Consider the following 144179-nt stretch of genomic DNA (forward strand, 5'->3'; position numbering starts at 1 on the left):
CCAGTATACTGTACCATCACACCAGTATACTGCACCATCATATCAATATACTGTACCATCACACCACTATACTGTACCATCATACCACTATACTGTACCTTCACACCAGTATACTGTACCATCACACCAGTACACTGTAACATCACACCAATATACTGTACCATCACACCAGTATACTGTACCATCACACCAGTACACTGTAACATCACACCAATATACTGTACCATCACACCAGTATACTGTACCATCACACCAGTATACTGTACCATCACACCAATATACTGTACCATCATACCAATATACTGTACTATCATACTAGTATACTGTACCTTCACACCAGTATACTGTACCTTCACACCAGTATACTGTACCTTCACACCAGTATACTGTACCTTCACACCAGTATACTGTACTATCATACCAGTATACTGTACCATCACACCAATATACTGTACTATCATACTAGTATACTGTACCTTCACACAAGTATACTGTACCATCACACCAGTACACTGTAACATCACACCAATACACTGTACCATCACACCAGTATACTGTACCATCACACCAGTACACTGTAACATCACACCAATATACTGTACCATCATACCAATATACTGTACTATCATACTAGTATACTGTACCTTCACACAAGTATACTGCACTATCATACCAGTATACTGTACCATCATACCAATATACTGTACTATCATACTAGTATACTGTACCTTCACACAAGTATACTGTACCTTCACACCAGTATACTGTACCTTCACACCAGTATACTGTACCTTCACACCAGTATACTGTACCTTCACACCAGTATACTGTACTATCATACCAGTATACTGTACCATCACACCAATATACTGTACTATCATACTAGTATACTGTACCTTCACACAAGTATACTGTACTATCATACCAGTATACTGTACCATCATACCAATATACTGTACTATCATACTAGTATACTGTACCTTCACACCAGTATATTGTACCTTCACACCAGTATACTGTACCTTCACACCAGTATACTGTACCTTCACACCAGTATACTGTACCTTCACACAAGTATACTGTACTATCATACCAGTATACTGTACCATCACACCAGTATACTGTACCATCACACCAATATACTGTACTATCATACTTGTATACTGTACCTTCACACAAGTATACTGTACTATCATACCAGTATACTGTACCATCATACCAATATACTGTACTATCATACTAGGATACTGTACCTTCACACCAGTATATTGTACCTTCACACCAGTATACTGTACCTTCACACCAGTATACTGTACCTTCACACCAGTATACTGTACCTTCACACAAGTATACTGTACTATCATACCAGTATACTGTACCATCACACCAGTATACTGTACCATCACACCAATATACTGTACTATCATACTTGTATACTGTACCTTCACACCAATATACTGTACTATCATACTTGTATACTGTACCTTCACACCAGTATACTGTACCTTCACACCAGTATACTGTACCTTCACACAAGTATACTGTACTATCATACCAGTATACTGTACTATCATACTAGTATACTGTACCTTCACACCAGTATATTGTACCTTCACACCAGTATACTGTACCTTCACACAAGTATACTGTACTATCATACCAGTATACTGTACCATCATACCAATATACTGTACTATCATACTAGTATACTGTACCTTCACACCAGTATATTGTACCTTCACACCAGTATACTGTACCATCACACCAATATACTGTAGCATCACACCAGTATACTGTACCATCACACCAATATACTGTACCATCACACCTTTACCATATACAATACGATATATATGATACTGTATCACCATACCAATTTATTGTACTATCATACCATGATACTTAACTATTAATATGGACACATATGAGAAAATTACGATGCAGTTTCTCCCACTCAGATCATCGGTATGTTTGTCGGTATGTCCGTTATTTACAGGCCACAGCGGAGAACGTCGGCTGGAATTTGTTCCCACGTCACACAACCTCACAATCTTTTTTATCTTTTTACTTTTGTTTTATTTTAAAGCATCAGGACTGAAAACATCAGCAGCAAGAGCAGGACAGGAAGCGTTCTGGGATACATCAATATCAGTCCTGATTATTCTGCCTAGTCGGGAGATAAAATGACACATGAGGAGGACCAGAGCGTGAACACACACACACACACACACACACACACTCACAATCACACACACATTTAAATACACAGGTTATGCTGGTTTACGTCTCTTAATGCTTCTGTTCGACCACTTTTTATCTTCATGGTTTTCAAACACTGTCCGCATTAGATGGTAAATGTTCCTCCTCACGCCGCACCGCCCAGCATGACGTGCTACAGCAGTCCGTTACTCACACGGTTGAAATGAATAGTTTAAACAGAAATCATCCTAAACAATGCTGCTTTTACTTCAGATGTAGTTTATGATGTAGATTGTGTACGCCAGTGTGATCAGGTTCCAGGGTTTGGAATGCGCTGGAGCTATAAGGTAAATGTAGCTACCAAATAATCAGAGGTGGGTCGGGTAGCATAGCATTCAAACATCGAAATGTAAATAAATGTGAAGGCTTCACCGTCAGCATTAAACGAGATCCCAGCAAAACAAACCAGTCCAAAGATATAAAAGAGCAGGTCTTTCCTCTTCCTGTTCTGCTGGTACTGCTGTGTTTGTCTAAAGCTCTGAATTTTCAGCCCTTTTACTAAAAAACTTGGAAGGATGGAAGGATCTCTTCACCTGACAATAATGGCAGCATTTTCTTTAGGTCTGTATGCACAGATACAGACGTTGTTTACATAAAAAAAAGCTTTTGGTACTCAGACAGACCAAACTCTAGACAAGCTTCATGGGGGGGCATTTATGTTTTGACGGCATCCATACCATCATCCCGTCCATGTGGGCCTGAACCCTTGGAGGTCGAGAAGAAAGGCCCTAATCATAGTCTATATTCATATATGCTTAAAAATGGGGCCCCACCCCTGTAGATTTGGCCCCCCAGTGTTCAATTCATGACTACGGCTGTGCTGTGAACGACATAAACGTAAGTTCCCAGAGGCAGCAAAGATTCTCATGCCATTTATTCAGTGGTTTGACTAAATGCTAATCTATGCAGGTGACGCTGGCGGCTACTGTTCAAATTTTAGTTATTTAATATATAGAAATTATCCTTGTTTCTAGACTCATTCCAGTCCATGTTATCAGCTACACTTACCATATAGAAGCACTTTGTAGTTCTACAATTACTGACTGTACTCCATCTGTTTCTCTGCATGCTTTGTTACCCCCTTTTCATGCTGTTCTTCAATGGTCAGGACCCCCACAGAGCAGCTATTATTTAGGTGGTGGATGATTCTCAGCACTGCAGTGACACTGACATGGTGGTGGTGTGTTAGTGTGTGTTGTGCTGGTATGAGTGGATCAGACACAGCAGCGCTGCTGGAGTTTTTAAACACTGTGTCCACTCACTGTCCACTCTATTAGACACTCCTACCTAGTCGATCCACCTTGTAGATGTAAAGTCAGAGACGATCGCTCATCTGTTGCCGCTGTTTGAGTCGGTCATCTTCTAGACCTTCATCAGTGGTCACAGGACGCTGCCCACAGGCGCTGTTGGCTGGATATTTTTGGTTGGTGGACGATTCTCAGTCCAGCAGTGATAGTAAGGTGTTTAAAAACTCCAGCAGCGCTGCTGTGTCTGATCCACTCATACCAGAACAACACACACTAACACACCACCACCATGTCAGTGTCACTGCAGTGCTGAGAATCATCCACCACCTAAATAATACCTGCTCTGTGGTGGTCCTGTGGGGGTCCTGACCATTGAAGAACAGCATGAAAGGGGGCTAACGAAGCATGTAGAGAAACAGATGGACTACAGTCAGTAATTGTAGAACTACAGAGTGCTTCTATATGGTAAGTGGAGCTGATAAAATGGACAACAAGTGTGGAAGGTGGTTTTAATGTTATGGCTGATCGGTGTATATGAATAATATAACACCAGCATGAGCAGAGTGAGTATAAGCATCAGCAAAAGCAGCAAAAATATTGAGCTCAGGTGTATTTTTAAACACATCTACTATAAAATGACTCATTCTGACTTCTGAGAACTAGTGGATCCAAAAACCGCTGAAGATGACTGCTGAAGAGGAAGACGACGACCAAATATGATGATCATGATTCGGTCAGTTTTTTTCAGCCTCTAGCCTCTTTAATAATATCAGACCATGTAAAAACATACAGAGTATTATTTATTTTCCCAGTCTGACGAGTTTACTCCCCGAGCACTGCTTTTGTTCCTCAGGCGCTTCTTAAAGTGGAGTCTAATGGATTTTTTTGAAATCGGAGGAAGGAAGTTCAGCTCAATGAGGGGAAAGGTGTGTGTACGTGTTTCTGAGTGTGTGTGTGTATTTGATCGATTTGGACAGGAAAGGGTCGGGATAATACGTCGAGACTCTATAGCCCGTAATAGCGGTGAAAAGGTCGTTCCCATGAACAAAAATAGACACGAGCGTGGTCAGCCGCTGTAGATGGAAATGATGTGATGGTGTGGTGCAGTAACGGCATTGTTTGTGGATCTGAAGCTGCATGAATTATTTACAGGGTTTAATACGACAAAGTTCACTGGATTTGTCTTCAAAGCTTCATTTACTGTCACTGAACAGTTTGTCCTGGTCAGGGCTGCAGTGAGTCTGGCACATCTGGGAAACACTGACTCCTGGGCCAGTCTCCTGTTTATACTACTGGAAGGGACAGTTGTAGCCTAGTGGTAAAGGTACTGGACTAGTAATCAAAAAGGTTGCTGGTTCAAGCCCAACCACTGTTAGGTTGTCACTGTTGGGCCCTCGAGCAAGGCCCTCAATTGCTTAGACTGTTGTGTATACTGTCACAGTACTGTGAGTCACTCTGGATAAAAGCGTCTATTAAATACTGAAATTGTACATGTAAATATAAATGTTGGAAACCCAGAAGAAAAGCCACTGCAGACACGGGGAGAACGTACCAAACTCTCTACAGACAGTAACCAGACGTGAAGCTTGAACCCAGGATCCATGTTGCCCTGCACCACGCACTCTACCAGCCTCACCAGCATCTTCGGTTCTGGCATTTTGATGTTTATAAGATGTTAAAATGGTCATAAAGATCTTCAGATATGCTTCACAGTCGTGTGCAAACGTTTTTGCACCCCTTGCCAAGAAACCACTACTAAATGTGCAAGACATTTAAGCTCTTTAACGTTATTTTATAATAAACTGTCATGCTATGGTAATAAATAAAGCAACATGGGCTCGGGAGTACTTCAGAAAACCGTTGTCACTAAACACAGTCCACCACTGCATCAAGAAATGCAACCTAAAACTCTGTTACACACAAAAAAAACCCATCTTTTCTGGAAATGGGGGTTTGTCCTAAAAAAAAAGCAAGTTGTGCTTATGGTAATATTATCTGTGATTGTGGGGCAGGACGGTGATTCAGGGTCCTCATGATCTGGGTTTGAACTCCCTTGTGGTTTCCTCCGGGGTGCATCTGTACCGAAATATATACGTTTCTTTTACATGGGAGATAATTTAAGGTGCACTGCTGCATTTTATATTAAGTTTAAGGTAGAAATAAGCAAATAATAAAAATAAGCAACAATCCATTTCAGTACTTCTGTTTCTGAGAGTCTGTTCCTCATATTATACACCTTATATTGTGCAAATAAGATACAAATGACGGGCAGAAACACTCCCGGGACAGGGCGACTTACTACTTTCAGACACTAATCCACCTACTGGCAGGTACTGGTACCTACTGAGGGGTTTATGCATGCCAGTCCACTTGAGATATGCTGTATGTCTGTCCACTATGTAAATGTATTGTTAAAACCAGTCGGTGGTTTTCGAACACTGTAATCTAGCGCCATCTAGTGAACCAGAGAGAATTCGAGCTTCAAACAAACCTAATGTCTAAAAGTATGTGGACACCTGATTATGAGCTTTTTAAATATTCTTAATCAAATGCGTGGTCATTAATATAGAGACCCCCCACCACACACACCTTCACCTATTATGTCAGGCTAGAATAGCTTCCACTTTTTTGCAGACCCACTGGTAGCTTAGTGTTTGGGGTACTGGAATAGTGATAAGAAGGTTGCTGGTTCATGCCCCCCACAACTGACTAGTTGTCACTGTTAGGCACCTAAACAAGGTCCCTTAAAGCTCAGTTGTATTCAATTTAATGCGTCAATGCAAATTTGTAAAGAAAGGAAAAAAAAAAAAGAAAAATTAATGTGCCTGCCATTCCAGTTCATCTCAAAGTGTTCAGTGGGACTGAGGTGAATGCTTTGTCCAGGTTACTGGATTCCCACATAACAAACCTGTCAAACCACGTCTTTATGGACCTCGTTTTGTGCACCGCAGCACAGTCATGATGGAAAAGGACAGGGCCTTCCTTAAAGTTAACTTAATATGTGTTATTATTATTATTTTTAATTATTTAATAATTGATGGGTAGCACTGTCACCTCACAGTAAGAAGGTCCTAGGTTTGATTCCCAGGTGGGGCGCTCCGGGCCCTTTCTGTGTAGAGTTTGCATGTGTGACGGGTCGAGATTTGTGGTATTTTCAGACTAGTTAATGCTGTGAACAGAGGTGGAAAGTAACGAATTACATTTACTCGCGTTACTGTAATTGAGTAGCTTTTTTGTGTACTTGTACTTTTTAAAGTAGATTTTACAACCTTTAATTTTACTTTTACTTAAGTAAGTTTTTTATTAAGAATTGCAATTCTGCTTACAAAAACTGCTGCAGTGAATACTGTAATGGAAAATAAACTGGTGCTAAAATAAAGGAGCTGTAATCTAGGTATGGAGGAGGGAGAAAAGGGTGATTTAAAAGTTGAACATGTTTGGAGTTTGATGTTTCGTTATTTGACAACATAGTCTGATATCAAACAATGGCAAAGTTTTGTCTCACATCTTGAAGGTTTTCTTTGGGTCATTTAGTGAAAGTCACAACACCTGTAACCTTGACTTGTTTTGAGTTATGAGATTATGAGATTGTTATGAGATTTGTTTTGCAGTATGACTGTTGAAAAGAAGGCTGGTCTATAGCCTTTACTTAAGCTGAAACTTAAGCTGACTTGTACTTACTTACTAACACTCTTTTCCATTTCTTTAAAAAAATAAAAATAAAAAAATAAATAAAAAAAACTTCTTACTTCTGGTTCTAACAGGGTTTTAGCAGATTTGTGTTCTTGGACTGTTGTCCACTTAATCTAGAGTAATGAAATGTTTACTATGGAAGCACTTCTGTAAGTCGCTCTGGATAAGAGCATCTGCCAAATGCCTAAAATGTAAATCTATAGAATCCAAAATTAATGCCAACTTCAGTGGTTATACAGTTTAAAAAAGTTTAATGGGATGGTCTGTACTAAAATGACACATTGCACATCCCTAAATATTTTAAATGTTGTATCAAAAATTTTTTCTATTAGATTTTAATTAAAAACAACTATTGTGAGATTTATATCCACTTGTCCTGTTTGCATTACACAGGAGAGACGCCCCCCCACCCCCGCTGTTAAAAAAGTAAGTAATGTTTACTCTGAGTACATTTTAAATGAGTTACTTTTTACTTTTTACTCGTACTTCAGTAAAAACTCATTAAAGTAATAGTACTTTTACTTGAGTACAATGTTTTAGTACTCTTTCCACCTCTGGCTGTGAATGTATTTTAGAGTAATCTGTAATTCTATGTTGTATTGGGACCAATAATACTGTTATTGTGCAACAGTATCTGTAGGAGGAGCAGATACAGGAAAGGGAATCGACTCCAACTCAACTTCATCTTCATCTTCATTCATAAATGAACTGTTGAGAAGAGAAGCTGTGCTAAACTTTCTGTTTCCATATCTACCTTGTTTAGGTGAGATTACTTGTCTAAAGTTGGTTGAAATGATTTAGTCGTTTAATATAACTTTATATTTCATGTTAAAGTTTTTTTTAAATATTTGCTGAAGGAAGTATTACTATTTGTTAAAGTAATTTGATGGAATTGCAATGAATGTAAATAGTTAATTGTGCTTTATTGTTATAGCAGCTATTTTAGCAACAGAAGCAGAACTAATTACTGTTCGTTCAAAAAAAAAACTATAAATATTGTAGTTAATGTTTTAGTATGTATTGAATGTGTAACATCAGATAAAAATACTTTTGTAAACGTAATTCACATTTTAAGAGGTACTGAAACTGCTTTATGTAGAATTCAGATGGGTTTATAATGTAAATGTATTGAAACCAGTCAAATGAAGAAAAGGAACTGTTATAAAAAAGCGGTTGTGTGCTTTACTTTCGGTTTAAACATTTACCTTGTTTGGGCATTCACATGTTCTCCCCGTGTCCGCTTTGACTTATAAAAGTCACTAGAAGCCGCTAAATGACGTCATCGCCTAATTTGCATAGGGGTTTGCACATGTTGACAGAGTTATATATTATTATTATTAGATATTATTATAAACTATAGGAAGCACTTTTAGATAGATTCATTTATCTGTATCTCAGACATGTATCTCAAATTCTTTTATTAGGATTTTAATTAAATTAAAATGTAATTTTATATTAGCCAGTGTACAAAACATTGTGTAGTAAATGATATTCTATCCCTCTATGAGGAAAATCTTTTAAAGTTTTGCCTCCGTGATTTATTGTACCATGTTGGATAAGATAAGATCCCAGTGAGAAAACTATAGATCACACAGATCTTATTTATAGCTACAAAAACATGGAATAAGAAACAAATCATTAGAACTGAACTGACAAGGGAAAAGCAACAGAAATTGTATACAAGCATCTATAAGTACAAGATAACATAATAAATGAATTAGACACAACCTTGACTGTACCAGTTAAACTAAAAAATAACCGAATAGATTTTGTGTTGTCGTAATGTTCAGGTATTTAAGAATGATTGGCTTTCCTAGAAGTATAAAAAAACGCTCTAAAATCACTGAACTCGTGTATAAACGTGGTTAAATAAAACGTTAACACACAGCAGTAGATAAACAGCTGTTATTCAACTGTATGCAATCATGTATAGCTGGGTCATTCTATAATTTGGGGTACATTTCACATCACCAAAAAGTACAAAAACAATGTTCTTTCTTAACAGAACAATCAGTGGTTCAAGTTAATATATTCCTTTAGTGTAACATATCCACTAGTTGCAAAACTTAAACATTATTATTTTTTATTTTTTATTTTAAAGGGACAGTAGATGTAGACTACTAGGTAACTTAGTTGACAGGTAACATACTTGACAATTTCCCTATTTTGACCCATAACTTCAGTGGTAGACCTTGCCTGGCTGACCACATGTCATTTCTTGAACAGAATAATGTCTAATTTGAACATACATTTGAATTAAAATTATAAAAAAAATTGTAACCATAACAATGTATGTAACATAGTTGACGGTCAATTAATATGCTCAATGACAATGTTCTATTATAGATAAAATATTTGAAAAAATAAGAGAACATTCACCACAGTTTGTTCAATATGCCCTCTACAGAGAAAAATGATATCATGTAATGCTGGTCACATAGTTTTAGAACAAACCATTTTTGAGTTGCTGAGTGGAGTTCTGTTAGTAACATAGTTGACAGAACTTTTGCGGACATTAATAAATAAATATATTTAAATTGTTTAAAAGAGAAACTCAATTTAAAAAATATTATTTTTCTTTAGTATTTAAACTATTGAAATAAATAAAAAAAATAGATGTTGTTGCCCTTAATAATTTTATTCATTATTTTGAAACCAAGGCACCCTCAACTTAAAACACGGACACAGCAAAAACTGTTCATTTAGGAACATCATGACAAATTTCAAGCTAAAGGAAGCATAGGATGCACATAATGTTTTTGTGATATTACAACATGTTTTCCATTAATAGGTAAAATATGACATTTTTAAAGAAAATAGTTAGAATAAATATAATTATTATCATTGGACATGGAATGTACCCCAAATTATAGAATGACTCAGCTAATGTGAGCACCTTGCATAGTTCTGAAATAGAATTAAAAAGAAGTCACATAATAACGGTATTACCTGCACTTCAACTTCAAGCTTTTCAAGGAAACCACACCTTAACCGCTAGCAGAAATGAGGCAAAGGTAGCACGAGTGAAAAACAGATGTGCGCATGTGCGGTAGGACCAACTCGAGGGTACTTTAGTAAAATGAATAAACAGAACAGCAGCAATTGGAGATACAAAATTGTCCCTGACCGTGGTTGACATTTACGGAAGCGTATTGCTGCCACACAGATAAAATAAAAAGCCGTCAGTACGTCGTTATAACGAGAAAAGGATGTCGTTTTAACGAGAAAGGATGTCGTTTTAACGAGAAAAGATGTCGTTATAACGAGAAAAGGATGTCGTTAAAACGAGAAAAGTTCATTACCTCAGATGCTGCATAGCTGATGGAAGCGTATCTGCTGATGGAGACACAGTTTGCACACATGCATGATGCTGTAGTTTGTGTAACCCTGCAGCTTGTTGTACCGATCAAGATTCTCCTTTAGGAGCAACAATGTCTAAACTTAGTTTATTATTCAACATTTGTCTGACATTCGGCATTCCGATCTAAATAAGTGCTTTAAAAAACACATAAGACTTATTTTATAATTTCTTACACGAATAAAAATAGTCAACATACTACAAAAACAATTTTATGTTAATTTTAAGATTACGTCTATTTATCTAAAGAAAGGTTATAATGAAACCGTTTATCAAGCTCCCACTTCATCTAATGAGTTAGGGACCGTCATCAAACTAACTGAGAAACGTAGGAGACATTTACTCTGCACTTATCCAGACTAATAAATCCATTTAAATCTTGTATGATTTGATGAATTAATGTCAAACAATTTTTACACAAACACATCAATGTTTCTCACCTACTACACACACCTTATTGTTTTTAAATAACATAGTATTTCTTTTACATTACATTTAAATAAAGATCAATAAATCTGTAATAAATTTATATTTCAAATATACAAATTATATACAAGATTTAAATGGATTTATTAGTCTGGATAAGTGCAGAGTAAATGTCTCCTACGTTTCTCAGTTAGTTTGATGACGGTCCCTAACTCATTAGATGAAGTGGGAGCTTGATAAACGGTTTCATTATAACCTTTCTTTAGATAAATAGACGTAATCTTAAAATTAACATAAAATTGTTTTTGTAGTATGTTGACTATTTTTATTCGTGTAAGAAATTATAAAATAAGTCTTATGTGTTTTTTAAAGCACTTATTTAGATCGGAATGCCGAATGTCAGACAAATGTTGAATAATAAACTAAGTTTAGACATTGTTGCTCCTAAAGGAGAATCTTGATCGGTACAACAAGCTGCAGGGTTACACAAACTACAGCATCATGCATGTGTGCAAACTGTGTCTCCATCAGCAGATACGCTTCCATCAGCTATGCAGCATCTGAGGTAATGAACTTTTCTCGTTTTAACGACATCCTTTTCTCGTTTTAACGACATACTGACGGTATTTTTTTTTTTATCTGTGTGGCAGTAGTACGCTTCCGTATTACAGACATTAAACTAATGGACTGATGAATATTGTGCAGCTCCCGGTTCTGTCATGAATGTAACCAATAGTGTAAAACATGACGTTAAAAAAACTAATAATAATAATTGATTTCACGTTAGAAGTTCTGAAGTACCTGAACTCGATAAATAGAAGATAAGATAAGAGATAAGATAAGACTTTATTGATCCCCTTAGGGAAATTAAATTGTTACAGCAGTATGAAGAAAAAAACAGAAAGAAATACAAGTGAAAATGTTGCACACATAGTGTGTAGTTATTTACTCTAAAAAAATATCTAAGAAGTAATATATACATTCGGATATGCAAAATATATTACTAAAAATATATACTAAAGATGTGTCCACATACTTTTGGACATGTGGGTTGTTTCAGGTTACAAACCTTTGTTTCCGCGGCTGATGACTTAAACAGAAACTTGAGCGAACTTTTTGTTTCGGTTTCATCCCTGAGAGGTGAGAATCACTTCACTGAATCGGTTCTTTTTTAAACATACCCTTTTGAATTGAGTTATATCGTAATGAATCGTTTGTTCGGCTCAGAGGGAATCGATTAGCGGTTGAATCATTATGAAAGTGAAACTATGAATAAAAACCGCAGTCACGCCATCTGCACTATAACGGGGCTCGGTCACGTGTTTTACGGTAATACAGCTGTGAAGATTTGAAGAGGGTAAATCGTCTCTTTACAGCTTAATATACATTATTATTACCGAGTTCTGATGCACATAAAGTGTAGCAGAAACAAAAGTGTGTTACAATCTATAGAGAGAGCAATGTAAAAAGTTAGAAATTCAGACCTCAGAAAAAAACAAAACAATAAAATTAGCAAATCAAATTGTTATCAAATGAAACCACTATGACCATGAAGAACACTTACTGTGGTGCTCATGTGTTGATTTTGAGATAATTTTACTGTAGGAATTTGGAGTAATCAAATTGTTATCAGAAGAGACCCCTAAATTCATAAAAAAACACTTAATCCAGTACTTATGTTGTAATTTTGGGACAACTGTACTGTAGGAATTTGGAGTAATTGGATGGCAAACGTGTGTAAAGAGTGTATTTGGTTGTAATAGGAGCAATGTTTAAATATCAATAAAATAAGCAAATCAAATTGTTATTAAATACCAATACTATGGTCTTAAAGAACACTTACTCTAATACTCAGGTTATAATTGTAAGACAATTTTACTGTAAGAATTTGGAGTAATGGGATGGCAAACTTATGTAAAATGTTTAGACCAAATCAAATTGTTATCAAGTGCCACCCATACATTCACAAAGTACACTTAGTTTAGTACTCATAGTGTCATTTTGGGACAATTTTATTGTAGGAATTTGAAATAATGGGATGGCAAACTTATGTAAAGTGTCTTCAGTTGTGTTTAGTCCATATTTGAAGTCCAATAAAATTAGCAGATCAAAAGTGCCACCCATACATGCATGAAGAACACTTCACTTAAGGTGTTATGAAGACATAATGTGATAACAAACTTAAGTAAAGTGTCTATTCGGTTGTGTACAAACCACATTTGAAGATCAACCCAGTTTGCCATCCCATTATTTCAAATTCCTACAGTCAATTTGTCCTAAAATCACATGATGAGCACTAGAATAAGTGTTATTTATGAAAGTATTGGTGGTACTTGATAACAATTTGATTTGGACTTTAAATTGGATTTAAAAGTGGTGTAAACACAACCGAATTGACATTGTACATACGTTTGCCATTCCATTTTTTAAAATTCCTGCAGTAAAATCACACTATGTGTACTAGAGTAATAGACACTTTACACAAGTTTGATATCACGTTACTCCAAATTCCTACAGTAAAATTGTCCCAAAAACACAAGATGTGTACTAGAGTAAGTGTTTATTATGAAACTAAGTGTGGCACCAGATAACAATTTGATTTTCTTTTTTAATTGATCTTCAAATATGGTCTCAACACAACTGAATAGACATGTTACACAAGTTTATCACATTAATCCAAATTTCTGGAGTAAAATTGTCCCAGAATCATGTGATGAGTACTAGAATAAGTGTTCTTCATAGCTGTATGGGTGGCATTTCATAAGAATCTTGTTTGCAAATTTTATTGGACTTTAAATATGGTCTAAACACAACCTAATTGACACTTTAGATAAGTTTGCCATTCCATTATATCAAATTCCTACAGTACAATTGTCTCAAAATAACATGGTGAGTATTAGACTAAGTGGTCCTCATGACTGCACTTGATAATTAATTTTATTGATCTTCAAAATGTGGTCTGTACACAACCGAATAGACACTTTACACAAGTTTGATATCACGTTACTCCAAATTCCTACAGTAAAATTGTCCCAAAATCACATGATGTGTACTAGAGTAAGTGTTCTTCATGCATGTATGGGGGTGGCACTTGATAACAATTTGATTTGCTATTTTTATTGGACTTTAAATTTCTAAACACAACCGAATTGACATTTTACATAAGTTTGCCATTCCATTATTTTAAATTCCTACAGTAAAATTGTCCCAAAATCACAAGATAAGTACTAAAGTTTGTGTATTTTATGAATCCAGGGTTGGCATTTGATAACAATTTGATTTTCTTTTTTTATTGATCTTCAAATGTTGTCTAAATACAACCGAATAGACACTTTACACAATTTGATTTGCTAATTTTATTGGACTTTTAAATGTGGTCTAAACACAACCAAATTGACATTTTTAAGTTTAAGATCTGGTCACAACAAATTCCCACAATAAAAACATCTTTAATGTATTTAATTAATAATCAAACCAATGCTCTTCTTTAATGTAGTGGATTTCGTGCAACAGAATACGATAGATTATGTTTATTAAACTAATTAAGCTAATTTAACAACATGCAGCATTTATTTGTATTTTATTTATTATTTCATTTTCCTAAGTAATAGAGGAGCTTGTTCAACATGAGTGTGAGTCTGAGTGAGCAGTATGAGGAGAAGGTGCGGCCCTGTATTGACCTGATAGACTCTCTGCGGGCTCTGGGTGTGGAGAAGGACCTGGCACTGCCCGCTATAGCCGTGATCGGTGATCAAAGCTCGGGCAAAAGTTCAGTACTGGAGGCGCTGTCTGGGGTGACACTGCCCCGCGGGAGTGGTGAGTAAAACATACAGTCTGCAGATAGGCAGAAAAGTGGGAAGAAGGGGGGGAAATTAGTGTTTTACACCAAAAACCAAAAGTTTATGTACATTTTTAACAGAAAACAATGATTTATTCTTTTCTTTCTGTGATGAGATGATTTGAATAAACTGATTTAAATATCACCAGAGCACAGATTTACATATAGCAACCTAAATTATTCATTATTTCAGTTTGTGGCCTCCTGATTCCTCATTAGTCTTAAGGCTCGTTTGGGGCACTCAAGGTGGCTCAGCAGATTCGACCGGCACCCAGTTGTCCACGTCATAAGGATGGTAGGCTGAATAGGGATTCGCCTCCTTGCTGCTGAAACAGCGACTCCTACTGTCCGATCAAGGCGTCGCCAGATTACAAATGCTGAGTGGCATCATGGTGCCTCCTCAGGCAGTGAAGTTGCCAGATTGCACAGAAACGTTGAGTATTTTTTACCCTTACAAACACAGGTATCGTGACTCGATGTCCACTGGAGCTGAAGATGAAGAGGAGCGAGGATGAGGATGTGTGGCACGCAAAGATCAGGTACCAAAATCACGAGGCAGAGATTAAAGATCCAGCAGACGTGGAGCAAATGATCAGAGAGGGTAATGCCACACCTGAGAACCTCACACTATATAAATGTGCTTTTCCTTATCAGTACTGGTTGTTTATGGTGACACGGTGCGCGATATGGTTTTTGTTTGTAGCTCAAAATGAAATAGCCGGCGTCGGCGTCGGCATCAGTGACGAACTCATCAGTCTAGAGGTGACGTCGTCAGACGTTCCTGACCTAACGCTTATCGATCTGCCTGGCATTGCCCGCGTAGCGGTAAAAGGGCAACCTGAGAACATCGGGGAACAGGTGAGTGACCAAACGTATAACCGGTTCTTCAAGAAATCAACAGTAGAGCACATTAATTATAACCTGAGTGAAGAGAACAGAGAACACTGGCACACGAAACTGGTGGCACAGAGGAATCCAAATAATTCCAGGCTAACAATAGTGAAAGATCCAGTGTTCCGCCAGCAGAATTGTACGATATGCATGAATGCGATGGTCAGACCAGCCTGAATGGAAATCCAACTTTCCTGGCAAATGTTACGAGCTGGTGCCTTACAACTCCTGGCACTTGGTGGGCATCACCACTTACTCTACGAGAAGGGGTGTCCTATGTCAGTTTAAGGTTCCCTTCTGTCCTCCTGTTTCCTGGTGCCCAACTTCCTTTATGCTTGGTGCTGCCACACTGCAACCCTGACCAGGATAAACTCACCCTATGGTTTTGGGTGTCATACAGGATCATGCTTCCCGAGGTTCTAGGTTCGATCCTCACCAGCAGTCTTTACCTGTCATTACATCCACTTGGTGTTCCTGAGGGTACGCTGGCTTGTCCCCACTCTCCAAAACATGCAGAGGGTGGATTGGCTGTTCTACATTGCCCCTGTAAGTGAATGTGTAGGAGTGTTACAGCATGACCCCGGACCCCCTGCCACAGTGACCATTAGCGCTTCCATCATCGGTTCATAAAGACTCGTGTGGACGTGGAACGTGACATCTAGACCCGTCTCATTCTCTCATAGATCAAGAGGCTGATCTCAAAGGTCATCGCAAGGCAGGAAACCATCAACCTGGTGGTGGTGCCGTGTAACGTGGACATAGCCACCACCGAAGCACTGAAGATGGCACAGGAAGTTGATCCAAAAGGCGAGAGAACCCTTGGTCAGTGTCGGCTTTTCAAAACCAATTCAAATGTGTCTTTTCATTTTGGATTTTCCCAGCCTTCTCATTCCCTAACACACCTACCCGTTGACAGGCATCCTAACGAAGCCCGACCTGGTGGATAAAGGCACGGAGGAGACGGTGGTGTCCATCGTTCATAACGAGATCGTCAACCTGACCAAAGGCTACATGATCGTCAGGTGTCGAGGACAGAAGGAGATCAAGGACCGGGTCCCTCTGAGCGAAGCCACTGACAAGGAGAAGGACTTCTTCAGAGATCACCCGCACTTCAGGTGAGCCGCTGTCCAGTTGTAGCCTCAGATTCCTGCTCCTGGCTATTTCTCCTGCAGAACTGCCGCTCACTAGATGTTTTTCTTGTACAATTCCTATTTCCAGAAAAAGCAAACACAGGTTTTCTCTGGTCAACTTTATTGTATTTTGTTAATTTGAAATGAATTAGAATTTGATGCCTGCACCACACCCCAAAAAAATTGAGACAGAGGCCTGTTTACCCCTGTGTCCATCAGCTTTTCTATAATTAGGACTTTTTTGCATCTTTCTCTTTGTGTAACAGAGTTTCAGGTTGCATTTCCCGATGCAGTGGCGGACTGTGTTATGTGACCACAGTTTTCTGAATTAGGCTTAGTTTTTAAACTTTTTTGTGGAAAAAACTGAAACAATTAGGTCTGGCATTACTTACTTGGGTATAGTTTCTCCACTTCCACCGCCGTGCCCAGGTGTGTTTGAAAAGTTTGAGGCTGTTTCAATCTCCGAATTAACAGATTTGGTGCTGAAAACAAAGCCAACAACCTCCCCACTTGATGTGATGCCCCCACAGATAGTTAGGGAGACATTTGATATATTAGGACCTTTTGTCCTGGATATCATTAATACTTCCCTAGCCACTGGTACTGTTCCAGCATGCTTTAAACATGCTGTAGTTACACCTCTGCTCAAAAAGCATAATCTTGATGCTACAGTGGTTAGTAACTATAGGCCGATTTCTAAATTACCATTCTTGGCTAAATTGCTGGAAAAGGTTGTATATTCTCAGCTTTTACCATTTTTGAGTAGAGATGGTATTTTTGAGATTTTTCAGTCTGGCTTTAAGTCTATGCACAGCACTGAATCTGCTCTTCTGAAGGTGACAAATGACTTGCTACTTACTGTTGATGAGGGAAATTGTGCCATCCTCATTTTATTGGACCTTAGTTCTGCTTTTGATACTGTTGACCATGACATACTTGTTGATCGCCTGGAAAAGTGGGTGGGGTTACAGGGAGAGGCCCTGAATTGGTTCATATCTTATTTTAAGAATAGAACCTTTTCAGTGAATATTAGCAGCTATTTCTCTTCTTCTGCTGATGTCTCTTGTGGTGTTCCACAAGGGTCCATACTAGGGCCCCTCCTTTTTTCTCTCTATATGCTGCCATTGGGTCAAATAATTAGGAAGCACAATGTCAGCTTTCACCTGTATGCTGATGACATACAGCTTTATCTTCCCATTAGACCAAATGACAATGGCTCGTTAACATCTCTTAGCAGTTGTCTTGAGGACATAAAGAGGTGGATGGCTGACAATTTTCTTCAGCTGAATGAAAGCAAGTCAGAGGTTATCGTTTTTGGGGGTCCTCATCACATCAATAGTGTCTCCAATAACCTTGGTCACTTGTCTACATGTGTCAAAACATCTGTGAGAAATCTTGGTGTTATCTTTGACTCTGACCTCCGATTTGATAAACAAATCAACTCTGTGGTAAGGAATAGCTTCTTCCAGCTCAGAAATATTGCGAAGATTAAGCCTTTTCTCTGCTATTCTGACCTGGAAAAAGTTATTCATGCATTCATTTCTGCAAGAATTGACTACTGTAATTCTCTGTATATTGGGATTAATCAGTCTCTGTTGCGGCGCTTACAGGTAGTCCAGAATGCAGCAGCAAGGTTACTGACTAATACCAAGAAAAGAAATCATATTACACCAGTCCTTGCCTCACTACATTGGCTGCCTGTTCAGCACAGGATTCAGTTTAAAGTGCTTTTATTTGTTATTAAAGCGCTTAATGGTCAAGCCCCGGCTTATCTCAGTGGTACGCTTTCTCCCGCAACCGCACAGCGATCTTTAAGATCAGCCACTCAGAATTTGTTGACTGTTCCTAGGGCTCGTTTGAAGCTAAAAGGTGATCGTGCATTTGCAGTTTATGCTCCGAGGCTATGGAACACTCCACCTCCTACTATTCGACAAGCACCTTCGGCCGCTGTTTTTAAATCACTCCTAAAAACATACCTTTATAAGCTGGCATTTGAACAGTGAGGAGCTGTGTTAATTTTAATTGTTTAGTCTATTTTTATCTGTTTTATTTTGTCTCTTACTCTGTATTTTTATTTGGTTCTTACTTTTTTAACATAATGTTGTGTTATGTATGCTTATTCGATGTACAGCACTTTGGTCAACGTAAGTTGTTTTAAGAGTGCTTTATAAATAAAATTTACTTACTTACTTACTTACTTACTTAAATTTATCACAGTAGCGTGGCGGCTGTCTGAGCTCAAAAGTCACAAACATTCAACAGAGGTTTCCGGCTTTGCATTACACGATCTGAGATCTCTCCAGAATTCCTGAATCTTTTCACAGCATTATGAACAGTAGATGGAGAAAGACTGAATGGACATCACTGCTTGTACAGCAACAGCTCCTTTAATACCCAATCATGATTCGCCCACCTGATACTGACTCACCTGTTTGTTATTGAACTTTAAGATTCTATAAACTTCTCACTCTTAGTTTGCTCCTGTCCCAACTTTTCTGGAGTAAAATAAAAATTCAAGAGCATGATAAGCATGCCACAGATCCATCTTCTCACCGGATCCAGACCAGCAAAAGCCGGGCCTTTTGTTTTAATGTATTTTGGTATTTGAGGGGATGCTGAATCACAGTCTCTCACACACACATGTGCAGGTGAAGTTCTAGCAGGCTGAATCTTATAGCCAGCGGCACCGTCTTGTTCTTGGTCTCATTGCTTCTTGTATTCTGTACACTAGGTGAGTTTTAAATGCGCCGATTTTTTTTTTTTTTTTTTGCAGCATGCTGTATGAGGAAGGTAAAGCCACCATCCCCAAACTGGCTGAGAAACTCACGCAGGAACTCGTCCATCACATCGAGGTAAAAATAACCTGGTTTGTGCATCATTCAGGTGTGTGTGTTCAGAAATCCTAAACCTAAATGTGCGCGTGTGTGTGTTTGCGTTTAGCGGTCTCTGCCGCGGCTGGAGGAGCAGATCGAGAAGAAGTTGGCTGAAACTCAGGCCGAACTGGAGCGCTATGGCTCCGGACCCCCCACAGATCCAGAAGGGCAGATCGCCTTTCTGATAGACGTGAGCAGTATTACAAAATTACACACCCTTTATATCGTGCTTTTTTTTATCAATTCTTTTTGCTTTCCCCCTGTTCACCCAATCCAGTCATGTCCAATTGGAGCATGGGCATGGTCTCACAGAGCCATGCACTGCTATCCGCGATCGGCCGCTCCCAGTCAGACACCTACCGGCCAGCAGAGGTCGTATTTTACAACCATGGTCCCTCCTCATGCAGACACACAGCCAATTGCGTGTCTGTGTAGGCGCCTGACTGGCTGATAGCAGAACTGAGATTCGAACATAAGAGTTTGAGATCTCAGTGGGTTGGGTGGGTTAGTGAGTCCTAATAGCGTTTACAAAGTGCCGTGCCATCATCAGGCAGTTGCTTCTCTTGCAGTAGGGTGATTTTATTTCCGTTTGTTTTGATAATCATGACAACTGGCCGAGTAACAGCATAATATTCAGAATATTTTTTGGGACGTTTGATGTCGAGGACATGTAGAAAAATGTGACGTGTTATGTTGTGTGTTAGAAAATCACAGCATTCACTCATGACATTGTGAACCTGATGACCGGAGAGGAGCTGAGGAACGTGCAACACTTTAACATGTTCTCAGAACTCCGTTGTTACTTTGCACAATGGAAGGATCAAATAGATTCATTTGGACAGAAGTGTGAGTATATGAATGTTTACTGTGATTTATTATGGGAAGTTATTATACTAATTGACTAACCGACAGTCAATCAAGTTTCCTTTTAATTGTGTCCACTATGATGACCGTGATTCAATTTCATTTCTTAAACCAGAGATAATTGTCAGTAATAGATGATGAATCTTTGGGAATTTTCTAGTCAACCAAAGATTTGAGGATGAAGCGGGGGACTACGAGATGAAATATCGAGGCCGAGAGCTCCTAGGCTTCATCAACTACAAAACCTTTGAGATGATGGTGAAGGGGCAGATCAAGCAGCTTGAGGAACCTGCCATCAAAATGCTAAAAAAGACCTCAGGTATACATCATGAATGAGTTTATAGAAAATGTTGAATGCCTTTCTGCACCGCCCTAGTTTGGCTGGTGAAGGGAGTGCAGAGTCACACTGTGAGCTGTCGTTGTCTTAGCTGATACAGCTTTACTTTTGAAGTTGTGATGTTTTGTTTGTATTAGTGCTAATGGAGATTCTTTTGACTGTCTTTAGAGCTCATTAGGAAACGCTTACTCCAGCTGGCTCAGAACAGCTTCGGGGGCTTCCCCGACCTCATCAAAACAGCAAAGGTAGGTTTCAGATCATCAAGCCTGAAATAATATTCTGTGGAACAAGAAGTCAAAACATGGATCGTGTTGGATCTGGCAATAAAAATATAGTGGCAGGAGGGCTGAGGGACACGTGAATTCTGCTCTCTACCAACAAATCCTAAAAGAGTATGATGCATCGTCAGTCCAAGATCTAAAGCAGTGGTCCCCAACCACCAGGCCGCAGATCGGTCACCGGTCTAGAGATCACTACAAAAGCAATAAAAAAAACACCGCTTCCATTTCCAACACACTTCAGGTGTTATTGCCTCTTATCGTCACTAGGTGGGAGCAGCGTCTCATTGTAGGGAGGAAAGCTCAGGGTTCCCACTGATTTTCCATCTTTTGTGAGTAGCATTGTTATTCTATTTGAAATTCTCCCGCCCCCACCGATCTGTAAAATTCTATCTTATATGAAACCAGTCAGTGGTGCAAAAAAAGGCTGGGGAGCCCTTATTTAAAGCTTAAGTTCTGTTGCATTTTTCAATAAGGCAATGATCAGAAGCACAGGATTAACCTGTTGGATAAGCCTAGTTAAAATTCAAGGCTTGAGCTTAAGAAAAAAAAAAAACCAAAGCACAGAGTTTTAATGTAGTTTATTTATCTGGATGATGGTTAAACCGTCCTTATGGCTGAGAACAACATGGGAGGAGACTTGAGACTTTGCTTGAGCTCATTAGTAACTGAGTCTTTTTTTTCCACTCCAGAACAAGATGGAGAACATAAAGCAGCTGAAGGAGACGGAGGCCGAGGCGACGTTGAGGACTCAGTTTAAGGTGGAGATGATCATCTACACCCAGGACAGCATATACAGTAACTATCTGAGTAATATAAAAAATAAAGATGATCAAGAGAGCCTTAGGGCTTCTGCAGTTCTGCAATCCAAACAGCTCAGTTCCAGTTCTTGGCTTAAATACTATGATAACGAAGCTTCTCTTTGGGAACTGATGCGCCACCTCAAGTCCTACTACGACGTAAGTGTTTATATCAGCCAAGTTGGTTCTATTTTGGGAAGGTTGGGTTACAATGGTTTAAGACTTCCCTTAACATCCAGAAACAGTTGTGTAGTGTGCAGCTGAAGTTAACTAACGTGTTCTTCTCTTTTGATCGAACCTCGGCGTGTTTAGATCGTGAATAAGCGTCTGGCTGATCAGCTGCCGCAGCTGGTGATGTATCTGCTGCTGCAGGAGTTGGCCACGCAGCTGCAGAGAGAAATGCTTCACCTCGTCCAGGATAAAAACAACATCGAGCAGCTGCTGAAAGAAGACCGCGACATCGAAAACAAGCGCACCAACCTGGAGCGCCGCGAGAAGCGTCTGAAGGAGGCCCGCAGCTACCTGTTCAAGTTTTAGGATCCATCGTGTGGTCACGTTTAGGGCCCGTGTTGGTTACTGGATTGTGTTTGTTACAGGCTCAATGAATGTTGCGATCGACACAAAAAATTAGTTACGGTTTTGAGAATAAAGTCGAAATGAGGGATGTTGAGGATTTGGTAAAGTTCTGCATATGTATTGGTTTAAAAATTAAAACCTCCTGCACATCAGCACCAGTGTGTTAAAAGCTTGGCAAGAAACTGCATTTATTTAGAAGAAGCAGACAACGTTTGTTGAATCCGAATTTGCCGGTCGTGGCGTCTGAGCTATGATGCTCCCTTTCGGCCCTGCTTCTCTAAAATGGCAGCCTTATGATTCTATGGTCATCCTCCACATTTCTGTCCATAACATTTCAACTTTATTTTCAAAATCATTTCCACTTTACTCTCTAAATCAAAAATGAACAGTGGCCCTAATATGCTGTGGTAGTATTAATCTGTAGCTGCTTTATTATTGCTGTAAAGCTACAACTGTTTTACACAACAACGATATCAATGTTACATATCTATCAGTATTCATCTGACTGTATCTGATATTAAAGGTCAGATGTAGCTGTTATTAAAGATATAGTATAGTGCAGGGGTGCACAATTACATTACACAAAACATACAAGGGAAACTGGGACTGTTGTGGAGGGCTGGACCAACAGGCTAAACCTGATTGTGCTCAATATTAATTGAATCTGTTTATATAATACAATCCTGTTTTTTTAATGTTAGGGATAATTTTTGTTTCTTATTTTTTCTCGGCTTGTCATCATGTCAGCCGTTCTGTTGAGTATTATTTGTGTAATGTTTGGTGACACCACTGACTGACGTTACATGACTTAAGATTTGGCAGTATTTACTTTCGCTTGCGGGTTGTTGGTTTCGTAAAAACATTTCCTAAAAATGTTGAGGGTTTATCGGGAAACATTTGTTTATTGGTGAATTAACTGAAGTAAAACATCATATCAATCTGTCGTTCTTGTTAGCATATGACTACTAAACTGTATTTTTTTCGAAAATTAGTGACCATGAAGTTCGTGAACCTGGTTTCAGTGCCAGAAGTGACACGTTTCCACCAAAAAAGGCAAAACTTACAAGCAAAGCATTTAACAACGAGTGGTTATCAGACCCATAATTAAAAGACTGGATAAGATTGGACAGGACATATGGAATAAAAGACACAATGTTTAATCATGTCAACAAATGATTGTTTGACTGTTTTACAAAAGTATTTTTGTCATAAAGAAACATGCAGTTGTTAGTTCTGAGGTTTGAACTTAGTTTTCTTAATCTGGGTTTTTCTGGGGTTTTTTTTACTTAAGAAATTTGTGCTGTTTTTTTTTTTTTTAAAGTCCAGTAGCAACACTGGTTAAAATGTGAACAGAAGAATAATAAAGAAAGCAATGTTAAACGGCAGCAACAACGAGTCTGTGTGCTAAATCTTCTGTGAATAAGTGTTCCTTAAATACTGAGAAACACATACACATCTACACCGATAATACAGATAAACTTTGTGGGTAAACAATTACTGACAGTAGCATCTGTTGCTTTGTAAACTGTGGCAACCTCCTCTACCCATATTTATCAATTGAAAGAGACCCCAATAAAACCTCCACTGACCAGATGATGTTTGTCATTCCCAAACATGGTAATGCCACAATAATGTGTGTTGTTCTGTGTGTGTATGAGTGCAGGAGGTGCAGCAGTGTCAATGGGACAAACACTGTTAGTTCTAACTATAGGTGTGCAGGTTTTTGTGGGTTTTTTTTGCACTTGATACACTCATATAAGTAAAACACATCATGTCGTTGTTAGTTGACAACAAGCACACTGCATATCACTCAGCGAATACCATTCCTGCAGTGACTAAGCATCATGACTTAGCATCATGCTAAATACAGCATACAACTTTCAGAACTGGAAATAAGGAACATCCGGAGCTGGCTGGTTGGCGGAAGGTATAGTGTGGGGGATTGGTTGGCGCGTGTTTACCTGAGCGGAAGTAAGCGGTTAGGGTTGCACCTATTAAAAAATACAACGGGTCTTACACCGTCATAGGGACATTATCAAAATGTTTAATTTAGCCTTTAACATTTACAGTTTAGCATTTATTATTTTCATTCTTTATAATAATAAATCAGAACCATATTTTAGGCATAACAACATGCATGAAGAACATCATGTACCATTTTTTTTCAATAGTGCAAACAACATTTTTACATAATACAGAATTCTTTAAACATGCAAAACAGCAATTTTACTTTTTACTTTACTTTGGCTGGCTTTTTTGTATTATATTTTGTTAGAATTTTATATCACATGTACACTGTGAATTTGATATTTTCTTCCACAAAGTAGTTTGAACTAGTTTAAGTAATTTTAGTTAACCAAACTAGATTTCTTCCTAGGGTAGTTTTTGTTGTAGTTCAGCTTCTTCCAGTGTGGAAGTCTCAGTCTAATCTGCAGCGTTTCTCTCCCATTGATAAAAATACGGAACAAAGCGCGTCCAGTATCAGTTTAATACGGAAAACCACGTTTAGTTTCCAAATAAGGAACGATTCCGTATTTTACGGGACGGTTGGCAACCCTACAACTAAATACAGTAACATACAGTAACTTTCAACACAACAGTGACCCGAAACATACAGTCAAAACAACACTGGAGCGGCTCCGGGTCAAATCTCTAAATTTGTCAGAGAAATCGGGATAAACTGCCCAAATTAAGGTGTGAACACTTTTCAGTGATGCTGCATCCAAGAGCTGAGCAACACTGCTCGACAAAGTATGGAATAAATCCTTTTATAAGCTTTAGATTTTAAGACATTTTTGTGCATCTTGACTTTAAATGAATGTAAAACGCATACATTCATAATCTTTACATTGTAAAAGCAAATGTAAACACAAGCGTGTAATGAGGCTTCTGGCCACTAGGTCTCAGCAGTCACAAAAACATCACCACAGCTCACAACACAGAGCAGAGTTAACACACAGGTAGCGTTCTAAATGGCTTCCTTTAGACCTCGTAGTGCACTATGTAGTGTATATAAGTCCGCTCTTACACTCACTAACTAGTGCACTAATATAAACTGTGTAGAGATATTTGAGACAGACCCAGCGTCGTATGGTATGTTTTCATAGCGCTGCAGTGTAAATAAAATTGGTTAAATTATTCAATTCTAACCTTATTTATACATATTGAATGCAGTTTAAATAAATATTCTAATGTTTGCATGAATATATTGTAATGGTAGTGTTTAATTTATCACCCGTTTAGACATTTTCGTTACAATTTGGCTGCGTATTTGTGATAGCTGATGTACAGTATGGTCAAAAGTATTTGGACACCTGACTATAAGCTTGTTGTTTGATATTTTATTACTAAACATGAGCAATCATTTGAGGTCAGGTTTCTTTGTAGGCCACGGGCGTTCCTTCGCACTAAACTTCACATCAAACCATATATAGGTTTTTATAGGTGGTAGTTAGTTAGGTAGGTAGGTAGATACGGTAGATAGTAGGTAGGTAGGTAATTGGTCTCCAGTAGTTTAACAAAGAGAAACTAATACAAATGTATATAAATATGTGTATAAAATAGAATATGAATATAGACTGTGTATAAGATGTAAAATATATCAGACATAGTTATGGATGAGTATAATAGTGGTAATATACAGATAATAATAGCAATATATGTAGATAAAATAATATAGATTACAACCGATATATACATACAGGTATGAATACAAGAATGTTTGTTTGTTTATTATGATTATAACGTCATGTTTTACACTTAAGGTTACATTCATGACAGGAACGGTTGTTACTCATTACACAAGGGTTATTACTTCACACACGTTTATATCAAACACAGTCTTGGACAATTGAGTATTTTATAAGAGTCCTTTCTTCAGCCACCTGCATAAAAGTGTCGCGCTCTGTGCCAACCACAGAGCCAGCTTTCCTTACCAGCCTGTCCAGTCGTGTGGCATAGCTCTTCTTCAAGCTGCCTCCCCAACACACCACAGCATAGAAAAGGACACTGAGACGACAGACTGATAGAACATCAGCAGGAGTTTTTTACGTGTGTGTACGTGTTTCTGAGTGTGTGTGTGTGTGTGTGTGTATTTGATCAGGATTTGGACAGGAAAGGGTCGGGATAATAGGCCGAGACTCTATAGGCCGTAATAGCGGTGAAAAGGTCGTTCCCATGAACAAAAATAGACGCTGTAGATGGAAATGATGTGATGGGGAGCAGTAACTGCATTGTTTGTGGATCTGAAGCTTTTTTTACTGGGTTAATTTACGGGGTTTAATACTACAAAGTTCACTGGATTTGTCTTCAAAGCTTTGTTCACTGTCACTGAACAGTTTGTCCTGGTCAGGGCTGCAGTGAGTCTGGCATCTCTGGGAAACACTGACTGCTGGGCAGGTCTCCTGTTTTATATTTTTTTATATTTATGGAAGGGACAGTTGTAGCCAAGTGGTTAGGGTACTGGACTAGTAATCAAAAAGGTTGCTCGTTCAAGCCCCACCACTGCCAGGTTGTCACTGTTGGACCCTTGAGCAAGGCCCTTAACCCTCAATTGCTTAGACTGTAGTGTATACTGTCACAGTACTGTAAGTCGCTTTGGATAAAAGCGTCTGCTAAATACTGAAATTGTAAATGTAGCTGGTTGGAAACCCAGAAGAAAAGCCACTGCAGATGTTTGGAGAACATACCAAACTCTCTACAGACAGTAACCAGAGGTGAAGCGTGAACTCAGGATCCATGTTGCCCTGCACCACCCACTCTACCATCATCACCAGCATCTTTGGTTCTGGCATTTAGATGTTTATAAAATTTGTAAATGGTCATAAAGATCTTCAGATATGCTATATATAAGTTTTTGCACCCCTTGCCAGGAAACCAAGAAACCAGTACTGAATGTGCCTCACATTTAAGCTCTTTAATGTTATTTTATAATAAACTGTCATGCTATGGTAATAAATAAAGCCACATGGGCTCGGGAGTACTTCAGAAAACCGTTGTCACTAAACACAGTCCACCACTGCATCAAGAAATGCAACCTGAAACTCTGTTACACACACAGGACCCAGCTTTTCTGGAAATGGGGTTTGTCCTAAAAAAAAAAGTAGTTTGTGCATATGGTAATATTATCTGTGATTGTGGGGCAGGACGGTGATTCAGGGTCCTCATGATCTGGGCTTGAACTCACTTGTTGCTGTTGTGGTTTCCTCAGGGGTGCATCTCTACCGAAATATATTCAGTAATATGTTTCTTTTACATGGGAGATAATTTAAGGTGCACTGCTGCATTTTATATTGAGTTTAAGGTAGAAATTATAAAAATAAGCAACAATCCATTTCAGTACTTCTGTTTCTGAGAGTGTGTTCCTCATATTATACACCTTATACTGTGCAAATGACATGCAAATAACTCCAGGCAGAAACACTCCCAGGACAGGGCGACCACATTCTTTCAGACTCCATTCCACCTACTGGCAGGTACTGGTACCTACTGGGAGGTTTATGCATGCCAGTCCACTTGAGATGTCAAAAATTTGTCTCATCCTTTGTACGAATGTGTAATTAAACACTGACGGTGGTTTTCAAACACTGTCAAACGCTTATATAACAGCGCCATCTAGTGAGTCATAGAGAATTCGAGCTTCCAACAAACTAAATGTCTAAAAGTATGTGGACACCTAATGAGAAAGTTTTTAAATATTCTTAATCAAATGCATGATCATTAATATACACTATATAGCCAAAAGTATTCACTCTCCCATCCAAATAATTGAATTCAGGTGTTCCAGTCACTTTCATGGCCACAGGTGTATAAAACCGAGCACCTCGGCATGCAGACTGCTTCTACACACATTAGTGAAAGAACGGGTCGCTCTCAGAAGCTCAGTGAATTCCAGCATGGTACCGTGATGCCACCTGTGCAACAAGTCCAGTTGTAAAATTTCCTCACTACTAAATATTCCACAGTCGACTGTCGGTGCTGTTATAACAAAGTGGAAGCGATTGGGAACGACAGCAACTCAGCCACCAAGTGTTACCACGTAAAATGACAGAGCGGGTCAGCGGATGCTGAGAAACATAGTCTGCAGAGGTCACCAACTTTCTCCAGAGTCGATCGCTACAGACCTCCAAACTTCATGTGGCCTTCAGATTAGCTCCAGAACAGTGTGTAGAGCTTCATGGAATGGGTTTCCATGGCCGAGCAGCTGCATCCAAGCCTTACATCACCAAGCGCATTGTGTAAAGCATGCCGCCACTGGACTCTAGAGCAGTGGAGACGTGTTCTCTGGAGTGACGAATCATGCTTCTCCATCTGGAGATCCGATGGACGAGTCTGGGTTTGGTGGTTGCCAGGAGAACGGTACCTGTCTGACTGTATTGTGCCGAGTGTAAAGTGTGGTGGAGGGGGGATTATGGTGTGGGGGTGTTTTTCAGGAGTCGGGCTCGGCCCCTTAGTTCCAGTGAAAGGAACTCTTAATGCTTCAGCATACCAAGAGATTTTGGACAATTTCATGCTCCCGACTTTGTGGGAACAGTTTGGGGATGGCCCCTTCCTGTTCCAACATGACTGCGCACCAGTGCACAAAGCACAAGGTCCATAAAGACGTGGATGAGTGAGTTTGGTGTAGAAGAACTTGACTGACCTGACCTGAACTGAGTGCTGACCTCAACCTGATAGATAGAACACCTTTGGGATGAATTAGAGCGGAGACTGTGAGCCAGGCCTTCTCGTCCAACATCAGTGTCTGACCTCACAAATGCGCTTCTGGAAGAATGGTCAAAAATTCCCATAAACACACTCCTAAACCTTGTGGAAAGCCTTCTCAGAAGAGTTGAAGCTGTTATAGCTGCAAAGGGTGGCGACATCATATTAAACCCTATGGATTAAGAATGGGAGTCACTCAGGTTCATATGTGTGTGAAGACAGGCGAGCGAATATTTTTGGTAATATAGTGTATAATATAGTGTATATAGCCCCCCCCCCCCCCCCCCCCCCCAGTTGTATTCAGTTCAATGCGTCAATGCAAATTTGTGTGCACATTTTAGTAAAATGAGCGTTTGTGAGATCAGGTACTGATATTGGAGGACTGGATTAAATTTTGTTTTTTATTATTATTATTATTTTAATTATTATTATTAATTGATTTCGTGCAGGTTAGAAGCTCTGAAGTAACTGAACTCAATAAATAAGAGATGTGTCCATATACTTTTGGACACGTAGGTTGTGTTTCAGGATAAATTAAACGCACCCGGTTCCTCGGTAAATGTCCTGAACAGAAACTTACGCGAACGATGTTCGGTTTCGATTTCATCCCTGAGAGGTGAGAATCACTTTACTGAATCGGCTCCTTTAAACAAAGCTTTTTCGATTGAGTTATAATGGAACTAGTCGTTCGTAGTTCGTTCAGTGGTAATCGATTCGCGTTTGAATCGTTATAAAAGCGCACCAGGTGAGCATCAGTTGCGCTTTAGCTGAAACACCAGAGGACCAGAACAGAAGGACCAAAATACCATTTGTTAAACAGCATACATTATTTATTTGTATTTCATTTATTATTTCATTTTATTAAGTAATAGAGGAGCTTGTTCAACATGAGTGCGAGTCTGAGTGAGCAGTATGAGGAGAAGGTGCGGCCCTGTATTGACCTGATAGACTCTCTGCGGGCTCTGGGTGTGGAGAAGGACCTGGCACTGCCCGCTATAGCCGTGATCGGTGACCAAAGCTCGGGGAAAAGTTCAGTACTGGAGGCGCTGTCTGGGGTGACACTGCCCCGCGGGAGTGGTGAGTAAATTAGTTAATTGCCCCTATAGGGGATCAATAAAGTCTTATCTTATCTTATCTTATCTTAAAGCATACAGTCTGCAGATAGGCAGAAAGGTGGAAGAAGGGGGGCAATTCATGTTTTACACCTGCACATGTGTATCTAATTATAAGACAGGAATGCACAGGTAAAGCCAAAAGTTTATGTACATTTTTAACAGAAACACTGATTTATTCTTTTCTTTCTGTGATGAGATGATTTGAATAAACTGATTTAAATATCACCAGAGCACAGATTTACATAAAGCAACTTGAATTATAAATTATTTCAGTTTGTGGCCTCATTAGTGTTAAGGCTCGTTTGGGGCACTCAAGGTGGCTCAGCAGGTTCGACCGGCACCCAGTTGTCCACGTCATAAGGATGGTAGGCTGAATAGGGATTCACCTCCTTGCTGCTGAAACAGCGACTCCTACAGTCCGGTCAAGGAGTCGCCAGATTACAAATGCTGAGTGGCATCATGGTGCCTCCTCGGTCAGTGAAGTTGCCAGATTGCACAGAAACGTTGAGTATTTTTTACCCTTACAAACACAGGAATCGTGACTCGATGTCCACTGGAGCTGAAGATGAAGAGGAGCAAGGATGAGGATGTGTGGCACGCAAAGATCAGCTACCAAAATCACGAGGAGGAGATTGAAGATCCAGCAGACGTGGAGAAAATGATCAGAAAAGGTAATGCCACACCTGAGAACCTTACAAAATGCTTTTCGTTATCAGTACTGGTTGTTTTTGGTGACACTGTGTCTGTTTTTTATTAGCTCAGGATCAAATAGCCGGTGTCGGCGTCGGCATCAGTGACGAACTCATCAGTCTAGAGGTGACGTCGTCAGACGTTCCTGACCTCACGCTTATCGATCTGCCTGGCATTGCTCGCGTAGCAGTAAAAGGGCAACCTGAGAACATCGGGGAACAGGTGAGTGACCAAACGTATAACCGGTTCTTCAAGAAATCCAAAAATAGAGCACATTACTTATAACCTGAGTAAAGAAAACAGAGAGGACTGGCACACGAAACGGCACAGAGGAATCCAAATAATTCCAGGCTAACAATAGTGAAAGATCCAGTGTTCCGCCAGCTTAGTGTGGAGTTATACGATATGCATGAATGCGACAGTCAGACCAGCCTGAATGGAAATCCAATTTTCCTGGCAAGCATTGAATTGCCACTGGCGTTGAATTTAAGAGTTGATGCCTCACAACTCTTGGCATTTGGCTGGCACTTTTATTTAAAGCAACTTACAGTACAGACAGAATTAACTCGAGCACCCGAGAGGGCCTCAGCACCACCACTTACCCTTGTTCAAGGGCCTCAGCACCACCACTTACTCTACGAGAAGGGGTGTCCTATGTCAGTCTTAGGTTCCCTTCTGTCCTCCTGTTTCCTGGTGCCCAACTCCCTTTATGCTTGGTGCTGCCACACTGCGACCCTGACCAGGATAAACACACCCTATGGTTTTGGGTGCCATACAGGATCATGTGACCTAAGTTTCTAAGTTCAATCCTCACCGGCAGTCTTTACCTGTCATTACGTCCACTTGGTGTTCCAGAAGGTACACTGGCTTGTCCCCACCTTCCAAAACATGCAGAGGGTGTATTGGCTGTTCTACATTGCCCCTGTTAGGGAATGTGTAGGAGTGTTACCCCCCGGACCCCCTGCCACACTGACCAGGATAAAGCTAAATTAAACATTTCATGGCAGCATTAAGTCATTATTAGCATTAGCGTTTTCATCATCGGTTCATAAAGACTCGTGTGGACGTGGAACGTGACATCTAGACCCGTCTCATTCTCTCGTAGATCAAGAGGCTGATCTCAAAGGTCATCGCAAAGCAGGAAACCATCAACCTGGTGGTGGTGCCGTGTAACGTGGACATAGCCACCACCGAAGCACTGAAGATGGCACAGGAAGTAGATCGAGAAGGCGAGAGAACCCTCGGTCAGTGTCGGCTTTTCAAAACCAATTCAAATGTGTCTTTTCATTTTGGATTTTCCCAGCCTTCTTATTCCGTAACACACCTACCCGTTGACAGGCATCCTAACGAAGCCCGACCTGGTGGATAAAGGCACGGAGGAGACGGTGTTGTCCATCGTTCATAACGAGATCGTCAACCTGACTAAAGGCTACATGATCGTCAGGTGTCGAGGGCAGAAGGAGATCATGGACCGGGTCTCTCTGAACGAAGCCACTGACAAGGAGAAGGACTTCTTCAGAGATCACCCGCACTTCAGGTGAGCCGCTGTCCAGTTGTAGCCTCAGATTCCTGCTCCTGGCTCTCTGAGAACTCAAAAGTCACAAACATTTAACAGAGGTTTTCGGCTTTGCATTACACGGTCTGAGATAAGATAATCCTTTATTAGTCCCACAGTGGGGAAATTCACATTGTTGCAGCAGCGAAAGGGATAATACAGCATTCAGTACAAAAATATAGACAATAAGAAGTACAATGTGTAACAATAATAATAAAAAAGTCAGAAAAATACTCTAAACTCTAAATACTCAAAAACTCTAAAAAATATTTACAAATAATTACAAATAATTGCACTTGGGAAAAATATTGCACTGTAATAATTTCACATGGGGAAAGTTGCACATTGTTATGAATGATTTAAAGTGTGTGTGATCTTTCTGGAACAGTGCTGGTTGTACAGTCTAACAGCAGCAGGAAGGAAGGACCTGCGATACCGCTCCTTCACACATTTGGGGTGAAGCAGCCTGTCACTGAAGGAGCTGCCCAGTGCTGCCAGACTCTCATGCATGGGGTGGGAGTCATTCTCCAGCATGGATGCCAGCTTGGCTAACATCCTTCTGTCTCCCACCACCTGCACTGGGTCTAAGGGGCTCTCCAGGACAGAGCCGGCCCTCTTGATAAGTTTGTTCAGTCTTTTCCTGTCCGCTGTAGAGATGCTGCTGCCCCAACATACCACTCCATAAAAGATGGCTGATGCCACCACTGTATCAAAAAAAGTAATCAGGAGTGCCCCCCGCACTCCAAATGACCGTAGTCTCCTGAGTAGGTAGAGTCTGCTCTGACCGTTTTTATAAAGTGCGTTAGTGTTAACTGACCAGTCCAGTTTGTTATTGAGGTGGACACCCAGGTACTTATAGGAGTCCACTCTCTCAATGTCCGTTCCCTGGTGGCAAGGTGGGTCTGCACCTACGGAAATCCACCACCAGTTCTTTGGTCTTCACCACGTTTAACTGGAGGTGGTTCTGCAGACACCAGTCTACGAAGTCCTGGATCAGTTCTCTGTACTCGTCATTAGTTATAAGTCCGACAATCGCAGTCATCAGAGAACTTCTGGAGGTGACAGTCCGGTGAGCTGTACATGAAGTCAGCCGTGTACAGATCTCTCCAGAATTCCTGAGTCTTTTCACAATATCATGAACAGTAAGTAGATGGCGACTGTGCAGACTGATCCTGTGGTGGATCCACCTTTTATACCCGATCATGATTCGCCCACCTGATACCGACTCACCTGCTCATTGTAGAACGTTGAAACTTTAATGTTCTATAAACTTCTCACTCTTATTTTGCCCCTGTCCCAACTTTTTTGGAGTAAAATAAAAATTCAAGAGAATGATAAGCATGCCACAGATCCATCTTCTCACCAGATCCAGGTCCTCGTCACACACCTGTGTAGGTAAAGAAAAAGACAAAACAGAGACCTAGCACTTAGCACTCCAGGTTCAGTCTTATAGCCAGCGGCACCGTCTTGTTCTTGGTCTCATTGCTTCTTGTATTCTGTACAGTAGCCGTGTGTAGATTTTGGTGAGTTTTAAATGTGCAGACGTTTTTTTTTTTTGCAGCACGCTGTATGAGGAAGGTAAAGCCACCATCCCCAAACTGGCTGAGAAACTCACGCTGGAACTCGTCCATCACATCGAGGTAAAAATAACCTGGTTTGTGCATCATTCAGGTGTGTGTGTTCAGAAATCCTAAACCTAAACGCGTGCGTGTGTGTGTTTGCGTTTAGCGGTCTCTGCCGCGGCTGGAGGAGCAGATCGAGAAGAAGTTGGCTGAAACTCAGGCCGAGCTGGAGCGCTATGGCTCCGGACCCCCCACAGATCCAGCAGGGCAGATCGCCTTTCTGATAGACGTGAGCAGTATTACAAAATTACACACCCATTATATTGTGCTTTTTTTTAATCAATTCTTTTCGCATCCCCCCTGTTCACCCAATCCAGTCATGTCCAATTGGAGCATGGGCATGGTCTCACAGAGCCGTGATCAGCCGCTCCCAAGCAGACACCTACCGGCCAGCAGAGGTCGTAATTGCCCCAGTGATGACGAATGCTTTTACAACCATGGTCCCTCCTCATACAGAAACACAGCCAATTGCGTGTCTGTGTAGGCGCCCGGCTGGCTGATAGCAGAACTGAGATTCGAACTCAAGAGCTTGAGATCTCACTGAGTTGGGTGGGTTAGTGAGTGATAATAGCGTTTACTAAGTGCCCTGCCATCATGAGGCAGTTGCTTCCCATGCAGTAGCCACTTGGGCGATTTTATTTCCGTTTGTTTTGATAATCATGACAACTGGCCGAGTAACAGCGTAATGTTCAGAATATTTTTTTGGATGTTCGATGTCGAGGATAGTTAGAAAAATGTGACGTGTTATGTTGTGTGTTAGAAAATCACAGCGTTCACTCATGACGTTGTGAACCTGACGACCGGAGAGGAGCTGAGGAACGTGCAACACTTCAACATTTTCTCAGAACTCCGTCGTTACTTTGCACGTTGGAAGGTTCAACTAGATTCATCCGGAGTGAAGTGTGAGTATGAACGTATACTGTGATTTATTCTGGTTTAGCAAGAACAGCCGACGGTGCGGCTAGTCAATCAAGTTTCCTTTTATTTGTTTCCGCTATGACGACCGTGAATGAATTTTCTTTCTTAAACCAGAGATAATTGTCACTAATAGATGATGAATCTTTGGGAATTTTGTAGTCAACCAAAGAATTGAGAAGGAAGTGGAGGACTATGAGATGAAATATCGAGGCAGAGAGCTTCCAGGCTTCATCAACTACAAAACCTTTGAGATGATGGTGAAGGAGCAGATCAAGCAGCTTGAGGAACCTGCCATCAAAATGCTAAAAGATACCTCAGGTATACGTCATGAATGAGTTTATAGAAAATGTTGAATGCATGTTGAGGTATGTAACAGGTTGGATGCTAAATGCATATTCAGCAGAGCGCCCCTGTTTGGAGACGTTGTCTAAATGCATATTCAGCAGAGCGCCCCTGTTTGGAGACGTTGTAACCTCTCCCTAATTATTTCAAAGATTCCCGACAAGAAATCACATTCACATTCCCATTGCCCAAATGAATGAGTAACTAAGAGAGCTTACAAAACACCTTTTTGTAGGTCGGGGCGGCAGAAATTTTCTCTCAGGGTCTCACCACACTTACACACATCTTTGATAATGAATCTTTGTTTAATGCATTTGAAACTTATCACAATAATATATAAACATATCCCCACCCTCAGTGGTAAGCTTACCAACCAAACCTTACCTAATTACCCAACAACCCCAAGTCCATAATACTTATGTCAATATTTGCAGTCCAGGATGGGTAGTGATTTAATGAAGAGATTTTAAAAGAGCTCAAAATAAGGTGTGTTGGAGGGACTCGGCGGTCCCTACTTCCAAACTCCCAAAAGCTCACCCAACCGTCCTCCATGCGGCGAAAGTTCATGAAAAAGAAAGTCCTCAACAGCAAATCCGGTATCTAGTTTGTATTTGAAAGTTCCTTAATCCCAGCGCAACGTATTAAAACAAAGAAGCCGCGTTGTTGGAATAAAATAGAACCTTTTTTATGTGACTTTTCCACTAGCGCCGCTATCCACACACTTCTACCTCTCCCCTCTTCCTCTTTTTCCCATACTCTTATTCTATTCGTCAGTGTGGTCCCGACGTCACACCACGTGATCATGATGGGGAACCATGTCCATAACATCAGTAAAGTACACTAGACTTTATCTTTACCGAACATTACTTATTTTATAAGAGAAATTAAAGGATATATGACTACATAAGGTATACATAATCAAATCTAATGTGACACCGTCACAACGTGCCTTTCTGCACCACCCTAGTTTGGCTGGCGGAGGGAGCGCAGAGTCACATTGCGAGCCGTCGTTATCTTAGCTGACACAACTTTCATATTGATGTGTGACGCCCTTCACAGTGGCACAAGGGAAGCTCAAGTGGTCTTTGGGGGGTGGGGTTGGGTGGTTAGAGAGGTTCTCCTGTACTGCTTTTGGAGAGCTTAGACTGTAAGCTTGTCACAAAATTGCAGCATCCAGTTCTCATCTTTATACTATTGCTTTCCTGTCCCCTGTTTCTCTGTAGTGGGTTATGGACTGTGTATTTTGTATTGTTTGTTCCATTATTAATTTGTATTTTTTAATTCAGGTTAAGGGTTGAAAAATGGGTCGCAGTGAACAATAATAAAAACTAAATGAACTTGTACGAGAACTAGGGCTGCCACTAACAACTATTTTTCTATCGATTAATCTATAGACTATTTTGTCAATTAATCTAATGATTAATTTTTCTTTTAAAAAAGTGTTGTCATTAATGTCATTTAAGCGTCTTTTATTTTAACAACAACAAACTGTGTGGCATAATAATATGGCACAGAACTAAATGTAAACAGGGTTTATGTCCATATTATCACATTCTCAAGTGCTCCATATTAAACAGAGTGCAGCACGTGTTTATGGTGTTCTGTACACAAAGCAAAGTGCTTCAACTTATAGCAAAAATAAAATAGTGAGAGGTGGGCACGTCTCATTAAGTCCAACATTCACTCCAAACTAAACAAAGTTGTAAGTGTTTCACATGAGAAGCTTTTTGCGCTTTGAGCACCGCGGCAACAGCAAAAATCGCGAGCCCAACACAGCAACTGAACTGAACTCGCTAAGAAATACGGTATTCCATGATCTCCGTGATTAAGAAGTTGAAACAATATAGACGTGCAACATGGCACTGGTGCTGCTGTGGTACCATCAAAGCTTTACACAGTGAACAAACCAGCTTTTAGTTTTGTGCCAGTTTTAAGTATCACCAAACTTTGGATAATTTGGGTCGTGGAAAACTTTGATCTTTTCTTTGAAAGCTCTACAATCGTCCTCTGACGGCTGCAGACGGCGTTTTTTAAGACAGCGCTTAATGCCGACTGAGGTCCTGCACACAGCGAGTAGTGCTGAGGGAATCATATGAACGCTTATATGAACGGAGATGTTGTAGAAATGAAAAAGGATCATTTATAAACATAGTTTTAAAAACGATGCATCGACTTAAAATGCGTCAACGCCATCGACTAGGTCGACCAATTGCGGCAGCCCTAACGAGAACGCTCCTTTGTGGAGGCTTTATGTTACATCTTGTAAACCACAGTGGGACCAAATTGTACTAAATTGAGAGAGTAAGATGAATTGCTTGTGTTGCCTTGGTTGCACAAAATAAATCGGGGTCATTTTACTTTCCAAATCCCCCTCTTTTTAGTTTGTGGTTATTAAGCCACAGTGTTGTTTTACCTTGCCTTGAGATTCTGCATTATGGGTTCAATTTCTTCCCTACTAGGTGTGTGGGTGTCCTTTCCATCACAGTGCTTGAATATTACATCTCCACTGGCATCAAATCATCAACACAAATGTGAAGGTCTCTGTGTTTGTATTAGTGCTGATGGAGATTCTCTCAACTGTCTTTAGATCTCATTAGGAAACGCTTACTCCAGCTGGCTCAGAACAGCTTCGTGGGCTTCCCCAACCTCATCAAAACAGCGAAGGTAGGTTTTAGATCATCAAACCTGAAATAATATTCTGTTGAACGAGAAGTCAAAACATGGATCGTGTTGGATCTGGCAATAAAAATAGTGGCGGAAGGGCTGAGGGACACGTGAATTCTGCTCTCTACCAACAAATCCTAAAAGAGTATGATGCACCGTCAGTGGTCCCCAACCACCAGGCTGCGGACTGGTACCGGTCTGTACGTCATGTATTACCAGGCCACACAGAAAGAATAAACAATTAGAGTTCTGTACAAAAGCAATAAAAACACCGCTTCCATTTCCAGCACACTTCGGGTGTTATTGCCTCTTATCGCCACTAGGTGGGAGCAGCATCTCGTTGCAGGGAAAAAAGCTCAGGGTTCCCACTGATTTTCCATTTGTGAGCAGTATAGTTATTCTATTTTAAATCCTCCGCTGGTCCATGAAATGATATCTTATATGAAACCAGTCCGTGGTGCAAAAAAAGGTTGAGATTGCTCATCTAATAAGGCAATGATCAGAAGCACAGGAGCAGGTCCGGCTCAGGGGTTTTGGATAAATCTAGTTAAAGATCAAGGCTTTTGCTTATGGAGAAAAAAACAAAGCACAGAGTTTTAATGTAGTTTATTTTTCTGGCTGATGGTTAAACCGTCCTCATGGCTGAGAACATCATGGGATGAGACATGAGACTTTGCTTGAGCTCGTGAGGAACTTTTTTTAGAAGGACTGTTGTGACTTTTTTTCCTCTCCAGGGCAAGATCGAGAACATAAAGCAGCAGAAGGAGACGGAGGCCGAGACGACGTTGAGGACTCAGTTTAAGATGGAGATGATCATCTACACCCAGGACAGCATGTACAGTGACTATCTGAGCAAGATAAGAAATGAAGAAGATGAGGAAGACAGCGGAAGGTCTTTTGAACCCAAACATCGCAGCATCATTTCCAGTTCTTGGTTTAATTACCAAGATAACAAAGCCACTCTTCAGGAACTGATGCGCCACCTCAAGTCCTACTATGACGTAAGTGTTTATATCAGCCGTATTTGTTCTATTTTGGGAAGGTCAGGTTAAAATAACTTAAGACTCCCTTAACATCCAGAAACAGTTGTGTAGTGTGCTAATGTGTTTATTTCTTTTAATCGAACTTTGGTGTGTTTAGATCGCGAGTAAGCGTCTGGCTGATCAGCTGCCGCTGCTGTTGATGTATCTGCTGCTGCAGCAGTCGGCTGCGCAGCTGCAGAGAGAAATGCTTCAGCTCATCCAGGAAAAAGACGCCACCGAGCATCTGCTGAAGGAAGACCACGACATCGGAAACAAGCGCGCTGGCCTGGAGAGCCGCCAGAACCGCTTGAGGCAGGCCCGCAGCTACCTGGTCAAGTTTTAGGCTCCATCATGTTTTCACATTTATGGTCCGTTGGGTTACTGGATTGTGTTTGTTACAGGCTTGATGAATGGTGTGATTTCGAGAATAAATTCGAAATAAGGGATGTTGAGGATTTGGTAAAGTTCTACTTTTATATTGGTTTTTAAATATGAATCTCAATCCCCTGCACATCAGCACCAGTGTGTAATAAGTATAAGGAAACTGAACCTGCTTTGCTAGAAGCTGCATTTATTTAGAAGAAGCAGACAAACATTTCTCTTTTGTTGAAGCAGAATTTGCAGGTCGTGGCCTTCTAAGCTATGGTGCTCCCTTTCGTCCATGCTTCTATAAATTGGCAAGCCTATGATGGCCATCCTAGCACACCCCTGTCCCTAATATTTATTCTTAAAATCCTTTCCACTTAAAAAAAAAAAAAACACCAATTCGCTGTGGTAGTAATCATCTGTAGCTGCTTTATTACTGCTGTAAAGCTACAACTGTTTTAGACAAGAACGTTATAAATGTTACATATTTATCAATATTTATCTGACTAGCTGTTATTAAAGATATAGTATAGTGCAGGGGTGGACCATTACAGTTTTCCAAGGGAAACTGGGACTGTTGTGGAGAACTGGACCAAGAGGCTGAACTTGATGAGGGGTAGATTGTACAGTTTTGATAAGCTGTTACTGTTAAGAGTAAATGCTACAATCAGGCAATTAAAATGACAAGCAGGCGAGGAAAACATCAACATTCCTTAATCAACTTTTATAAAAACAGTTGTGAACAAAACGTGCTGTTTTTTTAATTAACTTTACACAAAGTACTGTTGCTGTTTAGTTTGGAGTCTAAATACCTCATTTGATGTCATTTGTAATAGTTAAATATTGTTTTTGGAAATCACAAAGCTGGTCTTGACTGCTTCGATCCTGGATGTGTAAAACTTTGTAAAAAGCTTCAGATGCAACTTCATTGTTCAAGTTCTTGCATTTCTCTATGTGTTTAGTACTTTTAACTGTACTCCTTAAACGGCTTTACATGTAACCTCAGTAGGTGAAGCTGGATACACTCACAAACATGCGCACACGTAAATTGAAACATGTATTTAGATTACCCTCATATACATTTACCAAGCACTTAATTAAGAACAGCTATCTGTTACCTACATTCATTATCATCTGCACCTACCATACAGATTAACTTTGTGGGTATACAATCACTGACTATAGCATTTGTTTCACTGTACACTGTGGCAACCCCCACTACACCCATTTATCAATCGTAAGAGACCCCAATCTTCTCTTCCGCGCTACGGTGGCTGCCGCGATCCACATACTATTAACGGTAACGCCCAACCCTACCGGTTACATTCTACCCCCAGTTTTTGTGTCGACGTCCCGTCGTCAAAACACTAACACATTGAAGCCTGATAATCCCCTTAAAACCAAGGCCTAAAGTATGCTTCAGCCATGTTACTTAAACCTGATACGGAAGAAGGTGCCATCTCGGGAACTACACCTACCACTGCCATTGGTAAGTGGTGAGGATTTCTATGCTGTCCTGCCGTTACTCGGGTCGTCCGCCTCCTGCCCTCTAAACTAGAACCAACAACCTCAACGTCAGAGCCAGCTAGTGGCTCTAGGCCACTAACCTCAACACTTACAGACGAACCCACCTCCCCCAACTCGGCCACTGGCAGGACCGAACCTGGAGGTAGAGTTGGCCTAGACTGAGCCTGCGGAGCACCAACCACAATCCACTGACCCAGTTCTTCCTCCTCTGGTTCTGGGTCTCTACCAAGTGTTAGGTCCTCATCCTGGGGGGAAATCAAAGAAAAGTTTAATGGAACGGGTTTTAACATTTCTCGGTGCACCTGTCGCACTTTCCCCAACTCTCGTAATGGGGCTACAGAATAGACCACTCCCCCAGGTTCAGGCGTTCTGAACACCTTATAGACGACAGGACTCCAAGCATCCTGGATCTTCTTACGTCCACTCCCTGAATAGTCCCTAAGGTAAACAAGCTGACCTACCTGCAATGGGTGGAGTTGCAGTCGCTGGTCATGGCGTTCCTTTCGCTGCTGTGCTGCCACCTGCATCCTCTCCCTTGCCCCTTTAAAAGCAACTTGAAGACGCCTCTGGTGTTCCTGAACCCAATCACAAACTGCCCTACCTTCTCCTTCCTGAACTCTACCCAACAAGAAGTCCACTGGAAGTTGGGGTTCTTGTCCAAACATCAGAAAATGGGGCGATTCCCCTGTAGACTGATGGAAGGACGAGTTATAATTAAAGACCAACTGGGGTACATAGTCTGGCCAGCGGCTCTTCTGTTCCTTGGACAAAGTACGCAGAAGACTATGCATAGTGCGATTAAATCGCTCACACTGCCAATGCCACCATCCCTAGCAGGCTCCAAAAAGGAAAAACTCCGAACACGTGGCTGGGGAGGTTTAGCAAGGGTACACCTCTCACACTGCTGGCACCACTTCTGTATATCATTACCCATTCCTGGCCAATAACATCTCTCCCGTACTAATGCTGTGGTCCGCTCTATACCTTGATGGCCATGATGATCATGCAGTTGTCGCAGCACCTCCTCCTGCAAACATTCTGGAAGAAGAAGCTGTAACACCTCCTCTCCACCATCTGGCTTCAAAATTTTCCGATACAAAAGCCCATTATATTCTACAATCCTATCCCCTTGACGCAGGAAGCCTTGGGTACGGGCGGACAATCCCTCTCTCACACCTTGACTGGGCAAACTATGCTCCAGCCAAAAGGGAATGAAGGCACCAATACCAGGATCAGCTTCCTGTAAACACCTCAACTCCCCAGGAGTATGGGCTGGGAACGCAGAAATGGAGAATTGGGCCACGGGTGACATAAAATCTCCTTCCCCAGCCTGCTGCTGGAGAGACAAGGGCAAAGGCACACCTCCCATAGCCAGCCCCTGCAACTCCCCTGTGGTAGACATGCCCTGCCGGGATAAGGAGTCAGCATTTTGATTCACCCGGCCTGGCCGATAACGGATAGTATAGTGGAACGCCGACAACTGGGCCACCCATCGCTGCTCGGTCGCACCCAACTTGGCTGTATCCAGATGGCTCAAAGGGTTGTTATCCGTCCACACAACACACTTCTGGCCCCAAAGATACTCACGAAATTTGTCTGTCATAGCCCACTTCAGGCCCAAAAACTCCAGCTTCATTGAGCTATACAACTTCTCATTAGGATGAAGGCTTCGACTTGCATATGCAATAGGACGTACCTGACCATCCTGCTCCTGAGAAAGCACAGCACCCAAACCCTGATGACTGGCATCAACCTCCAAAATAAAAGGAAGAGAAAAGTTAGCAAAAGCCAGTGTGGGCGCACTTACAAACTTCAGTTTCAGCTCCTGAAAACTCGACTCACATTGCTCCAACCAGACTTCTGACAGATGAAGCCCGTGGCCTTTCTGACTCTTTGTCCCACCTACCTTTGCTACTAGGCGATGCAATGGGCCAGCTATCTGTGAAAACCTTTGAACAAAACGTCGATAATAGCTAGCAAAGCCAAGAAATGAACGCAACTCAGAGACCAAGGTTGGACGAGGCCAATTAGCTACAGCCGATACCTTATCAGGATCCGTAGACACCCCATGACTGGACACCACGTGACCCAGGTACCGAACTTGTCGTTGAAAGAAACAACATTTCTCCAACTTTGCTTTCAAGCCTTCTTGTTGCAACCGACTCAACACAAGGTCCAAACGGCTCAATTGCTGATCTATATCAGACGAAAACACAATGATATCATCCAGATACAACAATAGGGATTGGCAATTCTGGTCACCAAACACCCTCTCCATGAGCCGCTGAAAGGTACCTGGAGCATTACAGAGCCCAAAGGGCATCAGATTAAATTCAAATAGCCCAAAGGGGGTGCAAAAAGCTGTCTTTGAGCGATCCCCCTCAGTCACAGGGATTTGATTATACCCACTAGCCAAGTCCAAGGTTGTAAACCACTGAGCCCCTGATAAAGCATCTAAGGTCTCCTCGATTCTGGGCAATGGAAATGCATCCTTTCTGGTTTTGTTGTTAAGCTGACGGTAGTCGACACACAAACGGAGGCTACCATCTTTTTTCTTAACCAATACAATTGGAGAGGCATAAGGGCTACAGCTTTCCCGAATCACCTTACTATCAAGCAGCTGTTGAATGTGCGCCTTGACAGCGTCATAGTCAGATGGGGGAATACGTCTGTACCTCTGTCTCACTGGCACATCATCTAACAAGGGGATATCATGGGAAATCAACCCAGTACATCCAATATCACCTTCAAATGAGGAAAACACTGAAGAATATTTACCCAAAAGGCCCTTCACCTTCCTCTGGTCAGCTTGGGACAGGACAGACAGATCTAAAGCCTCAATCTGCTCCAAAATGGGACTTGTTTGCACAGTGTGAGCCTGGACTTGAGCAACTGCCATCAAGCGTTCACACACCTCTTCTGTGACTCCAGACGGTAAACTCACAACTTGGGCACTGGTTAACAGTCCCAAAGGAAATTTTGGAGGCAGAGCAACACCTGTACAACTTACATTTAACACTGGCACGTAAACTGTGCCTCTAACCACCCGGAGCAGAGATGTGGCAACCAACAGGCCCTCAGGTAAAACACTCGACTTAACAGATGGTTCAATTAATACACCCGTAGTGCACTTACTGAGCTGACTAGAACACGTTGCTGGAATCATCTGAAAAGTGCCAGCTGGTATATAAACTGACTTACGGCCCCTGACTTTAGCTACTCCTGTTCCTAATGTAGGAGACCTACAAGAGGCCTGATGACAAAATTGCAGGGCTTGTTGCCACGGTGGGGATGCATATACTACTGGCGGAAGATCAAACAATTTTGAACACCCATACAACTCTTTAAGAATAGATAAAATCTTCTGTGGGTCTTCCCTTTCCACTATAGGCCTATATCTTATTTCATCTTTTGCTTCTCCTTCAAGATGATCCAACATAAAATAAGCTTGGTCAAGGGGCCCCAAATGCCGTGCACGAATGCTAGCCTGTACTTCCTCCCTCCATTCCTCTATACCAATACCAACCCGGCCTCTAAACACTGGGCATTTACGCTCACGAGGAATATACAATAGCCTTTCTGCAGGAACAGGGTTACTTACAGTCTCTTGGGGTTCATTACCACCACTAGGACCCTCCTGAGGCAGGGCGGCAGCACGCACTTGCAAGAGACGCTCATTATCAGCTTGGAGCTGGTGCACCAAATCCCTTAACTCCTGCAGCTCATTTGCCATGATCAACGCAGAAACAGAGGAGAAACTGCAGAAGAATCACTGGAGCACTTTCTTATGAGCACCGGATCCTAATACCAACTGCTGTCTTGCCTATAACCAACAAAAAAAAAAAAAAAACACACACACACACACACACAACTGAACCTGAAAAACCGTCTCGTTTTCAATATCCTGCCGACAACGCCACAAATGTGGCATGGGGAGGGCGCGCGAAGGGCACGCAACAATGGAACGATCTCAGGAGTGTGGGGAGGGACACCGTCAACCACACTGAGAGATGGTTCACCTGAGCTACAAAGCTTTATTTTATTTTAGTTTTTTATCCGACAACGCCACCTAGGGAATTTCACCCCAGGAATATACTACCCGTAAAACTACCAGCACACAGGTATGTTTGAAATTTTAAAAGAGACGGAAAATCTGGTTCAATTGAGCTTTACTAAATGTTTTCTTTCACAACAACAATACACATCAATCATAAAATACAATACAATTTAAAATCTTCAAATATTATTATAACAAAGGGCCTAAACATACAGATCTACAAATAAAAACAAAAAAAACAATTAAACCAATCAGGTATATTGGTTAGGCAAACTTCTTGTTCATGTTCTATTTCTTTAACCCGCTAATAAAAATCACACTCACTACAAACCCCCAAAAATAGTGACAATTTCACCAGCCAAGTATTTCAAGGATACAAGAAGAGCACTACCAATATACCGGATAAATATCAAAATAGCAAATAAACAAAAAAACAATTATTAAGTTATAATATACAAAACATTAACATTAAATGACGATCTGTTACAAAGAGACCCAAGCAAACTTCCAGCATAGGCAAAACAGCAGTGGATTCGACCCGAAGACGTCCTTGGTACCCAGAGCGCCACCTAGGCCCACCAGAAGTGGCTCCAGTATAGGACCTTTAGACTGTAAATACCGGTAAATGCAAATACCATTAAGCAGCAGGAACGTTCATGCCCCATCAGCACCATGCAGTCACGATCAGCGCCGACTTCTATACACACCCGTTATCAAGCACGCCAACCAACATGCCTTATGACCAGCACTGCCCACGACGACCCCAATTAGCCGCCAGAGACCAATGTACTGAGCATAGACTGTTGCTAATAAATAGCGGTGTGGCAACCAGGCACCAGAACAAAACGACACCCGTATTCAGCGAACACGACTTCTACGAAATGTCCAAGAGCACAAAACCCACGCCGTACGACCCAGCACAGGGAAGAAAACCAGCACAAACACCAAACACCTACCTTACGTTTATACTCACCTGGGATGGGGGGTGCTCTTCCGCGCTACGGTGGCTGCCGCGATCCACATACTATTAACGGTAACGCCCAACCCTACCGGTTACACATACGAATTATTGTATATAACTGGATTAAAGCATGTCAGGAATTGGTGTGACTGAAACACCATGTAATTATATAATAATTTAAAGTGTCCACATACTTTTGGCCATGTAAGATGTGAGACAGATAATTCCAACACCCTTTGATTTTATTTAATTTTATTAAAATATCAACATCACATTAACACACACGATGTCTTTTCACTTGTAAATATGAACACAATTATGAATTATTTGGACCCAACTCATGAATCATGTTAGTACTTTTAGGCACTCTGACCTTCTGTTCTTTTAGAAACATTGAATTACTGTGGCTTTATGTGTGGACTTGGACGATGAGAATACATTCTACCTCAATAGAGGTACTTTTCGCACCCATGATCTGTAATGATCCTGTACTGTTTACAGAGAAGCAGTTCCATATTATGATGCTCCCGCCACCATGCTTTACAGTGGGTTTGGTTTTATTGGGATCATATGCACACACAACCTTTCTGATTCGGCTGAAGGATTGTCTGCCAAATTTTGGCATTTATGTCTTGTTAGCCCTCACTGTAAGTACCTCACCTGTATTGTACAGGTGTGCATTTGTGGGTATACAGTTATTGTCTGTAGCTCATACTTAAGCACATTTATCAAAGGAAAGGAACCACACCTGAGCAGGTATATCTGTTTGATGGAGCAATCACAGTGACAATATTCTGTCATAAAAACATTGTTTACCTGTTTTATCCGAACACAAACTGTTGTGTGTATGAACAGAGATAAAAGATGCCAGACCAACGAGCACTAAAGAACCCCTACCTGGACTATAATGGCCCTGAGAGCACACAGGACCTGTTCGACGCACAGGGCAAAGTAAGTCCAGACAAACCTCAAATTTTTCTGTTTACTGCACCATCCTGTACTGAAGGACGCATCACACCACTACTGTGAATTCTTTTTTTTTCTCCCAGCTCTCGGCCGGTTTTGTGGATCGAATCAGCTATAAAATCAGAGAGCTGTTGGCCGTGATGGAGAACGGGCTGAAGACGGCCGACCCGACCGACTGCACCGGCTACACAGGCTGGGCAGGTTAGAGAAACTTGTGGAATAATACAGCTGGTCAGTGTTGGTCATTGTAGCTAGAACGTGATCACGAGACGTGGTTATGTTTTGATATTACACCAACGTTAGTATTTCATCCAGTTCCATCAGTATTTTTAAGTGATTTTATTTTGAGGTATCAGTTTGGTGCTAATTTGGTCCTTCCCATTAAAATATACACTATAAGAAGTATTCGGACGCCTGACCACGAGCTTTTATTAATATAGACTGACCTCTATGTAATCTTTTTAGCTATAACAACAGCCGCTGTTCTGAGAAGCTTCTTACAAGACTTAGAAGTCTGTGTATGGGAATTTTGTGCCCATTTAGTTAATAGACGACAGCATTTGTATAGCTGGGCACTTATGTTGACATTCCAGTTTATTCCAGAGCTGGTGGGTGGGGCTGAGGTCAGGGCTGTGCAGGACACTGGAGTTTCTTTAAAACAGAGCTTGTTTACTTTATATTATTACTTTAATACACATGTTTATTATTTTTTGTATGTTATTAATCACGTTCTTGTTTTGTCTGTGATCAGGCATCGCCTTGCTCTACCTGCACCTTCACTCCGTCTACGGCAACCCTGCTTTCCTCCTCAAGGCGTTGGAGCACGTGGAGCGAAGCTTGAGGAGTCTGACCCAGCGCTGGGTGACTGGGGAATTTTAGTATCCTATCAGATCAGAGCATCTTTTCTCATTCCCGCCGTGCTTTCGTGTTTCACGTTCTCAGGTTGTTGCAGCTGCATAAATCAGTAGTGCGAGGGTCAGGAAGCATCCCGGACGAGCTGCTCTACGGCCGCGTGGGCTTCCTCTTCTCCCTCAGCTTCATCAACCAGCAGTTCCAGCAGGAGAAAATCCCCATTCAGTACATTCAACAGGTCAGTCAGGTCCTCCCAGGGTCCAGCTTCTCACTCTGGTGTCCATGTTGAACCAAAATACTGTTTATATAATAGACATACACTGTATGACCAAAAGTGTGCGTTGTAGATCTGCGACGCCGTGTTGGTCTCGGGACAGAATCTGGCTCAGAGGATGAGGGTGGGGCATCAGACGCCGCTCATGTACGAGTGGTATCAGGAGCACTATGTGGGTGCCGCCCATGGTCTGGCTGGCATCTACTACTTCCTCATGCAGGTAAAATCATCACATCAGTAAACAATGGGTGATACGACTAGGGGATTTGTACTGATACGCAGACAGCAAGCGAAAGGTGGACGTTCATTTTGTGTAAACGCACAATATAAAGCTGTGATCGATGACTGCACGCATGTAGGAGGTGAATCTAACCCTAGACTAGAAGTACTCATCTACTGAGTACTGGAGTCACACTGTGCTGTTCTCAAGTAGGCAGTGTAGCCTAGTGGTTAAGGTACTGTTCCAGTAATCAGAAGGTCACCGGTTCAAGCCTCACCACTGCAAGAAATCCTCTTCAAGGGTCAGCACCCCTGCTGCTCTACTGCGGCTCCATCCATCATAGCCGAACTGTTTCTGTGTGCGCACCTCTCCTAAACTCCTTCCCGCAAAACTTGAGATAATGTGGTGGTTCCAAAGCTGAACCGTTAGGCAAACAATGTCAGTTCAAAACTCTCACAGCTGAAAATTAGGTTGAATCTTGTCAATAAAATCGTTTGGCGCCAAAGGTAATTACAGTAATTTACCTCAATGTAAAAAATACAGTAAATCTCTGTATTCAGTATTTGGCATCAGGCAAAATTGTCATGATGCAGTGGAAAATACTGTTATGTACTGTAAAAACTATTTGCAGTATTTTACTGTGTGGTATGTGGTTAATAACTGTAGAAATTACAGAAATGTCTAACAGTGTGGATCTGAAGCTTTTTTACTGGGTTTATTTACCGGGTTGTTTACCGGGTTTAATACTACAAAGTTCACTGGATTTGTCTTCAAAGCTTTGTTCACTGTCACTGAACAGTTTGTCCTGGTCAGGGCTGCAGTGAGTCTGGCATCTCTGGGAAACACTGACTGCTGGGCAGGTCTCCTGTTTTATATTTTTTTATATTTATGGAAGGGACAGTTGTAGCCTAGTGGCCTAGTGGTTAGGGTACTGGACTAGTAATCAAAAAGGTTGCTGGTTCAAGCCCCACCACTGCCAGGTTGTCACTGTTGGGCCCTTGAGCAAGGCCCTTAACCCTCAATTGCAATTGCTGTAGTGTATACTGTCACAGCACTGTAAGTCGCTTTGGATAAAAGCGTCTGCTAAATACTGAAATTGTAAATGTAAATGGTTGGAAACCCAGAAGAAAAGCCACTGCAGACATGTGGAGAACATATCAAACTCTCTACAGACAGTAGCCAGAGGTGAAGCTTGAACCCAGGATTCATGTTGCCCTGCACCACCCACTCTACCAGCATCACCAGCATCTTCGGTTCTGGCATTTTGATGTTTATAAAATTGTTAAATGGTCAAAAAGATCTTCAGATATGCTGTACAGTCAGGTGCAAAAGTTTTTGCACCCCTTGTCAGAAAACCAAGAAACCACTACTGAATGTGCCTTACATTTAAGCTCTTTAACGTTATTTTATAATAAACTGTCATGCTATGGTAATAAAAAAAGCCACATGGGCTCGGGAGTACTTCAGAAAACCGTTGTCACTAAACACAGTCCACCACTGCATCAAGAAATGCAACCTGAAACTCTGTTACACACACAGGACTCAGCTTTTCTGGAAATGGGGGTTTGTCCTATAAAAAGTAGTTCATGCATATGGTAATATTATCTGTGATTGTGGGGCAGGACGGTGATTCAGGGTCCTCATGATCTGGGTTTGAACTCACTTGTTGCTGGTGTGGTTTCCTCAGGGGTGCATCTCTACCGAAATTCTTTTACATGGGAGATAATTTAAGGTGCACCGCTGTATTCTATATTGAGTTTAAGGTAGAAATAAGCAAATAATAAAAATAAGCAACAATCCATTTCAGTACTTCTGTTTCTGAGAGTCTGTTCCTCATATTATACACCTTATATTGTGCGGATAAGATGCAAATGACGGGCAGAAACACTCCCAGGACAGGGCGACTTACTACTTTCAGACACTAATCCACCTACTGGCAGGTACTGGTACCTACTGGAAGGTTTATGCATGCCAGTCCACTTGATATGTCTAAAATTTGTCTCATCTAGGGTTGCCAACCGTCCCGTAAAATACGGAATCGTTCCGTATTTGGAAACAACGCGGTGTTCCGTATTAAACTGATACTGGACGCGCTTTGTTCCGTATGTTTATCAATGGGAGAGAAACGCTGCAGATTAGACTGTTCAATACTAGAGCTGGGCGGTTCCTGAATCACCCGGGTTAATGATCCGAATCTTTGTACTGAATCAGGAATCACGAGTCCGAAATCTCAATTAACCCGGATCCTACCAGTCCTCTGACTGGCTGCTGCTAAGTATACAAGGCGAGTGAGCCGACTCACTGGAAACACCTCTGACTCAGATGATTTGGCTGAACCGACTTCACTCCAGTCTGTGAATCTAAGTAATAAGTTAAATATTCCAATAAACAGCGATTAAACAGGTGTTCGTTATGTGGCTGATTTTATGCACATGCTATTATTATTATTATTATTATTATTATTATTATTATTATCAGCAGTAGTGGTATAGATTAGTAATGCAGCATATTTTCTCCCCCCCTCTCCCCCATGATCAAGATTTCACATCAAGATTTATTTACAGAAGATGAGTGCATGGAAGACAAGTGATATTTGGATGCATTTGAATGCAGTAAATCAGTCGCAATCAGAACGTCAGTACAAGTGACTCAACTGACTCAAGTGACCCAAGTGAACCGGATCACATTACTGAGTGACTCAGATTAACCCGAGTGCATAAAATGAACCGAATTTACCGCCACTATAAATACTTCACTGTTTGAGTAGCGCAATGGACAGAGCGCACGTTCTTCTGCCCTAGGTTCGAATCTGGCTTAGGGTGAAACTAAAGTAACACAAGCAGGGCCGGCGCTATGGGGCGCTGGGGTGGGCATTGCCCCAACCCTCCCCCAATTTTCTTACTGCCCCCCTAAGCAACGCAGTCCAGAACCGGGGCTGCATGTCGGTGTGAAGATGGATTATGTAAAAATGTTGTTTTCACTATTGAGGAAAAAAAGTTACATGATGTTCTTTATGCATGTTGTTTAACCTAAAATATGGTTCTGATTTATTATTATAAAGAATGAAAATAATATAAGTTAAACAACCAGCCCAAGGTGTTCCTTATTTCCAGTTCTGAAAGTTGGCAACCCTAGTCTCATCCTTTGTACAAATGTGTAATTAAACCCTGTCGGTTTTCAAACACTGTCAAACGCTTATATAACAGCGCCATCTAGTGAGTCATAGTGAGAATTCGAGCTTCCAACAAATTTGTCTAAAAGTATGTGGACACTAAATGTCTAAAAGTATGTGGACACCTAATTAGAAGGTTTTTAAATATTCGTCATCAAATGCGTGATCATTAATATACACTATATAGCCGAAAGTATTCACTCACCCACCCAAATCATTGAATTCAGGTGTTCCAATCACTCCCATGGCCACAGGTGTATAATACCGAGCACCTCCGCATGCAGACTGCTTCTACACACATTAGTGAAAGAACGGGTCACTCTCAGAAGCTCAGTGAATTCCAGCATGGTACGGTGATGCCACCTGTGCAACAAGTCCAGTTGTAAAATTTCCTCACTACTAAATATTCCACAGTCGACTGTCAGTGCTGTTATAACAAAGTGGAAGTGATTGGGAACGACAGCAACTCAGCCACCAAGTGTTACCACGTAAAATGACAGGGCGGGGCAGCGGATGCTGAGGAACATAGTGCACAGAGGTCACCAACTTTCTGCAGAGTCGATCGTTACAGACCTCCAAACTTCATGTGGCCTTCAGATTAGCTCAGGAACAGTGTGTAGAGCAGAGGTCACTAACAGGCGGACCGCGGTCTGGACCCAGAAGCTGTCCCATACGGACCCGGACCTACAGCCAGAACAGAAAGTTATGATTTGAAACCTGACGGAGCGCTTCTATTTTAACCGGCGCAGCTTTTGTAATCTTTACGGTAGCGGTTTAGCGGATGAGAAAACGCACAGACCAATCACGTGACACCACTCAGCCAATCAAGTCTGTGCATTCCAGCCGGTAAACACTGCGACTCTACAGTGCAGACAGATGAGAGAGTTAGAGGCGAGTTACATGTGGAAAGACGGTGGAAAGAAAAAGAAAGATAGCGAACGTACAAAAAACGAAGGGAGAGATACAGACGACTGTGCAGGAGAAAGTTGAGAAAAAGACGAGTGAGACAGGAGACAAATGGCGCTCTCCAAAAAAGAAACGTGTACAGCAAAAATACAGCATTTAATCCGTGATGGAGAGACTAATTTCTGTTCTTACTCCCCACTGGAGCACAATTTATTTTTATTTTCTCTTAATTTGATAAGAGAAAGGTTTGATAAGGTGGGGCGGCCCGGGTCCTCTCTGTGTGGAGTTTGCATGTTCTCCCCGTGTCCGCGTGGGTTTCCTTCGGTGCTCCGGTTTCCTCCCACAGTACAAAGACGTACAAGTGAGGTGAATTGGAGACACTGAATTGTCCATGACTGTGTTCAATATAACCTTGTGACCTGATGAGTCTTGTGTAATGAGTAACTACCGCTCCTGTCATGATGTAACCAAAGTGTAAAACATGACGTTAAAATCCTAATAAATAAACAGACATCTGATTTGACAGTCAGTTATTGATTACATGCAGATGTTGATACAACTACTAGGCTACTTATATATAATATATATCAATATATATGTTATATATATGTTATAATATATATATATAGCAGTGATAGCTCAGTGGTTAATGTACTGGACTATTAAACAGAATAGTTCAAGCCCCGCCACCACCAAGTTGCCACTGTTGGGTCCCTGAGCAAGGTCCTTAACCCTCAGTTGCTCATCGTGTTCAGCTCATTGCGTAAGTCGCTTTGGATAAAAGCGTCTGCTGAAAATGTAAATATATATATACAGTATATACAGTGTATCACGAAAGTGAGTACACCCCTCACATTTCTGCAAATATTTCATTATATCTTTTCATGGGACAACACTATAGACATGAAACTTGGATATAACTTAGAGTAGTCAGTGTACAACTTGTATAGCAGTGTAGATTTACTGTCTTCTGAAAATAACTCAACACACAGCCATTAATGTCTAAATAGCTGCAACATAAGTGAGTACACCCCACAGTGAACATGTCCAAATTGTGCCTAAAGTGTCAATATTTTGTGTGACCACCATTATTATCACTGCCTTAACCCTCCTGGGCATGGAATTCACCAGAGCTGCACAGGTTGCTACTGGAATCCTCTTCCACTCCTCCATGATGACATCACGGAGCTGGTGGATGTTAGACACCTTGAACTCCTCCACTTTCCACTTGAGGATGCGCCACAGGTGCTCAATTGGGTTTAGTCCATCACCTTTACCTTCAGCTTCCTCAGCAAGGCAGTTGTCATCTTGGAGGTTTCAGAATGTCACAGTACATGTTGGAATTCATGTTTCCCTCAATGAACCGCAGCTCCCCAGTGCCAGCAACACTCATGCAGCCCAAGACCATGATGCTACCACCGCCATGCTTGACTGTAGGCAAGATACAGTTGTCTTGGTACTTCTCACCAGGGCGCCGCCACACATGCTGGACATTATCTGAGCCAAACAAGTTTATCTTGGTCTCGTCAGACCACAGGGCATTCCAGTAATCCATGTTCTTGGACTGCTTGTCTTCAGCAAACTGTTTGCTGGCTTTCTTGTGCGTCAGCTTCCTTCTGGGATGACGACCATGCAGACCGAGTCGATGCAGTGTGCGGTGTATGGTCTGAGCACTGACAGGCTGACCTCCCATGTCTTCAACCTCTGCAGCAATGCTGGCAGCACTCATGTGTCTATTTTTTAAAGCCAACCTCTGGATATGACGCCGAACACGTGGACTCGACTTCTTTGGTCGACCCTGGCAAAGCCTGTTCCGAGTGGAACCTGTCCTGGAAAACCGCTGTATGACCTTGGCCACCATGCTGTAGCTCAGTTTCAGGGTGTTAGCAATCTTCTTATAGCCCAGGCCATCTTTGTGGAGAGCAACAATTCTATTTCTCACGTCCTCAGAGAGTTATTTGCCATGAGGTGCCATGTTGAATATCCAGTGGCCAGTATGAGCGAATTGTACCCAAAACACCAAATTTAACAGCCCTGCTCCCCATTTACACCTGGGACCTTGACACATGACACCAGGGAGGGACAACGACACATTTGGGCACAATTTGGACATGTTCACTGTGGGGTGTACTCACTTATGTTGCAGCTATTTAGACATTAATGGCTGTGTGTTGAGTTATTTTCAGAAGACAGTAAATCTACACTGCTATACAAGTTGTACACTGACTACTCTAAGTTATATCCAAGTTTCATGTCTATAGTGTTGTCCCATGAAAAGATATAATGAAATATTTGCAGAAATGTGAGGGGTGTACTCACTTTTGTGATACACTGTATATAACATTCCGGACCTTTGCTTCAAGAAATTTTCTCTAACTGGACCTCTTTAAATTTTAGTTGAATACCCCTGGTGTAGAGCTTCATGGAATGGGTCTCCATGGCCGAGCAGCTGCATCCAAGCCTTACATCACTGAGTGCATGGTGTAAAGCACGCCGCCACTGGACTCTAGAGCAGTGGAGACGTGTTCTCTGGAGTGACGAAGTGTTCTCCGTCTGGAGATCCGATGGACGAATCTGGGTTTGGCGGTTGCCAGGAGACGGTACCTGTCTGGCTGTATTGTGCCGAGTGTAAAGTGTGGTGGAGGGGGCATTATGGTGTGGGGATGTTTTTCAGGAGTCGGGCTCGGCCCCTTAGTTCCAGTGAAAGGAACTCTTAATGCTTCAGCATACCAAGAGATTTTGGACAATTTCATGCTCCCGACTTTGTGGGAACAGTTTGGGGATGGCCCCTTCCTGTTCCAACATGACTGCGCACCAGTGCACAAAGCACAAGCTCCATAAAAACACAGATGAGTGAGTTTGGTGTAGAACTTGACTGACCTGACCTGACCTGAACTGAGTGCTGACCTCAACCTGATAGATAGAAAACCTTTGGGATGAATTAGAGCGGAGACTGTGAGCCAGGCCTTCTCGTCCAACATCAGTGTCTGACCTCACAAATGCGCTTCTGGAAGAATGGTAAAAAATTCCCATAAACACACTCCTAAACCTTGTGGAAAGCCTTCCCAGAAGAGTTGAAGCTGTTATAGCTGCAAAGGGTGGCGACATCATATTAAACCCTATGGATTAAGAATGGGAGTCACTCAGGTTCATATGTGTGTGAAGACAGGCGAGCGAATATTTTTGGTAATATAGTGTATATAGACACCCCCCCCCCCCCCCCCCCCCCCCACACACACACACCTCCACCTATTATGTCAGGCTAGAATAGCTTTTCACTCTTTTGTGACCCATTGGTAGCTTAGTGTTTGGGGTACTGGACTAATGATAAGAACTGTTAGGTCCCTGAGCAAGGCACCTTAAGGCTCAGTTGTATTCAGTTCAATGCGTCAATGCAAATTTGTGTGCACATTTTAGTAAAATGAGCTTTTGTGAGATCAGGTACTGATATTGGAGGACTGGATTAAAAAAAATGTTTTATTATTATTATTATTTTTATTATTATTATTAATTGATTTCGTGCAGGTTAGAAGCTCTGAAGTAACTGAACTCAATAAATAGAAGATGTGTCCATATACTTTTGGACACGTAGGTTGTGTTTCAGGATAAATTAAACACACCCGGTTCCTCGGTAAATGTCCTGAACAGAAACTTACGCGAACGATGTTCGGTTTCGATTTCATCCCTGAATGGTGTGAATCATTTTACTGAATCGGTTCCTTTAAACAAAGCCTTTTAAATGGAGAAAAATAAAAACGAGTCATTTTTTCGGATCAGAGGGAATCGATTTGCGTTTGAATCGTTATAAAAGCGCACCAGGCGCACTTTTGAGCATCAGTTGCACACCAGAGGACCAGAACAGAAGGACCAAAATACCATTTGTTAAACAGCATACATTATTTATTTGTATTTCATTTATTATTTCATTTTATTAAGTAATAGAGGAGCTTGTTCAACATGAGTGCGAGTCTGAGTGAGCAGTATGAGGAGAAGGTGCGGCCCTGTATTGACCTGATAGACTCTCTGCGGGCTCTGGGTGTGGAGAAGGACCTGGCACTGCCCGCTATAGCCGTGATCGGTGACCAAAGCTCGGGGAAAAGTTCAGTACTGGAGGCGCTGTCTGGGGTGACACTGCCCCGAGGGAGTGGTGAGTAAAACAGATAGGCAGAAAAGAATGGAAGAAGGGGGGCAATTCATGTTTTACACCTGCACATGTGTATCTAATTATAAGAGAAGAATGCACAGGTAAAGCCAAAAGTTTATGTACATTTTTAACAGAAACACTGATTTATTCTTTTCTTTCTGTGATGAGATTATATGAATGTACTGATTTAAATATCACCAGAGCACATAAAGCAACTTGAATTATTAATTATTTCAGTTTGTGGCCTCATTAGGCCTCATTAGTGTTAAGGCTCGTTTGGGGCACTCAAGGTGGCTCAGCAGATTCGACCGGCACCCAGTTGTCCACGTCATAAGGATGGTAGGCTGAATAGGGATTCGCCTCCTTGCTGCTGAAACGACGACTCCTACTGTCCGATCAAGGCATCGCCAGATTACAAATGCTGAGTGGCATCATGGTGCCTCCTCAGGCAGTGAAGGTGTCAGAGTGCACAGAAATGTTGAGTATTTTTTACCCTTACAAACACAGGTATCGTGACTCGATGCCCACTGGAGCTGAAGATGAAGAGGAGCAAGGAGGAGGATGTGTGGCACGCAAAGATCAGCTACCCAAGTCATGAGGAGGAGATTGAAGATCCAGCAGATGTGGAGAAAATGATCAGAGAGGGTAATGCCACACCTGAGAACCTCACACTATATAAATGTGCTTTTCCTTATCAGTACTGGTTGTTTATGGTGACACGGTGCGCGATATGGTTTTTGTTTGTAGCTCAGAATCAAATAGCCGGTGTCGGTGTCGGCATCAGTGAGGAACTCATCACTCTAGAGGTGACGTCGTCAAACGTTCCTGACCTAACGCTTATCGATCTGCCCGGCATTGCCCGCGTAGCGGTTAAAGGGCAACCTGAGAACATCGGGGAACAGGTGAGTGACCAAACGTATAACCGGTTCTTCAAGAAATGCTACAATAGTGCACATCAATTATAGCCTGAGTGAAGAGAACAGAAAACACTGGCACACGAAACTGGCGGCACAGAGGAATCCAAATAATTCCAGGCTAACAATAATGAAAGATCCAGTGTTCCACCTGCTTAGTGTGGAGTTATACGATATGCATGAATGTGACAGACAGAACAGCCTGAATGGAAATCCAACTTTCCTTGCAAGCATTGAATTGCCTCTGGCGTTGAATTTAAGAGTTGATGCCTCACAATGGGCATTTATTATTCAAAGCAACTTACAGTACAGACAGAATTAACCTGAGCACCCGACAGTTAAGAGCCTTGTTCAAGGGCCTCAGTAGTCCAGCACCTTAACCGCAGAGCCTTAGCAGCGCCATTTACTCTACGAGAAGGTATGTCCTCCTATGTCAGTCTGGGGTTCCCTTCTGTCCTCCTGTTTCCTGGTGCCCAACTCCCTTTATGCTTAACTCACCTTATGGTTTTGGGTGCCATACAGGATCATGCGACCTGACGTGGAACGTGACATCTAGACCTGTCTCATTCTCTCGTAGATCAAGAGGCTGATCTCAAAGGTCATCAAAAAGCAGGAAACCATCAACCTCGTGGTGGTGCCGTGTAACGTGGACATAGCCACCACAGAAGCACTGCAGATGGCACAGGAAGTAGATCCAGAGGGCGCGAGAACCCTCGGTCAGTGTCGGCTTTTCAAAATCAATTTAAATTGTCTTTTCATTTTGGATTTTCCCAGCCTTCTCATTCCCTAACACACCTACCCGTTGACAGGCATCCTAACGAAGCCCGACCTGGTGGATAAAGGCACGGAGGAGACGGTGGTGTCCATCGTTCATAACGAGATCATCAGCCTGACCAAAGGCTACATGATCGTCAGGTGTCGAGGACAGAAGGAGATCATGGACCGGGTCTCTCTGAACGAAGCCACTGACAAGGAGAAGGATTTCTTCAGAGATCACCCGCACTTCAGGTGAGCCGCTGTCCAGTTGTAGCCTCAGATTCCTGCTCCTGACCATTTCTCCTGCAGAACTGCTACTCACTAGATGTTTTTCTTGTACAGTTCCTATTTCCAGAAAACGCAAACACAGGTTTTCACTGGTCAACTTTATTGTATTTTGTTAGTTTGAAATGATTTAGAATATGATGCCTGCACCACACCCCAAAAAACTTGGGACAGAGGCCTGTTTACACATGTGTTTTACATCTTTTTCTTTGTCACAGAGTTTCAGGTTGCATTTCCTAATGCAGTGGTGGACTGTGTTAAGTGAAATACGCCTAAATTTATCACAGTAGCGTGGCGGCTGTCTGGGAGCTTAAAAGTCACAAACATTTAACAGAGGTTTCTGGCTTTGCATTACACGTTCTGAGATCTCTCCAGAATTCCTAAATCTTTTCACAATATTATGAACAGTAGATGGCGCAAGACTGATGATGAAGTTTGGAACACAGTGGTGAGCCACGACCCATCATTGCTTGTACAGACTGATCCTGTGGTGGATCCTCCCTTTAAAATAAAAATTCAAGAGCATGATAAGCATGCCACAGATCCATCTTCTGACCGGATCCAGACCAGCACAAGTCGGGCCTTTTGTTTTAATGTATTTTGGTATTTGAGGGGATGCTGAACCACAGTCTCTCACACACATGTGCAGGTGAAGTTCTAGCAGGCTGAATCTTATAGCCAGCGGCACCGTCTTGTTCTTGGTCTCATCACTGCTTATATTCTGTAGCCGTGTGTTTTTGGTGAGTTTTAAATGCACCGATGTTTTTTTTTTTTTTTGCAGCACGCTGTATGAGGAAGGTAAAGCCACCATCCCCAAACTGGCTGAGAAACTCACGCTGGAACTCGTCCATCACATCGAGGTAAAAATAACCTGGTTTGTGCATCATTCAGGTGTGTGTGTTCAGAAAACCTAAACGTGTGTGTGTGTGTGTGTGTTTGCGTTTAGCTGTCTCTGCCGCGGCTGGAGGAGCAGATTGAGAAGAAGTTGGCTGAAACTCAGGCCGAGCTGGACCGCTATGGCTCCGGACCCCCCACAGATCCAGCAGGGCGGATCACCTTTCTGATAGACGTGAGCAGTACACAGAAATACACACCCATTATATTGTATGTCACACAGAGCCACACACTGCCATCCGTGATCAGCCGCTCCCAAGCAGACACCTCGCCAGCAGAGGTCGTATTTGCCCCAGTGATGAGGAGCGCTTTTACAACCACGGTCCCTCCTCATACAGACACACAGCCAATCACGTGTCTGTGTAGGCGCCTGACTGGCTGATAGCAGAACTGAGATTTAAAAACTGAGAGTACCGTGCCATCATGAGGCAGTAGCTTCCCACGCAGTAGCCACTCGGGCGATTTTATTTCAGTTTGTTTTGATAATCATGACAACTGGCTGAGTAACAGCGTAATATTCAGAATTTATTTGGACGTTAGATGTCGAGGATAGTTAGAAAAATGTGACGTGTTATGTTGTGTGTTAGAAAATCACAGCGTTCACTCATGACGTTGTGAACCTGACGACAGGAGAGGAGCTGAGGAACGTGCAACACTTCAATATTTTCTCAGAACTCCGTCGTTACTTTGCACAATGGAAGGGTCAACTAGATTCATCCGGAGTGAAGTGTGAGTATATGAACGTATACTGTGATTTATTATGGGAAGTTATTATATGCGACTGTTTTAGCAAGAACAGCCGACGGTCAATCAAGTTTCCTTTTAATTGTGTCCACTATGACGACTGAATGAATTTCCTTTCTTAAACCAGAGATGATTGTCACTAATATGATGAATCTTTGGGAATTTTCTAGTCAACCAAAGAATTGAGAAGGAAGTGGAGGACTACGAGATGAAATATCGAGGCAGAGAGCTTCCAGGCTTCATCAACTACAAAACCTTTGAGATGATGGTGAAGGAGCAGATCAAGCAGCTTGAGGAACCTGCAATCAAAATATTAAAAGATACCTCAGGTATACGTCATGAATGAGTTTATAGAAAATGTTTAGTGCATGTTGAGGTATGTAACGGGTTGGATGCTGAACGCATATTTAGCAGAGCGCCCCTGTTTAGAGACGTGCCACCCTAGTTTGGCTGGTGGAGGGAGTGCGGAGTCACATTGTGAACCGTTGTTGTCTTAGCTGACACAACTTTCAGCTTGATGCGTGAAGCCCTTCACAGTGGCTAGGGAACTAGGGCTGCCACTAACGACTATTTTTCTATCGATTAACCTATAGACTATTTTATCGATTAATCTAACGATTAATTTAAAAAAAATTAATTCAGAATCTCATTTACGCGTCTTTTATTTTAACACTAAACTGTACATCATAATAATATAACACAGAACTAAATGTAAACAGGGTTTATGTCCATATGATCACATTTTCAAGTGCTCCATATTAAACAGAGTGCAGCACGTGTTTAAGGTGTTCCGTACACAAAGCAAAGTGCTTCAACTTATAGCAGAAATAAAATAGTTAGATGTAGCCGCGTCTCATTAAGTCCAACGTACAGTAATGACAGAATGAGCCCAGATTCTAACCTGCACGTTCACTCAACACTTACTTCACATTGTAAGAAGCTTTTTGCGCTTTGAGCACTGCGGCAACCTTAAAAATTGCGAGCCCGATGCAGCAAAGTGTGCGGCGGTGTAACTGAACTCGCTAAGAAATACGATATTCCAAGATCTCCGTGATTAAGAAGTTGAAACAATATAGACGTGCAACATGGCGGTGGTGCGTCTGTGGTACCATCAAAGCTTTACACAGTGAACAAACCAGCTTTTTGTTTTGTACCAGTTTTAAGTATCACCAAACGTTGGATGATTTGGGTCGTGGAAAACTTTGAGCTTTTCTTTGAAAGCTCTACAATCGTCCTCTGACGGCTGCAGACGGTGTTTTTTAAGACTGCGATTAATGCCACCAACCAGTGACCGGACCAAATACGACTGAGGTCCTGCACACAGCGAGTAGTGCTGAGGGAATCATATGAAAGCTTATATGAATGAAGACGTTGTAGAAATTAAAAAAGGATCACTTATAAACATAGTTTTAAAAACGATGCATCAACTTAAAATATTGACGTTGGCGCATTTTTAGCGACGAGGCTTGTGGAGGCTTTATGTTACATCTTGTAAACCACAGTGGGACCAGATTGTACAGAGAGAGTAAGATGAATTGCTTGTGTTGCCTTCATTGCGCAAATAAATCAGGGTCACTTTACTTTCCAAATCCTCCCCTTTTTAGTTTGTGGCTATTAAGCCACAGTGTTGTTTTACCTTGCCTTGAGATTCTGCACTATGGGTCTCCACTGGCATCAAATAATCTTCCTAAATATGAAGTTCTCTGTGTTTGTATTAGTGCTGATGGAGATTCTCTTAACTGTCTTTAGATCTCATTAGGAAACGCTTACTCCAGCTGGCACAGAACAGCTTCGTGGGCTTCCCCGACCTCATCAAAACAGCAAAGGTAGGTTTCAGATCATCAAGCCTGAAATAATATTCTGTGGAACAAGAAGTCAAAACATGGACGGGTTGGATCTGGCAATAAAAATATCGTGGTAGAAGGGCTGAGGGAAATGTGAATTCTGATCTCTACCACGTGCTCTCTACCAACAAATCCTAAAAGAGTATGATGCACCGTCAGTGGTCCCCAACCACCAGGCCGCGGACTGGTATCGGTCTGTATGTCATTTATTACCAGGCCGCACAGAAAGAATAAATAATTAGAGTTCTGTACAAAAGCAGTAAAAACAAGCTTCCATTTCCAGCACACTTCGGGTGTTATTACCTCTTATCACCACTAAGTGGAGCAGCGTCTCATTGCAGGGAAAAAAGCTCAGGGTTCCCACTGATTTTCCATTTGTGAGTAGTATAGTTATTCAAATCCTCTGCTGGTCTGTGAAATGATATCTTATATGAAACCAGCCTGTGGTGCAAAAAAAAGGTTGAGATTGCTCATCTAATGCTTAAGTTCAGTTGCATTATTCAATAAGGCAATGATCAGAAGCACAGGAGCAGGTCCGGCTCAGGGGTTTTGGATAAACCTAGTTAAAGATCAAAGCTTGAGCTTAAGGAGGAAAAAAAAGCACATAGTTTTAATGTAGTTTATTTTTCTGGATGATGATTAAACCGTTCTCATGGCTGAGAATTTTATGGGATGAGACATGAGACTTTGCTTGAGCTCGTGAGTAACTTAATATTTTTTTTTCCTCTCCAGGCCAAGATCGAGAACATAAAGCAGCTGAAGGAGATGGAGGCTGAGACAACGTTGAGGACTCAGTTTAAGATGGAGATGATCATCTACACCCAGGACAGCATGTACAGTGACTATCTGAGCAAGATAAGAAATGAAGAAGATGAGGAAGACAGCGGAAGGTCTTTTGAACCCAAACATCGCAGCATCATTTCCAGTTCTTGGTTTAATTACCAAGATAACAAAGCCACTCTTCAGGAACTGATGCGCCACCTCAAATCCTACTACGACGTAAGTGTTTATATCAGCCGTATTTGTTCTATTTTGGGAAGGTCAGGTTACAATAGCTTAACATCCAGAAACAGTTGTGTAGTGTGCTAATGTGTTCATCTCTTTTAATCGCACCTTGGTGTGTTTAGATCGCGAGTAAGCGTCTGGCTGATCAGCTGCCACTGCTGTTGATGTATCTGCTGCTGCAGGAGTCGGCTGCGCAGCTGCAGAGAGAAATGCTTCAGCTCATCCAGGAGAAAGACGCCACCGAGCATCTGCTGAAGGAAGACCACGACATCGGAAACAAACGCGCCGGCCTGGAGAGCCGCCAGAACCGCCTGAAGCAGGCCCGCAGCTACCTGGTCAAGTTTTAGGCTCCATCATGTGGTCACGTTTAGGGTCCGTTGGGTTACTGGATTGTGTTTGTTACAGGCTCGATGAATGGTGTGATTTTGAGAATAAATTCGAAAAAAGGGATGTTGAGGATTTGGTAAAGTTCTACTTTTACATTGGTTTCTAAATATGAACCTCAATCCCCTGCACATCAGCACCAGTGTGTAATAAGTATAAGGAACCTGAACCTGCTTTGCAAAAGCTGCATTTATTTAAAAGAAGCAGACAAACTTTTCTATTTTGTTGAAGCAGAATTTGCAGGTCGTGGCGTCTAAGCTATGGTGCTCCCTTTCGTCCATGCTTCTATAAATTGGCAAGCTTATGATGGCAATCCTAGCACACCCCTGTCCCTAATATTTCAAGTTTATTCTTAAAATCCTTTACACTTAAAAAAATATATATAACACTTATTCGCTGTGGTAGTAATCATCTGTAGCTGCTTTATTACATTTACATTTACATTTTTGGCATTTAGCAGACGCTTTTACCCAAAGCGACTTACAGTACCGTGACAGAATATTATCTAAGCAATTGAGGGTTAAGGGCCTTGCTCAAGGGCCCAACAGTGGCAACCTGGCAGTGGTGGGGCTTGAACTAGCGACCTTTGGATTACTAGTCCAGTACCTTAACCTTATTACTGCTGTAAAGCTACAACTGTTTTAGACAAGAACATTATAAATGTTACATATTTATCAATATGTATCTGACTAGCTGTTATTAAAGATATAGTATAGTGCAGGGGTGGACCATTACAGTTTTCCAAGGGAAACTGGGACTGTTGTGGAGGGCTGGACCAAGAGGCTGAACTTAATCTATTAAATCTATTTATGTAATGAAGGGTAGATTGTACAGTTTTGATAAGCTGTTACTGTTAAGAGTAAATGCTACAATCAGGCAATGAAAATGACAAGTAGGCGAGGAAAACATCAACATCAACTTTTATAAAAACAGTTGTGAACAAAACGTGCTGGTTTTTAAATTAACTTTACACAAAGTACTGTTGCTGTTTAGTTTGGAGTCTAAATACCTCATTTGATGTTGTCATTTGTAATAGTTAAATATGGTTTTTGGAAATCACAAAGCTGGTCTTGACTGCTTCGATCCTGGATGTGTAAAGCTTTATAAAAAGCTTCAGATGCAATAGTTAGTGTGTGTTCTATGTATGTATGTATGTATGAGTGCAACAGGTGCAGCAGTGTTGTTGGGGCATACCCTGTTAGCGCTGGTTATTTTTTATTTTATTTTTTTGCACTCATATGAGTACAACACACGACACATATCATTGTTAGCAGAAAAAAACAAGCACACCGCACATCACCCAGCTAATACCATTCATATGATGACGGGCAGCATCGTGCTGTGAAGAACTGAGGGAGGAACACAGCTAAATACAGTGACATCCTTACTCTTCAACTTTCACCACAGCAATGACCCGAAGCATACAGCCAAAACAACACAGGAGTGGCTTCAGGTCAAATCTGACAAGGTTGGAGAAGATTTGTCTCGGAGAAGGGGATGAACTGCCCAAATTAAGGTGTAAACAGCTTGCAGAGCAGCTGCATTGCTCTACACAGTATTGAATAAATACTTGAATAATATTTGAGTAAAATCGTTCAGCTCTAGATTTTTAAGACATTTTTGAACCTCCCAAATTCACAACACAATAAAGTGCGCAAACAGTCGAGCCGTTTTATCCACTGTTCATTTCGACCTAGCATAACTTCAAAAACGCTACAATAAACTAATCATTAAATAAGTAAATATTTGCTGTGTTGTGTTTAGGTTGTTCTTTATTTGTATAATCCCCTGCTGCTAACTTAGATAAATGTAAAACGCACACATTTATAATCTTTACATTGTGAAAACAAATGTAAACATAAAGGTGTAATGAGGCTTCTCGCCACTAGGTCTCAGCAGTCACAAAAACATCACCACAGCTCACAACAAAGAGCAGAGTTAACACACAGGTAGCGTTCTAAATAGCTCCTTTTAAACTTTATGGTGCACTATGTAGTGTATATAATTACGCTCTGACACTCCCTAACTAGTGCACTAATATAAGCTGTGTAGAGATATTTGAGACAGACCCAGCGTTGTATGGTATGTTTTCTGGCGCTGCAGTGTATATAAAATTATTGGTTAAATTATTCCATTCTGACCTAATTTATAATTATTAAATGCATTTTAAATACATATTCTGATATTTGCATGAATATATTGTAATGGTAGTGTTTAATGCGTCAACCGTTTAGACATTTTCGTTACAATTTGGCTGCGTATTTGTGATAGCTGATGTACAGTATTGTCAAAAGTATTTGGACACCTGACTATAAGCTTGTTGTTTGATATTTTATTACTAAACATGAGCAATCATTTGAGGTCATTTTTTTGTAGGCCACGGGCGTTCCTTCGCACCAAACTTCACATCAAACCATGTGTTTTATAGACATGTAGAAATAGGAAAGGGCCTTCCCTAAACTTCTGTCACCTAGATGTAAGCATACGAATTATTGTTTATAACTGGATTAAAGCATGTCAGGAATTGGTGTGACTGAAACGCCATGTAATTATATAATAATTTAAAGTGTCCACATACTTCTGGCCATGTAAGATGTGAGACAGATAATTCCAACACCCTTTGATTTTATTTAATTTTATTAAAATATCAACATCACATTAACACACACGATTTCTTTTCACTTGTAAATATGAACACAATTATGAATTATTTGGACCCAGCTCATGAATCATGTTAGTACTTTTAGGCACTCTGACCTTCTGTTCTTTTAGAAACATTGAATTACTGTGGCTTTATGTGTGGACTTGGACGATGAGAATACATTCTACCTCAATAGAGGTACTTTTCGCACCCATGATGTTCTGTAATGATCCTGTACTGTTTACAGAGGAGCAGTTCCATATTATGATGCTCCCGCCACCATGCTTTACAGTGGGTTTGGTTTTCTTGGGATCATATGCACACACAACCTTTCTGATTCGGTTGATGGATTGTCTGCCAAATTTTGGCATTTATGTCTTGTTAGCCCTCACTGTAAGTACCTCACCTGTACTGTACAGGTGTGCATTTGTGGGTATATTGTCTGTAGCTCATACTTAAGCACATTTATCAAAGGAAAGGAACCACACCTGAGCAGTTATATCTGTTTGATGGAGCAATCATACTGACCATATTCTGTCATAAAAACATTGTTTACCTGTTTTATCCGAACACAAACTGTTGTGTGTATGAACAGAGATAAAAGATGCCAGACCAACGAGCACTAAAGAACCCCTACCTGGACTATAATGGCCCCGAGAGCACACAGGACCTGTTCGACGCACAGGGCAAAGTAAGTCCGGACAGACCTCACATTTTACTGTTTACTGGACCATCCTGTACTGAAGGACGCATCACACCACTACTGTGAATAATTTTTTTTTTCTCCTAGCTCTCGGCCGGTTTTGTGGATCGAATCAGCTATAAAATCAGAGAGCTGTTGGCCGTGATGGAGAATGGGCTGAAGACGGCCGACCCGACCGACTGCACCGGCTACACAGGCTGGGCAGGTTAGAGAAACTTGTGGAATAATACAGCTGGTCAGTGTTGGTCATTGTAGCTAGAACGTGATCACGAGACGTGGTTATGTTTTGATATTACACCAACGTTAGTATTTCATCCAGTTTCATCAGTATTTTTAAGTGATTTTATTTTGAGGTATCAGTTTGGTGCTAATTTGGTCCTTCCCATTAAAATATACACTATAAGAAGTATTCGGACGCCTGATCACGAGCTTTTATTAATATAGACTGACCTCTATGTAAACTTTTCTGAGAAGCTTCTTACAAGACTTTAAAGTCTGTGTATGGGAATTTTGTGCCCGTTTAGTTAATAGACGACAGCATTTGTATAGCTGGGCACTTACGTTGACATTCCAGTTTATTCCAGAGCTGCTGGGTGGGGCTGAGGTCAGGGCTTTGTGCAGGACACTGGAGTTTCTTTAAAACAGAGCTTGTTTACTTTATATTATTACTTTAATACACATGTTTATTATTTTTTGTATGTTATTAATCACGTTCTTGTTTTGTCTGCGATCAGGCATCGCCTTGCTCTACCTGCACCTTCACTCCATCTACGGCGACCCTGCTTTCCTCCTCAAGGCGTTGGAGCACGTGGAGCGAAGCTTGAGGAGTCTGACCCAGCGCTGGGTGACTTTCCTGTGCGGAGACGCTGGGCCGCTCGCCGTCGCCGCCGTGGTTTTCCATCGCCTGAACAGAACGCAAGAATCGGACGAGTGCATCAACAGGTTTATAGGATCTGCTTAACTCATTCAGAGTAAATTCAGCCATCGTTGTAGTCATTCCTGATTTCCTAATGCCTGTGCTGCCTGGGCCATCCCCCTGCTGGCCACGAAGAGCCACAGACAGTCAAGTTCTCTCAGTCACTGGCTGCTTCTTTTTTCCTACAAGCGGTGGAATATCTCAGTGAATCATCCACCATTCTTTCCTTCCCTCCCTCAGGCACGGCCAGCTCTGCCTTTTGGCCTCCTGACCGGGTCGATAGCACCGTTGAGGTTCCAACCTGAGAGCTCAAACTCTCTGTGGTGTTGGGCTAGTGCATAAGGCAGCTGGACCATCCAGTGCCCACTCAGTCATACACTCAGCCAACTTGTAAGCTTGAGATGTCAGCACTGGTGGGCTAGCGTGTTTTAACTGCGCCACCCAAGTACCCACATTTAAATAAATACATTTCATTTCGCCCCAATTTTAGTATCCTATCAGATCCGAGCGTCTTTTCTCATTCCCGCCGTGCTTTCGTGTTTCACGTTCCCAGGTTGTTGCAGCTGCATAAATCAGTAGTGCGAGGGTCAGGAAGCATCCCGGACGAGCTGCTCTACGGCCGCGTGGGCTTCCTCTTCTCCCTCAGCTTCATCAACCAGCAGTTCCAGCAGGAGAAAATCCCCATTCAGTACATTCAACAGGTCAGTCAGGTCCTCCCAGGTTCCAGCTTCTCACTCTGGTGTCCATGTTGAACCAAAATACTGTTTATATAATAGACATACACTGTATGACCAAAAGTGTGCGTTGTAGATCTGCGACGCCGTGTTGGTCTCGGGACAGAATCTGTCTCAGAGGATGAGGGTGGGGCATCAGACGCCGCTCATGTACGAGTGGTATCAGGAGCACTATGTGGGTGCCGCCCATGGTCTGGCTGGCATCTACTACTTCCTCATGCAGGTAAAATCATCACATCAGTAAACAATGGGTGATACGACTAAGGGATTTTTACTGATACGCAGACAGCAAGAGAAAGGTGGACGTTCATTTTGTGTAAACGCACAATATAAAGCTGTGATCGATGACTGCACGCATGTAGGAGGTGAATCTAACCCTAGACTAGAAGAAAAAACAGTCATCTACTGAGTACTGGAGTCACACTGTGCTGTTCTCAAGTAGGCAGTGTAGCCTAGTGGTTAAGGTACTGGTCCAGTAATCAGAAGGTCACCGGTTCAAGCCTCACCACTGCCAGGTTGCCACTGTTGGGCCCTTGAGCAAGGCCCTTAACCCTCAATTGCTTAGATTGTATAACGTCACAACTGTAAGTCGCTTTGGATAAAAGCGTCTGCTAAATGCAAAAAATGTAAACGTAATTGTAGCCCTCCTGCAGGCACCTCAACCAACCAGCAGAGGTCATACTTGCAGCAGCATTAAGGAACCCTGTCAGTCTCTTTCCCTCTCTTCCTCAGCCACAGCCAGTTGTGCCGGTCAGACGCCCAGATCAAATTCATCTTAGTCTGAGGTCCTGAAAGTGTGGTCCCATAAAGAAGAAACTGTAGAATAATGTCATGTATTTATTCAAACAAGGGCGTCAGTTTTATTTTCCTTTTTCATTCCAGTTGGGGGGACAGTAAACAGTAAATTTCCTCAAGGGCAGTTCCTGAGGGGGGCACCAAAGGTGCTACTAAATGTATTTTTGTTTTCAATGTTTCAAATAGGCTACAAGTTACAGTACATAGAATGTTTTACCAGTAATACCAAGAATGGCCTGTAGATGACACACTATAGTCATCTTAAAAAAATGAAATCGTTATTTTTACCATTACATTTTGGGGGGTAAGCAACTCTCTGTTTTTTAATTTTGCCCCAGTATTCCCAAAATGAAAAAAAGGAAATAATTAAGAATTTGAACCTGACAGAACAAAGCTTGATTCATCTTCATGATAAAACTGAACCATTTTTGGTTCGTGTCCCTGCAGCCCGGTTTCGTCTCCAGTGAGGGCACCGTGTCAGCACTCGTAAAGCCCAGCGTAGATTACATGTGCCAGCTGAAGTTTCCCTCAGGGAATTACCCTCCTTGTGTGGACGATGGCCGCGATCTGCTGGTGCACTGGTGCCACGGCTCGCCTGGAGTCATCTACATGCTGCTGCAGGCCTACAAGGTACCAACAGAATCAGAACATGTCCGATTTATTTAGGAGCGTTACTGTGTTCCCTGTAGAGATGAATCTGTTATTTGATATCAATAAACGGTGAAGGGTGTGAATACTGTCTGAATCCACTCTGAATCTTGATGATCTGGTAGGTATTTGGGCATCAGCAGTACCTGCAGGATGCCATGCAGTGTGGAGAGGTGATCTGGCACAGAGGACTACTGAAGAAAGGATACGGCCTGTGTCACGGTGCAGCCGGCAATGCCTACGCCTTCCTGGCACTGTACAGACTCACCCAGGAGCCCAGGCATCTGTACAGGGCCTGCATGGTAATACACACACACAAACATGGACAAAAGTATTGGGACACATTGCCATGTGCATAACCATGGGCATAAGTATAATGGTAGCCCATCTCTTTACCATTATGAAAAGGCTTTCCACAACAATTTGAAGTGTGTCTGTAGGAATTTGTGCCCATGAGGTAAGGCATTGATGCTGGACAAAAAGGTTTGGCCCTCAGTTAATGTTCTGATTTCCTCCTAGGGTGTTCAGTAGCGTTAAGGTCAACCATGTCTTTATCAACCTGGCTTTGTGCACAGGGATGCAGTCAAACTAAAGCAGGAAAGGGCCTTCCCCAAACTGTTGCCACAGAGTTGAAAGCATAAAATGCATTTGCTGTGCCCTGCCTACTGTCTACTGACTGCTTCATCCTGGTCAGGGTCCTAGTGGGTCCAGCTTCACCCCCAACCTTCGTGTGTCTGTGCCACACCCACTTCTATGCAACCGACTGGTCCGTTAAAACACTGAGAATTCCAACAGCATACCTCTAACCCCATTGAACAATTCTCAGAAGGGGTACATGATGTTTCAAAGCGTGATGTGTTAAGAGCAGCGTCACTGTTGGACCCCTGAGCAAGGCCCTTAAAACTCTTGCAACGTATTTGGTCACAAGTTAATTCTGATTAACAGATAAAGCAGTGAATTAAAATATGGATTCAGGGACGTGATGGATGGGTGGATGTTTTTGTGGTTAGTTTGCAGACTGGTGCATGAACTATGGGAAACACGGCTGCCGCACCCCCGACACGCCCTTCTCTCTCTTTGAAGGTAATCGATAGTTAAATGTGTTATTATTATTATTATTTAATTACGACATGGTACATAACGTTCCAGCAGTAGTCATGTTATTCTTATGTGGGTTTTTTTGTTCGCCGCCGTTGCAGGAATGGCCGGAACCATTTACTTCCTCGCCGACCTTTTGCAGCCGTCGATGGCGAAGTTCCCGGCGTTCGAAGTGTGAAGTGGGGAAGGTTGAAATAAGAGCTCCGGGTGAGGTGTGGGCCTGGAGTTGAGCGGCCTCGGCGGCCGTGTTCTATTCCTCGTTGTGCGCATGCTGCACGCTTGTGTTTTGCTTCCTCCCCGTGTCCCAGCGTGCTTCCTGCGGGAGAAACTTAACGTCGTAGATAAAGGTAGAGGGTGGTGAGCTGAGTGTGTGTCGGGTATTTAGAGATGCTTTGTAAAGTGTTGGTTATGTTTACGCTCCAGAAGAAGAAAGTGCTATTTTTGTATTTTGATTATTGCGCTCTATACTTAGTGGCAGCAAGTTTAGCATCGTTCACAATGTCATGAAACTCGTCTACTGTAACACTGCTTATTAAATCTGAGGAATATTGATGGAAATTCTTGTTGTAATTCTGTTTAACAGCATCTGATCAGTAATAAAAGCTGATAGAGAAAAAAATATATATGTGTTTCTGTTTAAAACCCTATTTTATATTTTAACAGGGTGGTGAAAAAAGTGTACAAAGTGTACAGAGCAACAGATAGGCTACAGTTAGCAATTGTATATCCACAACGAGATAGGTAGATAGATAGTTTTATATATACACCGATCAGGCATAACATTAAAACCACCTCCTTGTTTCTACACTCACTGTCCATTTTATCATATAGAAGCACTTTGTAATTCTACAATTACTGACTGTAGTCCATCTGTTTCTCTACATGCTTTGTTACCCCCTTTCACCCTGTTCTTCAATGGTCAGGACCCCCACAGAGCAGGTATTATTTAGGTGGTGGATGATTCTCAGCACTGCAGTGACACTGACATGGTGGTGGTGTGTTAGTGTGTGTTGTGCTGGTACGAGTGGATCAGACACAGCAGCGCTGCTGGAGTTTTTAAACACCTCACTGTCACTGCTGGACTGAGAATCGTCCACCAACCAACAATATCCAGCCAACAGCGCCCATGGGCAGCGTCCTGTGACCACTGATGAAGGTCTAGAAGATGACCGACTCAAACAGCAGCAATAGATGAGCGACCGTCTCTGACTTTACATCTACAAGGTGGATGTTAGACTAGGTAGGAGCGTCTAATAGAGAAGGTCGGTGGTTTTATTGAATTGTACCCACCGAAAAACTAGGAAAAATGATCAACACACACAATCGAGGTCACATGATTAGGGGTCACGTGACCAGGCTTCTTTAAGGCTCGCTGCCAAACCCAAATAAGGCCTCTACCCTCTTCTACAATCTATAAAGCTGGACTCTCACTACAGCTTATTTTAAGCCACCATACGAACATCTGATCCCAGATCAGCCACGTTACTGGGGGGGGTTTATGGTCAGCAATGTTCGTCTGATCCCAGGTCAGCTCTCGGGAGCAAGGAGTAACCTGAGCTGCTGTAAGGCATCTTTACAACGTGTGACCCACGAGGAACATGGGCAGGGTGTAAGACATGTTTAACTCTCTCTGAGTCGTAAAGTGAAGGTAATGGGCACCTCAGGACCGAGGAGATTTAAAGATAGATCAGGGAGGATTGTGTAAGAGATATCCATAATAAAAGGGTGGGATTTTTAAGCAGAAAAAACTTTAGTGTGAACTTTAATGGGCTCCTGACCAGTGGTTGATACAGAACACTTGGGTGCACAGAAATGTGCAATTTCTTATTAACGATGTAAAATAAAATGTTTTTAATTATAGAACCTAAAATACACTAAATTTAGGATAATGACCCAACTGTAATGTCTAGTGCAGATATCCACTACACTTTCACACACAATTTACTGTGTTTATTTTTATTTCATCTGACTTAAGAATCTTATTTTTCCTCATGATGCCAGAGTTCTCCAAGGAGGCTGTGATATCCTTTTTCCTAAACACTCGCGTTCCACTTACCATTTTGCCATTAAAATCTTCATTTTGAAGATCTCCAGAGATAGTAGGACAACTAAGTCCAACAAGTCCTCTTATCTTTGCACATAATCTCTTTTAGAGTGACCGTTGGGTTCTTTCTTACCTCCCTGTCCAAGCCACTTTCTGCCTGAATGCCCCCCTTGGCCAGACGGCCGACTCAAGGAGGTTTCAAGAATGTGTCGAGCTTTTTCATTTCAATATGAACGATGCCACCGTGGTCCTGGAGCCTTAGATATTGTTTTATAATCTTAGGTCAGTGGAAAATGTGGGCCTTGCCATACTGTCCAAAATAATACCTTTGAAAATAATTGTATAATTTATTTTAAAACTAAGGTTAATAGGGTCTATATATTCTGTAGGTCAGGCAATTAGCTAGGTCATGCCAGAACCTACCAGCTTTCCTCCAAGTTTGTTTGTTTGTTTATTAGGATTGTAACGTCAGGTTTTACACTTTGGTTACATTAATTACAGAAACGATAATTACTCATTACACAAGATTCATCAGTTCACAAGTTTATATCAAACACAGTCCTGGACAATTTAGTGTCTCCAATTCACCTCACTTGCACCTCTTTGGACTGTGGAAGGAAACCAGAGCACCCGGAGGAAACCCACGCAGACACGGAAAGAACATGCAAACTCCACACAGAAAGGACCCGGACTGTTCCACCAGGGGATCGAACCCAGGACCTTCTTGCTGTGAGGCGACAGTGCTACCCACTTAGCCACAGTGCCACCCTTTCCTCCAAGAAAGCTAAGATTAGCTGTATTGTTGTGGTTTGATGTTTGAGCTTTTTGTCTCAGAATTTCGTTTCTTGCTTGACGAGTTTAAATTATTCTCTTAAATTTTCTGGCACTTTTGCTTCCTTTATGTCTCCTTCGATAAAGTGTTACAGAAAAAGCTCCATATAATGATGCTCCCACCACCATACTTCACTGTGGGTGTGGTGTTTATATAGAGCTGCAAATAGTGATTTAAAATAGTGTTTTTTCGTGTATATTCATCATTTAAATAAACGTAGCTGTTGCACTGATGCAGCTGGTGGTGTTGGTACTGCACTAGCGAAGCGTTCCAGGTTTGATCCATAGCTCTGTGGAATTTGGCTTGTTTCCCATGTGTCTGCACAGGGCATTGTGGGTAATTCACAGCTCCAGGGTCCTGTGGACCACACCAACCCTAAGAGCTTTCAAAAAATCTATGAATAAGTGAATGAGTGTTAAATTGTGTTTGACATCCTAACGATAAAATAAGATAATGATTTTCAGCCGGTGTAATAAATCTGAGGTGATATTAAGTAAATCCATAATTTATATACTTTCAACTTTGCATAATCGGTTTAGGGAAGGCCCTTTCCTCCAGTTTAAGGAGCCCTGACCTCAGCCTCACTCAACAGCTCTGGAATGAACCGGAACATCAACAAATAGTTGACAGCCATACAAGTGCTGTCATCTGTTGGCTGAATGGGCACAAATTCCCACAGATTTATTTCAAAGTATTGTGAGAAGCTTCTCAGAAGAGTGGCTGTTGTTCTAGCTGAAAAGATCACAGAAAGGTCACTATGTTTTCGAAATGTGATGCCCAGCAAGCTCATGGTCAGGTAAGTTTTTAAGAATTATTATTTACATATCATTATAAATTTGAATTGTTATAAAATACCGTAATAACACTGTAACTGTTAAAGATTTGGAGGCTCATATAAAATTTTTTACTGTAAACAACTTTCTACAGAAGCTGCTTGGATAAATGTGATGATTTGTGTCCAAAATATACCTAGAAATCTAAAAGAGCACGACTTTTAATAAGCTTAAAATATTTTTGCAGTTTCTAAGATAACTAACTCACGATCACTGCACAAGTTAACTTCTATAGTTGTATTGTTATTTTTATATTTTATATTTACATTATATATAATATTTATATTATTTTCATGTAAATAACTCCTACATTAGGTCTATTTTGCACTAAATAGATGTTGAGGTTTAGATTGTGTAAACACTGCTGTCTGATTTTATTTTAAATTTCAGATCTTCACTCCAATGTCAGGATTCACACTTTAGCCTGACTTGACTGTTTTCTCCAGCTCCTCATATCACCATATGTGGCTGAGCATCCCGGGTTAAAAATATCCCCACAATAAACGACCCCCACAGAGGTGCTCCTCGTTACGCTCTGTACTACACGTTAAAATCTAAACAACGGCTCGTAACACGTCAGATTCTGATCATTTGCATCCTGAACAGTCCGTGTGTGTGATTATTGCGATTGGGACGCGATGTTAGCAGCCACTACAAACAAAGCGTTCAGTTGCTGACCAGAATCGAGCGGCCTCAAATAGTGGAGGGTCTAAAAATACCAAGTCCCCTAGAGGAGGGCACGCCTGTCGTTTCAGCTTGCCCTAAGAAAGTTAAAGGAACCTGGAGAGGGTCAACCGATCCCCCTCGTGACATCACCAGCCTGGCTTAAATAAGAAGGCCTCGGACCAGAGATCAGGACCACTCTCCTGGGACTACGGCTTCTAGACTTCTGCCCCTTCTCCCTTCCATCTAAACGGCAACATGGTGTGTACCGGGATTATGTTCTGTTTGGTTCTTTTGTGTGACTTCTGCACCAGAAATTGGGGATGATTATTGTCGTGCAGAGCGGTCTTGAGCCGCTACTCTCAAATCTGATCTATTTGTGACCGGTCTGTGGTTATTGAAAGCCCTAGAAAGGTCAAAGTGCTGCGTTCGAGAGATGCGTTTTTAATTGGCTGCATTCTTTTCATGCCCAGCTTGCTTTCTCAGCCTAAGATAAAAAACAACAACATATACAACAGTTTAAGACTTTTACTTTTAGTGGTGGTGCTACAGTTTGAAGCCAGTTTTTCTAGTTGTGTCATAAAAACTGACTGTTTTGTGTTTGTGTTTTTGCCAGACTGAGTTCACCGCTGACCAGCTTGAGGGTGAGTATCTTGTGTTTTATGCTGTGTATAAACATTGTCGAGCTAAATTCAGAGATTAGAGAGCTTTATGCTTCTATATAGAAACTAAAACTGTACCTAAAGCCTTTAGATCCCCTCTATGGCATGTCGGATTAGCATATTTGCATTAAGATTAAGTCCAGTACCAGTACAACCAGCACAAATGATTGGATTTTTCTTGCTGAAATTCATGAAACTGACCTAATCTGGATAAAACTGGACATATATTGTGTATGAACATATATGGATTATATGCAGCAGCATTGTTCCCACTTCAAAAACCTCAAAATAGCCATAAAAGCCAAAAATTTTAGCCCACAAAAGCCAAAACTTGAATAAATCATATTAGTTTCATCAGCTGTTTGAGGGAAACACATGTGAGACAGCAAATCCAAAACCTATTAATCCCCCGAGTGTAAAGTCACATCATGCATTCCGGAATTCATGCTAATCCTTTTGATCTCTGATGATAATCTGAATTTAAGAGACATTTTGGGATAGTCGCTAAGCTCTCTTCCCATTTTCAATCGACCCAAAGCGATTCTACAGTATCAGGTCCGCAAAAAGACACCGTGTCCAGTCCCAGTACGCTTCGGTCAGCATTCCCGCATTAGGCACTGCCATGTTTGGCGAGGGTCACTTTCTCAAGACGTATCGGCTAACACCAGGCACCAAATGGCGCCCCAAAAGAGGATGCAAAGGAACAGCTGGCTCATGGGAGGCCATTCATCTGTGAAAGAGATCACTTTCTATATAGGCCCACAGGCACATCTAGGCTGTCTGAGGGTCATGCCCTTGTCCTTTGGTATTTAGTGGAGTGTGTTGGGGACGGGAGAAACACTTTCTCTTTCTTTGTAGGAATTTGGGATGGAACAGATGATAAGCAGGGTTCACATTATCCAATCATGCACATTAACTAATTAGTTTCTGCTTGTCCATATTATCCACATTATAATGTGTCCACATTATACATGACATATTTGGCATTTGGCACAGACGCTTTTATCCAAGCAATTGAGTTTTAAGGTCCTTGCTCAAGGGCCCAGCAGTGGCAACCTGGCAGTGGTGGGGTTTGAACTAGCAACCTTCTGTTTACTAGTCCAGTACCTTAACCACTAGGCTACAACTGCCTTATCTACATTATAAAGAGCATATGTAGAGAACCAGTCACTGGGCACAAGTTTATTTATTTAAATTTGGGATTGCACGTGTGTCAGTGTTGCTAATGTCTGATCTCCTTTCTCCAGACTTCAAGGAGGCCTTCGGTCTCTTCGACAGAGTTGGTGACAGCAAGATCGCCTACAACCAGGTTGCTGACATCATGCGCGCTCTGGGACAAAACCCAACCAACAAGGACGTGGTGAAAATCCTGGGTAACCCAACCGCCGATGGTAAGACTTTGACTCTTTCTTGAGATAGAAAAATAGCAAAACGTTCTGGTCACATAATTAAGCTAAAGACTTAATTCAATAATTAGAAGGGGTGTCCTAATACTTTTGTCCATATAGTGTATGCATACTGTAGCACATTTTCTTCTCCCTAGGAGTTAGAACAGGGATATTTTCAGTCGGCCTGCTCACTTACCTGGATTTAATCATGTATATTGACTTTACGAGCAAGCTAATGTTTTATAAGAAACTTGCTGGATGATACACACGTATGCTAATGTCGCCTCGCATCACTTATTATAACACTTAAACTGGGAATTATTAAAGAAAATCCCAGCACACACTAGCATTAGACAACCATTTTATTTAACAGTAGCTTATCAGCATATAGAATCTTTTCTAACTTTACATTACTTGATATGTCCACAAACGCACATATCTACAGGATAAACAAACCACTAACTTTAGCTATTAGCTAACAAAGGACACTTATTTTTTAGGCTGTTAACAAGACGCACGTTACGTATTTTCAGACATGACCAACAAAAGGATCGACTTCGATACTTTCATGACTATGCTGAAGACCGTCGACACCATCCAGAAGGGAACCTACGACGACTACGTTGAGGGTCTGCGCGTCTTCGACAAGGAGGGCAACGGCACAGTGATGGGTGCTGAGCTGCGCATTGTGCTGTCCACACTGGGTGAGTGAGCGGGGAGAGGATTGTGGGAAACGTAGGCCAAGGTTTTTATGTGTTTATGAGTGTAGTGACTTTGCAGAGAAAGTTAAAAAAATGTTGGGTTGTTTCTAAATGTCCTCTGCTTTTTTCACTTAATTTTACTTAAGATTATGTCTAGAAATCAAACTGAAGATTTTAGGTGTTGTTTTCGGTTTAGATTTGCATGTTGTCCAAGCAAATTAGATAATGAAAAATGTGATTTGCTGGCTAAATTCTAATTATGAATGTCTGTCTGCAGGAGAGAAGATGTCCGAGCCCGAGGTTGATGCTTTGATGCAGGGACAGGAAGACGAGAACGGCTCTATCAACTATGAATGTATGACTCCAAACCATTTCTCCTCAAACCTATTAGATAACACTTTATATAACTTACCATATACCATAGTTCGTGCAGTCCAGCGTATCATTTTGCTAATTAAGATCTCATGCCTATCTTGGTCTCTGTTGCTATTTTTAGATGCTGAACCATGATATTTGTCCCCTTCTCGTTTTACAGCCTTCGTCAAGCACGTCCTGTCCGTGTAAGAAGCTCACCTCCCCAAGAGAGTGGTGAGAGAAAAGTGGTGTATATACAGACCCCATGGTGTCAGGACATCAACCCTGGTTTGAAGACCAACCAAGCAACAAAAAGGACTTAGATGCCACTTCTAAACACATTCTCTCTTTATTTTGATTTTCACCTCCATTTTCTCTCTCTGGAAGTCACCCCTCCTCTCCCAAGCAGTTTTGGTCATTGCGTTTCTGCATTTCTGATGGTCTCAGGGGCAGCGGCCTGCATTTTGGGTGGAAATCGAAGGAATAGGCAACAGCCGCTCATGAAGTGAGGGTGCGTTTTCTGTTCTTCTCGGACACCCGTGTCACTCCAGACGTGCTAAAGGCACGGAACATGGCTGCTGTTCCTTGAACCCAGACATTACACACTCAAGTTCCCCAATAAAGGCTTTTTTCAGAAAAACTGATTGACACTGATTGTGTACAAAATATGTGATTAAATCCAAACATAGAATAATAGAAATAAAATAAAGAACAAAAATAACATGTGACAGCAAAGTTATGGACATAAAAGGAACAGAAAATAAAAGAAATAAGACACAACATAGCAAGTATGAGAACTAAATAAAGAAAAAAAAACAGTATAAACAAAATAAAACACCTTTAGTATAAACATCAAAATCAGCAAAAGTAAAGCTGAAGCTGACAATAAATTTGGTTAAAATTCATAACAGATGTAACATCAATCATTTGTAGTAAAGAGTAAAATTATTATTCAATCACACAGGTATTTAAATAAGCCAATCCACCGTCTGCATGTTTTTGTTAAGTGGCAGGATACCAGAATATTTGAAGGAAACACAGGCATGGTAGGAACGAGTCTATTAACATATAAGATGTGGAACAAACTCGTGTCCGTAGGATCCATATTACTGGGCCACACACATTCACGGGATATGAACATTATTTCCCCACACAGTTACATGCTATACGTGAGAAAAGTAAATGTGGTCAATAACAGAATATTTATTTAACCATTATTCCAGAAAATTGAAGGTTTGCTTTACTTAATTTTGTTTTGCAATAATGGACAGTGTTTAGTGTCTAAATGTCCATAATGTTTGCATCAAGTAAGCCAACATGCCTTTTACTTTAGATAGATAGATAGAAAGACAGACAGACAGATAGACAGACAGACAGATGGATAGATAAATTGATAGATAGACAGATAGACAGACAGTTAGTTAGATAGACAGACAGACAGATGGATAGATAAATTGATAGATAGACAGATAGACAGACAGACAGATAGATAGATAGACACAGACAGTCAGACAGACCGATAGATAGATTGTTGGATAGACAGACAGACAGATACATAGATAGATAGATTGTTGGATAGACAGACAGACAGATAGTTAGATAGACAGACAGACAGATAGATAGATAGACAGACAGACAGACAGACAGACAAATAGATACTTTATTAATCCCTAAGGAAAATTGGGAATTTTCTAGTAGCTTTTACTAGTAGCTTTAGCTAATGTTTACTAGTAACAGGGTCCATATGACTATAAAAAAAAATATTTTTGTGTTACAGTTCTTGGGTTTATAGTGTTAATTATAACTACACCATGAATAAAAGATTAATAAGGTATAATTTTGCTAGTGTTTGTAAGCTAAACTTTAGCAGCAGATCATATTTTTACATGTTTGTAATATGTTAGCTGCTAGCCATGTTTTTATTTGTATGTGGTAACGATGGAGTGGCCTACGATAGAACTAGAAGGATAAATGTAAACCATTCGGATCGGAGGTTTTATAATATAATATATATATATGCTGTAATAACATTTAATTCTGTTTTTATAGTATTTTATATGAAATATTAGCTAGTGCACCTTCAAACGATGTGAACATGTAACGGGTCTAAGCACGACACATAATGAGCCTGGTTTGTTTAGGTTGGTCCTTTATATTCAGTGCATTGTAGAAAACGCATTGTAAAACCTGCTCGGCTGAGGACAGTGACGCTTCATATGCGGTCAAAACACAAAACGGTTTTCATTAACGCGCGATTCGTAATGATCCTGGTTTGTCCGTTTTGGGGTTCCGTACCCAGTGCATTACAGACAACACAATGGCGAGTGTGCGAGAAGACGGAGAAGGCTCACGGTCTGGAGGTGAAATTAACACGGATTATTCATGATTTAGTGCAAAATGAGTCTCTGTTAACATAGTTTATTACCATGCGTTACAGATACTTGTAAATACCATGCATAAAATATAGCATTGTGGCAGGAGTATCTTGTTTGCATGCTGGTCAGCTATGCTAAGCTAAAGTTAGCTGCAGGGATAGAGAGCAACGATGATAGAAATCACACTTTTTTAAGATACAGTTTGGAATAACACGTTTGTTAAGTTTAATGGTTTGAACCCTAAGTTTATGGTATATATTGAGTCATTAATTTAATTCCAGTGGTTTATTATGAGTCGCAGTATGCAGTGATCGGTTTGCATGCAAATGTGTTTACATGAGTGTCATCTCTACTGTTTATGTGTCAAAGAGGAATCACAGACCAAACGCTCAGATTTATGCATTTATATACAAAAATAAAACCATAGAACTAATTTACCCTCCTCCTACCACCGCCTACAACAACAAAAACCTTTAATCTCCACTCATCTCCACATTAAACTGATCAGCCAGGACATGGTGCCCAATATTGGCTTGTTTAGTGTAGATTGTAACATGTGATTAAAGCTTCTAATAATCACATATTGGCATATCAGAGACATGGTTGCCACACCAGTCTTAAGATTTAAATGATTTCTGCAGTTGTTGCCTTTCTGTGACTGATCAGAAGCACAGTATTGCTTGGGGTGGTGCTCTCAGAAATGTGGTTTGATTCTTGTTGGTTCTAGTGCAGATCGCTGGTTCAAACCCCACCACTGCCAGGTTGTCACTGTTGGGCCCCTGAGCAAGGCCCTTAACCCTCAACTGCTTAGACAGAATACTGTCAAAGTTATGTAAGCCGCTTTGGATAAAAAGCATTTCCTAAATACTGAAAATGTAAATGAACAGAAGACAGTACAACAGACAATAAACAACATCACACAGTAGTTGATATCGAACTGTGTAAAACAGTGTGGGAAGGAGCCTCAGGAGAGAAGCTACGTAGGTGGTGTTTGGTTTTGCACATGATGGATGATGGATCTGTAGCGCTTCTGTGATGACAGATTATGACAGAAGAAGTGGTTGCCTGAATTTTAACTAAGCAAAACAAAATGATTTCTTTAACGAGTTTATTGTAGGTCTGCTAAAATGTACCGTGTTTAAAATATGCAGATAGCAGTCCAGGTTTTGATGGAGTCCAAGTGGGCTTTACACAAGCGCTGGTTTGGAGGCTGCTCTGCAAAAAAGGGTTTCAGAAATGCACCGGACTGAGCAGGTGCTTCTGTTTTACACGGCAGCTTTTAAACCCATGATGTGAAGCTTGCTCGAATGTGACACCCCAAATTAGACATTTTTAGTTGCAAAGAAAGAAAGAAAGGAAGCACACAGGTGGTGGTAGTGACAAATGTAGCCAGATTGATTAGTAGAGGTTGAGATTTTCTGCGTCCCAGCAGCACTTCTGAGCAGGTCCTCCTGGCATCCCTCATCTTCCAGGTAACTGTAGCTCTCCTTTGGCCACCACGGCTACGGTCGCTCACCTTGGTAAGTTGTTTCGCCTCCAGCAGGAGCCGAGCGGAAGGCAAAAGGTGGGAAAAGTAACACTGTCTCCAACAGCCCTGGAGGGAAAGGAGGAGGCGAAGGCCTGGGAAAGCGGACGGCCGACAAGGAGGACCTGGAGGACCAGCCGGCGCCACCCAAACTGCTCAAACCGTCCCAGACCGGCACGAGCACAGCGAAGAAATCCGCTCCCATCCTGATCAAGCTAGGAGCCAGCGTAAGTACTGCTGATGGTTTGTGTCCTGTCCTAAAGGTACAGGACCCACATTTGAATGACCAGGAAAATTCTGACTGCTGTGTGTGCGTGTGTTTAGAAACCCAAGGAAGCTGCTCCGGCTTTACCCACCAAAAAACCCGCCTCGGTTTTCGATGAGGACGATGTGAGTGTCGCTTACACATCATGCATGTACTATTATTATACTGATACGTTACAGTAATGGTGTCATGAGTCAAACGTCTCTGTTCCTCCTGACAGAGTGAACCAGAGGAGATGCCTCCAGAAGCAAAGATGAGGATGAAGAACATTGGAAGGTTTGTCTCCTAATTCCTCATTACTAATAACGGTGGACTACGGTTGATGACTGGGCCAGTATAAATAAGGCTAGTTTGCCTGCACCTATCAAAATATAAGTTAGAAAACCCAAACTGTCTCCTTACACTAAGAGGAAATTTGTCCGGATGGTCAAACAGACCTGCCATGAATATCAAGCCACTAGAATGTAGATGACCCTCACCTCAGTCCCTGAGATGAAACTGCTCCCGTTCATGTGGTCACTTTCTGTCCCATTTTTGACCCCATTTTTCAAGCGGACACATTTTTGGCTCCTGTCTGATAAACATGATTCACGTAAACGTTGTGTTTTCAGGGACACGCCGACCTCTGCCGGCCCCAACTCCTTCAACAAAGGCAAGCAGGGGTTCTCCGACCACCAGAAGCTCTGGGAAAGGAAGCTCAAGGCCCAGACAGACAAGTAACTCCTGCAACTAAAACGCGCGATGCCGTTTAGGTTCTGCTTTCTTTTTTCTTGTTTTGCTTTTGTTTTTCATTAAACTTAGTAAAAATTGTGTACATACATGATTCCTTCTGCTGGCGTTTGTTTCCCAAAAAAGCGAATTGGAAGTGTTTCTGGAAAGCATGTCGCCAGTCCATCAAAGGGCAACTTCTAGTATCATGTACTTTGTATTGTGGAAGAAAACAGGAGCACCCGGAGGAAAACCCACACGGACACAGTACGAACATGCAAACTCCACACAGAAAGAATCCTGAATCGAACCCTGGACCTGCTTGATGTGCTGCCACATGACAAACAATATAAACGTCAAGAAATAAAAACAAAACCTGTGTTTGTAAAATGGGGTTTAATTAGAGTCAAATTTAAAATGATTTTGGGAAACACGTGATTAATAAAGAAAGTTATCATGCATTCAGTGTTTTGAAGCTTTTGGAAGACCCCCCTCGATTCCCAGCAGTTTTTTATTAATGTGTGTGAGTGTAACTGTGATTTTTGCAGAACTGTCTGTAGACAAACGCTATTTTCTTTGCTATTGATTTACTTCGCTGTATATTATAACTCTAGTGCATCTGGGTTTACGTCCAAATGTGCTACATTTAGAAGATTCCATAAACAGTAGTGATAATAAATTAGCATGATTAGTTTTGACAGATTTTAGCAATATAGTAATAGATTATAAACATCATGCGCTTGTTTGAATGTTGCTGGTACATTGTGGAGTGTTTACAGATGAATATAAGGAAGAGATTAATGGTATTAAATAATTAACACTTTTGCTCTCATTGTTTTAGCTTTTGGTCTCTTTTGGAAAGAGTATTAATGTGGAGAAGTGAACAATCATAGTGCAAAAGAGAGACTTCATTCTCTTGATACTTTTATCTGAGGTAGAATAAAAGCGTTTTCTTTACTTTGATCACATGTACACAAGAATTAAAGTGTCATTCTGCTAACAAAGGTGATACAATCCATCAATAAATTCACACAGGTGGAAAAGTCTTTCTGTGAGTCTCTGTAGCCTCTTATTTCACTTCTTTCTTTTGGAATTGTGCTTAAATTTGCTCCGTAATCTTTCACTTCAGTAAACGCATCTTGATCAGGGCTGCAGTGTCTTTAGCCTGTACTGGAAAAATGGAATGTTAATGTGCCATATAATCAGCTTTTTTATATAACTAAAAGGTCGTGCGGTGTACAATTATTTTAATGTTATACTTAAATACTGAATTAATTTATTATTAAAATAATAATAAAATAACCGAAATAAAATTCATATATCGCTCAACTTGAGGCGAATGTGTTATTGCAGCTTTTCGCCACAAGGCGGCAGCACTAATACACGTTAATACTACAGAGTGCGCTTCGGTGCTTTTTTGTTAGTTTATCCACCGCTATGGAATATGTTTTTCTTATTTAACAGATTTAAAAAGTTTGCTTTATATCGGTGAATTTTAAAAAACAATAAAATATAGAATACAAATGTACATTTGCTTAAATTGATATGACTTGTAATTAACGGTGGGTTTTGTTGTGCAATGCTGCCGTCTAGTGGTGATAAACAGTATCGTCATCCTTCACATTTAGCACAAACAAGCTCCAAAATATTTAATAAAAACGTTTAGATCCAATTACTAGTTCAAATACTAGTTGTGATTTATTGACGAGAAACTATTCTAATAGTTTAAATTCAATACTATGTGGTAAATGTATTAAAAAAAATTTTTTTGTTCTTATCGGCTGGTTCAGTATAGCTTTTCAGCTGCTGCTATAACGTGTTATACTAATTTCAAGGTTTTAAACATTAGGTTTATATTTTTTATATGTTGTAAATTAAATGAAACAAGAAATATCTATAATTTTGCTATTGTAAAAGCTTGTATGTACCGAAAACTTTAGAAAGCATTTTAGAAACATGTTAATTGACTGCAGATTATGTAAAAAAAACACAACATAAATTGTGTCTATGGCATAGATCACATCAGACAGATGTTGTGCTAATTGTTTTGAAAATGTGACTACAGATTGGACAAAAGAATCTTAGCAATTTTAGAAAAACTGTAGTCACTGCTCCGGTATAAATATTTTAATTAATACTTATTTAATTATTATTAAAATGAAAATCTGGCATAAAGTAATGTATTTAAAAAATATATATTAAAAACAACCCGCCTTGACCAGGATAAAGCGGTTGATAAAAATGAAAAATAAAAAATAATAAACTCACGCTGAATACTAAAACGCTTTTACTGAAGGGTGTCAGTGCAGCCTTTTGCCACTGGGTGGCAGCCGTCACTAAATACACAGGTACAACACTGCTAGTTTATTAAGTGATGAGGAAGAAACAATAATATTGAAGCGTCCCAAACGGCCCTTATTGATTATGATAGTGCACTAAATAGTGTGCATATTAAACTGTCGCACTTTCGACAGCATATTGCACTAATAAAGGGAGTGTGGTGATATTTAAGATTTAGAGTTTGTATAAAATAGGTAAAATGTTTGTGTGTGTAGCCGAAACGGCTTTTTGTTTCTTTATGGAATGATTTATTATGAATAAATGATCAGCGTTAGCCTTGTGGCTAAGCTAAGCGCTACTGAAGTGTTAAAGTGTTTTATTACTGCAACTGTCGGAACCACAGAGGCCCCGCACACATAAAATACAGTAATCAAGTGCTGTAATAACCACAACAATTAAAATATATTTATACAAACTCTACAATTTTTATTCACTGTTTATAAAAACGTAAAAGGGCTGAATTACAAATAGCGCTAAATTTCTACATTAGCACACTCTTTAGTGTACCTAACAACAAACTATTTACACGATCTAGTGCACTTCTCTAATAATTAAAATGCAGTTTAACACTCGGCCCAGTCAACATTTTCTTCTACTCATGATAAACTTGAAGTTCTGTAGTGATGGATTTATTACTGCTGCCACCCAGTGGAGAAAAGTAACAATGACACCGTTTACTGAGCACAGCTTCAACTCCTGCTGCATCAGAATTCTGTATCTCCCCATGCCTCCACGTCCTGCTGTACAAACCTCTACTCTTTTGTAATGGATGTATATTATATTTTGGAACATGTCTGTGGGAATTCGCTTCCATTTAGTTATTCCCAAAATACAATAGCACTAGTTTAATAATTGATATTTTATTATAACAATCCAGACTATAATGTCGGAATAATAGGAGGCATGTAAATGCAGCCACTGTGGTTCGGTAGAGTACAACAGCCTTGTATTTACATTTTTTAGTTAATGGCCTAGTGTTCCTGTACAAACTTTAACATGACTGCTTTGTTTAATAATATAAAATCATTCAGTGTGACGCAGTGGCCAAAAACTCTCCAATTCTCCTAATTCTGGATTTCAGGTGGTTTTCGGGGTGTAGCTTTGTGGCAATAGTTCTGGGAAGGCCCTTTCCAGAGCCCAGCGCAGAGCTGTGACGGAAGAGGAATGAATTCCTGGTTTTGGGTCACTATTAGTGTTCATGGTTGTGGAATGGGACATCTAACAGGCTGATGGTCAGGTGGTCAGCCAATCAGAAAGCAGGTGAATATACACAACACATCACATATACTTTTTTTAATGTCTGTCGGCTGTGTTTCTTTTCAGTGTGTTTATAAAATCAGGTTCCGGTGAGGAGGCAGCCAGTCGTCAGTAACACCGGTGACTTTATCTACAGTTTCTGGAACATCTGAAAAAAATTTTTATACATAAAACCACTTAATAAAATCTTATTGGTATTAGTTTACAGAAGGTGGAGGGACCTTTGCACTGTGGTAATTACCAGTTGATTAAATTTTTTGATGTCTTTTTATAGCCTGAAATGGGCCCAGCGGGTGGCGTATCCAGTTTATACTTGTACCTCATTATTACCACGGGCTCCGAATCCTCGCCTCTACAGCACATAAAAGCAAATATGTTCTCATAATTAAATGTAAATTCCTCCAGGCCGAGGTGAGCGATTGAGGGAGAAATCCCGGATGCGGATGTTTGCAAACCGGTGGCTGGTATGTAATTAAAAACACCTAAATTCTTAATGAATCCTTAGACAGCAGGTCGTTACCACTGTTCCATTTACACAGGTTCCTGACCTCCGTGAAGCTGGCCCCCTATGTGGTCAAAAATGGAATATAAATATTATTATTTGTTTGTGCTGCGTTTGTGCTGGTTTGTGCCGTAGGAATCATCGTTTGTGCTGGCACCGTTTAAGAGAAATTAAGCATTATATTTTATTACCCGTGACGTCACTCAGCCCCCCATCAGAGGCCAAATTGCACCAAAAGCATCTCATTCGTTTGTGCTGGTTTGTGCTGCTAAAAGAAACATTTGTGCTGGTTTAATTCTTAAGTTATAGGCTAAATAATATTTTTTTTATATATAAATTGAGAACATTTAGCCCATTAAAATGTTCAAATCGCACCAAAAGCATCTCATTCGTTTGTGCTGCGTTTTTGTGCTGCGTTTTTTTTTTTAAAAAACAGCACAAACGAATGAGATGCTTTTGGTGCGATTTGGGCTCTGATGGGGGGCTGAGTGACATCACGGGTGTAATATTTATAGCGTAATAACTTAAGAATTAAAACAGCACAAATGTTTCAAATTGCATCAAAACCCTCTAATTTGTTTGACATCATTTTGTTTGACGTCATCTCATCTGGGTGGCGTCATTGGATGTGGATTCCACTTGGCACAGATATGTCAAAGCACTCAGCCATACTGCGTATCCTCTTCAATATCCTCTTGAAACTGAATACGCAGTTTTAATTGGTTTTCATGTTTTAATTGATGTTCCTGCAATATACACAACTTGTGGCAGAACATAACTTACCACACATTTGTAAAAGGATGACTATCAACTTCAGCCATCTGTAAACTATGAATCACTTAACACTACAGAAATATACACTACAAAAGTATAGGTTTTACATGGCATTCTCTCTATTCATTCTTTTTTAGTCGCATTAATAATTTTAATGTCAAAAGTCCTTTGATAAATGTTTTCATGTGGACCAAAGTCTGAAATGCAGGGTGGGGACCTGTTGACTGTAAGCAGTCATTTTCAGACAGCACAACTTAAACCCCTAAAATTTCTTTTTCAGGTAAAAATGTGGCTAAAATAACAGTAAGATGACCTATTTTCAATATTTTGTACTTTATTGTCACTTTATGAAGAGAAAAGTGTCTAGTAGACTCAACATCAGTAATAAAATACTGAGGCAGAGTTGGATTGTTTGTTGTATGAATACAAGTATTTTATGAAGAATGCAATGCATGTTTAATTTGACATGCAGTTTACTGGTGATCAGCAAATGGTTCGCTAGACTGTGAGAAATTTATCAGGTTTTCATGGTTGGGGCAATGGATTCCCATATGTGTATCACTGTAATGACACTGTAAAGAACACTGTTAGCCCGGACTTTATATCTAATCAAACATTTTTAGTACAACTTACATAAATTATTTAAGTTTTTTTGCTCTACTAAAAAATGCAGAGTACAATGTACTCATTTGAGTACACATTTAAATGTGCTAAAAGATTTAAGTTTACTAAACAAAAAAAAAATACTTTTCTGTCAGATTAACTTAAAAAAGTTAAGTTAAGGTAATTAAACAGAAAAACGCCCACCGTTTTATGTGTAAGCCCGCCTTTTTTCAGCTTGCTGTTGGTGAATCAGGCAAAAATGATTTTCTTGTGTTGGGGCAGCCATTTGTTTTAACTTTTGTAACCTGTTGTTGAAAATTACTTTGTACTTTTCATTTAAGGCTTTTTGCAAAAGTAAACTTGTCTTTTGTGAAGCGGAACCTTTGTTAAACTAAGTGGACGAACATTTTCTTACTCATTATGCTATTTTTGAGTAGCATGTACACCAGTCTGATGGGACTTTTTCATCTTCTGTCCAATTCTGGTAAGTGTTGTACTTTACTTAACAATTTTGTTTAAAATAAATTATCTTAATGTTGATGCTAAATAAATAATCAAACAGCGCTGCTTTATTTGCCGTGTTTAGGCTACATGCTAGCATGCTAGCCTTCATACGAAGCAAAGAGTGTGCTGGCCTGCTTTATTTAATCTTTAAATGAATGGTATTAATGTTGATATTAATACTTCTGTTTCTTGTTCCTTTGTTTTGTTTTAGAGAGCTGCAGCCAAACATTAAGAAATCAGCTCGCTGTGTGAAACTGAGTGCAGGTTCATGGTTACTGTGAAGAGCTGTTTGTGTTTCATCAGAACTTTACAGTTTGTACCGTTTTTAAGATGTTTTCTTGACATATTGTATTTTAAGTAAATACTTCTGAAGTGAAATAAAGAAAAATAATTTTATTATTCTGTCTGTTTTTTCTATAAACATTTCTAATTGATATTTAGAACGTAATTAACATGAAAACTAAGAAGAAATCAATATTTTTGTCCATTGAGCTCAAGATAATAAGTAGAATTATTGGGAAAAGCAGTTGGTATAACCAAAAAAATGAAGTTTAATGAACTTGCCTTTTAGGTGTAATAACTTAATGTTTTAAGTTATGCTAACTCAAGTTTTCATTATACATTACTTAACTTTTTTAAGGCAACCGGTTTCCTCAAATTTTTTAAGTAGATTGAACTTATCCGGGCTTACAGTGAAGTAACCCCAAAGCATCCTCGGCTCATTAACATTGTTTGCAAGAATCTACTGCAGCATCCACTTACAAAACTCAAAAATATATAACCCTCACCATATAGTGTCATATTAGTCATTAAGGTTATACTTTTTTATCCATCTTCCTGTGCAACTTGTTGTCAGTTCTGTTAGGTCTTCACACATCTGCATACTTTACACATTTATACTTTCCATCATGCTGCCCTGCATATTTATTGTATTAAGATGCACTGTCTTGTCTAATTACACTGCACTCATTCATTTTGTTTGTACTTTCCCTTGCACTAAAACCTTGGCAGAATGTCATTCTGCTCCACTATACACCACATTACCATGTTATTTTAAAGACCTACCTTTCAATTACCCTCACTGGCCAGTAAATTGGGCTACAACAACGCAAGGCATGGCATGATAAAACATCATTTTTATGCAAGCTTCATTAAAAAAACACATATGAGAAAGACCATTGTCCTAGCAACAAAAAGTTAATAGTCACGTTTGACTAAGGTCTGAGCATACTTTTCTTTTGTCCTCTCCTCAGGCGAGTGTTTTTATAACACAAACACATAATTCTCATTTCAAGGTAATTTATTGCTTCTAATAAAACCCTGTGATAGTCATCTGATAATTTCAATCATATTAATGACATTTAAAACAAGATTGAACAGTTCTGTGAAAAATATAAAACAAACATATGCTGTACATACACAATAAAAGACAAATCAACTGAAATTGAAAATGATTGCATCAAAAATATAGATGAAGGTAAAGGCAGATGAAGACAGTGACAGCTCTGATTCTGGCACATGGTCTCATATCCTAAATATAGAGATCTGGAACATGACCAGATTAGCCTGCACCAGGGCCGGAGTGGGCCCCTTTTTCAGCCCGGGAGTTTCATTCCCAAACCCGGCCCACTTTTTCCATGGAGGAGGAATTTGAATAAATAAAACAGCAGCTAGTTCTTACAATGCCTTTTTATTGGGTATAAGTGCAGGTATATGTTGGTAAGTTAACAGAAAACACTTGACTTAAACATGTTTAATTTAAATCAGATAAAGATTTAAAAAGTAAAAAATGTTATAAAGATGAAAACGTATTTACATTTGTACAGGAGCAATAAGTTGAAGTAAAAATAATTTGAAATTAAAATTACATGTCTTCCCCACAGAGAGGTGCTCTATTGTTAGGTTTACACTAAACTCTTAAGTAGCTTCACTACACACATATTTAATACGCTACCTACAGCATCAAAAGCCTCCTAAGCAGTGCACTGGTTTCTGCAACTTTATTAATAACGGTGTCATTGTCTATAGACATGAGAATTTCCTTCTCTGTGTACATTAACATGAAGGCCTCCAAGAGTTCCTGTTTACCTATTTCATTTGGGCTGATTTTAATGCATTTTCAGCATTCTGAATATCTGGGTACTGGGTATCATTTAGAATCTATCCATCACATCTGTTCTGTGTGCAACTTGTTACATAAAATAGTTTTTTTAGTTCATTTTTATCCTCTCTACCTGTCTCTGTAGTCCTGGCCTCTCCATGCCTACTAGGTTCACTAGCAAGATCAGACTGGCTTATCTGCTGCTCTGAGGCAAAAAAAAATTCATTAAGGGTTAGCTTATTTTGCTGAATAACATAACATGCTTGAATTTTTTTTTTTTTTAGCCTATATTATGATGGTGTAAAATTGATAGTGATTTAGGCTATTTGTCTCCATTTGTTAAAATAAATTAGGCTATCATTCTGACATCTTTCCGAATGTCTGAACAATTTAACATATATCATGTACAGGGGTTGGACAAAAAAACTGAAACACCTGTCATTTTAGTGTGGTAGGTTTCATGGCTAAATTGGACCAGTCTGGTGGCCAATCTTCATTAATTGCACATTGCACCAGTAAGAGCAGAGTGTGAAGGTTCAATTAGCAGGGTAAGAGCACAGTTTTGCTCAAAATATTGCAATGCACACAACATTATGTGTGACATACCAGAGTTCAAAAGAGGACAAATTGTTGGTGCACGTCTTGCTGGCGCATCTGTGACCAAGACAGCAAGTCTTTGTGATGTATCAAGAGCCACGGTATCCAGGGTAATGTCAGCATACCACCAAGAAGGACAAACCACATCCAACAGGATTAACTGTGGACGCAAGAGGAAGCTGTCTGAAAGGGATGTTCGGGTGCTAACCCGGATTGTATCCAAAAAACATAAAACCACGGCTGCCCAAATCACGGCAGAATTAAATGTGCACCTCAACTCTCCTGTTTCCACCAGAACTGTCCGTCGGGAGCTCCACAGGGTCGATATACACGGCCGGGCTGCTATAGCCAAACCTTTGGTCACTCGTGCCAATGCCAAACGTCGGTTTCAATGGTGCAAGGAGCGCAAATCTTGGGCTGTGGACAATGTGAAACATGTATTGTTCTCTGATGAGTCCACCTTTACTGTTTTCCCCACATCCGGGAGAGTTACGGTGTGGAGAAGCCCCAAAGAAGCGTACCACCCAGACTGTTGCATGCCCAGAGTGAAGCATGGGGGTGGATCAGTGATGGTTTGGGCTGCCATATCATGGCATTCCCTTGGCCCAATACTTGTGCTAGATGGGCGCGTCACTGCCAAGGACTACCGAACCATTCTGGAGGACCATGTGCATCCAATGGCGGTGCCGTGTATCAGGATGACAATGCACCAATACACACAGCAAGACTGGTGAAAGATTGGTTTGATGAACATGAAAGTGAAGTTGAACATCTCCCATGGCCTGCACAGTCACCAGATCTAAATATTATTGAGCCACTTTGGGGTGTTTTGGAGAAGCGAGTCAGGAAACGTTTTCCTCCACCAGCATCACGTAGTGACCTGGCCACTATCCTGCAAGAAGAATGGCTTAAAATCCCTCTGACCACTGTGCAGGACTTGTATATGTCATTTCCAAGACGAATTGACGCTGTACTGGCCGCAAAAGGAGGTCCTACACCATACTAATAAATTATTGTGGTCTAAAACCAGGTGTTTCAGTTATTTTGTCCAACCCCTGCATATTCTCTACGTTATATTTTACATTATAAATAACTCTGTTAGACTTCCTGTCCCTTCAGTAGTCATGGATCATCAGTACAGCAGCGTCGGAACATAAACATTCCATATATTCTATATAATATATTACACTTCAAATTATGTTTATTATTTTCAGCTTGAAACTGGATATTTGTCATTTATGCTGTGTATTGGGTTCTAAAAAAAAACACCGACTGTTGATTTGCGCTATTCTGTTGTAAGTTTACTTTTACCGGCGCTCAAGAAAAGACGACTCGTGGGCCAAACCAACTGAAACATTTGGGAGGGGGGGATTCCCTCAGATGGTAGAACCTACTGCGATGTAGGTAGGGGCTGCGCTGTCAGATGAATGAATGTAAGAAGAAGATTAGATAAGTGACAGATAAATGTCAAAATTATTTTTTCCATCCAACCGGCCCAAACTCGAGACTGACATGAGCCGGCCCATCGGGAATCCTCCCGAATCTCCCGATTAGCCACTCCGGGCTTGGCCTGCACACTTAGTTTCAACAGAGCAAAAGTGCATTACATCTAAGAGCATTGACATCAATGGCCACTGTATTGAGTGCAATGCAAAATTGTGCATTTCCAGTGAGAGTCTACCAGAGGTGAGCACACCAGCAGTGCTAAAATGCAGAATTGATTACATTGATGACAGTCTTCATACTGGAAAGGCAAAGCACATGCTATCTGGAGAGAAAAGACTGCCGGTCTCTGAGGAACTCTGGCAGGGTAAAAAACTGTGGCAAGACACAGGGGCTTACAAGATAATGCCACTCGGTAACCCAGATCCTACCCACCTGCTAAGCCTGAGTACATTAAGAAAAGCCAAACAAGAGAGAGGGGATAGGGAGGTAGGACACAAACACCCCATCCTTTCCCCCTCATCTAATAAAATACAGTGTGCCTCATAGGGGCAGTATTCATGACATCGGCCTTGACAAATTTTTTATGCCAACATTGGACCCCCTCTCAACTACTAGTCTACAAAATACTAGTAAAGACTCAAGTGTAAGTTTTGAAGCTACAGGTACAGTAGTCAAAAGGCTTACTAAACCAACAAAAACATCAGGACATATATTTCCATATCAAGGAGTTCTATCCTCACATGGAGATACTTCTATTCACATCCCAGTGGTGCAAATGCTGTCTGAGCGACATGACATTAATGCCATATCAAACTGGGCCTCTGAATGGCTTAGAGGAGAAGCATCTGTACCAAAAGAAGTTGTTTCTGATTTATCTCTTGCATTACTGGGTGGTCTTGTTGAGGCCTTTACTCCTTACTCTGGTTTGAAGACCTATATAAATAGAATAACAAAGACATCAGAGCTATAACACAAACCATGGAATTTTGCTGTGACTAAACTTTTTTAAGCTATGTTACATTTTGATTATTCACACTACCCCCTCCTGTGGTGAGTCTGTAGGTAGAATTTACTTGTTGACGGCCCACAAGCATTTAAAACATTTGAAATAACATTAATATTTGGAATTCACAAATCAATTAGCTGTGTAACATGTGTATGGATAATGTTATGGATAACATTTTAACATTTAAAAGGTTAAAGGTTTTTAATGTTAATTTGATTATAATAAATTTCACTCTGTGATGCAATTTTAACATTGTAAGTGTCCTCACTTAATAAAAAAAATATATAGAATTTAGCCTATAACTTTTTAATGGGCTAAATGTCCTTACTTTATAAAAAAATATTATTTAGCCTATAACTTGAGAATTAAACCAGCACAAATGTTTCTTTTAGCAGCACAAACGCAGCACAAACGAATGAGATGCTTTTGGTGCAATTTGGACGTTAATGGGGGGCTGGTGACGTCACGGGTGTAATATTTATAGCGTAATAACTTAAGAATTAAAAAAGCACAAATGTTTCTTTTAGCAGCACAAACGCAGCACAAACGCAGCACAAACGAATGAGATGCTTTTGGTGCAATTTGGACGTTAATGGGGGGCTGGTGACGTCACGAGTGTAATATTTAAAGCGTAATAACTTAAGAATTAAAGAAGCACAAATGTTTCTTTTAGCAGCACAAACCAGCACAAACGCAGCACAAACGAATGAGATGCTTTTGGTGCAATTTGGCCTCTGATGGGGGGCTGAGTGACGTCACGGGTAATAAAATATAATGCTTAATTTCTCTTAAACGGTGCCAGCACAAACGATGATTCCTACGGCACAAACGCAGCACAAACAAATAATAATATTTATATTCCATTTTTGACCACATGGGGGGCCAGCTTCACGGAGGTACCTTCCTGCTGTGTGAGGAATCGGGACTGAAGCGCCTCTGAAGGCCAAATCACACAGAAGAAGTGTGGGGCGAGAGTTCCAAAGAACAAAACCAGACAGACTCGTTCCTGAACACCGAGAGCGGCTCAGTATTGACTCAGTAAGGTGTCGATACCGCTTCTTTACACCTGCCAGAGGTGGAGTCTCGCAGAGAGTGTTTTTGAGGTGTAACTTTGTGCTAACAGTTTTGGGAAGGCCCTTTCAGAGCCCAGAGCAGAGCCTCAACCTCAGCCCCACCTTGGGAGGAATCGGATTGTCCACGGCGGGCCCGACCTCGTAAAGCTTCTTATGGCAGAAGAGGCACAAATTGCTATAGAATTCGTAAAGTAACATGAACAGTGGGAGAATAGTGATTAGGGTACTGGACTTGTAATCAGAAGGTCGCTGGTTCAAGCCCCACCACTGCCAGGTTGAGCAAAGCCCTTAACCCTCAGTTGCTTAGACTCTATACGTTTTGCATCTGCTAAATGCTGCGAATGTAAAGTGTGGAGCCTAGTGGGTGGAGCTTTGGGCTACCGATCGAAAGGTTGAGAGCTCGAATCCCAGCTCTGCCATGCAGCCACTGTTGGGCCCGTAACCCTCTCAGCTCAGACCCCAGATTCCAAACAATCTGAGATATGCAACCGAAGAATCCGTCCAGCCTCACAGCAGCATTCGTGTATCATCGCGGGTCTGTTTAGCATCACGGTCTTCATCACTTCCTCCTCTGTACTGGTGTTGAATAAATACCAATCCACCCTCTGTCACCGCAGAACATCGTATGTTTTCTGAAGCCGGTTGTCGGTCACATACGCTGGAGCATGAAGCAAATTCTCCAGAACGATCTCAGCACTGAGCTCATGTTTTTATTCAGTAGTAGCTAAAGACACAGATCAGGTCTGATGCTTATCGTTTATTATTCTGAGTTTATGAGGAAATAAAAATACACACGTGTAATAAAACAGACATAAAAACCCCAAACCGTCACAGTCACAGAACCAGAGTGATTAACAAAGGCGACGTGAAACATCAACGTTACAGGGATCCAGAGCGGGGAGCATCATTCAGTACTAATTAAATATTTTATAATTTATTGTTGGATCGTTTTACATGATTCTTCCCAAAGTTACGGGTGTTTCACGTCCCCTTTAAAGCCTTTTACAGAACCCCAGAGTTTTGAGAGAGGTGTAGAGTAAAGTGTTTCAGGTTTTTTTTTGTGTTCGGCAGATTCCTCATTTGCGAGCGACGTCGTAATTCGCCGCAAACCAATCACACGTCTCCTTAATGGCTGAGGAAAAAACAGAAGAGGTTCATGATCAGTAAACATGCCTGGACATTTTTGTATTTATGTCACCGCCAATCTAGCTTTTTAATGCATCTCCAGAATGTATTTTATTAGGATTAAACGGTGTATGGGCGTAACATTTGTATTAATATTTAAAAAGTCAAAAGGCTTTATTTAGGGCGGGCGGTTAGGGTGAGACCTGATGAGGAATGATAGGCTTTATTTAGGACAGGGCGGTGTTAGGGTGAGGCCTGATGAGGAATGATAGGCTTTATTTAGGGCAGGGCGGTGTTAGGGTGAGGTCTGGGTGAAGAATGATAGGCTTTATTTAGGACAGGGCGGTGTTAGGGTGAGGTCTGAGTGAGGAATGATAGGCTTTATTTAGGGCAGGGCGATGATAAGGTGTCAGGGGTGTTTACCTTTCCTGAAGGGGGTGAAGGTGAAGTTTGGAAGGTAGCGGCGCAGTTTGGTGTTACTCGCCGTTTTCTTAATCTGACCATCAGATTTGTCGGTGTCGTACTGAACACGGAGCGTTAAGGTCGATGAAACGGGCGTGTTCACTCAAATTCAGTTCCATTTCAGTTGGTACAGAGCTCTGCTGCGTGCATTATCACTAGAACATCATCTGTCAAACATATTACTCCGGTTCTTAAACAACTACACTGGCTTCCTGTCCAGGATCGTATCAACTTCAAAATTCTGCTCTTAATGTTTAAGGCTCTTCATAACTTAACACCTAAATATCTTACAAATCTTCTCCATGTCTACATCCCCTCCTGTACTCTAAGATCTTCTGCTTTTCTTCTCTGTACTTCAACCATCCACTTATCTTCCATGGGGGCTAGAGCCTTTAGTTACTCTGCTCCACACCTCTGGGACTCTCTCCCTCCTGACATCCGTGCTATTAACTCTCTCGCTATCTTCAAATCTTGTCTTAAAACGTACATTTTTAAACGTGCCTTTCCTTAATGTACTGTTACTGATGATGTTAATCTTTATTGTAAGGCGTCCTTAAATAAAATGTATTACTATTATTATTATTATTATTATTTTACCCACAGTTCAGCTTCTTCATTTTATTTTAGGCACTTCTGTAGGAACAAATCTTGTCTGGTCGCTATGTAAACTAAAGCGTCCAAACCTTAAAGACCTTCATTACTCAAATTATCTGAAATATTTCACCAAATTCACACAAAATACAGTCCCTAAAAACAAACATTCAGACAAAACATCTCACTTGAATCTTTCCAATCATCTGTTGCCTCATCATCACCCCACTGCTGCCACATTAACTCTCAAATCTCAAACCCCTTTCTGTACCACACAACCTTCGAGCCGCTAGTCTTGTCTGCCTTGATCCACCACTCAGAACGAGGAATACAGACATCCGAGTCTTCTACCATCTTCAAAAATGATTAAAAACCTTCATCAGCTCTTAACTTAAACTAATCTAAGTTTGCCAACTGCCATCAGACTGCATAACAATAGCAGAATACACCGACTGTCCTCACACTGATGAGCCAGCCCCCCCCCCCCCCCCCAATAACTCAAGATCTCCCCCTACTCTGGACTCTATATTTCATTATTCACGTATATATCTACATATAGAATATATAGTGTTTTTATTATACTGTTGTAATTACCATACTGTTGTATAATAGTCATTTTTGTATAATTTTATTCTACTCTAGTTTTATTTACTCTATTTACTGTACTTACACTGTACTGGAGTTGCTGTAACACTCGAATTTCCCCCCATGGGGATCAATAAAGGGATTTTCCCCCATAGGGATCAATCTTATCTTATCTTATCTAACCTCCACTTACTGATCCCTCAACCTTCCAGAATAATCTCTACCCACACCTTACGTAACCTGTGGTTCTCAGCAGATCTCCTTCAGCAGATTTGGGTTCTTGGGTGAGTGCTAAGGAAATGAGGAAGCTCCTTTGTTAGTCTCTCTGGATGAGCTGCTGCTAAATGCCGTGAACGTAAACACAAATGTATGTAATGTAAATTGTGCAAGTAAATGATACCCACAGTCGCCAGATTTCAGTCATCAGTCACCACTACTTATAATCAGAGCAGGATGATTTATTTTATTAATGTAAAACCTTTGTTTAGCAAAGTGCTGGAACGAACCCAAACCTCCACAGTTAGGCACCAAATATCAGATTTTTCTTTCTTTTATTCTATTTTTCTTGATTTGTGTAAATATATTTCATTTAAAGTATCCTCCAGGCCACCTGAGGAGGACGGGGGTCCCAGGGTTCCTTCGGCTGCTCAACAGGAGGCTTTTGGTCTGTCGGTCCTGGATTCTGTAAAGCTGCTTTGAGACCATGTGTGTTGTAAAAAGCGCTATGGGGGCACTCAGGGCTGATGTGCTTGTGTAGGTGCAGCGGGTGATCGAAGGATCCAGAGATGGATCAGAGGTGTCGGAGTATATTAAAGGATACGATTACGGGTCCGGTGAAGCCGAAAGATTCCACAATCATGTCGACCGCGTCCTTAATGGTCACCTCGTCCTCCTCTCCAACTGAAACATATAAAGTGTGTGTGTGTGTGTGTGTGAGCTCTGTATAGACATCATTACTATTTACAGCTGGTAGACAAAATAAGAGAAACCCCACATCACACTGTAATGATGTAAATGAACCCTGTTTCCAGTGTGTTCAGCTGTTCATTAACTGCGTGTATCAGCCTCAAAAGCTTTAAAGAGGCCGAGGGTCCTTTCTGTGTGGAGTTTGCATGTTCTCCACGTGTCTGACCGGGTGCTCCGGTTTCCTCCCACAGTCCAAAGACATGCAGTCAGGATATTGTCGTGTTCTTTTATGAAAGAAAAGACTCAGATCACCAACTAACAGTTACTTATTTATTCAATATGATGAGAAGATCAAAAGTGTGTTCCCAGCTGGGGGCTCTCTATCTACAACCACCATTAACACACAGGCATCAGGAAATTTGAGAAGAGTCACCCCGAAAGTCTCCAGGTGGGGGCTTAAATAGTCTTAACCACACCCATTTGTCCATTTCTTTGTTTCAGTCCATTTCTTCTCATCACCTCTTCCATGGGCCCGCTGCCAGTTCCAGAATTGTTGTGTCTTTGTTTACACCATATATGGACTTCCTCTGGTATATTGTCAATTCATTATCTTACACAATGTTATCCGACTCTGCTTATCCTATACTGTACATCCTGACCTAGCACATCAAGTGCCTCTCAGCTGAGAATGGTTTATCATAACAACTTTCGTGTCATAATAACTTTAATGAACACACACACCCTTGTGAAAAAGTTGAATTGCCACGGTTGATAGTGGCCTTTTAGGGTGATGGTAGCCTTTTAAAACCCCAATAGTCCCCCCTTTCACACCATTTATGGTGTGAAAAATAAATCCTGAATTACATAGTGAAAGGAAACTTAGATGTTCTGAATAACAAAATAAATCTTATTATTCTAGCGTATGTGTACTGGGGTAAGATTACAACCCCTGGCAAAAATTATGGAATCACCAGTCTCTGAGGATGTTCCTTCAGTTGTTTAATTTTGTAGAAAAAAAGCAGATCACAGACATGACAAAAAACTAAAGGCATTTCAAATGGCAACTTTCTGGCTTTAAGAAACACTAAAAGAAATCAAGAAAAATAATTGTGGTAGCCAGTAACAGTTAGATTTTTAGAACAAGCACAGGGAATAAATTATGGAATCACTCAATTCTGAGGAAAAAATTATGGAATCACCCTGCAAATTTTCATTACAAACACTAACACCTGCATCAGATTAAAGCTGCTCTTTAGTATGCAGGTAAAAAGGAGTGATCACACCTTGGAGAGCTGTTGCAACAAGTGGACTGACATGTATCATGGCTCCAACACCAGAGATGTCAATTGAAACAAAGGAGAGGATTATCAAACTCCTTAAAGAGGGTAAATCATCACGCAGTGTTGCACAAGATGTTGGTTGTTCACAGTCAGCTGTGTCTAAAACCTGGACCAAGTACAAACAACATGGGAAGGTGGTTAAAGGCAAGCATACTGGTAGACCAAGGAAGACATCAAAGCGTCAAGACAGAAAACTTAAAGCAATATGCCTTGAAAACAGAAAATGTACAACAAAACAAATGAGGAACAAATGGCAGGAAACTGGAGTCAACGTCTGTGACCGAACTGTAAGAAACCGCCTAAAGGAAATGGGATTTACATACAGAAAAGCTAAAAGAAAGCCATCACTTACACCTAAACAGAAAAAAACAAGGTTACAATGGGCTAAGGAAAGGCAATCGTGGACTGTGGATGACTGGATGAAAGTCATATTCAGTGATGAATCTCGAATCTGCATTGGGCAAGGTGATGATGCTGGAACTTTTGTTTGGTGCCGTTCCAATGATATTTATGCAGACGACTGTCTGAAGAAAACATGCAAATTTCCACAGTCATTGATGATATGGGGCTGCATGTCAGGTAAAGGCACTGGGGAGATGGCTGTCATTACATCTTCAATAAATACACAGGTTTACATTGACATTTTGGACACTTTTCTTATCCCATCTATCGAAAGGATGTTTGGGGATGATGAAATCATTTTTCAAGATGATAATGCATCTTGCCATAGAGCAAAATCTGTGAAAACATTCCTTGAAGAAAGACACATATGGTCAATGTCATGGCCTGCAAACAGTCCGGATCTCAATCCAATTGAAAATCTGTGGTGGAAGTTAAAGAAAATGGTCCATGACAAGGCTCCAACCTGCAAAGCTGATCTGGCAACAGCAATCAGAGAAAGCTGGAGCCAGATTGATGAAGAGTACTGTTTGTCACTCATTAAGTCAATGCCTCAGAGACTGCAAGCAGTTATAAAAGCCAGCGGTGGTGCAACAAAGTACTAGTGATGTGTTGGAGTGTTATTTTGTTTGTCATGATTCCATAATTTTTTCCTCAGAATTGAGTGATTCCATAATTTATTCCCTGTGCTTGTTCTAAAAATCTAACTGTTACTGGCTACCACAATTATTTTTCTTGATTTCTTTTAGTGTTTCTTAAAGCCAGAAAGTTGCCATTTGAAATGCCTTTAGTTTTTTGTCATGTCTGTGATCTGCTTTTTTTCTACAAAATTAAACAACTGAAGGAACATCCTCAGAGACTGGTGATTCCATAATTTTTGCCAGGGGTTGTATATGAATATGTGCGTGTGCATGTACGAGCTGGGTGCTTCTCTCAAGGACATAGAAGGCGAAGGTTTTTGGTGACAGTCCTTTTCTCTCTCAGAAGGGTGTAATACTCTGGCCAATTCACAGATCACCCAGCCCCAATGTTAGATACTCCACCCTCAGGATTCATGATTATATACCTGCAAGCATGAGCATAAGCTATTACAAAAACCAACTACTTTACCTGATGTCTTAGACATCCTCCGGATCAACCTTGTACATTTCAAATCCCTCATTGGTTAGTATTGTCACTTTACTGGTCTCCATGGTCATTTCACCCTGACCAGGATAATTTTTTTCCCTTTTTTCTCCCACTTTAGCGCATCAAATTTCTGCCCGTCAATCATCCTCTCACTAATGCTGGTCCCTGCTCCTGATTGGGGAGGACGAGGCTGCTCCACGCCCCCTCCGACACGTGCACAGCAATCGAACATCTTATCACCTACACTTGACGAGTGCAGTGCAGTACACCCTCTACCGCACTCCTTTCCCATCTCCGTGCAGGCGCCACCAACCAGCCAGCAGAGATCGTAATCGCACGAGTCTGAGAGAGAGAGTCCCCATCCGGCTTAATCCCGCCCCTATTTGAACAACATGCCAATCGTTGATCATGTGGCCGCTCAGCCTCAGACGGCAGGCAGAGCCGAGATTCGATACGATGTATTCGCAAGATAAAAATTAATATGATATATTAATGATTATTTTTGGGGGTTTCTGTTATTTTGACCGCTCAAAATCGCGGCTGAATTGTGTGTCTCGTACCTGACAGGATGATGGGCTCGATCTCGTCGTACTCGCGCAGCACCCACACGCACAGACGAGCCAAATCCAGCGAGAAGATGAACTGACGAAGCCCAGCGCCCGATCCGCAGACACTCAGAGCCGTACCGTCTCCTGGAGCACAACAGTCAGACACTTTCACTCAGCGCGGGTGTTTAACGTAAGCCCGGCACTACATGGCCTAAAAGTATGTGGACACCTGACTGTGAACTTTTGCAGCGATCGTTTAACTTTACCCTTCTGTAGTGTGTCTGTGGGAATTTAGGCCCTTGCAGCAGAGATGGGGAATCGCAAAAAATGACTTGTGGACAACAAAAGTCAGCAACATTAGTTACATGTGATAAATATATATATATATATATATATATGATCCGACATCATTCTGACTGTGTCATTTTTCGCTCTCTAATAATAATAATATAATAATGTTAGGAAATTAAAAAAATAGTGAATTAAAATTATAGTTGTTGGGAAATTAAAATAATACCCTCTACTTTTAGGCTCTGATTGACCGTGACAGAGAGTGACAAAAGATAGTAGCTGTACGTGCTGAACGCACACAATGTTCCACAACCATTGTTTTTGGTACGTGGTGATTGCTTAACTATCAAGGCCACTAGAGGCAATTGCAGATTGTGAAAAACATCTCCGTATATCATAATAAATTCCGCTCTTCCCTGAACCAAGGAAGGGCTAACTGATAAAAGACACACATGCATTCTGCTCGGGTCGGTTCTCCTTTTTCACTCGCTGAGACAGGGAAAACTACCCGTGGCCACGTAGAGACTGGGATTGCCAGTTTTAAAAAATTCAGTAAATGACTAAACTAAACTTTTGTGTTGTGTGATCAATCAAACCAAAGATTCGTCGTTGACAACAATAATAATAATAATAATCCTCCGGCCTTCTTAACCCATGTGAAAAAACAAAGAAATGTTAAATTTATAATTAACAAAAGGTGCATGGTTTGCAATGATTCTCAGATTCTGTGATGACGTCCAGATTCTGTCAACATTTGCCATACATAACAAAACCGTTCCTACTCCCCACCTAAGAAACATCTGTTAATGTGTGAACCTTCCCACACAGCCATAAGTGCATTATCACAATGTATATAAGAGAAACTGTATATTTGTTCCGGATCACACTGCCCAGTTTTCTTTGAGGGGCTTGTCAGTGTGATCCTTCTCTGCAGACAAGAATAAATATCTTTTTCTACTTATAATCCAGCCTTCAAGGTATTTATTAAAAGGGTTTTTTCTACCACACCCACAACACACGCAATGTGTAAATGTTCCAGCAGCTTCCGGCGTAGTGATGAAGCGTCGCTCCCTACTCCCTACACAGTCTGAAGTTCACTTCATTTGAACATTTTCATTACCTTCGGATTGGAATCTCACTAAAAATGGTGGAATACCCTACGTAGTGCACTTCACAGGAACGACCGGGGTGAATGGGACGCTCCTACAGAATTGGCGCTAATGATTTTAAGAACCGCTTTCTGAACCAATCAGAGCTTCTGATTGTAATAGTTAGTAAGAAATGCTGTTCTCTGCATTTATTCGGTTTGCGTCACACAGATGACGCGGTAATGAAACGCTCGATCGGCTTTCTAACGACTTCCTGTTTTACTTCACAACCGGGAAAACTTTGGAGGTTTTTAATTATAAGCACATTTACAAAATAACGGATTCTATTCCTAATGGGACGCACGCTTATAAATGTAATAGCATCTGGAAGAACAGAAGCTAAGGTAAGCAGCGGTTATGGATCTTTTGATGTGTTTGGGATTTGGGCCGCTGTGCCGTAATTTGCAATGAAACCAAAACGTATCAGTTTAAGCTTTTAACTGGAACCTAGGAAAGTAAAACGACTAAATACACTCGCTAATCTGTTGTTTTTGATCTGAACTTACAGATTATTTCTTTATTTCTACGCTTTATTTCCAATATATGTTTTGTGTTTATTATATTGACTCGTGACTCGACTCGGACTCGTATTTTGTGACTTGTGAACATCTCTGCCTTGCAGTCAAAGCATTTGCAAAATCAGGCAACGTTGACTGAAAAGGCCTGGCTCACAGTCGACATTCTGTTTCATCCCAAAAGTGTTCAGTGATTTTGAGGTTGGGAGCAAACCATTTACTTTACATAACTAAATGTGTGCGCTTGTTGTCACTGGGTGTGTCCGCATACTTGTGGTATCGACCGCTTCATGCTTGTTTTTGTGGCGGTTAATGGGATCTGAGGCGAGAACCAAACGAATCATATGGACACCAAACCCTGATTATACACTATATTGCCAAAAGTATTTGGACACTGGTACATGACCTCTGTGTGAACATTTCAGCTTCTCACAAGACTTTGAAGTGTGTCTGTGTATGGGAATTTGTGCCAGTTCGATCAAAAGATGACAGCATTATCTTGATCTTGGGTCGATATTCCGGTTCATCCCAGAGGTGTTGAGTGGGGCTGAGGTCAGGGCTCTGTGCAGGACACTGGAGCTTCTTTAAACTGAGCTTTTCTTCATGACTTTATAGAACTTGCTATGTGCACATGGGGGCTCAATCATACTGGAACAGTAAAGGACCTTCCCTAAACTGTTGCTGCAAAGTTGGAAGCATATTATCTCCTTCATATGATTGATTTATTATACCTGTTAGCAGCTTTTGTGGCTGAAACACATGAATACAATAATTAGCAGGGGCGTCCCAATACTTTTGTCCATATTGTGTATCTCTGTTGGGATGATGAACCTGAAAATGTTGCATGTGGGCAAAACACTTGACAACAACTTGATCTCCATAAGTAAGATGCTGCTCACATGAACGAGGTGTTTGCTTTGGCTCGGCTAGATCCTGTCTATCAACAGTTGGCATACATAACAAAAGACTGTTGCCTGCAATCAATAGACTCACGAATACTCTTCCCCTGGCTTCAAACCGTTCCTACTCCCCACCTAAAAAACATCTGTTAACTTGTGAACTTTCCCACACAGCCATAAGTGCATTATCACAATGTATATAATAGAAACTATATATTTGTTCCGGATCACACTGCCCAGTTTTCTTTGAGAGGTGGTCTCTGCAGACAAGAATAAATCTCTTTTTCTACTTATAATCCAGCCTTCAAGGTATTTATTAAAAGGGTTTTTTCTACCACAACCACAACACACACAATGTGTAAATGTTCCAGCAGCTTCCGGTGTAGTGATGAAGCGTCGCTCCCTACTCCCTACACACTCTGAAGTTCACTTCATTTGAACATTTTCGTTCCCTTCAGATTGGAATCTCATTTAAAATGGTGGAGTACCCTACGTAGTGCACTTCACAGGAACAACCGGGGTGAATGGAACGCTCCTACAGAATTGGCGCTAATGATTTTAAGAACCGCTTTCTGAACCAATCAGAGCTTCTGATTGTAATTGTTAGTAAGAAATGCTGTTATTTGCATTTATTCAGTTTGCGTCACACAGATGACGCGGTAATGAAACGCTCGATCGGCTTTCTAACGACTTCCTGTTTTACTTCACGACCAGGAAAAGTTTGGAGGTTTTTAATTATAAGCACATTTACAAAATAACGGATTCTATTCCTAATGGGACGCACGCTTATAAATGTCATAGCATCTGGAAGAACAGAAGCTAAGGTAAGCAGCGGTTATGGATCTTTTGATGTGTTTTGGATTTTGGCCGCTGTGCTGTAATTTGCAATGAAACCAAAACGTATCCTAACACTCACCTCTCAGAGGAAGGTTCATAAATGTTTAACAGTCAGGTTATGTACCTAACCCAGATCTTCCTAATTCCTGAAACTCAGCTCATTTAACAGAACTACCAATAGTGTGTGTATACATACACACATGATTTTATGGAGCACTATGTGTGTAGCATTGATGTGTAAAATATTCACAGTTTGCATTCCAATTCATTCAAATGGTGTTTACTGAGGCTGAAAGTGGGGCAGGCATGTGTACTCATGTGATAGCTCAGTGGTTAAGGTACTGGACTAGTAAACAGAAGGTTGCCGGTTCAAGCCCCGCCACCACCAAGTTGCCACTGTTGGGTCCCTGAGCAAGGCCCTTAACCCTCAATTACTCGTTGTGTAAGTCGCTTTGGATAAAAGCGTCTGCTGTAAATGTATCAGTTGAAGCTTTTAACTGGAACCTAGGAAAGTAAAACGACTAAATACACTCGCTAATCTGTTGTTTTTGATCTGAACTTACAGATTATTTCTTTATTTCTACGCTTTATTTCCAATATATGTTTTGTGTTTATTATATTGACTCCTGACTCGACTCGGACTCGTATTTTGTGACTTGTGAACATCTCTGCCTTGCAGTCAAAGCATTTGCAAAATCAGGCAACGTTGACTGAAAAGGCCTGGCTCACAGTCGACATTCTGTTTCATCCCAAAAGTGTTCAGTGATTTTGAGGTTGGGAGCAAACCATTTACTTTACATAACTAAATGTGTGCGCTTGTTGTCACTGGGTGTGTCCGCATACTTGTGGTATCGACCGCTTCATGCTTGTTTTTGTGGCGGTTAATGGGATCTGAGGCGGGAACCAAACGAATCATATGGACACCAAACCCTGATTATACACTATATTGCCAAAAGTATTTGGACACTGGTACAAATACTGGTGTATTGGTACTGGTGTATGGGAATTTGTGCCAGTTCGATCAAAAGATGACAGCATCATCTTGATCTTGGGTCGATATTCCGGTTCATCCCAGAGCTGTTGAGTGGGGCTGAGGTCAGGGCTCTGTGCAGGACACTGGAGCTTCTTTAAACTGAGCTTTTCTTCATGACTTTATAGAACTTGATATGTGCACAGGGGGGCTCAATCATACTGGAACAGTAAAGGACCTTCCCTAAACTGTTGCTGCAAAGTTGGAAGCATATTATCTCCTTCATATGATTGATTTATTATACCTGTTAGCAGCTTTTGTGGCTGAAACACATGAATACAATAATTAGCAGGGGTGTCCCAATACTTTTGTCCATATTGTGTATCTCTGTTGGGATGATGAACCTGAAAATGTTGCATGTGGGCAAAACACTTGACAACAACTTGACCTCCATAAGTATGATGCTGCTCACATGAACGAGGTGTTTGCTTTGGCTCGGCTTTGGTGTTCGAGGACACAACCGGCCGTGTCTGAGGGAGGGAAGGTCATTTTCCATACTGCTCCTGGAAGTCTAAGCATGGTCCAGGCACCATCACGAGCAGTGGTGGGACACAGAACACTTACAGAGTGCCAAGACTTCCAACATAGGATGGTCCAGGCGCTGGTCCTCGGCTCTCCTCGGCCAGGGGGGTAAGGGGGTGGTTTTTAGGGAACAAATTAGAATAAAAGCAGCCACGTCTCTGTTTATGCTTGTGACCACATACGATCTTGTCCATGATTCTGATTGAAGTTACGAGGCACCGTGTGCGTGTGGACGGCTCGTCTTCTCTTACAACGATTAGCATGTTTACAAAATCCTGCTTTGAATAGCAAAATCATCTTTGTTAGTGAACAATGACGGGAAGCACAAGACAATGCGAGCATAGCGTGCCTGTACCCGCCCTCACAACAGGTTCTCCGGGCGGTCGTGATCCTGTTCCACCCCGCAGCCCGAAATGTGGTTTGCTGTTTATGTCAAAAATTCTTCTTCTTTCTGTGCCTGCTTGGATCGTTGTTAGTGCCGTCCACATATTTTTGACAGGGTTTGATGCACTTTATTAAGCGCATTTCATTAATTCATTGTTGTGTTTTATTGGTTGATTTTTTTGATGGAACTTCTATTTGTGTCCAAAGTTTAAGATTTAAGATTCAAGTTTAAGTGTAGCCTCACTAATGTTCCAGTTTGTAGGTTTCTGGGCGACATCTGTGTGTGTGTGCGTGTGTGTGTGTGTGTGTGTGTGTGTGTAGGACTGTACTGCGTACTTTTTGCCAGGTAGGTCTTGTGGATGAGCGCGGGAACGACGTGTCCGTCCTCGATGCTGAAATTGTCGTGCGGACCGAAGATGTTTGTGGGAATGATGGCTGTGTATCGACGTCCATGCTGCTGGAAACAGGCTCTGCACACATCAATCAATCAAACAATCAATCCATCAATAAATCCATCCATCAATCAATCAATCAAACAATCAATCCATCCATCAATTCATCCATCAATCAATAAATCTATTTATTATTATTATTATACAATTATTTATTTTTTTCTCAAAATCATTGTTGAAACCTCCAACAGGTGAAGACGCCCCCCAGGTAGACCTCTCAAAGCTTCATTAATATCCCAAACTGTTTATTTTGTTCCATAGCGAACACAATGCAGTGATAAAGACAAGATTAGGACACAGACCTGTTGTAGACGTCCACCATGCGCTTGGCGTAGGCGTAACCGAAGTTGGACTGGTGCGGAGGACCGTTATGGATCTGAAAACAGAACGTGAATTAGGAATTGTGACAGGTGGGGCGTGGTTCAGCCCGTGTGGGCGCTGGTGGCTGTTTGTGCAGAGCTTAGCATGTTCTGCACATGTGAAGTCAAATTTATATTTATATAGCGCTTTTTACAATGGACATTGTCTCAAAGCAACTTTACAGAATTCAGGACCAACAGACCAAAAACCCCTACTGAGCAAGCCGAGGGCGACAGTTGCAAGGAAAAACTCCCTTAAAATTACAGGAAGACACTTTGAGAAGAACCAGACTCAAGAGGGCCCTTCATCCTCTTTGGGTGGAAATGCCGCGTCTGGTCCTTGAAGGTACTCGGAAAACAAAAAGTGCAGAAGGTGGATTGGTGTGTGTGTGTGTGTGTACCATTGTCTCATCGATGGGGTAGCTGGTTTGATCTGGGAAAATACAGGTGGACAGACAGGAGACGACCTTCACCACGTCCATCTGATGAGCCGTGTGGAGAACGTTGTCGTTAATAGCCGAGTTCTTCCTCTGAAACCAAACACAGCTCGAGTCACCACGTGTTAATCCACCAAAACATCTCACCATGTGATCACCTACCAGAAAATCTCATCATCTCACCACATGTTAATCTACCAAAACATCTCACCATGTGATCATCTACCAGAAAATCTCATCATCGCACCACGTGTTAATCTACCAAAACATCTCATCATCTCACCATCTCATCAACTCATCATCATCTGTGTTTGCATGATTACCCAGAAATCCAGGTTCTCTCTGAGGTGGAGGAAGAGGCCACCCACCATGGCTGCCAGGTGAACAATATGTGTTGGTTGATGTTTCTGAAAGATCGCTCTCGTCTCGTCCACGTTCCTGAGGAGCATAAAGCAACCAAACATCTTCATGGTGGCACAGCTGGTGGGTGAAACGATGAGGGCACCGATTTTACCACAGTCAGTATCAGTGATTTTTTTTATGAGGTGAAACGGAACCAGAACCAGGTTCTTCTCGGATCTCTACAAACTTTGGACTTAAAGTCCTGGACTTACGTCAGATTGGCGTCCTTGGAGGAGAGAAAGATCCACACCTCGCCCTCTCTCGCACCTCCTTCCACCTTCACCACGTGTTCTATAGCGCTACCCACCAGACCCCTGCCGCCCGTCACCAGCACCCGCATCGGCCTTGCCTGGCTTTCCATCTAAAGAGGAGAGAAAAGCATTTGAAGAAGGTGAAGCAGAATCAGCTTTAAATGACCCACCCGCACCCCACTAAAACCCCACACGCTTTCCCCACTCGAACGGTCAGCACATTTCTAATCAGAACCCCCCCCCCCAATCTGCTCCGCTTCACTTACCCAATTAAAGAAACTCCTAACAAAATATGTATGGTGTTAAATCCTAACACATACAGGCAGGCCAGTCTAGCACTCGCACTCTCTTACTATGAAGTCACACCATTTATTTTTAATTAACAGATTGTTATCGCCTCTACTGCTGCAGACCTCCACTACTGACCCAGGAGAGCCGTGACTAACACACGCCTCCTCCGACACGTGTGCAGAACCGACCACTTGGTTTCAAATGGAGATCCGTGTTGCGCACAGAGAGTCGATCTCTATTATCCTCCGTCTTTGTGCAGGACCGTCGATCAGCCAGCAGAGGTCATAAATGCAGCAGTTATGATGAATCCCTATGACCCTGTGTCAGCACTGGTGGGTTTTACCACTGTGCTGCCCTAGCGCCCCCGCTACACCACATTAACATGTGCAGAACAGCATTTTGATGCAATGCCTGTAATAGATAGTTCACAAATGACTGCTATCTGTTTGTGTTTGTATTTTACCTTCTGTCCCAGCTTTTCCAGAACTGGGGTTGTTAGGGTCAAAATAAATCATGTGTGGTGGAAAGGTTTGCGTTTAAACCTAAAACAATGGTTAAAAAATGCTAATACATGACAAGCTTTACACCCCAACAGTCAGTAACCAAAGAGGAAGAACCAACTCCAAACAACAAGATCCATTCAGCAAGCTGCAGGGCATGCAAATGCTCCAACAGTATTCCAATTCATCTCACGACACCAGCCTGCAGTACAGTAAATTTCTCTAATCAGTGAGTTCAGGTGTTCCTACCACACCCACTAGTTCCAACTGTATAAAATTCTATTGGATTTATTAGTATTTAATTATTTATGTTTTTAACTTTGTGGCAAAATTCAAGTTTAAAAAAAAACAAAACATTTTTTACTGATGAACTGTGTTTTTGTGAGAACAAACGTAACAACAATCGACTGAAACCAAAATCATCAACCCACTGAGGCCTGGATTCAAAATCACCCCCAAAATCAGCTCATAATGTGAATCATAATGTGGTGTGTTTGGCCCCCATGTGCCTAAATGCCCTCTGTCCTGATGGATCTTCTCCCAGACCTGGACCCAGATCAGGGCATTAGTGGACTCCTACGTAACATCCCAGAGCTTCTGGCTTCTGGAACAGGTTTCAGGTCTGAGGAATGTGAGGGCCACTCAATGGCATCAATGCCTTCGTCATCCAGGAACCGCCTACACGCTCTGGCCACACGAGACCGGGCATTGCCCTGCACCAGGAGGAACCCAGGGTCCACTGGTCTGAGAATGATTCTGATGATTTCATCCCGGTATGTAGCAACAGTCAGGGTACCGCTGGCCGTCACTTGGAGGTTTGGGCGACCATCCAATACCACGGTGATTAAGATTCCTTTTATTTTTTGGAGCAGTATGACCCGTTTGACGGGTCTGGTGGAGAAGCTCCAGTGACCAAGGAACGTAAGTAAAAACAACAAAAGAACCGACCGCTTCTTTTCACCTGTACCAGGTGGTTTCGTATGGGGATCACACACGAATCACGCAGAGGTTCTTAACTGGTTTCAGGTCTGAGGAACATGAGGCTCAGTGAATGGCATCAATGCCTTTGTTTTCCAGGAAATGCCTACACGCTCTGGCCACATGAGACCGGGCATCGTCCTGCACCAGGAGACCCAGGGTCCTGGTCTGAGAGTGACGATTTTATCCCGGTGCGTAAGAGCAGTCAGGGTTCTGTTGGCCGTCACTTGGAGGTTTGGGCAACCATCCAATACCACGGTGATTAAGATTCCCTTCATTTATTTGAGCAGTATGACCCGTTTGACTGGTTTGGTGTGGAGAAGCTACACTGGCTTCAGAATGTAAGTAAAAACAACATCAGTAAATACACCAAGGGGTCAAACATGGAAAGAATAATTTTCTATTTAATTCTATCAGATTTCACATTTTAAACAGTGTAAAGTATTTTTTTTAATCCAGTCGATGTATGAAAACTGTGCGTCACACCAAAAGATCAAAAATCAAAAGAAAAAAGGCCAAAGTCACATTTAAAAGTATTCATTGTAATTGAAAATCTAGTTTCTAAACGTATGCAGCAGTTTACCCTGCACACCAGGAAGCCGGAACCATGTCAGAACAATAAAAGTTCCCACTGTTTGTCAGGGACGTATAGATTAGTACAGATTAGTATATCTTAGTATAGATTAGTATAGATTAGTAAAGATTAGTACAGATTAGTATAGATTAATATAGATTAGTACAGATTAATATAGATTAGTATAGATTAGTACAGATTAGTATAGATTAATATAGATTAGTACAGATTAGTACAGATTAGTATAGATTAATATAGATTAGTATAGATTAATATAGATTAGTACAGATTAGTATAGATTAATATAGATTAGTATAGATTAGTACAGATTAGTATAGATTAATATAGATTAGTACAGATTAATATAGATTAGTACAGATTAGTATAGATTAATATAGATTAATATAGATTAGTACAGATTAGTACAGATTAGTATAGATTAATATAGATTAGTATAGATTAGTACAGATTAGTACAGATTAATATAGATTAGTACAGATTAGTATAGATTAGTACAGATTAATATAGATTAGTACAGATTAATATAGATTAGTATAGATTAATATAGATTAGTACAGATTAATATAGATTAATATAGATTAGTACAGATTAGTATAGATTAATATAGATTAGTACAGATTAGTATAGATTAATATAGATTAGTATAGATTAATATAGATTAGTACAGATTAGTATAGATTAATATAGATTAGTACAGATTAGTATAGATTAATATAGATTAGTATAGATTAATATAGATTAGTACAGATTAGTATAGATTAATATAGATTAGTACAGATTAGTATAGATTAATATAGATTAGTATAGATTAGTACAGATTAGTACAGATTAATATAGATTAGTACAGATTAGTATAGATTAGTACAGATTAATATAGATTAGTACAGATTAATATAGATTAGTATAGATTAATATAGATTAGTACAGATTAGTATAGATTAATATAGATTAGTACAGATTAATATAGATTAGTACAGATTAGTATAGATTAATATAGATTAGTACAGATTAGTATAGATTAATATAGATTAGTATAGATTAGTACAGATTAGTACAGATCAAGGTTATAATAGTTTTGGATTTTTCATTATAGTTTAGTTTTATTTCGTTTTGACTTTTTTTTCTCTAATTCAGTTAGTTTTAATTAGTTTTTAGAGTGGGTTTGCTAGTTTTTATTAGTTTTTATTATTTGTTTAATGCTTAGTTTTAGTTTAGTTTTTATTAGTTTTAGTATTAGTTTTAGTTTTTTCATACTTTGGGTTATTTTTCAGGTGCAGGATTCAAAAAGGTCAGAGTAAGTATTGTGTAATAAAAACTCAACAAAAGATACCATTTAAAAAATTTATTTAATTACTGTTGAACAATCAACTGTCCACAAAAACTGTAACAGTCCACAAGATAGCAGCCTTAGGTGCAAAATGTGTGCAATACTGCTGCTGAAAAGGACACACATGAACATAATAATTAGGGCTGTCACGCGATAAATAATGTTGGGCCCCCTTAACAAATTGCAGATGCTGATAGCTGATCAGAATGAATTAAAAGTCACTCAGAAGTTCCACTTCAGGTCCAAATTCCTGCCTCTGGTATTTTTACTGCACAGTTTCAGTTCTTTTAATTTTACTTAATGAAAATATTGTAATATGTGCAGCCAATGTGGGGGGGCAGTGAGGTGAGTGGTTGAGTTCATGTTGTGGAGGACCCCCTGCCATGGGCCCCGGTGCACCTTTTGTATCTGCCGTAGTTTTTCCTGCACTTGTAATTCACACAAGAACTATTTTTTCTTAAAAAAAAAAAAAAAAAAGGGGCTATTCTAAGAAAAATAATGTTGTTTTCTAACGTCTCACTGGTCATGTAATGTGAATTACAAATATATTGTCTGGCCTTTTAAGAATGTTAAGTGCACTATAGGGCGCAGGGAGCAAGTGTGTAGGGAAGGTCTCAGAATTGACCGTGTCCGCCTGTGCTTATATTTACATTTTCAGCATTTTAGCAACTTACACGATGAGCTGAACACAATGAGCAATTGAGGGTTAAGGGTCTTGCTCAGGGACCCAACAGTGGCAACTTGGTGGTGGCGGGGCTTGAACCATCAACCTTCTGTTTACTAGACCAGTACCTTAACCACTGAGCTATCACTGGCCATTATATTGTTCTTAATCAGCGTTCTGCTTCATGCACTTTTAAGAAATGCAATTAACCACAGAGACACACATTTACGTGGCACAAAGAGCCCAATAAAAATAGTTTGATTAAAATGTTTCATCTTGAGATTTTTTTTTATCGCGATTAAAAATGTAGCGCGTTAATCGCGATTACGACAGCCCTAATAATAATATAAACTAATTCATGAGACGCACATTAGGGAGCTCAATCTGAGAAAAACATAAACTTAACTTTTGCTGGCTAGCGTGGTGAGCAGAAACAATGTAAACGTGAAGTGCCGTCAGGGAGCATCTCCCCAATCTCAATCCGCTCCCTACTCACTCCCTCTCTCCACTCCGCCTCCGTTTGCGCGTTCACGTGGAGTGTCCCTCTGTAGTGGAGTGTTAGTGAGGAGGGAGCGGATTGGGAAAGGCCGCATGAGGGACCGCACGGTGCCGGTAGCTAACGTAAAACTGCTCGAGTGGAAATAATCGATTTCATATCAGTTCACAAAGCTCATAAATAGACAAACACGAAAACGAAGGCTATTCTCTCTATAATTTTAGTACGTTTTAGTTAGTTTTGTAAACGCAAAATACAGTTTTAGTTAGTTATCGTTTTTTCTTTTAATTACCGTTTTTATTTATTTCAGTTAACGAAAATGTTTTTTCAATTTCAGTTTTCGTTATTTCGTTCGTTTTCGTTAACGATAATAACCCTGGTACAGATTAATATAGATTAGTACAGATTAGTATAGATTAGTACAGATTAATATAGATTAGTACAGATTAATATAGATTAGTATAGATTAATATAGATTAGTACAGATTAATATAGATTAATATAGATTAGTACAGATTAGTATAGATTAATATAGATTAGTACAGATTAGTATAGATTAATATAAATTAGTATAGATTAATATAGATTAGTACAGATTAGTATAGATTAATATAGATTAGTACAGATTAGTATAGATTAATATAGATTAGTATAGATTAATATAGATTAGTACAGATTAGTATAGATTAATATAGATTAGTACAGATTAGTATAGATTAATATAGATTAGTATAGATTAGTACAGATTAGTACAGATTAATATAGATTAGTACAGATTAGTATAGATTAGTACAGATTAATATAGATTAGTACAGATTAATATAGATTAGTATAGATTAATATAGATTAGTACAGATTAGTATAGATTAATATAGATTAGTACAGATTAATATAGATTAGTACAGATTAGTATAGATTAGTACAGATTAATATAGATTAGTATAGATTAATATAGATTAGTACAGATTAGTATAGATTAATATAGATTAGTATAGATTAGTACAGATTAGTACAGATTAATATAGATTAGTACAGATTAGTACAGATTAATATAGATTAGTACAGATTAATATAGATTAGTATAGATTAATATAGATTAGTACAGATTAGTATAGATTAATATAGATTAGTATAGATTAGTACAGATTAGTATAGATTAATATAGATTAGTACAGATTAATATAGATTAGTATAGATTAGTACAGATTAGTATAGATTAATATAGATTAATATAGATTAGTACAGATTAGTATAGATTAATATAGATTAGTATAGATTAGTACAGATTAGTACAGATTAATATAGATTAGTACAGATTAGTATAGATTAGTATAGATTAATATAGATTAGTACAGATTAATATAGATTAGTATAGATTAATATAGATTAGTACAGATTAATATAGATTAATATAGATTAGTACAGATTAGTATAGATTAATATAGATTAATACAGATTAGTATAGATTAATATAGATTAGTATAGATTAATATAGATTAGTACAGATTAGTATAGATTAATATAGATTAGTACAGATTAGTATAGATTAATATAGATTAGTATAGATTAATATAGATTAGTACAGATTAGTATAGATTAATATAGATTAGTATAGATTAATATAGATTAGTACAGATTAGTATAGATTAATATAGATTAGTACAGATTAGTATAGATTAATATAGATTAGTATAGATTAATATAGATTAGTACAGATTAGTATAGATTAATATAGATTAGTACAGATTAGTATAGATTAATATAGATTAGTATAGATTAGTACAGATTAGTACAGATTAATATAGATTAGTACAGATTAGTATAGATTAGTACAGATTAATATAGATTAGTACAGATTAATATAGATTAGTATAGATTAATATAGATTAGTACAGATTAGTATAGATTAATATAGATTAGTACAGATTAGTATAGATTAATATAGATTAGTATAGATTAATATAGATTAGTACAGATTAGTATAGATTAATATAGATTAGTACAGATTAGTATAGATTAATATAGATTAGTACAGATTAGTATAGATTAATATAGATTAGTATAGATTAGTATAGATTAGTACAGATTAGTATAGATTAATATAGATTAGTACAGATTAGTATAGATTAATATAGATTAGTATAGATTAGTACAGATTAGTACAGATTAATATAGATTAGTATAGATTAGTACAGATTAGTATAGGTTAATATAGATTAGTATAGATTGTTTACAGAACAAATCTAAATAAGGTCAAACACTTAAACTCATTAAGCAAAACACAAAAGCACAAAAAATAATTTCAGTGTTGCTAAAAATTATTATTATTATATTATTTGAACCTAAACATGACACGGAGGGTTTAAAACCACTATAATAAACTATTAAAATAATCCTATTTTAATAAAAAATATGTTACACTATTTAAAAAATGTAAAATCTGACAATAAAATAGAACTATAATGTAATGATTCCCAACAATCACACGTGTTATGGATGCTTTAAAACTGCATTACAAGTACAAATAGTTGTGATTTACATAATACTACTACTACTACTAATAATAATAACAAATATAAATAGTTATTTGGTCATTTTTCTTACAATAAATAATTGGCCTGTTATTTACTGTCCATCTTGTATTACAGCGTTAACATGAAGGTCACCAATAAGAAAAATGACTATCAATCATTCAGGACACAAAATCTAAATTTATGTATATATATATATATATATATATATATATATATATATATATATATATATATTTTATTTGTATATAATTACCACAACTCATAGCATTATGTTGCACGATATATGTTCAGTATTATGTTCAGTTCTTGCACAACTTTTGCTCACTTTGTTCACTTTAAATTGCTTCTATTTTTTGTCATTATTTATATTTTAAGTTTCTTTTCTTAATTTCTAATTTTTCTACACTTTTTACATGTTAAAAATTTATATTTTAGTATAAATATATTTTGTATATTTTGTCTATTAAAGCAATATGCCACGGTGCGTTACTGCTATGATTTTATCACGGGGAAGGATGTTTTGGCCTAAAATATGGAATGATGTGAGGTGGTCATAGGTTCGAACGCTTCGAACGATCAGATTTTAAGACCGGAACTATCCATTTTATAATTAGTGTGATTGCAGAATGCAAGCACACTATTGTTATTGTTAAGTCATATTATTATTATCATTTTTATTTTTATTATTCTGCCGTTTTTTGTCCGCGCTTCTTCTCCCGCAGTTTTCGAGATATCGACCCCGTTCCAACGCCAAATCGTCTGGCCCATACGGGAATAGACCGCTTGTATACAGGTTTTCGATCCGCCCGCCCGTTCACCCGCCCGTTTTTCCGAAAAATTTTTCCCATAGACTTCCATTCGTTTTCGAAAAATTTTGAGATATCGACGCCGTTCCAACTCTAAATCGTCCGGCACGTTATTGACGTCACTTCTTGAAGAAAGGTTTTCGATCGGTCTGCCCGTTCACCGGCCACGCCCACTTTTTAAAGTTTTTTGCCCTTTTTTGCCCCCATTGACTTCCATTCATTTTTTTGAATGGGAATTTCCTTTTCCGGCCTTCAGCTCAAAACGAGAGCTAGGATTCAGATACAGATAAAGTATTTACACCCCCCCCAAAAACCCACTGCAGTTCTATACAGCATTTAGATACGCTCAGTTCCCACTGATATAACCCCATTCACATACAGCATGGGGATTCGAACCCACGCCCACCTGCCACGCCCGGTTTTCAGCCCCATTCACTTCCATTCATTTTTTGAAAGTTCGAGATATCAAAGCCGTTCCAACTCTAAATCGTAAAGCCCCCTGATGTAACCCCGACTCAGGTACAGCATGGGGATTCGAACCCACGCCCACCTGCCACGCCCGTTTTTCAGCTCCATTCACTCCTATTCATTTTTTGAAAGTTTGAGATATCAACGCCGTTCCAACTCTAAATCGTAAAGCCCACTGCTGTAACCCCGACTCAGGTACAGCATGGGGATTCGAACCCATGCCCACCTGCCACGCCCGTTTTTCAGCTCCATTCACTCCTATTCATTTTTTGAAAGTTTGAGATATCAACGCCGTTCCAACTCTAAATCGTAAATCCCCCTGATGTAACCCCGACTCAGGTACAGCATGGGGATTCGAACCCATGCCCACCTGCCACGCCCGTTTTTCTGCTCCATTCACTTCCATTCATTTTTTGAAGGTTTGAGATATCAACGCCGTTCCAACTCTAAATCGTAAAGCCCACTGATGTAACCCCGACTCAGGTACAGCATGGGGATTCGAACCCATGCCCACCTGCCACGCCCGTTTTTTGGTCCCATTCACTTCCATTCAATTTTTGAAAGTTCGAGATATTGACGCCGTTCCAACTCTAAATCGTAAAGCCCACTGATGTAACCCCGACTCAGATACAGCATGGGGATTCGAACCCACACCCACCTGCCACGCCCGTTTTTTGGTCCCATTCACTTCCATTCATTTTTTGAAAGTTTGAGATATCAACGCCGTTCCAACTCTAAATTTTAAAGCCCACTGATGTAACCCCGACTCAGGTACAGCATGGGGATTCGAACCCACACCCACCTGCCACGCCCGGTTTTCAGCTCCATTCACTTCCATTCATTTTTTGAAAGTTTGAGATATCAACGCCGTTCCAACTCTAAATTGTAAAGCCCCCTGATGTAACCCCGACTCAGGTACAGCATGAGGATTCGAACCCACACCCACCTGCCACGCCCGGTTTTCGGCTCCATTCACTTCCATTCATTTTTTGAAAGTTTGAGATATCAACGCCGTTCCAACTCTAAATTGTAAAGCCCCCTGATGTAACCCCGACTCAGGTACAGCATGAGGATTCGAACCCACATCCACCTGCCACGCCCGTTTTTCGGCTCCATTCACTTCCATTCATTTTTTGAAAGTTTGAGATATCAACGCCGTTCCAACTCTAAATCGTAAAGCCCACTGATGTAACCCCGACTCAGATACAGCATGAGGATTCGAACCCACACCCACCTGCCACGCCCGTTTTTCGGCTCCATCTACTTCCATTCATTTTTTGAAAGTTTGAGATATCGACGCCTTTTAAACTCTAAATCGTAAAGCCCACTGATGTAACCCCGAGTTGGATAAAGCATTGAGATACGCACACCTGCCCGACCGGCACACGGCAATCACACTCGCATTTTCTCCGGAAATGCACTCTCTAGTTTGTAATTAATAACGTAGGTGAGAAGTCACAAAAGCATTTCACTTGTACTGTGTATGACTCTGTATGTGGCAAATAAACCCTTATTTGATGGAAATGAATTTAGAATTGATAAATTATGTTCAGTAAACAAAGCAAAACAGTTTTATATTATATAATATTGTAATTATAACAAAAATTACTGTTGCACTTTTTGATTTGTCGTTTTGACTAGCCTATAATAAAAGTACAAATATAAAAAGTATGATAAGAATATCATCTGTGTATTGGTTAAATTGCAAAAAATAAAAATAAAACGTAAACTTTAAACTTAAAATTAAAGTTAAGAATCATTACCTGTCCTGACGTTAGTTCAGAAAGTTCAAATTTCCTCAGGAACGAGAGTAACTAATAATAATAATAATAATAATCCGCAATAATAAATATATTTTAGTAAATTCTAATAAAGAATTAACATAAATGCACAATATAAAACACTCTCATTAAAAAAAATCGTAAATAAATAAGAAATTTCGAGTCGCCTCCTGTGTAACAGTGAAGCTCACCTGTTGACAGCGCTTACGACTCACTGATTCATTGATTCACTGAATCGACTCGTTCAATAACAGCGGAACATGCGCGTTCGATTCCTTGCTAGGTTTGTACAAAAGGGTCAATGAATCGTTATACTGAATCGGTTCTTTTTTTTTTCCTATAAACTAGTTTGATGAGTTTGGTTCGTTTGTTAGCAACAGCGTCCAAAAATCATCGTGCAGCAATTACTAAAAAATCCCAGTGTTTAATCCACCTGCCTATACCGTCTCTTTTACCTCAGTTTAACCATTTTGGTGACAGGTTTCTAAGGGTTTCTAAGTTTTTTTTATTACAAGCAGACAAATGTAATAAAAGGAGCTGATAAGGACCAAACCCTGTGGACTTTGCCCCCCACCCCTAGCAAAACATAATCTTTTTCTGTGACTGATTGTAACATTTAGTTCTTGGAACAAAAATCATTTGTAGTTAATTTCTCATAGATCTGTCATCAAGTCCTTTCCTATGTTTATTTACACATACAGGAAAGGTTAGTATTATTAGATGGCGTCTAAAGACTCATGACTGCAATTAACCTAGTGACATGAACTCCAAGTTCCTTATTGTTCATACTGACTAGAGCTGGTGACTTTTTGTGTCCAAATAAGTTGTGATAATTAGTTGTATTACTGCAACCATTAAAAAGAAGATAAATCAATCATTTCTCTACACTAGCAGTGCCACTCCAGAGATGTTTAATTCGTTAATGAATCTGGGTTAATAAGGTACGAAAATTATAATAAATGATTCTGATTTTTCCACATATGTTAGCTGTAACGTGATATATTATTATAACATACATGCATCCCCTGGATATACGTAGATTTAAGTTTATAACATATATAAAATACCCATAATAAAATAATACCATATAAAATAATAATTTATTTAATTATATGTCATATATTATATACTTTATTATATACACTGATCAGCCATAACATTAAAACCACCTCCTTGTTTCTACACTTACTGTCCATTTTATCAGCTCCACTTACCATATAGAAGCACTTTGTAGTTCTACAATTACTGACTGTAGTCCATCTGTTTCTCTACATCCCTTTTTAGCCTGCTTTCTCCCTGTTCTTCAATGGTCAGGACCCTCACAGGACCACCACAGAGCAGGTATTATTTAGGTGGTGGATCATTATCAGCACTGCAGTGACACTGACATGGTGGTGGTGTGTTAGTGTGTGTTGTGCTGGTATGAGTGGATCAGACACAGCAGTGCTGCTGGAGTTTTTAAACACCTCACTGTAACTGCTGAACTGAGAATAGTCCACCAACCAAAAATATCCAGCCAACAGCGCCCCGTGTGCAGCGTCCTGTGACCACTGATGAAGGTCTAGAAGATGACCGACTCAAACAGCAGCAATAGATGAGCGATCGTCTCTGACTTTACATCTACAAGGTGGACCGACTAGGTAGGAGTGTCTAATAGAGAGTGGACACTGTGTTTTTAAACCCCAGCAGCGCTGCTGTGTCTGATCCACTCATACCAGCACAACACACACTAACACACCACCACCATGTCAGGGTGAAAGGAGCTAACAAAGCATGTAGAGAAACAGATGGACTACAGTCAGTAATTGTAGAGCTACAAAGTGCTTCTATATGGTAAGTGGAGCTGATAACATGGACAGTGAGTGTAGAAACAAGGAGGTGGTTTTAATGTTATGGCTGATCGGTGTATGTTACATACATAAGCATACATATTTTTATGAGCCACACATACTGTATATGTCAATACATGAAATTGTTCCAATTTCTAACAGGTTTCATATATAGTTTGCACAAATATGGGCGTATATTTTATATATGGAAATTTTATATATGTACATGTACATTATTACATTTGTGTACGGGTTTGTTTGTTTGCAAGAAACAATGAGATTCCCCCTCTCTTAATCCAGTAACTCACAGGCAGCTCAGGGTTTGAGCTTCCAAGTTCCAATCTCAGCTGTGCTACCATCCTAGCCAGGACCAGACCTATAAATCACAGTGACATTCTGAGTACATTTTGCTGGTAGACACATGTAAGAAAACCTAATGCTGGAAAAATCTACAATGATGGAAAAGATTTAAGTAATTACAACTAATAGGCTATTACGCTAGCCCACCAACTGCTATCAGCCAACCCAGCATCTACACAGACATCATTGGCTATTTCTGGGGTTTGGGCACTGTGATAAACTGGCTGCCCAGTCCAGGATGTTCCTGCCTTGCTCCCAGTGTTTTGATATGGAACCAGAAACACTGAGATCCTGACCAGGGTAATGAAGTTAAGAAAATAAATAATGAATGACTTAATTTTGATAAACGCACCTTTTAGCAAAGTGTGGATCCACTAAGGATAAAAAAGAAGTAAATTACCATACTTTACATTTCGGATAATTGCCGACCAGCACCAGCTGTGATCAAAACCCAGAGAAAAAAAACACATAAACACCAGAAAAAAACAATTCTATCAAAAAATATAATAAAATAACATTTTATCGTAAATAAATAACCACCATTTAACTGAGATTGATCAGAGTTCTGTGCAGGCTACTGGAGTTCCTCCACACCAAACTTGATGATCAATCCATATTATTATGGACCTTGCTTGGTGCTGTTATAGCTGTTATATACAGTGGGGGAAATAAGTATTTGATCCCCTGCTGATTTTGTAAGTTTACCCCCTTACAAAGACTTGAACAGTCTATAATTTTTATGGAAGGTTTATTTTAACAGAGAGAGACAGAATATCAACAAAAAATCCAGAAAAAATACATGAAATAAAAGTTATAAATTAATTTGTATTTAATTAAGGGAAATAAGTATTTGATCCCCTACCAACCAGCAAGAATTCTGACCCCCACAGACCGGTTATGTGCCCATGAGGCTACAAATTAGTCCTGTCCCGTTCAAATCTCTCAACCACCATGGGCAAGACCAAAGAGCTATCAAAGGACGTCAGGGACAAGATTGTAGACCTGCACAAGGCTGGAATGGGCTACAAGACCATCAGCAAGAAGCTTGTTGAGAAAGAGACCACTGTTGGTGCGATCATTCGAAAATGGAAGAAATACAAGATCACAGTCAATCACCCTCGCTCTGGAGCTCCATGCAAGATCTCACCTGGTGGGGTAAGAATGATTCTGAGAAAGGTGAGATCAGCCCAGAATTACATGGGAGGAGCTTGTCAATGATCTCAAGAAAGCTGGGAGCAGAGAAATGCTGGTTATGACCCCAAGAACACCATCCCCACTGGGCATTTCTCTAAAAGACAGGAGTCTTTTATACAGGGACAGGACTAATTTGTAGCCTTTTGTGCACATAACCGGTCTGTGGGGGTCAGAATTCTTGCTGGTTGGTAGGGGATCAAATACTTATTTTCCTTAATTAAATACAAATTAATTTATAACTTTTATTTCATGTCTTTTTTCTGGATTTTTTGTTGATATTCTGTCTCTCTCTGTTAAAATAAACCTTCCATAAAAATTATAGATTGTTCAAGTCTTTGTAAGGGGGTAAACTTACAAAATCAGCAGGGGATCAAATACTTATTTCCCCCACTGTATAAGAAGGAGAGGGCAAGACTGTATAATATTAATAGCCAAAGTTTTGAAATAGGAAGGTCCAGCACACCCATGGTCAGGATTATAGATCCATCCTGAAGATGGCACAGCTAGTATAATGGGTGCCACACAGCAAAATGGGCCCTGTGGCTGTAGGTTTGATTTTTCATCCTTCAGTGTCTTTCTCTGACTCCTGTTAAACACCTTTGAGATGAACTGGACCGTTGACTGTGAGCCAGGCATTTTTGCTCCAACATCGGAATCTGAATGGGCGCAAATCCCCACAGACACACTCAGAGATCTTGTGAAAAGCCTTAACACCCTTAAAACAAGGTCATGCTCAGGTGTCCACGTATATTTGGCCATACAGTGTGGATCCATCGTGACCCTAAGTATGTTCATGTATTTTGAAAACCAAAAAATGTTTTTGTGGATGCCATACAGAAAAATGAGCCCGGAACCATGGGGGTTCAATTCTCTTGTCTTGTAATTTGTATGTTCTCCCCATGCCCGAATGGGTTTCCTTACACATTGTGAATATGGTGCTTAAGATGGACTGGACTCCCTTAAATGTAAGTAAAAGTTTGGACATGTTTTACCCTACTACAGTTTTGCTCTCAGTCGTTTTAGGAGGTCCCAGACTCACCACGACCCTGATCAGAATAAAACTGCTAGTTAGAATGAATAAATAAGTGACGATTGTGTTTTACGTTTAAGCAGTTTTCTCACCTCATGCAATACACAGTTACAGCCAGCAGGTGGCAGCATTACTCAGCTTTTAAACGAGCTACTGGACCGCATCTCCACACGCTTGTAGCTCGAAAGATCTGGAACTTCAAGCCTTTTAGATCAGATATCTCATTATGGATGTCAGCTCATCACCTGAAACTCAACCCCAGCAAGACTGAGCTGAGAAACATGCCTGAAGATTGGAGAACATCTTGAACCATCTGAAAATGTTCCAATCCTTGTTGTGGTTGCCTTCACGGCTCATGTTGATAACTAACCTGACCCCAGCGCGTTGGTTCTTCCTCTAGATCAGGGGTGTCAAACTCACGGCCCGCGGGCCAGATCCGGCCCGCCGCGTCATTTGATCCGGCCCGCGAGAGCTTAAACGACTGTATGATTGTTGTGATGGTTCGAGTCGTTACAGAGACGCGCTTATAATTTAATGCGCTCCTGCGCCTTTAAGAGACAACGTGACATCGTAGTCATGCCAACTAACTTCAACCTTCGCTAAGAAGCCATGTGACTTTTACGGCAAAAGTACGCGGGGTAGCGTAGTCAGTAATGTAAACAATAGTAAATAAATACAAATAATTATATTGCAATATAATACCCAAGCATCGTCTGTAAGTCGTGGCGTTTATATTCTCAGTTGTTAGTAAATGTTTAGTGAGTATATCACAGCGCTTTAGTTACAAATTTACCGTCATTAAATACTGTTGTTACGTTACTATAGTAATTAGTATCTTTACACAAAATTTTAACTCGTTATTTTACGTTTGGTTAAATCTCATATTGTACCAGATGTAACACTTGACTACAGCTGTGTGCTTTTACTGTATTAGGTTCTTTTTGTTTTTATTGTTTTTATTGTTTGTATTTTTACTTCATTTTGATGCACACAGCACAGGGAGCAAATAAACCGACTGTATTCTGAAGAGAGCTGTCTGTCTGTCTGTCTGTCTGTCTAGCTGAGAAAGGGGGATAAACTATTAGTGAGGGCAGAATGATTGTCTTAAAAATACACTGTAAAAAACTAAATAAACTGCATCTTTCAAAATGCAGGCTGATTTTGTGACCTGCAAAGTGACACATCCCACCAGTAGATGATGTTACACATATTTACACATGATCCCAAAATGTACAAAAAGATCATTAAGAAAATTAAGCATGAGGAGGAAATTTAATGAAAGTGAAAACAAGTTTGTGCTCCAGGAATAGAAACCGGTGCGTCTCTTGTGTTATGAGGCCGTGTCTGTGGTAAAGTAGAACAATATAAATGCAGAATTCAGCCTCCAAGAAAAACAACAATGTGACTGCAATCACAGCAGGATACGTTACAATCGGCCCTTTGAGGGCCACCATAATGCTGATGTGGCCCTCGGTGAAAATGAGTTTGACACCCCTGCTCTAGAACATCAGATTCGCTACATGGAAGCCACTCAGACACTTATCCAGTCTCTCGTCGTTCTGAACCTGGATTCCATCCTTCCCGTGTCCACCATCAGACCTCTTAAATAATACAAACACATTGGTGTTCAACCAGCTCACTGTAGCGGCCTGACCTACCTAAACCCTTGCTGAACCTGGTTCCTTTCCACGTTCCATTTAAACTACGAGTCTGTCTGGCTAGGCTTTATCTATCCCTCAGAATGTGAGGAAGACTGGCATCAAGACTTATCTGAGTACAAACATCCAGAAGGTGGAATGAACTTCTCTGATCCTTATGAACATAAACGTGTTTTTCTATGTCTGGTTTCTTCACACGCTGTTTTAAGAACATCTTCAAGCAAGGATGTGGCCTCAGTTGACCTCACTGACCTTTATTGAACACTTCTGCTCTAACAGCGGTGTCTGAATGGGCACAAATCCCCACAAACACACTCAGAAATCTCATGAAAAGCCTTACTCTGTAGTAATACATTTACATACATACATTATCAGCATTTAGGAGACGCTTTTATCCAAAGGGACTTTGTACAGTATGCAATTTAAGCAATTGAGGGTTAAGGGCCTTGCTGAAGGGCCCAACAGTGGCAACCTGGCAGTGGTGGGGCTTGAACCGACGACCGTCTGATTATTGATCTAGTTCCTTAACCACTAGGCTACAGCTGCCCTACATTGCTGTAATAACACCTATGCTTTTGAACTGGAAAATCGAAACAAGGTCACGCTCAGGAGTCCACGTACTTTTGGCCATACAGTGTGGATCCATCGTGACCCTGAGGATGGTCATGTGTTCTGAAAATCATATTTCACATGGCAGTGTGGGTGCCACCCTGCCAAATGGGTCCAAAACACGTGGGTTCGATGCGAGGATGTCCCCAGAGGAAGAACCGCTCAGAAACGTTAAGTGTAGACGCCGTGTCGTATTGGGACGTGGCCGATTACGTACAGCCAATCAGACGCCGGTTTACGGCGGAGCTCTGCGTGGGCCGCTGAGCGTCGGAGTCTAAGAGCTGAATGAATAGAGCGTTAGAAATAATGAACGATGTTTCGAGCCCCTGAATAAAACACTGATTCGATTAGAGCTCAGAGGAACCTGCCGCACCGTCTAGGCGCCTGGATGAATTAAAGCCGGATCGGACTCGCCCGGTGCGTCAGACGAGAGGAGAGCGGTGGGGCGACCTGAGGACGCACTCCACCGAGTTCAGGTCTGATGTGAGAGGAAATTAAAGGTGGTGTCAGCGGTTCTGAGGCTGCTGCAGTCTGATCAGGGTCCAGGAGCGGGCGGTGCTAGCTGGGGGCAGTCTGACGGATTTTTCACACTCATTAGGCCGTGTGGGTGGCGCAGTAGTCTGTCTGAGACAGCGCATCCTGCTGTCTGGTGGTGGAAAAGCACATCAGGCACAGTGTGGCCCTCAGTACTCGGGACAGAATCCACTGCTGGCTGGTGTAAAAGAAGCAGCCCATTCTCAGCCAGTGGTGGGGGAGATAAAAACAACTGGAAATGACTAAATTCGGGGGAGGATCAAAAATAGAGGCAAAATATGCAGTGCAGGGTTGATTCGATTCACCAGCCAGCTTATTAGCCTAATTCATTCAGATTCGTCTAAATTGATCCTGTAATGAGAAACACGAGCGCAATTAAACCCCGAATCATCATTACAGACCCTACACATCTGCACCGGCGTTCATTTGGACCCACAGACGAACATATTCGGCCCATCGCGGCCGTATAACCGCGGGACGTTAGATAATCAAGCAGACAGATAGCAGCTAGCGCGCGGCGAGATGACGCTGCCCGTTTCAATTAGGTACATTAGTTACAGACGAGCAGGCTTGAGGGAGTAACGCGTGCAGGAGGCGTCAGCAGAATTAATTCGGTGTGGAAGGCCATTTTCATGTACATAATTGCACCCTGATTATCCGTTAAGTTATTGAATTAGCCGCCGGTCGCTTCGTCTCCAGCCACAGCCGGGCCGACTCGGCGGACGTGAACATAAAGACGCCGTCAGAGAAAGATGAGAGGAAAACGCCAGGCCATCACTTCTGTAATGAAGCTCCAAATTGCAAACTTAGCGCCACGGCTACGCCGCCTCATGTATTTCTAATTCTGTACTGAGCCGATTCTTACACCCCAATCCAATAACGTCTGGACGGCAGGTAAAACGCTTATAAAAAACGGATGGTATTTAATTGTATAAAAGATGAATATTTCTTCTTAAATATCTCATCAACTTGATTGAATTTTGTAAATATGTGCTAATCTAATGTGTCGCCTGCAACACGTTCCAATAAATGTTGGGACGAAGCAAGTTGGTAGATTCTACAGGTGCTGAGATCAAGACCAGGTATCAAAGCAGCACTAACAAAAGTCTCAGTTTAAGAGCACGGACGGGTCGAGCTTCACCACTGGCACCTCTGTACAGGCGCCGTTACACATTTTGGAGCAGAATCATTTTTAAGGACCTTTCTATTGAGGACGAAAAATGACATAAAAATAAATAAATAATTCAAATATAAAAAAAATAACAAACAAATAAATGCAAAATAAAAAGGTTTAATTTATAAATACATTTTTGTCATGAAAAGGTCATGTAGAAATACAGAAATAAAAAATGTACAAACAAAAAATACAAAAATAAATAAATAAATATAGAAATACAGAAATAAATAAATAATTGTACAAATACAAAAATAAATAAATGTATAAATACAAATAATAAAAAATATATAGAAATACAGAAATAAATAGAAATACAAAAATAAATAAATGCATAAATACAAATAATAAAAATGTAGAAATACAGAAATAAATACATGTATAAATACAAAAATAAATAAATAAATGTATAAATACAGAAATAAATAAATGTATGAATACAGAAATAAATAAACAAATAAATAAATACAAAAATAAATATATAAATGTATAAATACAAATAATAAAAATATAGATATACAGAAATAAATAAATAAATATATAAATACAAATAATAAATAAGTGTATAAATTAAAAAAATTTATAAATACATGTAGAAATACAAAAAATAAATTAATGAAAAAATAGAGAAATAAATAAATATAGAAATACTGAAATAAATAAATGTATAAATACAAAAAAATTAATAAATACAAAATAAATAAGTGTATAAACATGTAGAAATACAAAAAATAAATTAATGAAAAAATACAGAAATAAACGCACAAGTAAACAGTTTATGTAAATGAATAAATAAACTTTTTTGTCATGAAAAATACAGAAATAAATAATTGTAGAAATACAAAATACAGAAAAAAATACATAAATGTAGAAATGAATATTAATATGCTTAATATGTTTTTTTTTAAAATTAAAACATGTATTTATTCAGATATTTATTTATACTTACGTAATTCTTTGTCCTCCACCAGTTTTGGCTAGACGACACTGAGATACATTCTGCTCATGTAACAACAGCATGGCTTCCAAATAAAAGGTGCCGGTGCTAGACTGACCTGCCTGCAGTCCAGACCAAGTGCAAAACTGGAGCCCATGTTAAAAAAACGGGTCTGGATGGTCAGACGTCATTTAAGAACAAGGAAACAAACAAACCAGGCCTGAGTGAAATGATAAACAATACAAGATGGTGGAACATGGGTGACACTGTGCACAGTCAAACAAGCTTTACATCGCTTAGAAAGAAAACCCTGCCCTACAATCAGCACCTCAAGAGTCGACTGAAGCTTGTTGCTTGTTTCAGAGCAGAAATGGAAGCTCCTCTTTATTACTGTACAGTTACAGCTCATACACAGACTTATGCAAAAGTTTGTGCACCCTGCGGTGCAAGAAAAACAAAACACACCACGATTCGTTGATTTAGTTTTAGAACGAGAGATAAATGAAGTGAACAGATCAGCTACAGGGACACGAATCATCAAATACAAAAAATCCTGCACATTTTAATGCAAAGAATCGAGCTTCTTTTGAATGTGTCGTGTTTTCTGTCACGTCGGGAGAATAAACGGCAGCTTGTGCGTGTAAATGTGCAGAAGTTCGTTCTGTATTCAGGAGGGGGACACCAGGCCGCCCGAGGAGAACGTCGGTCCCGACTGGAAGATTTAGAGAGTTTATTTCCTCTCCGCCGTCACCTCAGGCTGCTCTTTTGTACATTTTTGGACCTGGAACGACGTTGATTAGAAAAAAAAGTGCTTCAGAAATAAACTCCAGCTGACTCCACAAAGTAGCGTTTATAAGATTCTACCATTTATTACACATGATGACATTCTTAAATAAAATTGCTTGACTTGAACAGTCCTTGCATAGATAATAATAACAATACCCATTTAAAAAAGGATTAACAAACCAACCGTAACAAAAATAAACTCTTCAGGGATTTTTTTTTTGTTCATTTTGTTTTTCTCCTTAATAAATAACATCGTCGTATAACTAACGTCATATCGTACAAATCAAACTCAGAAATGCTTCGTACAGACAATCAAGCACAAATCCAAAGCAGTGAATGCACCGAAAGCGAGTGAGAACGTGAGAGAGAGTGAGAGTGCGGCGAAACGCAGAAGAACCGCGGACGATCGCGGACGTGAAGAAGAAAAAACCGGCGTCAGTGTCGACTAAATACACGACAATGTTCAGAGAGTTCTTGTCCATTTTTATACGACACACTTGTGTGATCCCGCGTGTGAGACGGCGGCGGCGGCGTACCGAAACGAAACGTGATCCGGGCGGTGAAGAATTCTGGAGCTGTAAAAAGGATCATGTGATGTACGGTAGCGGCGCTCACTGCCCACAACTTTCCCGCCGACTGTCTTTGGTCGCAGCCGCACTGGATACGCCGTCGGTTAGCATGTCAGCAGCGACAGTGAAATCAGACCCATAATCAGACACTAACGTCCTATTTATACAAAAATCAATCATGATTTACATTCCCCCTTTAATATCTCCTGATTTAGTCATGTCCAATTCCTCAGCTATAACCTCCTCGGCTGCTGCACCACCCCCGCCCTGACTGCATAGTGCTGCAGAATATCAAGCCATCAGAGACGGAGTCACACACCGCGTCTCTCGTGCAGGTACATCCACCGACCAGCAGGGGCCGCAACTGGTCCCTTTTAAATTCTTCCTGATTTAGTCATGTCCAATTCCTCGGCTATAACCTCCTTGGCTGCTGCGCCAGCCCGCCCTGACCCCCGCAGTGTAGTGATGAAGAATGTCAAGCAAACTATCAGAGATGGAGTTTCACAGAGAGCCGCACCGCGCCTCTCATGCAGGTGCATCTACCGGCCAGCAGGGGCCGCAACTGCAGCATCGACAAGAAACCCAACGGCCGAGAACTAGAGTGCTGGTCAGCGCTGGTGCCACCCCATCACTCCCGTCCAATAGTTACTGATTTTTTATACCATTTGTTATGGATTCATTTATTTACTGGCACGTTTTTTGGGCAGACTGTTGGGGGAATGGTCAGGGGTGGCTCTGGTACCGCCTAGAAAAAACAGGGACTAATAGCAGCCAATGAAACCCCTTCCAGTTTCCCTTTGCGCCCCCTTGCCCCTTCAACCCCCCCGACCAGTAGATCACTGCACGCTAGGGGCAATCATTTGGTACGCTAGACTCGACCTCAAAGTGTTTTTTGTTTTTTTTTACAAAAAAGAATCATTAGAGAGTAGAAAGAGCCGTCTGCACCACGTGTACGAATCAGATCAGATCAGATGAGTCCACGATCTTGTGAGTTCGGTGTCCGTCTGACGTTCTTGAGCAGGTTCTCCTGCAAGTCTACTACAGCTTTAGAATCCCGTCCACGTTTCCAAACATGCGCAGGAGCATAAAAAATTTATCCTGTAGAAAATCCATCCGCTCACGAACATGGCAGGAGGTTCCAGACTCCCGGGTGCACATACTTTTGCTCGCTAGATAAAGAACGAACCGTGTGTGTGTGTGTGTGTGTGTGAGTGAGTGTATTTTAATAGCAGGGGCGTGTCCTGCAGGGCCGCGCTGGACTCATATGACCTTCCGTCTGGGTTATGATTGTGCTCGGGTGTTAACGGGCCGTGACCAGGGCGGCACGGTGCCAGCAGAGCCGGGTATTCGGTCGGAAGGGCGCGGCGCACCGCGGCGGCAGATGATGGGACAGCAGGAGTCTCAGGTCCCGTCCGAACCTTTCAGGAATAGAATGTGACGGCAGAGAGGGCGGTGCTAACGGCCTGCCCGGACGCTCGACAGGCGCATACAGGCGACCAGCGTGGTGGCTTTTTATACTGGTATGTAAGAGTCCACTGCTGGCTGGTGGAAAGAAGCTGGCGTGACTGGTGGGCATGTGTTCGGGAATCAGAATAGGGAATTGGAAAGGACTAAATCTCGCTTCTTAGCTTAGACGTTCTTAGTCATTTCCACTTCCCCCGTCCACCGTCGTGCACCGACCCACATAAGCACATGTTAGATTGGGAGAGACACGCTATGCTCTGTGTGACCCCTACCCTGACCCTCCCTCAGACACGCTCATTTACGTCTGATAGACGACTGGCCAGGTCGGTAGCACCGCTGAGACTGGAGCCAGTGAGCTCATACGTGCCACCTAGCAAGCGGCATTTCAAGTACAACCCCTCCAACCCCCCAAAAAAAGAAATGACTAAAGTGTACGATGAAGGAACCAAGCAAGATCCGGTTCCGAGCGCAGGAGGTGCCGCAGAAGTGAGTATGACTAACGGAACGTGATCGGCTCGTATATTTACAAAACGCATTCAGGACGTCTCGTTTACGTTCTCCGTAAACGTCTCGACCTCGTGGAAGCGGGCACGAGGATTCACCAGGAACGATTTAGTGCCTCGGCTGTGGTGCAAGTCGCTTAGAAGACGCCAAAACCATTCCAGATCCCGTCCCGGTCCGAACCGGTCAGAACACACACGCAGAAAATAAAAACACACTCTACAGGTTCTCATGCCACCTCGAGTGGGCACCGTTGAGGAAGATCTTCTTCTTGGCTGCCTTGAATTTTCACCCCGGTCTCAAACACCAAACACGCGGCCTGGACAGCAGATCCCACGTGATCACTGTTACAAACATGCTGTCCCGTCCACCGGTCACTAAATATAAAGAAATCCGTTCCGTCCCAGATCAGTTCTGGACGTCCAGCTCCTGATAGTCAGCGCTAGCGTGTGGTACTGATGGTACCTGAACCGTCCTACAGAAGATCCAGTCAGATCAGATCCAGTCAATCAAATCAGATCCAGTTAGATCAGATCCATTTAAATCAGATCCAGTCAGAGCAGATTCAGTCACATCATATCCAGTCAGAGTAGATCCAGTCAGATCAGATACTGTCAAAGCAGATCCATTTAGATTGGATCCAGTCAAAGCAGATCCAGTCAGATCAAATCCATTTAAATCAGATCCAGTCAGAGTAGATCCAGTCAGATCAGATTCATTTAAATCAGATACAGTCAGAGTAGATCCAGTCAGATCAGGTTCATTTAGATCGGATCCATTCAAATCAGATCCAGTCAGATCAGATTCATTTAGATCGGATCCATTCAAATCAGATCCATTTAAATCAGATCCATTCAGATCAGATCCATTTAAATCAGATCCAGTCAGTCAGAGCAGATCCAGTCACATCAGATCCATTCAGTGCATATCCATTTAAATCAGATACAGTCAAAGTAGATCCAGTCAGATCAGATCCAGTCAGATCAGAAGATCCTCCAGAACCGGACCGCTGATGGGAATCTTCTCCTGAACATTGCAGACATTCAGACGTTCTCCGTTTGCTCCAGACTCCCTCTGCATGTCCTTCAGAAAACGTTCTGGAGCGACGACCCAATGAGCTGTTGTTTTTTTTCTTTCCTTTTTCTAGTTTTTTTTTTGTTTGCCCCCCCCCCCCACGCCTCCTCTTCACCCTCTTCCTCCAGCTTCCTCTCCTCTGCTCTCCTTCCAGCCCCCCCTATTTAAATATGCCTTTTCATGTGCAGTGCCAAGTGGTCCGACCGTGAGAAGCACCTGTAGGAGGAGAAAAACACACGGTGTGAAATTTAGCTTAGAAAAGGAAGCGACGGCTCTGCTGTTCCGCGGAGGAAAAACGCACGGCGCCGCGTTCCCGCCCCCCGGACAGACGTCAAAAACAAAGATCTGCATCCAGTACCTCAATATCTTTCTTACTGGGATACTGGAACATTCACTGCCCATTTTATGAGCTACATCGATCACAAACATGTACAGCCAAAAGTATTTGGACACCAGACCAGGATTTTGTCGGACGTCACGATTCAAAATGTACGTGACCTTTTCAGCTAGAACAGCCGCTCCTCCTCCGAGGAGGCCTGTCTGTGGGAACAGCAGTAGTTTTTTTAAACGGTTTTCAGATATGCTCATGGTCGGGTGTCCAAATACTTTTGGCCATATTGTGAATCGCAGAGCTGACAGTCAGAGCTCCGACCAAACGGATGCACCAGCAGAACCGCGATTGTAGACAGACAGACCAATAGATAGATAGATAAACAGATATATAGATAGATAGACAGATAGACAGACAGACACAAAGATAGTTAGACAGATAGACAGACAGAAGGATAGACAGACAGACAGACAGATAGATAGATAGATAGATAGACATATACAGACAAATAAACAGACAGATAGACAGGTAGACAGACAGACACAAAGATAGTTAGACAGATAGACAGACAGAAGGATAGACAGACAGACAGACAGATAGATAGATAGACATATACAGACAAATAAACAGACAGATAGATAGACAGGTAGACAGACAGACAGATAAGCAGACAGATAGATAAACAGACAGATGGATAGATAGATGGATAGATAGATGACAGACAGACAGAAATATAGATGGACGGATAGACAGACAGATAGATAAATAGATAGACCAATAGACAGATAGACAGACACAAAGGTAGTTAGACAGATAGACAGACAGATAAATAGATAGATAGATAGACATATATACAGACAGATAGACAGATAGATAGACAGGTAGATAGACAGACAGATAGACAGACAGATAGATAAATAGGCAGATGGATAGATAGATGACAGACAGACAGACAGACTGATAGATGGACAGATAGACAGATAGATAAGTAGATAGACCAATAGACAGATAGACAGACACAAAGATAGTTAGACAGACAGAAAGACAGATAGAGATAGATAAATAGACAGACAGATAGACAGACAGACAGTGCAGGCGGTACGCTTTAACTGTGATTTACAATATGGCCAAAAGTATTCGGACACCCGACCATCAGCTTGTCAAAAACCGTTTGATCTTTTCAGCTAGAACAGCAGCCGCTCTTCTGAGAAGCTTCTCACCAGACTTTCAGGTATGTCTGTGGGAATTTGTGCCCGTTTAAAAGAGCATGTGTGCATCAGGACACTGATGTTAGTGTTGCTCATGGTAGGATGTTGGGAACTGATCCAGTGGCAACCTAAGAGTGCCCACCCGTAACACCAACACCAACATCATCCAGAGTATTTGCAGAATCGGTTTAGGGAAGGACGTTTCCGCTCCGGCTGCCGAGGCTCTGTTAATCTGTTCTGAGGATCTCTGAGCACTTCAGGTTTGGGGACAGATGGTGCCGCCAAGAGGAACCAAAGCAGCTGGTCCAGAAGCTCCTGCAGGTGTCGTGTGTCACTGTGCTGTATTTAAAGATCATTTTAGCCAGGGGGTACGAGCACGCACGCACACACGCACACACACACACACACACACACACACCCTCACACACACACACACACACACACACACCCTCACACACACACACACACACACTCATTATAATGGTAATCTGGGACTCCCCTGACAGAAGTGGATTCCCAAAAGTGTCCATGAAGGACATCTGAGTGTAAGAGGGCGTGAAGGACTTCTTTACATCAAAGAGAGGTCGAGCCGAGAGGGCCCTCGGAGACCCTTCCAAAAAAAACAACCCCCCCCACCAACCCACCCCCCGTTTCCTTTTAAGAGTCGATTTGCATAATCAATGGTGTTTTTGCATCCGCCTTCTGTGCATCCGCTCCACTGCTACATCTCTTATTTACTTGATTCTAAACAAAACCTTCAAATCAAATTACTTCTAATGATTTGTGCTTTCAGAAAGTATTTGGACGCCCCGGCCGTGAGCTTGTCTGACATCCGGTTTCGAAAACAAATCGTATTAAATTGACGTCTGTGTGACGTTTCCAGCTAGAACAACAGCCGCTCTTCTGAGAAGCTTCTAACAAGACTTCGAAGTACGTCTGTGGGAACTTGTGCCTGTTCTCCATTACAAATGAGCGGTTTTTTTTTTCATAGTTGGGCACCAATTGATCAGTCGATGTTCCGGTTCATTCCAGAGCTGCTGAGTGAGGCTGAGGTCAGGGCTAAACCAACCTGGAAAGGACCTTCCCTAAACCGTTGCTACAAAGCAACAGTGCAAGCACTGTTTCCTTCATATGAGTGATTTATTAAAAACTCATGAATTTAATAATTAGAAGGGGCGTCCCAATACTTTTGTCCATATAGTGTACGTGAGATCCGGGTCAGAATCTCAGCAGTGCTATCGGCCGTCCAGGCATCTAGACAGTCGTAACAGGCTAAGAGGTGCATAAAGACGATGATACGAAACAGATGGTACGTTATATAGATAGACAGACAGGTAGACAGATGGACAGATAGAGAGAGAGACAGATAGACAGACAGATAGACAAACAGATAGACAGATGGACAGATAGAGAGACTTACAGACAGATATATATATATATAGATAGATAGACGGATAGATAGAAAAACAGACAGATAGATATACAGACAGACAGATAAACAGACAGAGGGACAGACAGACAGAGAGACAGACAGATAAACAGACCTATAGATAGACGGACAGATAGACAGATACAGAGACACAGACAGAGATAGACAGACATATAGACAGACAGACAAATAAATAGATAGACAGACAGATAGACAAATAGACAGACAGACAGATAGAGAGACAGGCAGACAGACAAACAGACAGACAGAGATAGAGAGAGAGATATATAGACAGCCAGATAGAGAGACAGGCAGACAGACAGACAGAGACAGATAAGAGTAACAGACAGACAGATATACAGACAGACAGATAGACAGACAGATAGAAAGACAGATAGAGACAGATAGACAGCCAGACAGATAGACAGACAGATAGAAAGACAGATAGACAGAGACAGATAGAGTAACAGACAGACAGATAGAGAGACAGATAGACAGACAGGCATCTAGACAGACGTAACTGGCTGTGTCTGGTGGGAGGTGTCTGTAGTCGCCGTCGTCTGATGCGCTGGACATTTTCAATAGGAGACAGATCTGGACTGCAGGCAGGCCGGTCAAGCACCTGCACTCTGTGTTCAGGGCCGAATGATGCCTGGAACCGTCTTACTGACACAACCACAGACTTCCCGGGACATTCACATGCACATGTCCATTTATTTTCTGGAAACGTTGTTTTAGTGAAAGCGGTTCTCACCTGTCGCAGTGTGAGCACTTGAAGGGTTTGGCGCCCGTGTGTTTGCGGTAATGTCTGGTCAGCTCGTCGCTGCGGGCGAACCGCCACTCGCATCCTTCCCATGAGCACTTGTAGGGCTTCTCACCTGGTGGAGAGGTACACACACACACACACACACACACACACACACACACACACACACACACACACGCACACGCTGGTTAATACACACTCCAACCTCGAGAGGGAAATCAATGGCTGTCTGATTCATCACTGGTGAAGATCACGAGCGGTTTTGGGTGGCGCGCCGGGCACGTGCCGCTCGTCCGCGGGGCTAAACAGGGGGGTGTGAGGCTTATTTAGATGCCATCATTAGCGTGGTAATGATGCTTAATGGGGAGCAGCTTTATATTTACTGTCAGGCTGCCGCCTCCGTCTGCGCCCGCCGCCGCCGCCGCCACAAATCTTCCCAACAAGCCTCCAAAACATCTGCCAGCACAAATCAAAACGGAACGCCGCGCCGGCCGTATCAATCCATCCCACCGCGGGTTCCTCCTCTCACCCGGAACGCCAGGAACGGGATTAGAAGCCTGGTTCCACTCCACCCCGAGCGCTCCTGGAGAGCAGATTACCAGAGTAAACCCTGTCGATCGAAGCTTGTGATAACCCGCCCCCCCCTCCCCCGTCAGATTAATCCACGCTCCACGTCAAGGTCCGAAATCTTCTCAGCTGTTCTCAGAAACGCCTGGACTAAAGTATTGGGACACCCCTTCTAATTACTGAGACCACATTACATTTATCCAAAACAACATTTACAGTCTGAGCAAATGAGGGTTAAGGGCCTCGCTCAGGGGCCCAACAGGCTAAGAGGTGCATAAAGGCGATGACAGGAAACAGGTACGTTAGATAGAAAGACAGACAGATAGAGAGCCAGACAGATACACAGACAGACAGATAGAGAAACAGACAGACAGACAGATATACAGACAGACAGACAGATAGACAGACAGATAGAGAAACAGGCAGACAGACAGATAGATAAACAGACATAGACAAATAGAAAGACAGATAGACAGACAGATCGATAGAGAAACAGACAGACAGATAGATATACATACAGACAAATAGATAGACAGACAGTTAGACAGATAGAGAAACAGGCAGATAGATGGACAGACAGACAGATAGATATACAGACAAACATATAGACAGACAGTGACAGACAGATAGACAGAAAGAAAGACATACAGATAGACAGAAAGAAAGACAGACAGATAGACAGACAGATATACAGACAGACATACAGATAGATAGACAGAAATGCCTAAACTATACACTCAGAAATATTGGGACACCCCTTCATTACATGGACATTTTCTGCATTTAGCAGATGCATTTATCCAAAGCAACTTACACAGTATACAGTCTAAGCAAATTAGGTTTAGGGGCCTCGCTCAGGGGCCCAACAGCAGCAACCTGGCAGTGGTGGGGCTTGAACCAGCGACCTTCTGATTACTAGTCCACTAAGCTATGGCTATAAATCCTACCAGGTGTAATAAATGAATTCTATACAGGGAATGATGTGCTTCCAACGTTGCAGCAACAGTTTAGGGAAGGCCTTGCAGGAAGTCCTGCACAGAGCTCTGACCTCAGCCCCACTCAAACGGACACAATTCCCCACAGACATACTCCGAAGTCCTGCGAGAAGCCTGCTCAGAAGAGCGGCTGTCGTTCTAGCTTTTATAAATCGGATGTCCGACAAGCTCACGGTCAGGCGTCCAAATACTTTTGGCCATGCAGTGCGTCTGGCGATCTCTGGGTATACAATTACTAACTGTAACTAACCTTCCTGTACACCATTTGTCCACATAAGGTGACCCTTGTTGACCAGATATTATTTGGTCGATTTGATCTGGGCGATTCTCTGAACTGTAATGAGCGTAGCAGGTGCAGGAGTGTTGTTGGGATTCTGAAAATCCTGTTTAATTGACCTGGCCACTTTATTAGGAACTCGGACACTTTAGTGGACACTCTCTGATCACAGGACGCGAGTGTAATCGGGAACTGGACATGTCTAGATTCGAAGAACAAAAGAGAAGCGAGGTCGGCAGCCGCCGCGCTCCTGTCAGATCCGGTCCCGACGTGCTCGAGCGGCCCTGCGCCGTATTTAATGCGACGGATAATTCGGAATCTGGATGCACTCCGAGGCGAGGCACCCCGGCGTCTCGGCGCGTCCGCCGGCCCGACATCGCGCCGCAATTTAAATGCGGCAGCCAGAAGTCTGAGCTGCGGCAGAAACCAATTACCGACGCTTCAGCCGGGATGGAAATTTGCATGTGTTATTAAAGCCGCGCGGCGAAATGTGTTCGAGATTTGATTAGCTCGCTGCAGTTTTCTGAGGAGATGCAGCCCACACACACACACACACACACACACGCACACACACACACACGGCAGGCTCAGACCTGCGACCACAACGCCGAGCAATTATAAGTCACAGTGGCATGGATGCCGGAGACGGTCACCTAGCAACCATGTGCGAGCACAATCTGGAACTAGCCAATTACGGCCCACACTGCCAAGGGAGAATGCAGTCGCCTGGCAACCGGAGTTCTCTACTCTATGTGTGTGTGTGTTAGAGTGTGTGTGTGTGTGTGTGTGTGTGTGTGTGAGTGTGTGTGTGAGTGGTGTAAGGTGACGCCGATGCCGGGAACGAGCGTCTGTTCAGCCGAGATGTGCAGGTTGCTTGGAAACCGCCTCCTACTCAAGAGATGTTTTTACCGTCAGGCTGTTTACTAATAACATCCATCGTGTTCATACGTTCATGTTCACTAGCCGCCTCACCCTGACCTGGTCATTCATTACGGGTCCTGGCGACCTGGGTTGTAATGTGAGGTTCCTGATGTGGTTGCTGGTGTGGTGATGTAAAGCTCACTTGACCGTGAACACTTTTGCTTGTGTTCCAGCAGCTTCTGATTCCTGTCAGACCTGTTTCCTCGTGGTTTCTTTTTTTGTGGTTCTTGGATTACAACTGAAAATCTGTAATAATGTTCTAACTGCATAAGGAGACAGTGCAGGCTTTCTTCCTGACCTTGACAAGGAGACAACTGTTCCGTGCACTGTTTTTTTTTTATTATTATATTTTTTTTCTCCCCCTTTAGCGCATCCAATTGTTCAGTTTGCATCGTGCTTCCTCTCTGTCTATGCCGAACCCCGCCCTGACCGAGGAGATCGAAGCTAACCCGTATCCCCTCCCAAACATGGGCAGCAGCCGGATGCATCTTTGCCACCCACACACTGATGTGTGGCACCACCTAGCGTTGCATGCGGAGAGACACACCCTAAGAGCGCTCTACCTCATCTCCTGTGCAGGCGCCTCCAATCAGCCGGCAGAGGTCGCAATCGCATTCTGACAGAGAGAGACCCACATCCGGTTCTTTGTCCCGCCCCCCGACTGAGCAACCGGCCAATCGTTGCTCATACAGCCGCTCATCCTCGAACCGGTGAGGCAGAGCTGGATTCTGAGTACATCGTATCGCAGCGCGTCTTTTTACTGCTAACTCAGACGTTTTAACAAATTTGGGACGGGGGCATTTGCTTTTTTTATAACGTTCTGTAATGATTTGGGAAACTGTAGCACTTATTTGTACAAACTTCAGCTGATTCTCTGAATCTTTTAATAATGTTATGGACTGTAAATGGTGAAACCCTCAAATTATTTGCAATTTTGTGTTTTGAGATCCTTCTTTGCTCAAAACAGCTTTTTGTTAATGCTCTTCTTACACGTAAGGTGCTTCCCAGTCTTAAATCACCTATGTCCCAACTTTTTTGGAACGTACTCGATGCATGAAGATAGAAATTTCTGCTTTCACTCTATTATTATTATTAATAGTGTTGATAAGCTTAAAGCCAAGTGACCAAATACTTTTGGCCCTGTAGTGTGTTTGGTAATCTTTGTTGGTACACAATTACTAACTGTAACTAACCTCCTTATACACCAATTATCAACAAACGGTGACCCTCATTGAACAGATATTATCTGGGGTGCTGGATGAACTGTAATGACATGGTGGTGTGTTCTGGTATGAGTGTAGCAGGTGCAGCAGTGTTGTTGGGGTTGGCCACTTTATTAGGAACACACAGGATGTTAGCGCTGAATGTAGGCGGACAGTTAGAGACTGTTTTTCTTGTATTATCTGTTTTCCTACTGTCCCAACTTTTCTGGAACAGGGTCGTACGTGCGCCCTACGGGTAACTATAAACTGAACGTTACTGTGCCAGCCTAGATGAGATGCCCACCTCATGCTGTGTGTGTTCTGACCGGACGGCGTTCCTACCTGTGTGCGTCCTCTGATGGGCCTTCAGGTGAGAACTCTTGGTGTAAACCTTCCTGCAGCCCTCGAACTGGCAGCGGTGCACCCTCTTCTTGTTCTCGGCCGAGTCCCTGCCCCCGGCCGCGCCCGCCTGCTCGCCGTCGCTGTTCCCCGGCGACAGAGGGCGCGCCACGGCCAGTTTGAGCATCAGGGTCCCGCCGGGCGAGGTGCAGAAGGTGTGAGCGGCCTTGAGCGAGTGCCGCTCCAGCTCGGGGGACGAGGGCGGAGTCAGGGAGGTGAGCGCGCTCAGCTGGGCCACGTCCACCGCCGCACCGGGGTCCGGGGTCGACGGCGAGGTCGACGAGCGGCGGAACGGAGACAGGCTGGGACTCGGGGTCTCGGCGAGGCCGTCGTGCGGCGGGTTTAGGGCGGTCTCGTCCTCGCCGTCCACTCCCATGAAGCCCGGCGAGAGCAGGCGGTCCAGCTCGCCTTCGAAGAGCTCGGAGAGACGCTTGGGCTCCGTCTGAAGGTAGCGCTCCAGTTCCAGACACGTCTGAGGAGAGAAACACCATTCTCACGTTAATGCTAGAGAAATTGTCAAAACATTTGGGACACAGGTATCAACACAAAAATTAGGAATGTCACGTTATATTTTTATATGACCACTTTGAATATTGCTCCAGAGCCAGACTCCGCCCCTTCACCTGCCCCTTCCAACACGTGTGTTCACTGGCCTCTTCTTTTCACCTGCCACATGTGGGGTTCAGCGGTCGCGCCTCGACCAGCCAGCAGAGAAAATGTCCTTATACACCACTTACCAACAAAAGGTGACCCCCACTGAACAGTAACGGCATGGTGGTGTGTTCTGGTATGAGTGTAGCAGGTGCAGCAGTGTTGTTGGGATTTTAAAATCCTGTTTAATCATCCTGGCCACTTTATTTGGTACATGTACCCTGTTAGAGACTGTTTGTCTTGTATTATCTGTTTTCCTACTATCCCGAATTTTCTGGAACGGGGTCGTACGTGCGCCCTACAGGTAACCGCATCTGAGGCAACCTTCGCAGCCTCAGTAAGGAACCCATCGACCTCCTTCCCTCCCGAAAAGCCTGAGCTCCCATTCAATGCTTTGGAGTTCGGACGTTCACGATTAAAATATGATAAACACAAAGAAAAGGTGTCCTGTCCACAGCTGAGCGCAGAACTGGTGCGTGGGCACCGAGGGTGAGGGTGGGTGAGGAATGCCACATGACCTACGAGGGAAAAATCGGAACGTGGGCATATTTTCAAGCCTGTGAATAAAAGCAATGCTAATAAATAAATGATACGCATCTACCTTCAATGAAGGACCTACAGAGGCCTAAACCTCACTACAGACCTTTGAGATGAATTGGAACATCGGCTGTGAGCCAGGCATCAACATCAGTGCCAGAACCTGGGAAACGTTTCCTTGACTACATTTAAATTTTCGGCATTAAGAAGACGCTTCTATCTAAAGTGACTTACAGTACTGTGACAGTAAATTGTCTGAGCAATTGAGCGTTAAGGGCCTTGCTCAAGGGCCCAACAGTGGCAACCTGGCAGTAGTGAGGCTTGAACCAGCGACCTTTCGATTACTAGTCCAGTACCTTAACCGTTAGGCTACAACTGCCCTAGACCAGAAGCTGACCAGTGAAAAGTAGAGGTGTTGATGAGGGGGAATTACATGATGTCAAGCTCACGGTCAAGCATCCACATATTTTTACCCATAATGCACCTGTCTAGATTCAGGACAGAACAGATCAGACCCTAATAGAGTCCATAAAGAACGTTAGATCTTAATCTCGCTCATCAAAAGCC

General features: G+C 41.2%; 8 protein-coding genes and 1 pseudogene across 11 annotated transcripts in view; 7 read left to right on the forward strand and 2 right to left on the reverse strand.

Annotated features, from left to right (window-relative positions):
• The first annotated feature begins 7916 nt into the window (after positions 1 to 7916).
• Positions 7917 to 23948, forward strand: LOC134329432 (interferon-induced GTP-binding protein Mx1-like). Its single transcript, XM_063010694.1, has 13 exons — positions 7917 to 7962; positions 14589 to 14799; positions 15285 to 15422; positions 15525 to 15679; positions 16396 to 16534; positions 16629 to 16827; positions 19616 to 19694; positions 19783 to 19905; positions 20420 to 20561; positions 20740 to 20898; positions 21085 to 21161; positions 21887 to 22153; positions 22307 to 23948. Exons 2-13 carry the CDS (start codon positions 14610 to 14612, stop codon positions 22529 to 22531), a joined length of 1893 nt encoding a protein of 630 aa, XP_062866764.1. The 5' UTR covers positions 7917 to 7962; positions 14589 to 14609; the 3' UTR covers positions 22532 to 23948.
• A 6102-nt stretch (positions 23949 to 30050) lies between these two features.
• On the forward strand, positions 30051 to 40314 carry LOC134329407 (interferon-induced GTP-binding protein Mx1-like). Its single transcript, XM_063010662.1, has 12 exons — positions 30051 to 30349; positions 30921 to 31058; positions 31145 to 31299; positions 32183 to 32321; positions 32416 to 32614; positions 34194 to 34272; positions 34361 to 34483; positions 35015 to 35156; positions 35332 to 35490; positions 38102 to 38178; positions 38913 to 39179; positions 39319 to 40314. The coding sequence occupies exons 1-12, from the start codon at positions 30160 to 30162 to the stop codon at positions 39541 to 39543; spliced, it is 1893 nt and encodes a 630-aa protein (XP_062866732.1). The 5' UTR covers positions 30051 to 30159; the 3' UTR covers positions 39544 to 40314.
• Positions 40315 to 46479: 6165 nt separating this feature from the next.
• Positions 46480 to 50069, forward strand: LOC134329521 (glutathione S-transferase LANCL1-like; annotated as a pseudogene).
• A 6281-nt stretch (positions 50070 to 56350) lies between these two features.
• Positions 56351 to 65214, forward strand: LOC134329347 (interferon-induced GTP-binding protein Mx1-like). The gene is made up of 12 exons (XM_063010580.1): positions 56351 to 56648; positions 57153 to 57290; positions 57393 to 57547; positions 58137 to 58275; positions 58369 to 58567; positions 59382 to 59460; positions 59547 to 59669; positions 60082 to 60223; positions 60409 to 60567; positions 61988 to 62064; positions 62815 to 63081; positions 63210 to 65214. Exons 1-12 carry the CDS (start codon positions 56459 to 56461, stop codon positions 63432 to 63434), a joined length of 1893 nt encoding a protein of 630 aa, XP_062866650.1. The 5' UTR covers positions 56351 to 56458; the 3' UTR covers positions 63435 to 65214.
• A 306-nt stretch (positions 65215 to 65520) lies between these two features.
• Positions 65521 to 71627, forward strand: LOC134328540 (glutathione S-transferase LANCL1-like). 3 transcript variants are annotated; one of them, XM_063009637.1, is made up of 10 exons: positions 65521 to 65553; positions 66708 to 66803; positions 66903 to 67020; positions 67550 to 67757; positions 68285 to 68432; positions 68542 to 68688; positions 69708 to 69890; positions 70034 to 70210; positions 70919 to 70991; positions 71108 to 71627. In XM_063009637.1, the coding sequence occupies exons 2-10, from the start codon at positions 66717 to 66719 to the stop codon at positions 71182 to 71184; spliced, it is 1218 nt and encodes a 405-aa protein (XP_062865707.1). In that variant the 5' UTR covers positions 65521 to 65553; positions 66708 to 66716; the 3' UTR covers positions 71185 to 71627. The 3 variants fall into 3 exon arrangements, with proteins under 3 accessions (XP_062865707.1, XP_062865708.1, XP_062865706.1); XM_063009638.1 differs by lacking the exon at positions 65521 to 65553 and adding an exon at positions 65796 to 65947; XM_063009636.1 differs by lacking the exon at positions 65521 to 65553 and adding an exon at positions 66200 to 66310.
• A 3930-nt stretch (positions 71628 to 75557) lies between these two features.
• On the forward strand, positions 75558 to 79123 carry mylz3 (myosin, light polypeptide 3, skeletal muscle). Its single transcript, XM_063009291.1, has 6 exons — positions 75558 to 75639; positions 75995 to 76022; positions 77288 to 77431; positions 77962 to 78132; positions 78407 to 78484; positions 78665 to 79123. The coding sequence occupies exons 1-6, from the start codon at positions 75637 to 75639 to the stop codon at positions 78691 to 78693; spliced, it is 453 nt and encodes a 150-aa protein (XP_062865361.1). The 5' UTR covers positions 75558 to 75636; the 3' UTR covers positions 78694 to 79123.
• A 1589-nt stretch (positions 79124 to 80712) lies between these two features.
• pcnp (PEST proteolytic signal containing nuclear protein) lies at positions 80713 to 84402 on the forward strand. Of its 2 annotated transcripts, none has more exons than XM_063010665.1 (5): positions 80713 to 80843; positions 82402 to 82610; positions 82708 to 82773; positions 82869 to 82924; positions 83260 to 84402. In XM_063010665.1, exons 1-5 carry the CDS (start codon positions 80801 to 80803, stop codon positions 83366 to 83368), a joined length of 483 nt encoding a protein of 160 aa, XP_062866735.1. In that variant the 5' UTR covers positions 80713 to 80800; the 3' UTR covers positions 83369 to 84402. The 2 variants fall into 2 exon arrangements, with proteins under 2 accessions (XP_062866735.1, XP_062866734.1); XM_063010664.1 differs by having other exon boundaries at positions 80714 to 80843; positions 82399 to 82610.
• An 11899-nt stretch (positions 84403 to 96301) lies between these two features.
• LOC134328624 (GDP-L-fucose synthase-like) lies at positions 96302 to 122791 on the reverse strand. Its single transcript, XM_063009760.1, has 10 exons — positions 122748 to 122791; positions 110132 to 110280; positions 109841 to 109955; positions 109482 to 109610; positions 109024 to 109097; positions 108606 to 108739; positions 102656 to 102787; positions 99143 to 99222; positions 97108 to 97207; positions 96302 to 96691 (listed from the first exon to the last, which is right to left on the reverse strand). Exons 2-10 carry the CDS (start codon positions 110278 to 110280, stop codon positions 96636 to 96638), a joined length of 969 nt encoding a protein of 322 aa, XP_062865830.1. The 5' UTR covers positions 122748 to 122791; the 3' UTR covers positions 96302 to 96635.
• An 11668-nt stretch (positions 122792 to 134459) lies between these two features.
• Positions 134460 to 144179, reverse strand: part of klf7a (Kruppel like factor 7a) — a 31532-nt gene continuing 21812 nt past the window's right edge. Inside the window, exons 2-4 of the mRNA XM_063009761.1 lie at positions 142368 to 142896; positions 138052 to 138175; positions 134460 to 134545 (exon numbers count right to left, since the gene is read on the reverse strand). Of these exons, the coding sequence (XP_062865831.1) occupies positions 134494 to 134545; positions 138052 to 138175; positions 142368 to 142896 (705 nt within the window). The 3' untranslated portion in view covers positions 134460 to 134493. The remainder of the gene's footprint in view (positions 134546 to 138051; positions 138176 to 142367; positions 142897 to 144179) is intronic.

This window comes from Trichomycterus rosablanca, chromosome 15 (assembly GCF_030014385.1).
Source record: "Trichomycterus rosablanca isolate fTriRos1 chromosome 15, fTriRos1.hap1, whole genome shotgun sequence".
Lineage (NCBI taxonomy): Eukaryota > Metazoa > Chordata > Actinopteri > Siluriformes > Trichomycteridae > Trichomycterus > Trichomycterus rosablanca.

Bases quoted from the DNA above. Each gene is read 5' to 3' on its own strand.
- LOC134329347 (XM_063010580.1), top strand. From the start codon at position 56,459: ATGAGTGCGAGTCTGAGTGAGCAGTATGAGGAGAAGGTGCGGCCCTGT. The intron at 58,568-59,381 runs GTGAGCCGCTGT...TTTTTTTTGCAG, and splicing joins AGAGATCACCCGCACTTCAG to CACGCTGTATGAGGAAGGTA. The intron at 60,568-61,987 runs GTATACGTCATG...AACTGTCTTTAG, and splicing joins AATATTAAAAGATACCTCAG to ATCTCATTAGGAAACGCTTA.
- pcnp (XM_063010664.1), top strand. From the start codon at position 80,801: ATGGCGAGTGTGCGAGAAGACGGAGAAGGCTCACGGTCTGGAG. The intron at 82,611-82,707 runs GTAAGTACTGCT...GCGTGTGTTTAG, and splicing joins TGATCAAGCTAGGAGCCAGC to AAACCCAAGGAAGCTGCTCC. The intron at 82,925-83,259 runs GTTTGTCTCCTA...TTGTGTTTTCAG, and splicing joins AGGATGAAGAACATTGGAAG to GGACACGCCGACCTCTGCCG.
- mylz3 (XM_063009291.1), top strand. The intron at 76,023-77,287 runs GTGAGTATCTTG...TCCTTTCTCCAG, and splicing joins CACCGCTGACCAGCTTGAGG to ACTTCAAGGAGGCCTTCGGT. The intron at 78,485-78,664 runs GTATGACTCCAA...CTCGTTTTACAG, and splicing joins CGGCTCTATCAACTATGAAT to CCTTCGTCAAGCACGTCCTG.
- LOC134329432 (XM_063010694.1), top strand. From the start codon at position 14,610: ATGAGTGTGAGTCTGAGTGAGCAGTATGAGGAGAAGGTGCGGCCCTGT. The intron at 14,800-15,284 runs GTGAGTAAAACA...TTACAAACACAG, and splicing joins GACACTGCCCCGCGGGAGTG to GTATCGTGACTCGATGTCCA. The intron at 15,423-15,524 runs GTAATGCCACAC...TTTTGTTTGTAG, and splicing joins GGAGCAAATGATCAGAGAGG to CTCAAAATGAAATAGCCGGC.
- LOC134328624 (XM_063009760.1), bottom strand. From the start codon at position 110,280: ATGGAAAGCCAGGCAAGGCCGATGCGGGTGCTGGTGACGGGCGGCAGG. The intron at 102,788-108,605 runs GTACGCAGTACA...GTTGTGCTCCAG, and splicing joins CAAGACCTACCTGGCAAAAA to GAGACGGTACGGCTCTGAGT. The intron at 97,208-99,142 runs GTATCCTTTAAT...CTCCGTGTTCAG, and splicing joins GCTTCACCGGACCCGTAATC to TACGACACCGACAAATCTGA.
- LOC134328540 (XM_063009637.1), top strand. From the start codon at position 66,717: ATGCCAGACCAACGAGCACTAAAGAACCCCTACCTGGACTATAATGGC. The intron at 67,021-67,549 runs GTTAGAGAAACT...GTCTGCGATCAG, and splicing joins CGGCTACACAGGCTGGGCAG to GCATCGCCTTGCTCTACCTG. The intron at 69,891-70,033 runs GTACCAACAGAA...ATGATCTGGTAG, and splicing joins TGCTGCTGCAGGCCTACAAG to GTATTTGGGCATCAGCAGTA.
- LOC134329407 (XM_063010662.1), top strand. From the start codon at position 30,160: ATGAGTGCGAGTCTGAGTGAGCAGTATGAGGAGAAGGTGCGGCCCTGT. The intron at 34,484-35,014 runs GTGAGCAGTATT...GTTGTGTGTTAG, and splicing joins AGATCGCCTTTCTGATAGAC to AAAATCACAGCGTTCACTCA. The intron at 35,157-35,331 runs GTGAGTATGAAC...GGAATTTTGTAG, and splicing joins AGATTCATCCGGAGTGAAGT to TCAACCAAAGAATTGAGAAG.